The sequence below is a fragment of the Mobula birostris genome, chromosome 22, assembly GCF_030028105.1.
Source record: "Mobula birostris isolate sMobBir1 chromosome 22, sMobBir1.hap1, whole genome shotgun sequence".
Taxonomy (NCBI): Eukaryota; Metazoa; Chordata; class Chondrichthyes; order Myliobatiformes; family Myliobatidae; genus Mobula; species Mobula birostris.
In genome coordinates this window covers 24,719,469-24,863,647 of record NC_092391.1, presented here as the reverse complement: position 1 = coordinate 24,863,647, position 144,179 = coordinate 24,719,469, and the positions used below count along the sequence as shown (strand labels likewise).

At 39.7% G+C, this 144,179-nt stretch overlaps 5 protein-coding genes across 9 annotated transcripts in view; 2 read left to right on the top strand and 3 right to left on the bottom strand.

Annotated features, from left to right (window-relative positions):
- The window catches only part of odf2a (outer dense fiber of sperm tails 2a), a 54,659-nt gene extending 7,944 nt beyond the window's left edge, over positions 1-46,715 (bottom strand). Inside the window, exons 1-18 of one of the 3 annotated variants that reach the window (XM_072240340.1) lie at positions 46,636-46,715; positions 41,496-41,609; positions 39,373-39,492; positions 31,986-32,156; positions 30,826-31,013; positions 30,100-30,226; positions 27,845-27,976; positions 24,941-25,015; positions 20,249-20,320; positions 16,479-16,595; positions 14,375-14,560; positions 13,818-13,927; positions 12,879-13,014; positions 7,222-7,332; positions 6,700-6,804; positions 4,719-4,877; positions 2,640-2,731; positions 550-712 (exon numbers count right to left, since the gene is read on the bottom strand). In XM_072240340.1, coding sequence (XP_072096441.1) covers positions 550-712; positions 2,640-2,731; positions 4,719-4,877; positions 6,700-6,804; positions 7,222-7,332; positions 12,879-13,014; positions 13,818-13,927; positions 14,375-14,560; positions 16,479-16,595; positions 20,249-20,320; positions 24,941-25,015; positions 27,845-27,976; positions 30,100-30,226; positions 30,826-31,013; positions 31,986-32,156; positions 39,373-39,492; positions 41,496-41,609; positions 46,636-46,638 — 2,181 coding nt within the window. In that variant the 5' untranslated portion in view covers positions 46,639-46,715. The remainder of the gene's footprint in view (positions 1-549; positions 713-2,639; positions 2,732-4,718; positions 4,878-6,699; positions 6,805-7,221; positions 7,333-12,878; positions 13,015-13,817; positions 13,928-14,374; positions 14,561-16,478; positions 16,596-20,248; positions 20,321-24,940; positions 25,016-27,844; positions 27,977-30,099; positions 30,227-30,825; positions 31,014-31,985; positions 32,157-39,372; positions 39,493-41,495; positions 41,610-46,635) is intronic. The other 2 variants (XM_072240341.1, XM_072240342.1) reach the window with 2 other exon arrangements.
- Positions 46,716-49,668: 2,953 nt separating this feature from the next.
- Positions 49,669-61,560, bottom strand: ptgesl (prostaglandin E synthase 2-like). Its single transcript, XM_072240338.1, has 7 exons — positions 61,295-61,560; positions 57,676-57,870; positions 56,256-56,311; positions 54,024-54,176; positions 52,556-52,756; positions 52,274-52,391; positions 49,669-51,531 (listed from the first exon to the last, which is right to left on the bottom strand). The coding sequence occupies exons 1-7, from the start codon at positions 61,556-61,558 to the stop codon at positions 51,391-51,393; spliced, it is 1,128 nt and encodes a 375-aa protein (XP_072096439.1). The 5' UTR covers positions 61,559-61,560; the 3' UTR covers positions 49,669-51,390.
- A 3,254-nt stretch (positions 61,561-64,814) lies between these two features.
- On the top strand, positions 64,815-66,349 carry bbln (bublin coiled coil protein). The gene is made up of 2 exons (XM_072240339.1): positions 64,815-64,991; positions 65,284-66,349. Exons 1-2 carry the CDS (start codon positions 64,925-64,927, stop codon positions 65,445-65,447), a joined length of 231 nt encoding a protein of 76 aa, XP_072096440.1. The 5' UTR covers positions 64,815-64,924; the 3' UTR covers positions 65,448-66,349.
- Positions 66,350-66,360: 11 nt separating this feature from the next.
- Positions 66,361-120,446, bottom strand: LOC140186276 (uncharacterized). 3 transcript variants are annotated; one of them, XM_072240335.1, is made up of 15 exons: positions 120,208-120,446; positions 112,824-113,002; positions 110,063-110,226; positions 108,027-108,153; positions 106,107-106,212; positions 101,346-101,434; positions 99,674-99,738; positions 93,670-93,849; positions 91,637-91,761; positions 91,336-91,423; positions 83,559-83,672; positions 80,954-81,118; positions 79,331-79,382; positions 76,326-76,447; positions 66,361-73,302 (listed from the first exon to the last, which is right to left on the bottom strand). In XM_072240335.1, the coding sequence occupies exons 1-15, from the start codon at positions 120,336-120,338 to the stop codon at positions 72,598-72,600; spliced, it is 2,412 nt and encodes an 803-aa protein (XP_072096436.1). In that variant the 5' UTR covers positions 120,339-120,446; the 3' UTR covers positions 66,361-72,597. The 3 variants fall into 3 exon arrangements, with proteins under 3 accessions (XP_072096436.1, XP_072096437.1, XP_072096438.1); XM_072240336.1 differs by lacking the exon at positions 83,559-83,672; XM_072240337.1 differs by lacking the exon at positions 76,326-76,447 and having other exon boundaries at positions 73,128-73,302.
- A 15,909-nt stretch (positions 120,447-136,355) lies between these two features.
- exosc2 (exosome component 2) overlaps positions 136,356-144,179 on the top strand; it is a 17,068-nt gene continuing 9,244 nt past the window's right edge. Inside the window, exons 1-2 of the mRNA XM_072240333.1 lie at positions 136,356-136,844; positions 142,705-142,806. Coding sequence (XP_072096434.1) covers positions 136,729-136,844; positions 142,705-142,806 — 218 coding nt within the window. The 5' untranslated portion in view covers positions 136,356-136,728. The remainder of the gene's footprint in view (positions 136,845-142,704; positions 142,807-144,179) is intronic.

Sequence of the window (144,179 nt, the reverse complement as noted above, 5' to 3'; positions counted from 1 at the left end):
AATTTGTCAAAGTGCCGAATAAGTATCTCAAGAATTCATCAATCACTCTTTGCCTCATTAACGATTTAGCAACAGTTTGATATTAAAATTTTCACCTTCATTCATTCCCCACATGGTGCCATTTCTTCCTGTCAATAATATGGTCTCTACACCTGCTTGGCAATAACTAACTCAAAGTACACAATGCCGGCACCTAATAGTCTACAGCTAACAAGATGAGATTATATAGGCCAGACAAAACTGTGATGGATGTAAATGGGTGCCTGAAGGTGGTTTGACAGGCCTGTTTCAACGCTGCGTGTGTCTATGAGTCCACAACAATCTGCAGTTTTCTGAAAGCAATGGAAATCTGAAAATGTTGAAATACACAGCATATCAGAACTTTCAGAGAGAATAGCAACGTCTTGTTTCCCAAACTGATCAGTAAGAAACCCTATTCAACCCAACTGGGTTTTTAAATTGACACAATAAATCAAAATACTGATCAGGTGTTACTGGGTTCAATGGCATATTGCTCCTCCTACAGTTAGTAAATCTCACTGAACTGACCTGGCGCCTGGCATCTTCAATAGCAGTCTCCAACTGTCGAGCGAGGCTGCTGCACTCCCGGGATTTCTCCTCCAATCGCTGCTGATTGTGGTGAATCGTCTCTTCCCTTTGTACCACTACCAGTGTCAGTTCCCGATTTTGTGTATTGATGTCTTCCAATTTCCTACAAAAGTGATCAATGTCCTTTTTTTTAGGATGAAATATCCTTACTGTTTTCAAAAAGCTTTGTATATCAAACCATGATAATTCAATGTTGACTGTTCAGGGTACGCTCCCGCCTTACTCCAGAAATTGAGTGCTTAATCTATGTGTACAGTACGGTTGGTGCCAACCTTTGGATAAACCGTTCCCTATCTGGCTATTGTAATTCAGGAGTACACTGGTGATCCAATAGCCTGAAGTAAGGTTTACTTATCAGTGTTTAGTTTAAATGCCGAAACCCTGTACCAACGGAACCAACACAAACTCCTGAAGGAACTCAGCAGGTCAGGTAGCATCTATGGAAAGGAACAGAGCTGACATTTTGGGACGAGACCCTTCATCACAACTGTATTTCGTATGTGGAATTCCAACACCTGCAGCATCTCCTGTGCTTACCAACAGAACCACCTGTATCATCAAAACTATGAAAGAAGAATGGTGAGAAAGGAGCTCTCTCAACTCAGTCACTTCTTTACTGTTTGTGGCATCACGGCAAACACAAAAAGCTGCCATATTTTTCTTTATGGTGGCAAGCCATGAGGATTTTATGTAAATTATATTTAAAAGTTTGGTATTATGTGATTTACTCTCGTGAGAAAAGATCTGTTACTGGAGTACAAAGACGTCTTTTTTAACACATGAATCAAGTTTAGAATAAAACATTTCAAAACAGTGATGAATTGCTCATTATAAAAAGTCTTCTAAGGACTCAATCGTACTATGATAACAGAAAGCTGATCTAGCCATTCAAGAAAACATGGCCTAATGATGCCATCATAAAACACCCTCAAGCCAAGCAATTCATGTCATTTTATCTGTTTATGTATTCCTGAGTTGATCACTTTTGAACTTTTGCAAGAACGATATTTTTCATGTGTGTGAAAACTTCACTTGGTAAAATTATTTAATTTAAAAATTTAGCAGCAAATGCATCAAAGCTTTTGAATCTCAGAATATTAAACTAAATATTGAAATGAGACTTAACCTACACTTGATGGAATAAAATAGTGGTTGGATCTTCACGGTATCTCTTTAAAGACATACTGAATTACAGACATGCAAATGACTACCTTAGAATCTGCAGGAAAGTTAAGAAATTAACTTTATCATGAATTCAGCAACTTCAAACAAAAATCTTATAGCATAAAAGTTAAGGTGAACAAAGAATTCCAATTTCAGTCCAAACAAGCTTCATTGTAATAAAACAAAGGAACAGTAGTTTTTTTTTACAGATCAGGTCATTAGCATAAAGGAGAATAATACAATAATGGGCGAGAATTCCTTCCCAGACATCAAACCCATAAAATATATAATATGTCTGTATATATTCCATTTTCACTGCAATGGAATAAAGAATTGGATTTAAATCTGCTCTTTAATTACAGCAGGAATTATCAGTTCAGACTATCTCCTTAATGTTGGATGGGACTGTACAATATTTTTCTTGCAGTTTAACATTCATATCCTTGATTGTGCTTTTATATAATCACCTATATACATGTAATTGTTCAGTGAGTTTTCAATGGTTACAGTTGTCTCTGTATTTTGCAGGAAACCTCTAGAGTTCACTGGTGGGTGTCTCATTACCTGAATCTGGCTGTTTAATTGGTTAACTGTTATCTGTTGGAATTTCAATGGAATCAGTGGTGTGGTATAAGATGACCAGACCACAGATGTTCTCTCTTTTTTCCTTTTTCCCTTAGGCTGTCTTTCACTGCTCTTTTCTTTCCCTCTTTGTCTCTCACCCTGCTTTTCCCTTCACCTTCTTTGTTTTTGTAACACTTAATAAAACAATTGTAGGCGTCAAGTTTTATGCCTCATTCTTAACTTCCGAGGAGTCTTTGGATCTCAAAAGCATTAGAATCCAATATTAATGACACTCAACTAACCTTTCCAAAGTTTCCAATTTCAGCTTTAAATTATGATTTTCTTCTTGTATACTGTGACACTTCTCTCTTGACCTTCCACCTAGTTCCTCAATCTGAGAAAATAAAGAATTTATAGTTAAAAAGAACTACATTTAATTAAGAATCAACTTGTCCAATTGGACTTCCTTTGAACATTATTAATTACGAATGCTTAAGTATTTAATCTTTTCTTCCTACCAATTTCCCCACCATACCTCAGGACATAAACTAAATACAAATGGAAGAACTTGTTGGGTTAAGCAGCATCTGTGGAGGTAAAAGGTATCAGCTGATGTTTTGGGCATCAGGACTGTGAAGGGACAGGGAAATTTAAAGGAGATTTGCAGGTCAGGGTTTTCCCCTCCCGCACAAAGGGTGGTGCGTGCTTAAATGTGTTGCTAGGGGTGGTGGTGGAGGTAGATGCAACAGAGGCATTTAGAGAGATCTTAGAACTGCATATCAATAGGCATTGAATGTAGGGTTATGGACCATGTACATAGCAGTACAAATGGGGGTGGAGAGAGGCTGGTAGCTGATCCAGAGAACCAGACGGGGAGGGAATGGTGGCCATGTGGAGGGAGGGGATGGGGCAGCTGAACAAAAGGACGAGGAAAACCAAGTAGCTGTGAGTGTGCGTGGGTGGAGAACATTTGGGTTGTGGGTTACTTGAAATAGGAATTGAGTTATGAGCTACCCAACTGGGATGAGATGGTGTTCTTCCAATTTTGTGTTTGGCTTCTCTGTAGTAAAGGTGAAAGATACTGCAATTAGTGCTCACGATGTAGCTTCCTCAATGTTGGGGAAACAAAGTGCAGAGGAGACAACTGCCCTGCAGAACATCTGTTCTCTGTCAGCAGTGATCACGTAGAACTTCCAGTTACGTGTCATTTCAACTCTACTTCCCTCTCCTACAACGAGCAATCTGTCCTCTTTCTTCATTGTTATGGAGAGGTTAAATGCAAACTGAGAGAACAACATCTCATATTCCATTTGGATAGCTTACAACCCAATGGTATATATATTGAACTTCCCAATTTCAGGTCACCCACACCCCCACAAACACTCACCAGTTGTCTTAGTTTTCTTCTCCTTTTGTACTGTACATTCCTCCCATTGTTCTCCCTATCTAGTTCCATCTATCCATCAGCCCCTCTCCATTTGGCTCTATCCATATCTATCAGCGTCTGTTCTGTCCTCCTTCATTCTGCATGTGAGCAATCTTTCCTGTTCCCTTTCAGTACGACGCAGCGTCGATATCTAAAGTACTGTTTTATGCCTTTTTGTTTCCATAGATTCTGCTTTACCTGGTGAATTCTGCCAAAATTTTGTTTTTATTTTAACTGCAAAAAGGCATGCTTTTGCATCTTGCACATCAATTAGCACAGACATGATTCTCCAGCTAACCAGTGTGTGCTAAGTCCAGCAACTGAATCAATTGTTTCTTGTTGGAAGGGGAAAAAAAAAGTGCAAGCTGCCCTAAGCCCCAAAATGACATGTATAACTAACATCAGCTTGTGCTGGCGGCCTCAGTAAAAGCTCTGCTATATAGATTTAGTAAACACAACAGTCAACAGAACAAGTGTCAAATTGGAAGTACATGAATAAATAGACACTATTACAACTGCTTAGAAACTCTCTTATAGCAAGGGAAGAGTTACCTTTTTTTTGCACTGAATTATGAACTGTACGCTTTTCTTGTCAGGCAGCATCTATGGAGGGGAATAAATGGTTGACGCCTCAGGCCTGAAACGTCGACTGTTTATTCTCCTCCACTGATGCTGCCTGATCTGCTGAGTTCCTCCAGCATTCTGCTTGCGTTACTGTGGATTTCCAGCATCTGCAGAATCTCTTGTGTTTATGCTACTTTTCTTAGTCTGTTTAAAAATCTCATTCCCATATTTCACACAAAAACTTTATGCAAGCAAACCCAAAAGCGATTTTACAAATAGCTAACTCTCACAAAATAAGTCTGATGTTACAAACTGCTCTTTATACATTTTAATGGACATTTTTAAATTTATTTAACATAAAAAGCTACAAAGAAAGAAATTCCAAAACTACCTCCATCTTGAGATCACGTATAATGGAGGCCTGATCTACATTTTTCTTCTCATACATGACCAGCTGCTGCTGGCAGTCCTGCAGTTTATGTTCAGTTAACTTCAACAACTCAGGAATAGGTTCCAGATCACTCAGTTTTTTCTGCATTTGTCTACGCACCTATGGATAAACATAGACATCAAAGAGACCATCAAAAATAAATCACTGCAAACCTCAATATTAATACATAATGTTAACCTCATAATGTAATTATTTCCTTTTATTCCCTGATGGAACCAGCTCATCCAGTAATTAAATCTCCAGACACAGAGGGACATCATCAATCCACCCTAAAAACAACAGATGCTGGTAAGATTCTATATACCATACTGCTGGATTAACATCCAGATTTATGAAATGGTGCTCACGGACCTAATGCAAGTCAGTTGTTTGAATTTTATATAATTTGAATTATATTTTAATAACTTATTTGTGGTAACATTTTGTTTTATGTGCTTCATTCTACACAGTGGCCCAGCGGAATTTTGTCTCTTTTGGTTCAGTCAGATAACAATAAACCCGAACTTGAACTAGAATTTATTTCTGAATGAAAATGTGAAAAGGTAAGGTCTTGATCTGTAGCTCTGCTGGTCTAGTGTTTAGTACACTGGAAGACATATAAATCTTGATTTCCTATTATTGTAATTACTTACACACAGGAACAAGTCATCTCCCAACGGGGGTTAGTGCCTCACTCATCAATTCAGTTAATCAAGCCAATATTCTGTACCTTACTGTTTATTAGTTGTTATTGAACACACCCTTTTTTTTTTTAGCTTAACCACACCAAGTGAAATTGCCACATTTCAACAACAGAGTAAAATTACTGGATGGTGAAATTGTGGGCCATATTGGAATTTTTAAAATTGCTCTCTCAGCATGTGCCAGAAGCAACAAATTATAGTTTTTACCCATAATGCCAACTTATTTTACTAATTAAAAGGATGGTAGCTTAGTGATACAGTTCTCTGGAGCCACATGCAACTGTTTCACTAACTGTAGGATGCAAGCTTGCAATACTGATTCCTCAGTTAAGACAGGCTCCTCAAAGGAGATTATTTGCAAGGTACCACTACAGGAAACAGCCTCTCCACATCCACTCTTTCCAGACCTTTCAATATTCGATAGGTTTTCAATGAATCCCCCTCCCCTCAATTTTCTAAACTCCAGCAAGTGCATGCTCAGCGGCATCAAATGCATCTCATATGTTAACCCTTTCATTTCCGGGATCATTCTAGTGAACCTTCTCTGGACTCTCTCCAAAGCCAGCATATTCTTTCTTAGATAAGGGGCCCAAACTGCTCACAATACTCCAAGTGCAGTTTGACCAATGCCTTCTAATCCTCAATACTGCAACCTTGTTTCTAATATACTAGTGCTCTATAAAGTAAGCTTTCTGATTAGCAATTTAATGCCATATACACTTTTCTTTAATTATATCAACTAATGTCTCAGAAAACATTCCACCTTTCCAAAATTTATTAAATCCATTAAACTGTGGCAAAACAGAGTTGGAACAAACTTTCAGCCTAGCTTCCTGCAGTTTTAAACAGCATTCACTTTTCCAATCTGTCTCCATCAGGGGTTGATACTGAAGATTGAGCTCAAAGGTCAACCAGATGTCCAAAAGTCAAAGCTCAGAGACTGGAGGCCCGTTTGTGTGCATGTGCGGGTGGGAGGGTAGGTGGAAAGGCGTTGCACTCTGTTGTTTTGTGGCTCGTTGTGTTCTGCATTGTTCTGCCTAGCACGCTATGTTGGCGCTGGAATGTGTGGTGCCACTCGTGCCACCAGCATACCCTTGGGTTGTTAGCACAAATGATGCATCTCACTCTACGTTTCCATGTACATGTGATAAATAAATATGAAATCTGAGCAATTTTAAAATACAAATAATAGTCTCTATCACAAGGGAATTATTTCCTCCTTCTCAACAAGTAGTTACCTGTTCAATTTCTTTATTAACCTCATCTTTCAGTAATTTGTTCTCCCTCTCTGCCTTCTCCAGCTTCATGTTGTATTCATCTGCCTCCATCCGCGTCTTCATCACCTAGATCCAGCCAAGAATTTTATTACATAGCAACTTTAAAATAATGACGTAAAATTTTGAAAACCTCTCCACACGAAGAAATAATAATCATTTTACAATGGTTATTCAAAATCTTTCACTGAAACTAATGCTTTGTTGGTGTTGTCAACATGCGTCTTCCTCATTGGTTAATACATTGAACCTACGGCAGTTTCAATTTACATTTCAAATTAATATTTATTTTCATAATCTTATATAGTACAAGAGCTTTTTTGCCCAATCCTACAAAGAAGTTGGACTTTCCCTTCACACTGTGTTAAAATCAAAAACCCCTTGAGTTCCAGTGGTAGGATCATAGACTAATATTACAAAAACGATTGTGCGAGAACAGATTGGTTTGCTATATTCTCAGATGTTCTGAAATCCAAAATTAATTACCTGAGATTTATAACTATCCACCAGCCCTTCATAGTGCTTGATAGAGACTTTTAGGTGTTGTATTTCAGTCTGAGCAAATGAGAATTTTTCCTCCAATGCATTCATATTCGCCTAAATATTTTTGAAAAAGGAAAAAGTATTCAGCTGGGGGCCGGCTGAGATATTTTTGAAATATCAAATAGGTTACTATTATTTTTACATTCTGGTCTGCTTTAAAATATTCTCCTGGGCATAATGGTAACACCTAGAGAATGAGGCATAATCATATTGCTTAACCTCTAATTACAGAGTAACCCAGGGTCTCTTCAATAATCCAGTAAGTTTACTATGCTTTCAAACAAACTTGAAAAGTTTCATTGAAGTAAAATCAGAAATGAATGATTTTTTCTACAGAATTTAAGCAAAAATGCAAATAATAATTATGAACCTTAAACAATATTTTCTCCTCTTATTGGTAATAAACCATAACCCCATCTCATTAGTACTGTTTCATTGGAACCATCTGATATTTAACTTTTATAACCTACTTTTTGTTCTCAGACCAAGCAAGGAATTGTCTTTATAATCTCTTAATCAATTCTTAAGTATATAACCTACAGTCTCTTTTTTTTAATTCCAGGGGATCATGGGTTTGCGCCCCTGGTGGACTGTGTCCTCTCCAGGATGCAAGCCTGGGTGGGAAGATTTGAAGAACTAGCTGTTGCCCATGTACCGGGTTCCCCCTCTCCATGTCACTGATGTAGTCCAAGGGAAGGGCAGCAACAATACAGTGTTGTTGCAGAGGTCGCCAGAGTGAAGTTTAAAACAACATCAAACTGCCTTAGGGACCCCAGCTCTGAATTTCTTCCTCGGGGTTTATTCCCGAAGCCTTTCCCATGGGTGGGTGTGGCTGCAAGGCAGCGGAGGATTAGAATCAGAGCTTTCCTTCTCCTAGGTGGGCTGTCGTCCAAGGCTGACAAGCCTCACCTGCCCGAAGCAACTGGTTTTGAGGAACCAGTGGTCCGCCTTTGCCCCTTCTCTTGTCAGTAAAAACAGTTCCGCTGGGCCTAATAGCTAAGCCACACATGAAAACCAAGAGTTGGACCTGGTTGTCAGAGGCTGTTAGAGATGCACGCTATTTGGAGCACTTTATAGGTAGTGGGAGCTTATCCCCACTACTACCCTGTCTATGACAACCTTAGGAACCAGGCATCAATCACACCACAATTTTTATGAGAAATATGGAGGTTGCCTAGGGAGTATTGGCTGCTTATGGTTGTTATAGTCAGGGATTGTAGTGGGGATAAGCTCCCACTATCCATTAAAAGTTCCCAATGGCGTGGGGCTCAAATAGCCTCTGATGTACAGGACAAGAGGGCGTACAGGAGTGAGGTATGCCAACTAGTGGAGTGGTACCACAGCAATAACCTGGCACTCAACGTCAGTAAGATGAAAGAACTGATTGTGGACTTCAGGAAGAGTAAGATGAAGGAACACATACCAATCCTCACAGAGGGATCAGAAGTGGAGAGAGTGAGCAGCTTCAAGTTCCTGGGTGTCAAGATCTCTAAGCATCTAACCTGGTCCCAACATAATGATGTAGTCATAAAGAAGGCAAGACAGTGCCTATACTTTATTAGGAGTTTGAAGAGATTTGGCATGTCAATAAATACACTCAAAAACTTCTATAGTTGTACCATGGAGAGCATTCTGACAGGCTGCATCATTGTCTGGTATGGAGGGGCTACTGCACAGGACTGAAAGAAGCTGCAGGAGGTTGTAAATCTAATCAGCTCCATCTTGGGCACTAGCCTACAAAGTACCCAGGACATCTTTAGTGAGCAGTGTCTCAGAAAGGCAGCGTCCATTATTAAGGACCTCCAGCACCCAGGGCATGCCCTTTTCTCACTGTTACCATCAGGTAGGAGATATAGAAGCCTGAAAGCACACATTCAGCAATTGAGGAACAGATTCTTCCCCTCTGCCATCCGATTCCTAAATGGACATTGAAGCTTTGGACACTACCTCATTTTTTTTTTAGATATACAGTATTTCTGTTTTTTGCACATTAAAAAAAATCTATTCAACATACGTATTTATTTATTTATTATTATGTTTTATTTTATTTATTATTATTTTTTCTCTCTCTGGTAGATTATGCATTGCATTGAACTGCTGCTGCTAAGTTAACAGATTTCACGTCACATTCCGGTGATAATAAACCTGATTCTGATTCTGATTCTGACAAGCAAGCCCAGCTCCTGGCATTCACTCACGGCTTAGCTACTAAGCCAGGTGGAACCACTGCTACTGATAGGAGTAGGGGCAAAGGTGGGTTACTAGCTCCTTTAAACCAGTTGCTTTGGGCAGATGGGGCTCACCAGCTGTGGTTAGCAGCTCATTGAGGAGAAGGAGAACTCTCATTTCAAACCTCTGCTGTCTTGCAGCTATACGCATTCATGGGGAAGGACTCGGGAGTAAACCCCAAAGGAAAAATCCGGAGCTGGAATCCTTAATGGCCGTCCTCCACTGAGTTCAACGTAGACTGGCAACTCCTATGACACTGTTGGTTCCACACTGAATTGATCTCTGCTGTTCCTTTGGGCTTATTAGATGCATGGAGAGGGGAAGCTTGCTACATGGGCAACAGCTTGCTCTCCATATCATAGTGCCCTGGCTTGCATATCTAGACAGCTAGGACACAACATCCATGGTTGACCGTGACTGATGGAGCCCTCATCATCATTAGGGAGTACTTGCATGAGCTTCCAGAGAGATTTGTCCCATTGAGGCAAGGGAAAGGACATAGGATGAAGGAACCATGGTTGACAAGAGAGGGAGAACATTTACTCAAGAGGAAGAAGGAAGCATACTTAAGGTTTAGGAAACGATGATCAGAAAGTGCTCCTGAGAGCTATAAAGTAGCCAGAAAGGAGCTTAAGGAGGATTTAGGAGATCTAGGAGGGGCAAGGTGGCTTTGGCAAGTAGGATTAGGATTATGTGAGAAACAGGAAGACGATTAAAGAGAGGGTAGGGCCAATCAGGGATAAAAGATTGTAGGCTACAACTGGACAAGGACAGAATAAAGAGAGGGGTTCAGAAATGGCAGATAGAATTCAATCCAGATAAGTGTGAAATGATAAATTTAGAAAGTCGAATGTGAAACAGAGTACAAGGTTAATGGCAGGATTCTTAGCAGTGTGGAGGAACAGAGGGATCTTGGGGTCCAAGTCCACAGATCCCTCAAAGTTGCCATGCAATTTGATAGGGTGATTAAGGAAGTGTATGTTGTGTTGATCTTCATTAGTGGTGGTGGTGGTGGTGGGGGAATATTGAGTTCAAGAGCTGCAAAGTAATGTTGCAGCTCTATAACTCTGGTTAGACCATACTTGGAGTATTGTGTTCAGTTTTGTTTGCCTCAATAGAGGAAAAATGTGGAAATTTTAGATAAAGTTGCAAAGGAGACTTGCCAGAATGCTGCCTGGATTAGAGGACATGTTTTCTGAGGAAAATTTGAGTGAGCTAGAGTTTTCTCTTTGGAGCAAAGGAGGATGAGGAAAGACTTGATAGAGGTATATAAGTGGCACAGGTAGAGTGGACAGACAATTCCATTTTCCCAGGTTTACAATGGCTAATATGAGAGGACATACTGTTATGGCGATTGGAGGAAAGTATACAGAGGGGTGTTGTCAAAGGTAGGATTATTTTCCATGGAGAGTGGTAAATGCATGGAATGCACTGCTAGGCGTGGTCGAGGCAGATACATTAGGGACACTGAAAAGACTCTTAGACAGGTACATAGATGAAAGAAAAATGGACGGCTATGTGGGAAGGAAGGGTTAGATTAGATAAAACATTGTGGGCCAAAAGGCCTGTACTGCTATATTGATCTAAAACTGCAAGGCGCCAAGACAGAAGATAAGATGTTAAAAATAGACACTTTTAGATACTGACAAACCTGACATTTTTGGCATCCTTTATTTACCTTTCAATAACAATCCAGAAGTTAATTAATAACGGATGGTTAGCTGCCCTCACTGAGTTACGCATGTTTTAAAGTATTCAAAGCACATTTATTATCAAAAAATGCATAAATTACACACCTTGATATTTGTTTGCTCACAGGCAGCCACAAAACAAGAAACTCAAATAACCCAATTTTTAAAAAAACCAAAAAACTACTGTGCAGAGAAAGAGAGAGAGAAAAAAACCACACATAATGCAAGCCAACGATATCCCAACCAGACTGAGTCTCAGATCCGCTCCTGGAGCAGGCCCAGGCCAAGCCTCGGTCCCCAGTGTTCACACCAGTGGGGCAGAAATGCACAGCAGCCAGATCAGTTCACAGCCTCGGCGCCACGGAGAAAGGAATGAACATTTGCGGGACAGTGAGCAAAATCAATCCAACACTCGCCTCCATACCCGACACTCGAGCTTCCAGTCTATATGGCCAACATTTAAATTATCCAAACGCCAAGTAGTGCCACGTTTCAGGACCCGGATCCAAGCCCCCTGATACACTTGTGCCCCCTGCCCGAAGCCATTCTCGATCTCCCAAATAGGATCAGCGTTTGGAGCAATCGGACCCAGGTTAGGTGAAAGTCTTCCGCATCGACTCCTCTCCAAATCGCTCACTCCATCTCTGGCAGCGTTATGAACTCCGTCTCTTGTCTGCGGCTCGAACACGTTGCGCCTCGCCATGCCCCAGCACGGCTCATTCCCCCGAACCAGCCTCACCTCTGTTTGCCTCCTCATTGTCTGTGGTGATAATGCACCACTATTTGCTTCATGAAAGATGTTATAAGTAATGTTTTTAGTTGACTCCCTTGCCTTATGATTTACCAGACGCACATCTTCAGTCGCACCATCTTAAACTGGAAAAAGCACTTAGCCACCACTATTATTTCAGCGCTGCCAAAACTGCTCAACTCTAGTGCCAATGCCTCTAAGTAATTGAAAAGAATTGGAATATAACTACATATCGACGCTCCAATTCACAGACAGTAAGGTAAGCCATAATGGCGTGGGCCTGGTTTCACAAAAGTAAGCAAGACAGCAGATTTCCTTCCTTATGTCATGTTTGTAGATTACTAGCAGATTTAAAACTAAATATTACAGACTCTGGAAATCTAAAATAAAACCAAGAACATTGGACAACAATAACTCAAGTTATCGAGTTATTATAACATGATACAACTATAAATTATGAACACAATAGAGTAGCATTTTCTCTCTAAAAATGCCTTTTACCATCTAAACAGCAATTTGAAAGTACAATCAGATCAATGTTTTGTGAAAATCAAAGTTTATTAACAGAGAACACTAAAAACATTTCTGGGTTAAGCTAATTAATGTCAGAAAGTTGGAAACAATGTAAACAGTTACTAATTACTTCCTATTTACATCTTGATAGCCATTCAAATCAATCTCTCCTGCCAATCCACACACACAGAAAGCTGAAAGTACAAACATTGGAATGTATGCTACAAACTCCAGCACAAACACACTTAATGTTAAACATCAATAAAAAAAACTTATTTAAGTTTGAGATCATGTCCAATTAGAATTCAAGATATCATTGGATCAATTCATTAGAAAATTAATAAATTCAGAAAAAATTGCTCTAATTGTCTTTCATATGCCTGTCAATGGAGAAGTTTAAGTAAGGGAAATTTTACCTTCATTGTCTCGTTTTCCAGCTTGACAGAGGAGCTCTCTGAAGACATCTTGTGGAGTCTGTCCATTAGTGATTCCAGGTCTCCTCGAGCCTTATCCTCCACGTGATGAGTTTGATCCAGTAGATCAGCAATACGGCTGCCAAAAGAAAATCTGTACATTATCTGATATATAGTCTGTTTGCCCAATTCTGGTCCATGTAACTAATTTCAGGTCACAGTCTTTGGTGAAATGTTGGCAATATTAAAAGTTGCCTACTGTATGTAATTAAATTTAAATTCACTCTGAAAATAGATCCATATGACGCTATAGCTTGTAGCCATCTAGTGTACTGACATCATCTTATATCCTGTATCATTATTTATTTAAGCAACTTGTAATGCCATAGGGCTTTTCCTGGCAAAAGACACAAATTTATTAATCAAATCAAATAAGTTCAGTGCTTTATAAACAAATATCAATAATGTTTCTGAAACAAAATGTCAAAATATAAATCAAGATACATCTCTACTTCACCACAGTTGAGCATTACATAGCTTTACAAAATTTAATTTCAAAAATGTGTTATTAAAAATAGATTTAAAAGGCATCTTGGGACACTGATGCACCTCATGAACACTTTATGCTTTTTTATTCTAATTGGATTCTAAATAAGATAAAGAAAACTGATGCCAATATATCTCTATCTATTAACTCAATATTAAACTCAAAAATGTTTAAACATTAAAAAAGGAAGCTCCAGCGAAGACCATCAGGATGTGTACTGTCCTTCCTAACTGGGAGAAAGTCGTAAATAGATACCATATTTATGAACACTTCACAATGCTGCAGTACAAATTCACCATTAAAATTATAATCAAATGTTAATGTGAATGGTAATCCCAAACTACACCAAGTCTATCTTTTCTCTTGAGCTGTTCAAGCTCTCGCAACTTTCTTACTTGTTCAAAATTGAGACCTCCATCTCCAATTGACTCTTTTCTTTCATCACCTTGTTATGGGAACTTCTCCATTTCTCAGCTGATGATAGCGCATCTGCCAACTGTGTTTCCTATAAACAAGCCAATCAAGCAAGGTTCATTTTAAATAAGAACTAATAAAGCAAAAGACACAACAGCAAAAACTATTATGGAGCCTATTTTCTAAAATACAAGACGTGGATCAAGTAGAGTTAAAGGGAATTTGTTTGCCCTGTTTGGCATTTTTTTAAAAATATGCGAGATGTTAATACAAAATATGAAACACAATGACTACAATATTAATGGAATCAGAAGTGCAGGGCATATTTTTGTTATTTTGCGTAATGCTATTCAAGAATAAAGTGTCATGTTGAACTACAAAGTGGCAGTTCACATTTGCCTTTCAGTAAGTAAATTATATGTTTCACTCATTGCTCCAGGTAAATGTGATTAACCCAACTCATTGCATACTTCAAACTTCATTAAATTTCTGATTACAATAACCCTTGCCACTTTATTTGCCAACACTGCTTAAGTACCTTGTCGCCAAGTTGGGCATTGAGCAGCTCAATGGCATCTTCACTGCGTTCAGCTCGCTGTTTCTGAGCCTTCGTGGCTTTCTTCAAGGCCTCTTTGTCTCTGTCCCCTTTCTGCTGAAGCTGCTTTAATTGCTCTGTTAAGTAGTCCAATTGACCTTTTTGTTGCGAAATGGTACGCTCAAAATTCTTAAGAGATAAAATTGGAACAAATTAAAAGCTCCAACTGGAAACAATTAAATCAAAAATCAGAACATGTTAAAAAAAAGACATGTATAGCAACAGGTAAACATCTCATACAATTTTCACTCAATACATTAGTTTTTGTGCAATTATTTTGCACAAGGAGAAATCATGCAAAGTACAAATGAGATTAATAATTACCTAACATGATTTCACTGATGATGATTTTAGGAGGAAAACAATTGGAGAAGATGCTGCTCTTTGAAAGCTGCCATGAGACATTAAAAGTCCAGCTGATCTGAAGGATATACAGTTAGGGCAGTGGTTGATGATCTCAACGGATGGTATCGCTATGTTTGTCATTCAAACATTAATTTAGATTACACGTTCAAATTTTAGAGTGAAGATGCAAGGGTGAAATGTGCGCACAAATACCTGCAATTTAAATTTATCAGAGAATAAACCTCTCATTTAGTATGTAGCTAAAAACTCACAATTTAAAAAATTACCAGTGTTTGATAACAAAGATTTGGCTTCCTGAATATTTTAGGGTGTGTCTTATAAATTTTTGGCTGCTGATCATAAAAATCACTGTGAAATTTCCATTTCATGCACCATTTTTTAAAAATTCCCTATATTTGTTATTTCAATTCAGATTTCAAGTTAAAATAACTGATGCCATGATTAAGGAAGGCATTTTTGTTGGTCCACAAATCAAACAGGTCATCAATGACAGGTAATTTGAAGAACTTCTAATGGGACTGGAGAAAAATCGCCTGGAAGGCATTCAGTATGTTGTTAAAAATTTTCTTGGCAACTACAGAGCACCAAGCTATGTTGACAACATGCTTCCAACTTACAAAACCATGAAGTACAACATGTCACTAAAGATTCTTTTTCTGCATTCCCACTTAGACTTCTTCCCTGCAAATCTTGGCGCTGTCAGCGACAAGCACAGTGAAAGGTTTCACCAGGACATTTCGGTCATGGAGAAACGGTATCAGGGCGAATGGAATCCATCAATGCTAGTTGATTATTGTTAGACACTCAAGCAAGAAGCCTCAGACACAGAGTACAAATGAAAATCATCAACAAAACATTTTTAGCTTAGTGGACCCATTGCAAAACTTCAGCACTATTATGCCCAATTAAAGACATTATATTCAATTTGTTTCTCCAAATTCCTACATGATACAAGTAGTCTGAAATTATATTTGTGTTCAGCTTCAAACAGTCTAACATAAACAAAAATAAATTCTAAGGAAGCAACACTTCTGAAAAATTTGTTGTCCAGTGTAACAGAGCTGCCTCAAGAACAATACAGTTAAAGATTTGTTAACAACACAATATAACAGCAATTAGCCACAAGTTCAGTGTTATCATTAAGCAGCGTCTTTGTGCCCATCTTAACAGTTAGTACATTACACTAAAGCAAATTAAAAACAATCATGAATGCAACAGCCTACACGCCGACAAAGGAACAAGTCAGCACTTGCCAAGCACACCTACCACTCATATATAAAAGGATGAATCAACAACTAGAAATAAAACATACACATTTGTCACTAACAGACTATTTGCACAAGTCAATAGTGAAGTCAGCATTTGCAAAACAAAATAATTTTGACGTGGATCCTTTGTTTTTTAAAATCTTACTTCAGAGACATGTTCATAGTTAGCTAGGCTCTGTAACATGAGTGGAATCTTCAAGGCAACCTTTGATTTCATTAATCCTTTAAGTACCATACTGGGGATGCCACATTATTGACGTGCTCCAGTGGGCTTTGAAAAACACAATCTCCAAACTTCCAAAAAAGCTATTAACTCAGAACAAAAAGAGAACCTAACAGCACTCTTAGGGCACATAATATTTTGTTTTAAATTTAGTTTAGTTACATGAAAATTGGAAAAAGATGTTGCATACCCTTATCTGAACAGCCAACCGATTGTTCTCTGCCTCTTTACTGCGCAGCTGTCCCTGCAGATGGGCTCTAGTGCTTTCAAGTGATTTGGAAAGTTCTGCTGCTGCACGAGCATTGTCCTATAAAGCAGAGGGGAAAAAAGTGGCTCAGTGAAAAGTAGCTCTTCCCTAATAACAGGAATTCTGCAGATGCTGGAAATTCAAGCAAAACACATCAAAGTTGCTGGTGAATGCAGCAGGCCAAGCAGCATCTGTAGGAAGAGGTATAGTCGACGTTTCAGGCCGAGACCCTTCGTCAGGACTAACTGAAGGAAGAGTGAGTAAGGGATTTGAAAGTTGGAGGGGGAGGGGGAGATCGAGATCCAAAATGATAGGAGAACCTACCTAACAGTAGTAGTGAGGTTGGGGATGGCACTAAACAGGAAATTAAAAATGCGTGCAATAAAGCAACAGCAATTATAATGGGTGACTTCAATCTACATGTAGATTGGGTGAACCAAATTGGTAAGGGTGCTGAGGAAGAGGATTTCTTGGAATGTATGCGGGATGGTTTTCTGAACCAACAAGAGAGCAGGCCATTCTAGACTGGGTATTGAGCAATGAGGAAGGGTTAGTTAGCAATCTTGTAGTGTGAGGCCCCTTGGGTAAGAGTGACCATAATATGGTGGAATTCTTCATTAAGATGGAGAGTGACATAGTTAATTCAGAAACAAAGGTTCTGAACTTAATGAAGGTATGAGACGTGAATTAGCTAAGATAGACTGGCAAATGAAACTTAAAGGGTTGACGGTGGATATGCAATGGCAAGCATTTAAAGATCGCATGGATGAACTACAACAATTGTTCATCCCAGTTTGGCAAAAGAATAAACCAGGGAAGGTAGTGCACCCGTGGCTGACAAGGGAAATTAGGGATAGTATCAATTCCAAAGAAGAAACATACAAATTAGCCAGAAAAAGTGGCACATCTGAGGACTGGGAGAAATTCAGAGTCCAGCAGAGGAGGACAAAGGGCTTAATTAGGAAAGGGAAAAAAGATTATGAGAGAAAGCTGGCAGGGAACATAAAAACTGACTGTAAAAGCTTTTATACATATGTGAAAAGAAAGAGATTGGTTAAGACAAATGTAGGTCCCTTACAGTCAGAAACAGGTGAATTGATCATGGGGAACAAGGACATGGCAGACCAAGTGAATAACTACTTTGGTTCTGTCTCCTTCTAAGGAGAACATAAATAATCTTCCAGAAATAGTAGGGGAACAAGGGTCAAGTGAGATGGAAGAACTGAGGGAAATAAATGTTAGTAGGGAAGTGCTGTTAGGTAAATTGAAGGGATTAAAGGCAGATAAATCCCCAGGACCAGATGGTCTGCATCCCAGAGTGCTTAAGTGGCCCAAGAAATAGTGGATGCATTAGTGATAATTTTTCAAAACTCTTTAGATTCTGGACTAGTTCCTGAGGATTGGAGGGTGGCTAATGTAACCCCACTTTTTAAAAAAGGAGGGAAAGAAAAACCGGGGAATCATAGACCGGTAAGCCTGACGTCGGTGGTGGGGAAAATGCTACAGTCAGTTAACAAAGATGTGATAACAGCACATTTGGAAAGCAATGGAAATCATTGGACAAAGTCAACATGGATTTGTGAAAGGAAAATCATGTCTGACGAATCTCATAGGATTTTTTGAGGATGTAACTAGTAGAGTGCATAGGGGCGAACCAGTGGATGTGGTATATGTGGATTTTCAAAAGGCTTTTGACAAGGTCCCACACAGAAGATTAGTGTGCAAACTTAAAGCACACAGTATTGTGGGTATGGTATTGATGTGGATAGAGAATTGGTTGGCAGACAGGAAGCAAAGAGTGGGAATAAACGGGACCTTTTCAGAATGGCAGGCAGTGACTAGTGAGGTACCGCAAGGCTCAGCGCTGGGACCCCAGTTGTTTACAATATATATTAATGACTTAGACGAGGGAATTAAATGCAGCATCTCCAAGTAGGCGGATGACATGAAGCTGGGTGGCAGTGTTAGCTGTGAGGAGAATGCTAAGAGGATGCAGGGTGACTTGGGTAGGTTAGGTGAGTGGGCAAATTCATGGCAGATGCAATTTAATGTGGATAAATGTGAGGTTATCCACTTTGGTGGCGAAAACAGGAAAACAGATTATTATCTGAATGGTGGCCGATTGGGAAAAGGGGAGGTGCAATGAGACCTGGGTGTCATTATACACCAGTCATTGAAAGTAGGCATGCAGGTACAGCAGGCGGTGAAAAAGGCGAATGGTATGCTGGCATTCACAGCAAGAGGATTCGAGTACAGGAGCTGGGAGGTACTACTGCAGTAGTACAAGTCCTTGGTGAGACTACACCTGGAGTATTGTGTGCAGTTTTGGTCCCCTAATCTGAGGAAAGACATTCTTGCCACAGAGGGAGTACAAAGAAGGTTCACCAGATTGATTCCTGGGATGGCACGGCTTTCATATGATGAAAGACTGGATCGACTAGGCTTATACTTGTTGGAATTTAGAAGATTGAGGGGGAATCTTATTGAAACGTATAAAATCCTAAAGGGATTGGACAGGCTAGATGTAGAAAGATTGTTCCCGATGTTGGGGAAATCCAGAACGAGGGGTCACAGTTTGAGGATAAAGGGGAAGCCTTTTAGGACCGAGATGATGAAAAACTTCTTCACACAGAGAGTGGTGAATCTGTGGAATTCTCTGCCACAGGAAACAATTGAGGCCAGTTTATTGGCTATATTTAAGAGGGAGTTAGATATGGCCCTTGTGGCTAAAGGGATCAGGGGGTATGGAGAGAAGGCAGGTACAGGGTTCTGAGTTGGATGATCAGCTGTGATCGTATTGAATGGCAGTGCAGGCTCGAAGGGCCGAATGGCCTACTCCTGCACCTATTTTCTATGTTTCTATATGCTGAGAGTAGAAGTACAGCTAGCTGATTGGACTTTCCAAAGTGCGGACAAGGGATGGGATGGTAAGCATTCTTGATGGTGGTATAACAGTGGACAAGTACAGTATGTGAGCTCCTCTAGTTCCACAGGTGATTTGTTGATGGTAGTTGTTTGGAGGCTTCTTCAAGCTTGCCTGGTTGAAATCCCCTGTAATAATAGTTAGTGAGAGCTGATCATGGTGCTCAGCTCCTCCAGTGCCTGCCTGATGTTGGCCAGAGGTGGAATGTACACAGCTACCAGGATGATGGTGGAAACTACCTCGGCAGATTAAATGGATGACATTTAACCACTAAATGTTCCAGATCAGGTTAGCAGGACTGAGACAGAACTAACACATCTGTGCACCAGGATGAGTTAGTTGTGAAGTGTACGCCCCCTGCTCTACCTTTAAAATACTCTGTCATGGATGTGACAATAGAAGCATGGATGCTTTCAAACACAATCAGGGATAATTGTGCATCCATCAGCATAATAATAGGGTCATAACCTGAAGCTTATTTGTTTCACTACTTTAATCAGCAAATTCAGTGATCTTTTACATCGATGGAAAACCTTAGTCAATGGAAATTAGAGAATCTTAGATACAAATGCAAGTGCATTAGGGAAAGGGACTGTGAAACAGTGTCGCATATGCAGAACACAAAAGGTAGCAAAAACCAATAGGATGATGCTGTACAAATTATTAGTTATGCACAAACTTTCTTACCACCATACAGAATTGAATAAATCAATTTAAATATAACAATTACTAGCTCAATTTAATGCTAGTAATGTTATTTCCACACCCCCCACCTTTCACCCTTACTTACTTTTTCTGTTTGATACTGAGCAAGAAGCTGGTCAGTCTGATTTTCAATTTCCTGCATCTTCACTAGCAAGTGCTGAAAAAGGAATATTAAGAAACTTCATTTGATTTTTTTTTGTTTTAAGAATCATAACGTTTGCTTTATACTTCTGGAGGTCAATCATCCTATCCAAGATATTTTCTATTTTTCCCCTCAGATCTCGTTCTATATATTTATAAAGATATAATTTCTGTTTCACTTGTACGCATATAAAAATGGTCCTTAATTGAAAAAGACCAATTAATCCGATCCGCTTTGTTTCACCAATCTGATGATGACACAAAGGTTGGGGCTGTTGTGTGCCTGGAGGGTTGTCAGAGGATACAGCGGGACATCGATAGGATGCAGAACTGGGCTGAGAAGTGACAGATGGAGTTGAACCCAGATAACTGTGAAGTGGTTCATTTTGGAAGGTCAAATTTGAAGACAGAATATTAATGGCAATATTCCTGGCAGTGTGGAGGATCAGAGCGATCTTGGGATCCATTTCCACAGGACAGTCAAAGCTACTGCGCAGGTTGACAGTGTTGTTAAGCAGGTGTATGGTGTGTTGGCATTCATCAACTGTGGGACTGAGTTCAAGAGCCTTGAGGTAATGTTACAGTTATACAAGACTTTGGTTAGACTCCACTTGGAGTACTGTGTTCAGTTCTGGTCACCTCACTCCAGGAAGGATGTGGACGCTATAGAAAGAGTGCAGAGGGGATTTACAAGGATGTTGCCTGGATTGGACAGCATGCCTCATGAGTATAGGTTGAGTGAACTTAGCCTTTTCTCCTTGGAGCGACAGAGGATGAGATGTGACTTGATAGAGGTGTATAAGATGATGAGAGTCATTAATTGTGTGGATAGCTAGAGGCTTTTTCCCAGGACTGAAATGGCTAAAGTAAGGGGGCATAGTTTTAAGGTGCTTGGAAGTAGGTACCGAGGGGTGTCAGAAGGAAGTTTTTCCACACAGAGAGTGGTGGGTGCATGGAAATCAGAGACTCTTAGGTAGGTACATGGAACTTAGAAAAATTGAGGATTATACGGTAGGGTAATTCTGGGCAATTTCTCAAGCAGGTCGGCACAACATTGTGAGCCGAAGATCCTGTAATGTGCTGTAGATTTCTACGTTCTATGTTCATCTCTGTCCCCATTTCAGCTCAACCACTGATGCAACCCAGCATGATTTACTTACTACCAGATTCAACTATTATATGGCTCACCTGCTAATGTCATATCTTCCCTTTTCATGAACTTGATCCTCAAATATTATATTCCAGACTGCTGTTACATTCATCAGTGGTTTTTGCTCAGTGATCAGAATTGGCACCTAGTTCAACAACAGCTTGGTTTTAAAATACTCACCCTTGTGTTAAAATACCTTAAGAGCCCACACTTACTAGATTTCTGTCACCTCCTCCAGTTTTTCAACTCCCGAGAAATTCTATATCTTTTCAACTCTTGTTGCATGTACATTGTTCACTTTCTTGACCATTACCTCTCCCTCTAACCACCATGATGTGAGGCTATGCCCTGAAACATATCAGATTTACCCTCTGGAATTCACTCCCCAAACATTTCTCTCCATTCCTTCAAAACTCTTCTTAAAATCCAACTGTTCCACCAAGCTGTTAGAAGACCATTCTTTTGCCAGATGTCAATTTTATGGCTGTGAATCATCTTGGGATTTTGTGTTGCAGGAACTATAAATGAAAACTTGTATCATATCTCAAGCATGGTTCATTCAGATTTTCCTTGTAATTCTTCTTCATGCCTCTCAGGAATATTGACCTTTACCAAACAGTTAATGCTTGCTTAGCAAGGCTATTTGAACCCAGCACAGATGAACCAAATTCTCATATATGCAAGTACCCATGAAATTATAAGACTATAAGACCATAGACATAGGAGCAGAATTAGGCCATTCAGCCCATCGAGTCTACTCCGCCATTCTATTATGGCAGAGCCTGGATTCCACTCAACCCATACATCTGCCTTCTCGCCATATCCTTTGATGCCCTGGCTGATCGGGAAATGATTAACTTCCACCTTAAATATACACACAGACTTGGCCTCCACTGCGGTCTGTAGCAGAGCATTCTACAGACTTACTACTCTCTGGCAAAAAAAAATTCCCCCTTACCTCAGTTCTAAAGGGTCGCCCCTGAATTTTGAGGCTGTGTCCTCTAGTTCTGGATAACCCCCCCATAGGAAACATTCTCTCTACATCCACCTTATCTAATCCTTTCAACATTCGGTAGGTTTCAATCAGATTCCCCCCACATTCTTCTAAATTCTAGTAAGTACAGGCCCAAAGCCACCAAACGCTCCTCATATGTTAACCCCTTCATTCCCAGAATCATCCTCGTAAATCTCCTCGGGACGCTCTCCAATGACAACACATCCTTTCTGAGATATGGGGCCCAAAACTGTTGACAATACTCCAAGTGTGGCCTGACTAGTGTCTTGTAAAGCCTCAGTATTATCTCCTTGGGTTTATGCTCTATTCCCCTTGAAATAAATGCCAACCTTGCTTTTGCCTTCTTTACCACAGACTCAACCTGTAAATTAACTTCTGGGAGTTTTGCACGGGGACGCCCAAGTCCCTCTGCACCTCCAATGTTTGAACCTTCTTCCCATTTAGATAACAGTCCACACTATTGTTCCTTTTACCAAAATGCATTATCATACATTTCCCGACACTATATTCCATCTGCCAATTTTTTGCCTATTCTTCAAATTTGTCTAAGTCCTGCTGCAATCACATTGCTTCCTCAGCACTACCTACCCTTCCACCTATCTTTGTATCATCCACAAACTTTGCCACAAAGCCATCAATTCCATTATCTAAATCACTGACAAACAATGTGAAAAGTAGCAGTCCAACACTGACCCCTGAAGAACACCACTGGTCACCAGCAGCCAACCAGAAAAGGTCCCTTTTATTCCCACTCGCTGCTTCCTGCCTATCAGCCATTCCTCAATCCATGCCAGCATCTTTCCTGTAACATCATTGGATTTTATCTTGTTAAGCAGCCTCGTGTGGCACCTTATCAAACAACTTCTGAAAATCCAAGTAAATGGCATCCTCTGCCTCTACCTTGTCCAACCTGCTTGTTACTTCCTTGAAGAGCTCTAACAGATTTGTCAGGCAAGATTTCCCTTTACAGCAGCCATGCTGACTTCAACTTATTTTATCATTAGTCTCCAAATACCTCGAAATCTCATCCTTAGTAATAGACTCCAACATTTTCCCAACCACTGTTAGGTTAACTGGTCTATAATTTCCTTTCTTTTGCCTTCCTCTCTTCCGAAAGAATAGAGTGACATTTGTAATCTTCCAGTCCTCTAGGACCATGCCAGAATCAAGTGATTCTTGAAAGATCATGACCAATGCATCCGTGATCTCATCAGCAACCTCTCTCAGGACTCTGGGATGTAGTCCATCTGGTCCAGGTGACTGATCCACCTCAAGACCTTTCAGTTTGCCTAGCAATTTTTTTCTTTGGCACTCACTCCTGCTCCCTGACACTCATGGACCCTTGGCACACTGCTAGTGTCTTACACAGTCAAGATAGATACAAAGTACCCATTAAGTTCATTTGCATTTCTTTGTTCCCCCCCCCATTACTACCACATCAGCATCATTTTCCAGTGATCCAATATCATCCCTCACCTCCCTTTTCCATGCAGAAATAAATGAAAAATGTGCTTTAATTCAAGATTCAAGATTACATATCATTTCCAGCACTTAAGTGTAAAGGAGAATGAAATAACTGTTACTCCAGAACAATGCAGCACCAAAAAAAACAGACAATAGCATAAAGAACAGAATAATAATCAAAAAAACACAAGAAATATAAATAAATAAGATAGCTCATATACATAGATTGATTTTATGTCCATAAAGTGACAATAGGCACAGGAGTGTCTATGCATAAGGTGACTGACAGAAAAATAAAAAGTAGTGGTAGTTGGGGGTGTTGAGCGGTGGGTTCATGGGTGGAGGTGTTGATCAGCCTTACTGCTTGGGGAAAGTACCTGTTTTTGAGTCTGCTGGTCCTGGCGTGGATGCTACATAGCCTCCTGATGGGAGTGGGGCAAATGGTCCATCAGTAGGGTGGGTGGGTTGCTCATGATGTTACTGGCCCTTTTCTGTATATACATTCTTGATGGCAGGTAGACTGGTGTCAGTGATGCGTTGGGAAGTTTTGATTACCCGTTGTTGAGCCTTCCTGTCCACCACAGTGCAGCTTACGTATCATAGTGATGTAGCTTGTTAGGAGGCTCTCTACTTTGTATCTGTAGAATGACATGTGTAGATATGCATAGTCCAGCCCTCTTCAGCCTCCTCAGAAAGCAAAGAGGTTGTGAGCTTTTCCGATTGTGTAGAATGCATTCTGGGACCATGAGAGACGTGCACTCCCAGGAGTTTGAAGCTGCTTGCAGTTTCTACTACTGTGCCCCAACGTAAAGAGGGGTGTGAGTGGTGCAAGTTTTTCCGAAGTTGATAACCATCTTGTTTGTTTTATTGATTGAGGAATAGAGATTCTTTGCCTAATATTTAATTGACCTTCTGCAGCCACTGCTGATAGCAGAACTCAAAATATAAACTGAAAATAATCCTGCTGAGGGTTTTCCCCATGAACAAAATCACCAAGTTTATCTCACCGCATTTTCTGCTTCTGACCGGGCCAGTTTTTCAAGTAAGACTTCTTTTAGATCAAACAACCTCAAAGCATCAGTCTAGGTATTAAAAAAAAAGTGGGAATTAATCTTATCAGCACAGATAGCACAGAGTTATTTTCTTCACTACCATCTGCCTTCTTAAATTAATATCTTCAATACGCTTTAAGGCTTATGATTTTCTCTTCCATCAAGCTTGACTATATAGATTTTAATACCTTTGCACCTTCCCTCTTCCTCTCGTCCTGTTTAATAAATCTCTTGTTATTCACTTCTTCCTGGCCTCATCCTTTATCCTTCCCTCCCGCTCGCTCATTTTGTTCAGAAAATTCACTTGCTACTTCCTACCCCACCCATCTTTGTTCCTGTGCTGACCGCTCGCCTTTTTCGTTGACATTGTTAATAACTTGCCACTTCCATTCTACCCCCATCATTCAAAACTGCTATAATCACTCCATTTCAAAATAATAACTACCTGGTCTAGAATATAAAGAGAAATTTAGACACATGATGTTTGTAGAAAGAAAAACAGTTTTATTGTTTCAAGTTGAAGATTCTTCATTAGAACCAGGAAGTGAAAAAAACGAGTTAGTTTTAAGTTGTAGAGAGTTAAGGAAAGAGATGTATAGGACAAATGAAATACCTCCGATGGGATGAGACCAAAGTTACCAATGAGATTCCTGGTTAATAGATAGTTAGAGAAAGAGATGGGTAGTTAAAGAATGAGATGTGGTTGTAGTAGTGAGGTTTTGGTCAACACTTTAACTAAGACAGGGCAACTACGGGACACAGCTCTTGTTTTCTTCTTAGCTCTGACAGGCTTGACTAAAATTTGTTTCCATTGCCCAATGTTCCTCTCTCTAAAGCTTCCTTCATTAATCTTGTAACCACTTGGCTCTGAAAACAAATGAATGACTTGGCAAATGTGGCCTCATCTTTAAAGATAAGTTTCCTTTGTTCCATTTTTTCCCTCTTCATAACTAAGCAGCACTTCCAAATTTCTGACAACTGTGTCTCTTTTCCTGCCCTCTTATCTGTCTCAACCTACCATTAGGTTTAACTGACCTTTAAATGGGCACACTATCAACACCTTCAATGGACAACACAAGTCTGTCATCAGTTCCTATCACTGACTCTAAACTTTCATAATTCATCTTCCTCCCTTCACTGCTGTGCTGCACCTGACTGATTTTCTCTTTACATAACATAAGTAAGTAAGAAACAGGAGCAGGAGTAGGCCATCCAGCCCATCGAGCCTGCCCCGCCATTCAATAAGATCATGGCTGATCTGTCTGTAAACTCAGCTTCATCTACTACCTGTTTTTTCCCCATAACCCTTAATTCCCATACTATGTAAAAACCTATCTAACTGTATCTTAAATATATTTCGTGAGGAGTCCTCAACTGCTTCCCTGGGCAGAGAATTCCACAGATTCACCACCCTCTGGGAAAAACAGTTTCTCCTCATCTCCGTCCTAAACCTTCTCCCCTGAATCTTGAGGCAATGTCCCCTAGTTCTAGTCTCACCAACCAATTGAACAACCTTCCTACTTCTATCGTATCTATCCTTTTCAAAATTTTGTATGTTTCTATAAGATCCCCTCTCATTCTTCTGAACTCCAGAAAGTATAGTCCCAGGCGACTCAATCTCTCCTCATAGGTTAACCACTTCATCCCTGGAATCAAGCTGGTGAACCTCCTCTGCACTGCCTCCAAAACCAGTATATCCTTCCTCAAGTATGGAGACCAGAACTGCACACAGTACTCCAGGTGTGGCCTCACCAGTACACTGTATAGTTGCAGCATGACCTCCCTGCTCTTGAATTCAATCCCTCTAGCAATGAAGGCCAACATTCCGTTTGCCTTCTTAATACCTGCAAGCCAACTTTTTGCGATTCAACTTTGGAAAATGTTGTTGCATATTTTGTATTCACTCAAGGATTAAAAAATATATATATAGTGCATTAATTTAACATTTGGAAAGAAAATCATAGGTCCAATAAAATGCAGAAGTCTGCTAGGACTGTATAGATGTATCAGTTTCAGCCAAGCAGACGAAATTTCATTTCTTCTTTAATATATGACTAGGTGCAAGTCAATGTAAATCCTTTGGAAATTAAACAAGGATATACAGCTACTCATAATAAAAGGTGACCAATTTAGAGAACCTCCATACTTCTGATCCATTTGCAAACATCTTCCTACAGACTGGAATAGATTTTGCTAATACATTGAGAAACTAAGTTCATATATACATTATATCCCATCTCTAAATGATTTTCTTCCTTTATTCCTGCTGCCTTGAAGGGTGAATTGTGCTGTCCTTAAGGAGCAGGATCTTGATAGTTTATTAATTTGTCCAGTACTCCAACGGGAGTCATTACACAGAGAAAGGGCAACCTATCAGTTGAGGTAAAATTTGTGACAGATCTAGCCCCTGCCCCATTTCATACATTATAGCAATCCTAGGGCATGCTGAAAACTAAGCTGATGTCATTCTTTCTACTCTTAAGAACCAAAAACATCATTTTGGATCTTTTACATAGGTCACCCATTGAATTATTGATCCCAGAAGGGAGAAAAATTGCAATTTATTTTTTTCAGGGAGCACCGAAACCACTGGACTACTTCAGAGTCGCAGTATAGTATTGGTCGAGATTTGGTGTCAAAGGTTCTGAAGTGAGACATGAAGCCATTAATTAGCTTTCTGAATCACAGACAGTAATTGCACTGTGTCATGGCTCAAATCAAAATAAATGCCAGCTTGGGTATTAATATCAAATGATCAGAATGGCCCAACTTCAATGAAGGTGAAACAGAAGAATGCTTTTCTAACTAAATACAACTACAGAAAAGAATTAAGTGACCCAATGGCTGACAAATTCTTACCTCCTGTGCATGCTGTTCCTTAAGTAGATCCCGAACAGTTCGATTTGATGCATCAAAGGTCTCCAATTTCTGCATTAACAGTTCCTTCTGCCGTGATAGCAAGTTACACTCTGATGTTGACATTTGCTTCTCCTTAATGTACAGAAAGAGCAAGTTTAGTGGACCTGCAATTTCACATTGCAAATATAGAGAATTTTTATTTTTTAAAAAAAAAAGGACCACTGAAAATTTTGTACTCCTACCCCTTGGGAATACAAATCTCATTAAAAAGTTTCTCCTTTTCTCATCCATGTTGGCACAGGCAGCCATTAGAAATCTGCACTGGAGGCTTAGATTAAAATCTGTTTCCAACTGTTTCTTGGCAAAGATCATTTGTGCATCACCACTCAATGTTTTTGCAAATTCTTATTGAAGTATTTAATTTTTCAAGGAATAATAATGCTTCTTCAACCATATCCCCTCTCAAGCTATAACATTTATTAATTCCAACAGACTATTCAATCTGTATCAAAGCTTTGGTTAGGATTCTTTATAAAATTTATAATGTTATGCTCCCATATACTTCTTCTGGGCTCTTAACTCACAAACAGAAGCCGTTTCATTTCCTAGTTTCCAGACCACATATTTAAAATAAACTTACACCCAATTTCAAGCTCCCAAAAGTTATTTATCTTATTCGTTGTGCTATTAACCCCAGACTTTTGTTTCACCCGTCTTTCACTTAGGATCCCCTTGTCCTGTGTTCAATAGAGTAACAAGTTATCTTAAAGGAGAGGCATTGTAGAAATGGACACTAATGATTAGGCAAACGACAATATAGCAAAATTCACAACAATATTTTCGTCGTATTGAAAGCACTGGACTAATCTTGCCATGGCCCACAAAGTAAACCTCAAAAGGGTTGTACGAAGTAACATTCCTTCAAAACCTCCTGAAATTATGACAGTGATAAAATTTCTAGTCAAAACTTCGGAAGCAGATCACTAAACCGTTTGTAATCTTGGGGACAACTTTGAGAATGGTGGTGATACCAAGGGTGGATGTATGAAGTAGTACAAGGGAAATTATCTTCAAGAAAAGAAAAAAACTGGAGGAAACTGAAATCCTTATAGTCTCAGGCAAGTCAGTTCCTTTATGTCAAGGCAGGCCTTAACCCTCCTGGAAAGATTTTTTGCAGTGTCAGAGTCCCATGCTGTTTGCAGACTTCAAATACACAAGAGCTTTTTATGCAAGAGAGCACACACAAGTGGAGGATGCAGAGTAACATTACTTCACAAGCCCAGCAGTCGTACACTGTCAGCAAAGTACCAACATCAATTTTAGCTAAACCTGTACATGGCTTTCCAAGCATAAAAGTTTGAGAACACTAAACCTATCTTCCTCCTTTAAGACATCTATCAGAAATCACATTGTAATACACAGAAATAGGGCATTTATTTCCCTAATTCATCCAATGCAAAAGACTGTTTTCTATTTCACCACTCTATTCTGCTCAATAATTTACTGAACTGATTGGTCTCTCCAACTCTTCAACCCTACTTTTCTTCAAGGCAAAGCTGAAGGTCATGACCCTCAAAATATATATACAAGTCGTGTGATTCACCCCCATCTTTCTTTGCTCCAAGCAGTCCAATACCAACTGAACAGGCAGCTTCTCCATATGGAGCTGTGGGAAGTTTGTACCAGTGGAGGACATGCATTTGCAGCAGATTCTTGGCACAGTGGTAGGGAGGGTAGAGGCTTGTGCTAGGCTTCCAGTTCCCAGACACACAGCCTGAGCTACTATCTTTTCTAAAGCACTACGCAGTGTAGCACTAAATACTTTGTACAGTATAGTATCAGTTTACTTCGCTTTTGTGCAAGACTTGTCATAATTCAACCTTCAACAATTAGCAAAAGACAGAAATACTTGGTAGATCAAGTTGCTTCTGCTTTGAATTCATCAACAAAATTAGCCACTTGACATTTTCTTCTTGATCTCAAGATAGAATAGAAGGCATTTCAGAAATTTCTAGTAGAATTATTTAAGCAGTAATCACTTGAAGAAATACTCTGAAAAATTGAAGGGAATAGTTCTACACATTAAGTGGACCACTGTATGAGAAGACAGAATATTCAGGCCATTCACCAAACATTAGCAATTCTTTCCAGCATTTCAGTTTTTGTAGTTGACGGAATTGCAAGACAGGAGTAAAAGCTTTCTTGAAGAAAGGACTACATAATGCATGATTAAAAGAAAAAAAAGCTACACTTACTGTGCCCAGCTTACTGATGGTATTTCGCAGAGATGCAACCTGCTTGGCTGCAGCAGCTCCATCCATTTCAACCTCCATCAGCTTTTTCAACAGCGTGTCATCTTTTCGCCACAGCTTTTTTTCTGAGCTTTGAAAAACAACATCATACATGTTGATAATTCCCATTACGTGCAAGAAGTTGTCTTGAAGTGAAACGAGAACAAAGTAATAGTTACACAGGATGAGAAGGATACTTTAAAACTATTTATTCAGGGGATTGCCCGTCATCAACAAGGCTGACCATTTGCCGATACCTCTGAACTAAGAAGGCAATTAACAACTCTGGTGGATTTGGAATCACATATTTGCCAAACCAGGAAAGAAGAAGAAATTCTGGTTCATCCAACCAGGTCTAGTGATTAAGGAGGTATACTTTTTTATAATCTCAGCAAATCTCCTTCATAGTGTCCTTCTCCATATTATTTCTCATTAGAAGTGATCAGAAATGAATCCAGTACTCCAATTCACGTGGCCTTATCAACATTCAACAGACTTTAATCTAATTCCTTATTCTTTCCTGATATTTAGTATTAGGTTAAATGACTTCCATTATTCATCAATCTATCCCATTCCTTCTGTGATAATTGCTTAGAATGGTTATTCTCCCAGCTGAAGCAAGTTGCATGAAGGAGAGATTGCTGGCAGAAACTATGGATAAAAAGAAGGAAATACTTATGAATCTTGTACCAGGAATTTTCTGGATCCTCTTTCATCATTTCAATGTCCCTTTGTAGTAACTCATTCTTATGCTCAGTAAGAACTAGCTCCTTGGTGATTTCAGCTAATTCCTCCTCTTTCTCTTCAATCAACCGCTTGGATAGATTCAGCTCCTCCTCTCGCTGTTCCAGCAATTGATTTTTCTTTCTCAATTCAACCTATATATCATACATAAATCACAGTTACACTTTCAAATTGGAATTATAAGAAATGCTTAAACTAGGAGTTCAGCAAACAGAAGCAACAGTTTCTGCTCCTTTTATTGGTCTGATATAATCAAAAAAATCAATATGCTACAAAGGGAAAAATCATTTTTGACAAATCCAATACCTTAGGGGATACAATTAGTTGAGTAGATAAAGTGGAGCAGAATGTGTTTTCCTTTTAAAAAGCCCCCAATGTCCTGCCACATAAAAATTCTGTTACATAAAATAAGGCTCACTAAAATGAGGGTTAACTGAAGAGGACTGGCTAAAAGTAAAAATACATGGGCTGGTTTCAAGTTACCAGCTGGATGCCCAGGGATCAATATCGGGCCCTCAATTATTCACAATTTAGATTTTGATGAAACCTAATGTAACAAGTCTGTTAATAATACAAAGCAAAGTTGAAATGTAAACTGTGAAGAGGACACAAGACTATAAACCTTTAAAATTCTCTGCTTGGAGGGTTGTGAAAGCTCAGTCATTACCCTTCATTCAAGACTAAGGTAGGTTCCTGGATGCCAAAGGAATTGCTGGATATCGATGGAAATGGACAGAAAAATAGACTGGACATGGTCAGGCTTAATGGCTCACCTGGCCTATTCCTGCTATTTCTTCTGTTTTGGGGGTTTCAAGCTCTACTATTTAGGGTTCTAGAGTGTTGGATCTTCATAGGACTCATTAAACCAGCTTCCCTGGTCCAAGTTACATTTTAAAAGGTCATACAACCAAGTGTGCCAGTACACTGTCCTGCACTCCACCCTCAAGCGATGAAATCCAGGACACCAGCTGATTTAACAGCTTTAAACCATGACAACACTTCACACATGGCTGGCTGCACAAAACTTGCTATATTTTATTTTGCGAAGTAGTTTGAAATCCTAAGAGGCATTATAAGTGTGTTACTACCAGCATGGTTAACCTTACCTCATTTTTTAATGATCCCATTTGTTTCATAAGACAGTTGATTTTCTTCTCATACTGATTCATCTTCCCATGTATCGCTTCCTCATCATCTGTGGAGAGGTCACTCAGGTGAAGTGTTGAGTTGAATTTCTCAGTGTTAATAGGTGTTATATCCAGTCGATGAGTTGGACCCTGGAATAAAAGGAGCATGACAGCAATTGTTAGTAATGATCAACTCCAAAACTTTGTCCAAAGTAAGAGCAAATACTTGCAGATTTGAATTTATCAATGGGGCACACATAAAAAGCTGAAATACCTCAGAAAATGAAGAAATAGTTCTGTTCAAGCATGATACGTGCTTCCTAAAGACCTCATCAGGTTTATCTGTTCTCTGGCAGGTATTCATTACATTTTGTGAATCTGACTCAGCAGGCTGTCCACTTTGCCCAAGAGCTGAAATCTCCCTACATTTGATAGCGTCATTATATTATGATTTCACAAGTACTACAGCCAAATTAAATTCCATCTTCACTAAATTCCATCCAGATGCACCTAGGATTCACAGACACTGAATACAGTTAGAAACTGTGGACAAATTTCCCATCACCTTTGAAGTGTGGTGGATTTATTTATTTATTGAGATCAAGTCAAGTCGCTTTTTATTGTCACTTCGACCATAAACTGCTGGTACAGTACACAGTAAAAACGAAACAACATTCCTCCAGGTCCATGGTGCTGCATGAAACAACACAAAACTACACTAGAGTACAGACCTGCACAGGACTACATAAAGTGCACAAAACAGTGCAGGGCAGTACAATAAATAATAAGCAAGACAATAGGCACAGTAGAGGACAAATTACAATATAATAGTAAATGATGTAGATGTCAGGCTAGTCTTTGGGTATTAAGGAGTCTGATGGCTTGGGGGAAGAAATTGTTGCACAGTCTGGTCGTGAGAGCCCGAATGCTTTGGTACCTTCTGCCAGATGGCAGGGAGGAGAAGAGTTTGTATGAGGGGTGTGTGGGGTCCTTCACAATGCTGTTGGCTTTACGGATGCAGCGTGTAGTGTAAATGTCTGTAACGGCGGGAAGAGAGACCCCGATGATCTTCTCAGCTGACCTCACTATCCGCTGTAGGGTCTTGAGATCTGAGACAGTGCAACTCCCGAACCAGGCAGTGATGCAGCTGCTCAGGATGCTCTCAATACAACCTCTGTAGAATGTAGTGAGGATGTGGGGGCGGGTGGGGGGGGGGATATGGACTTTTCTCAGCCTTCGCAGAAAGTAGAGATGCTGCTGGGCTTTCTTGGCTATGGAGCTGGTGTTGAGGGACCAGGTCAGATTCTCCGCCAGGTGAACACCAAGAAATTTGGTGCTCTTAACGATCTCAACGGAAGAGCCATCAATGTTCAGTGGAGAGTGGTCGTTCCGTGTCCTCCTGAAGTCAACAACCATCTCTTTTGTTTTGTTCACATTCAGAGACAGGTTGTTGGCTCTGCACCAGTCCGTTAGCTGCAGCACCTCTCTGTATGCTGACTCGTCGTTCTTGGTGATGAGACCCACCACGGTCGGGTCATCGGCGAATTTGATGATGTGGTTCGAGCTGTGTGTTGCTGCACAGTCGTGGGTCAGCAGAGTGAACAGCAGTGGACTGAGCACACAGCCCTGGGGGGCCCCCGTGCTCAGTATGATGGTGTTGAAGATGCTGCTTCCGATCCGGACTGACTGAGGTCTCCCAGTCAGGAAGTCTAGGATCCAGTTGCAGAGGGAGGTGTTCAGGCCCAGTAGGCTCAACTTTCCAATCAGTTTCTGAGGGATGATTGTGTTGAATGCTGAACTGAAGTCTATGAACAGCATTCGAAAATACGTGTCTTTTTTGTCCAGGTGGGTTAGGGCCAGGTGGAGGGTGATGGCAATGGCGTTGTCTGTTGAACGGTTGGACGGTACGCAAACTGCAAGGGGTCCAGTGAGGGAGGTAGCAGGGTCTTTATGTGCCTCATGACGAGCCTCTCGAAACGTTTCATGATAATGGATGAGAGTGCAACAGGACGGTAGTCATTGAGGCAGGACACTGAAGACTCCTTTGGCACGGGGACGATGGTGGCAGCCTTGAAGCACATAGGAACGATGGTGCTGCTCAGGGAGATGTTGAAGATGTCAGTGAGAACATCTACCAGCTGGTCTGCACATCCTCTGAGCACCCTGCCAGGAATATTGTCTGGTCCAGCAGCCTTCCGTGGGTTGACCCTGCATAGAGTTTTCCTCACATCGGCCACTGTAAGACACAGCACCTGGTCATTGGGAGGAGGAGTGGTCTTCCTCGCCACCACGTAATTTTCCACCTTGAAACGAGCGTAGAAGTTGTTCAACGCATCTGGGAGGGAGGCATCACCAGCACAGGCAGGTGGTGTTGTCCTGTAGTTGGTGATGTCCTGAATGCCCTTCCACATGTGCTGCGTGTCACTGCTGTCCTGGAAGTGACTGTGGATTTGCTGGGCGTGTGCACGCTCTGCCTCGTTGATGGCCCGGGACAGTTTGGCCCTCGCTGTTGTTAGGGTTGCCTTATCGCCTGCTCTGAAGGCGGAGTCACGGGTCCTCAGCAGCGCATGCAGCTCCGCGGTCATCCATGGCTTCTGGCTAGTGCATGTAGTGATGGTCTTGGACACAGTGACATCATCAATGCACTTGCTGAGTAGCTTGTCACTGATGCTGTGTACTCCTCTAAGCTGGTCTCCATCGGTTGCAGCCTCCCTGAACATGTGCCAGTCAGTGTGCTCAAAGTAGTCTTGAAGAGCAGAGATGGCTCCTGCTGGCCAGGTTTTCACCTGCTTCAGAACTGGTCTGGAGCATCTGACGAGCGGTCTGTATGCTGGGATTAGCGTAACAGAGATGTGGTCTGAGTAACCGAGGTGGGGGCAGGGCTCCACCCGGTATGCATCGGGGATGTTTGTGTAAACAAGGTCCAATGTGTTCTCCCCTCTCGTTGTAAAGTCCACATGCTGATGGAATCTGGGGAGCACTGACTTGAAGCTTGCGTGGTTAAAATCTCCGGCGACAATAAACAGTCCATCAGGGTGTGCGTTGTGCAGTTCGCTCATAGCCCCATACAGTTCACAGAGCGCCTCCTTAGCACAAGCGCTGGGGGGAATGTAGACACTGACTATAAGGACAGTGGTGAATCCCCGTGGTAAATAAAACAGTCTGCATCTAACAGTCACAAACTCCACTAGCGATGAGCAGTAACTAGCGACCAGCACAGAGTTCCTGCAGAATAGGCCCCTCCAGCTCCGCAGCCCAGCAATCCCCCAATCTAGCCCTAGCCTGATCACGGGACAATTTATAATGACCAATTAACCTACCAACCAGTATGCCTTTGGAATATGGGAGGAAACCCACACAGTCACAAACTCTATACAGGCAGCAGCAGGAATTGAGCCCAGGTCACCTGTACTGTAAAGCGTTGTGATAACCACTACGCTACCATGTCACCCTAATCATTGTTATTTCAGTAAAGACCTGAGAATGAACATGATCCATCCTGGTCTTTATGCTTCAGCTACTTACTAGTTTAAATGACAAGGTTAAGATCTGTTATTGGAGCTAAAAGCTTCTATTCCCCTTCATCTCCTTCTAGCTCATTCAATTTGTATGGTACCAGTGATGAATTTCTCCCAGAATTGCTATGTAAATCAATTGATGAAAATTCATGAAGATAGAAACAGCAATTCATGAAGATATTCCTGAAGAAGGGTCTCAGCCCAAAACATCGACTACTTATTCATTTCCGTAGATGCTGCCTGACCTGCTGAGTTCTTTCAACATTTCAGTGTGTGTTGCTTTGGATTTCCAGCATCTGCAGACCTTCTTGTGTTTAGGAACACTAATGTGTTCAATTAACACATTAATACTATAGTATTACAAAGAGTCCTCTCAGATTTCCTCTGTATTCCCAAGAAGTTTAGTCCTGCACAAAATGAAATCAAGAATTCTCTTTCAAAGCCACAGGAAGCACAAGTTCATTGCACAGTAAAATACATAAAATTATTGTTTCTGCTCATGCAGGTTTTTGACCTCACTGGAAAAGGAAGAGGCTTTATATTTTAAGTGTTCTGCAAAATTATGTTTGCTGTTGTGTGCTGGGGCAGCAGGCTGAGGGTAGCAGACACCAACAGAATCAACAAACTCATTCGTAAGGCCAGTGATGTTGTGAGGATGGAACTGGACTCTCTGATGGTGGTATCTGAAAAGAGGATGCTGTCCAAGTTGCATGCCATCTCGGACAATGTCTCCCATCCACTACATAATGTACTGGGTGGGCACAGGAGTACATTCAGCCAGAGACTCATTCCACAGAGATGCAACACAAAGCTTCATAGGAAGTCATTCCTGCCTGTGGCCATCAAACTTTTACAACTCCTCCCTTGGAGGGTCAGACACCCTGAGCCTATAGGCTGGTCCTGGACTTATTTCATAATTTACATATTACTATTTAACTATTTATGGTTTTATTACTATTTAATTATTTATGGTGCAACTATAACGAAAATCAATTTCCCCCAGGATCAATAAAGTATGACTATGACTAAAGAAATAGAAGCAGAGAACTAGAATACAGACAAGCCAGAGTTCTCCCTCAAATCTCCATTCTTTCCATCCCTTCAGGTTAGGGCTGTAGAGGTTAGGATTAGTAAACTGTGGGCATGGTATATTGGTGTGGCTGCCCAGTATAATCCTTATGACTTGATTTGACACAAATGACACATACAGGTTTCCTCCGCCATCTAAATGTAGAGCGTTCCTATGAAACGGTTTGTAAACCGGAATGTCGTAAAGCGAAGAAGCAATTATCATTTAGTTATATGGGGAAAAATTTGCGAGCATTCGCAGTGTTACGTAAACGGCAACAATGAATATCAATTGAGACAAGTTATATAAAAATAACCAAACATTTATTAAACACGGATAAACGATAAGGAAAAAAACAAACAAAAACTTTAACCAGAAGTTAACTGTTATGCAGCCGTTCAACACATTGTCACTCAGCACTGGTTCTTAAAGCGATACAGTCAGGTATAGTTCTTAAAATGGTAAATTCGAAAGTCCAACAGATTTGTACGTTCAATTGGGAGAGACTTCTCTGGAGAAGGATTTCTTCACAGACGCGACTTTCCTGCTGGTTCTGTCCTCAGAATTCACGTGGCAGTAAATAAACAGTTTAAAACAACTGACCTTAAAGTCTTTTAACCTTTGCGTGAACTCTTTACTCTTTTGGCAAGAGTTATCTCGATGCAGGTCGCTACTCCTTCAACTAAGACTCAATAAGGTCGATCCTTTGTTAAACTGCCAAACGATGCCGACTCCTCTCAATCCTTTGGTCCTGTACTTCGATAAAGTCTTCACTCTCCCTTCTTCTTCTGGAATTGAGTAAATCAGCACATCTAGCCAAAAATTTCCAGTCCAATAATATTGTATCTTGCAATAGAACGCAACACTCCGTTTTAAAAATGAAACTGCGTCACAAAAACAAACACGCAACAGAAACAGAGACACAGCACATTCTACCTGGAAATCTACAAACTAAAAACTAACTGCATTATCTGGGGTCGACCCTTATATACCCATGGGGCACATATCATCACGTGACCTCACATCGGTGGGAAGATCACATCAGGTGACCTCCAAAAGACCATTACATCATTCTCACAAAAAAAAACACAGATCTCCTTGAACATGTAACAGCAGACCCAAAAATAATCTACCAAATCATGCCAAATAACACATAAAACCTAAAATAACAGTAACATATAGTAAAAGCAGGAATGATATGATGAACACACAGCCTACATAAAGTAGAAATATTTCCACAATTATTGCTGCACTGTTCTCCATAGCGAAAATCTCACGCAAGCGCTCTTGGCAGAAACACGGCGCAAGCGCTCTCCAGTAATCTTTAAGCTATGAAGCTGCCAAATCATACCAAATAACACATAAAAATACACAGCCTATATAAAGTAGAAATAATGTATGTACAGTGTAGTATCACTTACGGGAATCGGGAAGACATCGAGCACACTGAGGATGGTGTGTTAGGCTGAGTCGTCAGAGGTTGGGATGGTGCAGTGGCCCCCACCCTCCACGCAGCGAACCAATACCGATCCGTGAAACCTGCAGGAGTACAGCGGCAGCCAGGACACACCCAGCACATCTTTAAGAAAAAAGCCGAAACAAACAAGCTAATTAATTAGGTGCCGCCCGGCACGTAGATATCGGCCCAGATCAAAGGCGACGCAATTGGCAATCGCCTCTGATCTGGGCCGACATTTACGTGTCAGGTGGCACCTAATTAATTAGCTTGTTTATTTCGGCTTTTTTCTTAAAGATGTGCTGGGTGCGTTCCGGCCACCGCTGTATTCTTCGCAGATCGGTATCTGTCCGCAGCCCGGGGGTTGGGATGGTGGGACACGGGGTATCATCTCGTCATCTATTTCCACCAGGGCAGGTAGGTCATCTTCTTCTATGTCTGCCTGTCTCGATGTCGAAGGTCGAGGTTCGTCGTCTGCTGTGGCTGATGTCGAAGGCTTGAAAAACGACAGTATGCTTGACTGCTTAGCCTCGCGCATTTTTCTATCATACAGTTCTTTCTCAGCACTCAAACTATCCTGCAAATATGCCCTAAACCGACGTACCCTTTCAAAATTAAAGTCGTACTTTATCATTGCAGCAAAAATCTCATGCAGTTGCTTCACGTTCAGTTCCTGGACGACTTCACTTTCGGTCCATTCGCTACCGCATTCGGTTTCGATTGTTATCTTTTCCTCTTCCAATTGCATCAGCTCTTCATCTATCAGTTCTTGGTCATGAGATGCCAAAACCTCTTCAACATCATCTTCGTCATCTTCCACAAGCCAAACTCACTTTGTCCTTACTTCGTTCACCACGATCGAAACGCTTAATTACGTCTAGTTTTACGATAAGTGTAACACCCTTACGAGCTCTTTCAGGCTTTTCCGATACCTTAGAACACATCTTGCAAACGGCTGCTCACAGGCACGTGTTTAAGCAATGCCGGCGAGAATGCCGTTCCAAATCCAGGGGAGAGCGGCTGTTCGGGACATGCGCTGCTTCTTTTTTTGCGTGCTGCCTTTTTTCATAACAGTGAAAACACCTTCTGTTAGCAAAAATAGGTAACTAATGTAGGTCTTTCGTAACAGTGAGGTTTCATAAAGCGAACGTTCGAAAAGCGGGGGGACCCCTGTATTACTACAAATTTCAATGTGCAATTGACAAATAAAGCTAATTTTTGTAATCTCTGTCATCAAAACATTATTCGTTGGAGTGAGACTGACACCAGAATTAAATAAGCATTAATGCAAACTAGAAATTTCAAGGACTTATGGGTACAAACCTCCCATTTGTAGCCAAGTTCTCTTACTGATGTTTTGCCTGGTGGAATCCATGGCACCTTGGTCTTTACCTTGCTGACTGGTCTCAGGTTGCCACATTCAAGTGCTCCTTTCAGTTTCTGCTAAATGTTGAAAGTAAAGATGTTATAATATCATGAAATTCAACTTATATCAATGCTATGAGAATGTCATGAAGGACCTAAAACAGAGCTGTTCTATCAGGGCAGGTTTCACCCGAAGAAGGCTCAGACCTGTATATAGTGAATCGAATCATTGAGATAATGGATAACATTCTGACCTAAATATTTCAGTGGGCTGAAATATAAAAAGTTAGAAGGAATGAACAAAGTGATTGCACATAATTATGAAGTGGCTAATCATAACCAGACTCTGTCATGAAGAAACAGGGCATACAAACATAGCAATATATTTGCAGTGAGCGTCAGAGCAGAGATAAAACTGAAGAATAATTTCTTGAATGCGCACAGCATTTGTAACAAGGCAATGAATTAATGGCATAAATCAAAACAATTGCTTACGACTGAATAGCGTCTACAAGGATACGATTGTGAGGCGAATAAGGCAGAAAGTAAATATTTTCCAACTTTGAGAAAAGATAGGTATAATGCAAACAGAGGGATAGCCATGATATTAAAGAATAGGATGAAGGAATTTGAAAAGAATAGTAGAGTTTATTGTAACGTCCATAGGTGAAATGAAAAGCTTACTTGCAGCGGAATCATAGGAACACAGCATTGGAGAGACAATATTCACAAAAATGTTAATTATAGAAAATTATCTAAGGAACATAATTAGAACAAAATCCCACCAAGTCCATTGTAGTTCAAAGTAGTCAGTTCATATTACTATAGAGATTCTCCACAGTAATCTAGACGAAAGGTTCTTTGTTCAGAACTTCAATAGGTGGAATAAATTTGGTTGGGGCTAAGACACAACAAGGGGCAGGAAATACTTGTGACAGCTCCATATAGTCCCACAAATGGTAGAGTTAACGGAAGGCATAATAGAAATGAAGGAATACTGGTGCAGGTAACAATCGCAATACAGTAATCTTTAAACCAAATATAAATTAGATGAATGTAACTGAAGGTGAATTAATTGAGTATAAAAAATGTTTTTTTTTTACATTAGTATGATGAAGCACCAATAACTAAATAGGCTATTTTAGATTTGGTACAGTATAATGAGAAAAAAGGTAATCATATATTAAAAATGAAAGATAGTTTGCTAGACTGCTTTCAACAAACTATGAAGGCAAGAAGTAGGAGTTGATTATAGTAGAATGGATAAGGCAAAAGTGGTTTATCTGGACTTTCATGGGTATCATATGAGATTAAGCAAAAAATAGACTGCAACTAAATAAATTTTCACTACTAAACAAACTTAGAACACATGGGACTGAATGAATGGAATAGGAGAGATTGAAAATGGTTAGTGGGTAAGGAATTGTAGGAATCTGATTATATTAGGTTAGGAAGCTATGATTCGTAAGGATACACAGGAATTTATGCCGGAGTCCCAGATGCTAACAATTTGAATTCAAGGCTTAGTAAATGTAACTTAAACAGGTCTACTGATGATATAAAGCTGATAGGTGTGTGCACTGTGAGGAAGACACAGAGGGGATAAAGACATTTTTACTAAAGGAATATAATGCGGAAAAATGTGAAGTCATCTACTTCGGTTAAAAAAAATTGCTTACTCTTTTTAAAAATGAGAAAGTGAACCATGTTGGTATTCATAGGAGATCATAAGGAATATGCTTTCCCAAGGTAGAAGTCCCAAAGAGTGGCCAAAAATAAGGCTTGGGAAGCAACAACTAATACATCAATGCAATTTATACACCAGTTTTACAATGAAGGTCCTAGGGTGGTTAGAACAAACTGCATCTTGGTGCTGATATTAAACCACAATTTTCACTCACAATGAGTACTCAAAATGCAAAAGAAATGTGATATTTATCAAAAAAGTGCAAATAAAATGCATTCAGATATGAAAGGAATAAGTCAGAAAGATAAAAATCTTAATAGTTCAGAAGTGAAAAGAGTGTGAGCACACAAGACTGATGTAGTCTAATTTTCCACTTAGAGAGCCAAGTGATTACCTGGACCTTCTTTGCTTGTTTTGGACTCTTCTTAACATGAACATGAACAGGGGTTGTTTCATCAACATGAACATGGAGTAGAGGAGAGGTTCTTGTTTTCATTTCCCTTCTCAGCTGATCAAAGTAACACAAAGAATCAGATTGGTTCACAGAATCTCACAGCACAGAAACAGGCGTTTCAACCCACTCCATCAAATCCAACCACCAGCTGTACTGTACTTATTTATACTAATCCCATTTGCCAGCTGTTTCTTCAAGACTTCGGTGATTGAAACGCTTGTCCAGAAATTTCATGAATGTTGTTTGATGCTCTGTTTCAAGCACAGCTTCCTGAATTCCATGAAAAAGTTTACTTCCATCTATCTGGTTGTATCACATGGTTTCTAAATAATTTTTTTACATATGGTATTCAAAACACCACAATAAAATAGAACACTAATTCAGTCTATTCTTTCAAAAGAAATTCATATCTACAGTACATTCAAACAGTAGAGTTATTTATTAAAAATCACGATGGGCAAGTAGCAGAAACACAGAAGTTACTGTCAGAAGGCTGTGTAACCAGAAGAGGAGCATTCAGTTAATTTGTTTCTAAGCATCCAAGGGTGAAATATTGGAGATAGTAGAGATATGGAAAAAAGAACAGAAAAGGCTGGAATTGCTCAACAGGTCAGATAGTACCCATGGACAGAGAAACAGAATTTACTTTTCAGATTAGGACCCTTCATTTGAATCAATAAAGTGTCTTTGTTTTTTTTTTCCTCCACTGATGCCACTGGCCTGCTAAATACAGTGGATTCCAGTTATTTGGGCCATCGGATAGTTGGGCCAGCCACTTATTTGGGACAACTCTTAAAGAACAAAAACAAATCAAGAAAATAGCCTAGATTCCCTTCATTTATTTGAGACAGTAAGCTGCTTCATTGGGACAGGGGATTGTTACCAAACAGTTTCTACCTAGCATCAAATGCATGCACTTGTATGGCCATTAGATACTACACTGTGCTTACAGCAAACATTTTTTCTACATAACATCAGTTGCGTATGCTTGTGTTCAAAAAGTAATGATTTTTGTCACTAATAGTTGCCGAGAAATAAGCAGTAAGGCAATTCAGAACTGTTTTGCTCATTGTAGTTTCAAGCATTCACGCTTAGAGATGCCAGAAATGGCCGCGAGTGAAAATGAAATGATTTCACTACTTCAGCAAGTTAGGAACTACGAATAGTTTGAAGGTATTGACAATCACCTTGAATGCTACAATGAAAACAAAGATTTGGAGGATACATCATCCATAGCATTGTTTGAAGGCGGTCCATTATCTACACTAGGTGTCTGTGTTGATTTTGTTCATTTGCAGTCAATCAAAAGAACACAACGGGAAACAGGTACACTGGAAAAATTCCTCCGTTGATAACAATTAGGAACTAATACATAGTTTAATAGTATCATTGTAGTATTGATAAATCAATGTTCTAATTTGTTCTGTAATTCATTTAAATACATGATTTGTTACTCAGTTAAATGGTAGTTTGTTGTTTTTATACCTTTTAAACTATTCCCATGAAATTTCGGCTAATTGAGACAGCAGCTTAATTAGGCCAAAATGTACTGATCCCGTTGTGTCCCAATTAACTAGAATCTACTGTACTTCCTGTATTTTCTGTTATTTCAATATTATTTAGTTCACAATTGGGAATGTCCAGGATGAAACAGCTCACCAAAAATAATTGTTTGTCTTTTTATTTTAAACCTTGCTTGCCTTCAATGGCTGTTCCCTTGCTTTTTTTTTTAAGGCATTGACCAAAACTAGTTTATACAGCCATATCCCTTTCTTTGAGAACTCTCTCTTATTCCAATGTATGTTAAGTGGATTCCACAATTCAGACTCACCTTCAATGACAGGCATGTTTAAGCTATTCAACACTTTTGCAGGCATAATTTTTGCTGTTATTGAAATTCATGTGCCTGTCCTTCATCTCACTGTACAATTGTACCAACTCAACCAATTTAAAAGCAGTTTTATTGTTCCATTTATCCCTTGCAATATTTGGTGTTTAAACAAAACATATTTTTCTCTCACATTGAAGTTTGCAGTCTTCAATAACTCTAATTCTAATACTCATGCAGATCTTTCTTCCCTTTGCTGTCTTCTGACCCGACAGTTTGCTCAAGTTCCATCTGTCCTCTGACCTGACAGTTTGCTCCAGTTCCATCCCGTCACGTTTCCACTATCTCTCTCGTCTTCCTTTTCCTGAACTCAAAAGACCAGTCCTTACCAGAAGCCTTAAGCTCCTCCCCATATTCCATCTTAATGAATTCAGCACTCAGCGCCTTCCCCATTGTGCAGAAATCACAGTCATAAAAAGATGGAGTACAGAAACAGGTTTATCGACTCACCAAGTCCACTCTGACCACCAATTGTTCATACTCATTTTACAAGAGTGCTTTTTTAAAAAAAAATCCTCTCCATACTGAAGATCTCTCCCCAGATTCACCCACTTGCCTAACCACTATGGGCAATTTATAGTGGCCAAGCAATCAGCATGAAGGATATGCAAGCTCTACAGAGACAGCATCTTTGTTGTGAGGGTGATGCTCTATTAACTGCACCTTTGTGGCCTCCTCTCTCCCATCTCTGGAATTTCTAATCAATTTGGACACCGTTTCTGGCTTTTTCCCCTCAAAAGAAAATTGATCATTGTTACACACACAAAATGCTGGAGGAACTCTGCAGGCCAGGCAGCATCTATGGAAAAAAGTACAGTCGACGTTTCGGGTCAAAACATTTTGGCAGGACTAGGAGCAGATTTAAAGATGGGGGGAGGGGAGAGAGAAACACCAAATGATAGGGGAAACCTGGAGGGGGAGGGATAAACTAAAAAGCTGGTGAAAGAGACAGAAGGCCATGGAAGAAAGAAAAAGGGGGTGGGGGTGGAGAAATACCAGAGAGAGATGATGGGCGGGCAAGGAGATAAAGTGAGAGAGGGACAAGGGGATGGGAAATGGTGAAGGGGGGTGGTTGGAAGGCATTACCAGAAATTCAAGATATCGATGTTCACGCTATCAGCTTGGAAGCTACCCAAACGGAATACAAGGTGTTCTTCCTCCAGTCTAAGTGTGGCTTCATCATGACAGTGGAGGAGGCCATGGATGGACATATTGGAATGGGAATGGGAAGTAGAATTAAAATGGGTGGCCACTGAGAGATCCCGGCTTGTCTTGGTGGATGGAATGTAGATGCTCAGCAGTCTCCCAATCTACGATGGGTCTCACCGACATACAGGAGGCCACACCGGACACAGTAGATGACCGCAACAGACTCATAGGGAAGTGGCGCCTCACCTGGAAGGGCTGTTTGGGGCCCTTAATGATATGAGGGAAGAGGTGTAGGGGTAGGTGTGGCACTTGCTTACACTTGCAAGGTTAAGTTCCAGGAGAGAGAACAGTGGGGAGGGACAAACAGACAAGTGAGTCACAGAGGGAGCGATCCCTGTGGAAAGCAGAAAGTGGGGGGAGGGAGGAGGAAAAGATGAGCTTGGTGGTGAGATTGCATTGGAGGTGGCATAAGTTTCAAAGGATTATGTGCTGGACGTGGAGGCAGGTGGGGTGGTAGGTGAGGACAAGAGGAACCCTTTCCCTGGTAGGGTGGCAGGAGGATGGGGTGAGAGCAGACATGCGTGAGATGGAAGAGATATGGCTGAGGGTAGTGTTGATGGTGGAGGTAGGGAAGCCGTTTTCTTTGAAAAAGGAGGACATCTCCCTCTTCTAGAATGAAAAACCTCATCCTAAAAGCAGGTGCGGCAGAGATAGAGGAATTGTTAACTACTGATGAGGCAGTGACTGATTATTCCTCACCCTTATTTACGATCTATGTCTCTCTGAACTTGCAGCTCTACACTCCAACATTGTCATCAAATCACTGACAAAGGCGGATTTACAAGCAAACTAACTTCAGCTTTGCAGAAGCCAACTGACAGCTCTTGGACACCTGTACCTGTTCCATGACATCACCACTGCATATCAGACTATTGTTTCCAAGACACCCACTGACATCATTTCCTCTGAAGCTCTTCTCTTTATGGCCTTCAGCCTCAGACACCAGACATTCTGCTCCTTCCCACTCCCAACATCCCCAAGTAGGAATGTCTTAGAAAACAAATATGTTTCAGACTGTTCTAGAGAACTTAATTCCTTCTCACCTTGTCTAGACCCTTTTTCACTACATCCATGACACCCTTCGCCATTTTAATGGTTTCCTAATCCAAGCGGCTCACCAAGAATGTCAAGTCCAACTGGACCTCCAACCACTTCAGGAAGGCCTAGCCAGACCCACTCCACCATAACGTTCATTCATCTTTAGAGAATTAATACAGTTCTGACGAAAGGTCAGATATCTTAAATGGCAATTGTTTCCCTCTGCATTTATTGCTTAACCTGTTGAGCGCCTCCTGCTTTTTCCTTTTCATAAAAAAATGAATGCCCGTGACTACACTTTCACAGTTGGTAACACTTTGCACTGGGTCACACCCTAAGCCTGCCGCAAGATTTCCACTATATGTGCACCAAACGAAAACCTGGCTGGTTGCTACATTATCTAACTTTGAAATTGAATTGAACGTCAGTATCGTTATTTGGACTAATGTTTGTTCCGATTACCCACATCGGGGTGCGTCGAAATCAAATTTAGGAACCAAGGAATACCGTCATCCCCGTCCGTAATCCCAGCGGATGGACACTGGGCCGAAAACGAGTGAACCTGGACTCTGAAGACTTAGGGCAATGATTGCTGGCGGTTCATCCAAGGAAGCGTTCGGAATGATTAAGGCCGAGAGGGGATGGCCTCGGATGAATGTAAGGTACACCCCGCCCTCGTCCACAACCACCCTGAAGATGTAAACCTCTCACAACTGCGCTACCACCGACCCTGTTACTGTATCCACTAAATAACCCACCGACCGACTAACAGTGGGATCTTGCTGTTGCCATGAAATGACTGGAGTCTTTGTCGTATCACAGAAATCACTGCCGCGCTTTGCAACATGGACTGGGGAGCAATGCTGAAGCGTAAATTAATTAGACAGACACGATCCTTCCTTTTGTTATTGATGCCACGGTTTTGTTGAGTGGACGGCACCTTACCATACGAAATCCCCGTCGATACCGCCAATTGAAGCGATTGATCTGAGCTCTCGGCTGCTTCCCAACTTCCGACAGCCACACTCCTCTACGTCACTTCCGGATGCGCTCCGCTCTCTTCTAATTGATGCATTCAAATCGCCCCAACGGTCTCGGCTGCGCTCCGATTCGCTCTCCCCTTGACCCTACTGAGAAAACCTTCCGGGTTACGCTTCCAGTTGGATCACCATGGCAACCCACCCAACTACTAATAGCCGTTTATTAACTTGTTGGTCTTTACATTTCCAGGCATATAGGGCAGGATAAGTATATTTACTAAATATGTTTTAATGTAAAGAATGTAATATAATTAACATGTATATGATTAGAAACGACAGAGGTAATCAGTCACAGATTACAATAGGCATCGTCGTTCAGCGTCATTAGCAACACTGATTGATGCGGGATGGTCTGGATCTGGATGGGTTGTTTGACCAGTTATGTTTGTTACTGGTTGTCTCTAATTGTCTTTATGTCTGTTCTTCTCAATCCAAATTTCGTCAAGCGGTCATTTTTCCAGGTCAATATTCTCTCCGGGCCATAATAACCCGCTGGAGATCGATTGTGGTTAACATTCTTTTCTGGGGAGGAGATTATCGGGTAATTTATGGGAAATACTGATGCCAACGATATTGTAATCACAGGATTGCCCAATCTCAGGCCTGGCACATAAATTAAAATACTCAGCAAGTCAGGCTGTGTGGAAAGAGAAGCAGAGTTAACTTAGCAACACACACAAAATGCTGGAGGAACTCAGGTCCTGCTGAAGGGTCTCGGCCGAAATATCGACAGTACTTTTTTATCCATAAATGCTGCCTGGCTTGCTGAGTTCCCCCAGCATTTTGCGTGTGTTGCTTGGATTTTCAGCATCTGCAGATTTTCTCTTGTTTGTGAACAAAGTTAACTTTTCAGTTTTAAGGCCCTTTGTCAAAACTGGAAAATGAGGATGCAGTTACCGTGAAAGTGCTTTAGCTTTAAAGATGTCAGAATGTGAGAAATTCTAAGTGGTCATTCCCAACACAAAAAAAAGAAAAAAAAACACACTACAGATATAGAAATTTAAAATAAAATACATGGTGGCAATATCTTATGAAGACCCACTCACTCAAAATATTTATTTAGTTCTCTGCCATTTCCTTATTCCCCAAGGTAATTTCTCCAGTCTCAGTCTGTTAGTAACCTGATCTGCCATTAGCTAAAATATTGTCAATTTATATATCTGCACAGCAGAAGTTTTTACAGCATGTTTTTATACTAGACTACACTTGCACTTATAATAAAACTTGCACAAGTTCAGAGAAAACCACCGTTTTTAGCTTGGCACTTTACCATCTGTCAGCAGCTGAGATCATAACAATAATTTCACCCCCCCTCCATTTCTAAAACAGATCACAAATAGGCATCAGCATTCAGCATCATTAGCAACTCTAATTGATGTGGTGCAGCCATGGTTTCAGTGATCACTTGCACCTCATTTGGTCACAAATTTTGTTGCTTTATTGGTGCAGCTTCTCCCTCTGCCTTTATCCTCAACTTTCATCCCCTAACTTCCATCCCGTCAGAGACTCTTTGCATTGTCCTTTCCTGTCCACTTCCTTGTTCTTGTTTAATCTTTATTTTTTTCCCAGCTCTGATTAATACTTATTTAACCCAAATACTCATTGCACAGAACTGAACTGCTTGAACTTTCCAGTAATTCCTGATTATATACACAAAATAATCTGCAGGTGCTGGGGTCAAAGCAACGCTCACAACATGCTGGAGGAACTCAGCAGGTCGGGCAGCATCAGCGGAAAAGATCGGTCGACATTTTGGGCCGGAACCCTTCGTCAGGACTATTGATTATATAACTTGAAATTATTTTACTCATATGAAACTAAAGGTAACACCTCTCAAATTTAAAATTCATACCTTTCATTTGCCTCCACTACCTCACTTTGATTCCATAACACCTCTAATTAACTATACGAGCTGGTTTATTCCTCTCCTTTTGCTTATTCCTTATTGTAATCACTGCCTGAACCAACACCATTTCACTTTGCTTTCAACCTTCAAGATATTCTATAAACCACGAAAGTGCTGGATATATTCAACAGGGCAGGCAACATTTATGGAGAGAGAAAAAGGCTTAATGTTTCAGTTCAATTGCCTCTCAATGGATGCTCATGAAAAAGACCTTTTCAGTTTTTATTTCACATTTTCAACATCTGTAGTTTTGTTTTTGCTTTTTTTTCCCTTTTGAAAATCTACCTCATTGGTTAAGTTCCATAATAATTGTTTAATTTTATTGCTGTCAGTTTTCCTTCTGTGACACTCCTTGGGATATTTTACTATGCTATTACAGTTAAATCTCTTCACTTCCAAGATATCTCAAAGCATTTCACAGGTCATTTATTTTTCAATTGTAGTTGCCATCTATATTTGATGGGGCAGCCATACCACACACAACAATTAAATAAAAACCCAGGTTAAATCACAAAGACTGAGGCTGGAGGGTGTGTCATGAGGCCAGCCACCTCTCAGCTTGTACGGGTCACAACTGCCTCAAAGTCAAAGTCTGTCAAACTCCTACTCTACAGTATTGTGAGAGTAATTTAACCACAAGAACAAAGGCAAAGTCTGCACAAAAGGGGAGTTAGAAATGGTGTATTAGTTAGGCACTATAAAAAGGGATTATAAATCTCATTTAGTTTATTGAGGGACACTAATGTTGATATGAAAGTGCCCCAAAAATGTACAGTTCATAAAAAGCAGAACAAATCCATGATCATCCTGATCTGGAAATAGATTGCTGTTCCTTCATTGTTGCTTGGTCTAAATCCTGGAATACTGTAGCCCGTACTAGGAATATACTATTCCCATACTGGAGATACACTGTTCCCATACTATCCCATACCCCTGTTCCCACTTATAATGTTGAATTCATAACTCTGAGTTATTGCCTTCTGCAATCCAACAATATTACAATTACATTTAAAATCATTACAATCATTAGTAAAAAGCATTCTTTTATTAAATACTGTGTCATCCATCTACAAATGCAGCAAACAATTCCCCTTAATCCCAAGTTCCCAATTATGTTTGAAGAGACTCCATCTCAACCAGTCTAGGAAAATCAAAACCATCAAAAGATACATCAAGTATATAATAAGATTTTGATATGATCTCATAAAATAAACTGCCTTTAGAGAAACCTGAGTTTTGCTGAACCAACAAAATACAACTGAAAGTGGTTAAACATCAGGAGAAATAGGAACAGGTGGGGAGAAAAACACAGGAGAGGTTAGATATGACAAACTATGTAATGGACAAATTACACTTCCAAGGAAATATACAGATTACTGTGATTCCAGGACTGCTAAGCTGCAGACAATCTACAAAGGATCAGCATTGACCTTTTTTTCCAATTAACTAAAAGGATGGAAACCATGAATCAAGGTACATCTAAATGGGAGATCATGCATTAGGGTAATTGTATGTTCTGTAGCATTAAAGGAAATTGTTGCTATGTAAAAAGGAGAGAGAGAGAGAATTTACATTTATACAGCACCTTTTATAATCTTGGGTCATACCAAATTGTTTTAGAGCCAAGAAAACAGTTTGAGGTCAGCAATTGTCGTAATGTTAAAAAACATGGCAGCCAATTGCAAAATGAACAATTCCACAAGATGGTGATCAGATAATCTGGTTATATTATTGCAGGAGTAAGTACTGGATAGGACCTTGAGGAATACTCTTCTACACTCAGGTAGTGAATTGTTATTTACTGATACAGTGTGGAATAGGCCCTTCCAGCCCAATGAGCAGCAACCCAGCAACCCCTACCCACCTATTTAACACTAGCCTAATCACAAAACAATTTACAATGACCAATCAACCTACTAACTGGTACATCTTTAGACTGTGAGAGGAAACCGGAGCAGCCAGATGAAACCCATGTGGTCACGGGCAGAAGGTACAAACTCATTACAGACAGTGCCAGAATTGATCTCTGAACTCCGGAAAACCCTGACCTGAATAGCATCACGCTAACCGCTACACAGAAAGAAAATAAATAGCACTCAAATAAAAGACCAAGGAAAGAGCAACATATATGTATATAATAGTCTTATCAATAATTTAATATCTGTTTTTTGGTTCTGATTTCTCTTCTGTTCCTTGTACTTATTTTTAAAAAGTGATTACTTTTACCAGTTCTCAAGTATCACAACAGAAACGTTTATTAGTCTATATTCTCTATCGCACATTGGATTTGCTGTGTACTATCAGTGCAATTCAGTAGTCAATTTTATTTTTGTTTTTCATTTCAATGCTCACAATCATCGGACTGCTTAATTTATAAATGCCATGATTTTTAAAGCTATGGTTTATTGTTCTCATTGGCCCATTCTTTTTTAAATGAACATCTTTATAGATGCTCTTTCACTCGAAATGAGAACACAACAGTTTTCCCCTACAATCATCTGTAAGCAGAATAAGCATAGTAATACCTGAACAGAGTTTGGAGCAAAACAGCGCACGACTACATTTGCCAGTTTTATTTTAGGTTCAGGCTTGCCCCGATATTTGCTTCAGACCAGAGTTAAGATACAGATATAGCATTGCTCTAATTCACACTTACTTTTAACAAAGGATGAGTGTTTTGTGATTCAGCTTTTAAACAAAACTCATTCTTTTCTCCAGATTTATCCTGTGGTCCATTCAAAACCATCATAACATTTAATACAATTTATTGCTCAATTCCTGTCCTTTCTGGATATTTTCTTCCATTCTTTGATACCATGTCTTGATCTTGGTGTTTGCCATCATGTCACTGAATGCCTCCAGACCTTCCATTACCCGGAGAACTCCATAGACAGCCTGCAAGGAAGGGAAAAAGACAGAAATCACAGAAATAGACTTACAGACCCAAGAGATGATACTTACCACAATAAATTGGATAGACAGGAGCTCCCAACTCTACAAAGACCTTAAGATACAAGAGCAGAATTAGGCCATTTGGCCCATTGAGCCTGCTTTGCCATTTCATCATGGCTGATCCAATTTTCCTTTCAGCCCCAACCTCCTGTCTTCTCCCTGTATCCCTTCATGCCTTGAAAAATCAAGAATCTATCAAACTCTGCCTTAAATATATGTAAAGACTTGGACTTCACAGCTGCCTGTGGCAACGAATTCCACAGATTCAGCACTCTCTGGCTAAAGAAATTCCTCCTCATCTCTGTACTAAAAGGACACCCCTTTATTCTGAGGCCATGTCCTCTGGTCCTAGACCCTCCCACAATAGGAAACATCCTCTCCATATCCACTCTATCGAGGCCTTTCAACATTCAACAGGTTTCAATTAGGTCACCGTTCATCCTTCTGAATTCCAGAGAACACAGGCAAAGAGTCATCAAACGCTCTTCATATGACAAGCCACTTAATCATTTTCATGAACCTCCTTTGAACCCTCTCCAGATAAGATAAGGGGCCCAAACTTGCTCAAAATACTACCAAGTGAGGCCACTTCTCTTTTCCAGAGGCACAACCTGTTCAAATATTATTTAAAGTTAGCTGTGGAATCAGGACACCCAAATATAATCCAAAGTGAACTTGCTCTTACCAAGTCAGCAAGGTTGGGCACATTTCCACCCATAAATGGCCTGTGGTTGCCCACAGCAGCAATCCATTCATTGACTGCTTTGTACAGGTCCTGCCGCACATCATCGCGAAGATTGTGTCTGAAAACCAGCAAGGGCACAGGTTCAGCGCATTCTTGTAAGACGAGGCACAGGTCAAAACGCTTCACTTTAGCCTAACAGTCAAAGAATGTGATATATCTGTTTCAAGTGGTGTCCAGGTACCTGGACTTAATTAAGTACTCTAAAGATTCAAATGAATGTACCTTGACTTAAGTCTCTTGCTGACAAAGAACATGGCAGCTGCTCCAACATACTTGGCAAAAAATCCTTCAAACACACCAAATTTCCCCTCCCGCACAATATAATCAAAAGACTCTAGGGCTTCTCTAGGAGTCCGGTAGACATTGGGTGAAATGAGGTGAACCAGCCAGTCATCCACCCACTTGCGCCATTTCATTTCTTCCCTGAACAAGAAAAAGAACCAATACAAGTTATACACAAAGAACACAAAACATCTGAAGTTGAAATCAGAAAGTTACCATTATCATGGGTCGCAGCCTAGAGAATGTACAGGGGCATGCGTGGACTGGGGGGAAAAGATAGGAAGAAGTTCATATTGGCCCATCTCTCCTCCAATAATTGAGAATTATATGGGGAAGGCATGTGTATACAATGTGTGTATTTCATAATAAATCCCCTGCAAAAACAGTTAAAATCAAATTCCTGTTCTTCTCTTTCCGTTCATGGGCACATTAACAACATCACCAGCAAACCACACCCCTAGACCAGCTCAGATGTGTATAGACAGTTCCATCACTGAAACTGGGCCAAATGGTGGGGACTCCTCATAAAACGGCACAATGAGGACGCCTTGCACACAAAATCCAGCAATTCAAGAAAATGATCTATCATTGCTTTCTCAAGGTATTGGGCAAATGCAAATTTGACCAGGGACACCGAGAACCTGAAAATACATCTTTGAACAGATACAATACAGGCTTCTAAGTACAAGAGATCTGATTTAGGACTGAGTAGTTTATAACATGTTGATGGTGGAAACCAAGCAATAATAGTTATATTGACCTTTATGACAGTGAGTAACCAGCAACTTTCCCACTACCTTCCAACCTCTACCAACACCAGAGATTTTTTAAAAAATCACTCTGATGGGAACTGCAATTGGATAAATCGGCAAATAAGAAATGCAAGGGCCAAGAGGCTGACAAGTTTCACAACTTTGCAATAGTAGCATGAAATCTGTGATACATTCTCAGGCAAATAATCACAGATGATAATAAAGAGTCAACAACAAACCACGCTGCTGTATCATTGTTACTACATATGAAATGTTGAATATAATGTTTCACTGACACAAAAAAAAACATGGCAGCCTTTATGATTCAGCAAACATTAGTGACCAAAGGCTGGGGACATTAGTTAGTGGACAAAAAAAGTTGCTAAACACTTCAAACAGCAGGATAAGATCTTCAGCCATTTATTCAAATAGGGAAAGAAGTTGGGGGGGGCGAGGGAGGAGTGGAGGAAAATTCAGCTGAATGTAACATTTAAAAAGACAGGAACTGAATTAAAAAATAATTATTGCAAAACCAACAGGTTTGGCCAAGAGGGCATGCACCGAATGATACAGAAGTCTGTCCTAGTTGGAACGAGCAGTACTTATAATATATAGTAATAAAATGATGGGTGTCATTGATATTCCTGTATACGTACTTCCTTGCCTCCTTATTGGGATAGTATTGCTTTTCATCCTGATCCTCCAGCATCACCCAGTACTTGTTGTTATATTCAGTGATTTCCTTTCCCTTGATATCTTTTGATTTCATCTCTGGGTAGTATGATACCACCTTATTTAAGTTTTTGTCCCTAAGTATTCCAATGAGAGAGGAAGAGAGAAAAAGACAGAGTAAAAAATGGCATGTTTTAACTTGCATTCCAAATCCACATCAAGGGTTCCAGTCTTTGCCAACCACATGCTCAAATACAATGTTTGCACCTGCAATTGGCCGTGTGCGTAACTGTACCACTGACGGCTGGGCTGGCATTCAGAGATCATTCAGGGCAGCCAAATAACTGTGGGTAACAGGGCAAAAATTCAAAGGGGTCTCCATGTCATTCTTGTCTGTCTAACATACCGACATTGGCAGAAGGGATCACTCTCTTGGACAAGGTTAGGTAACCGGAAAATTTGAGAATACAAAAGTATGTGGAAACCATGGACTAGAGTTCCCATTGAGCTATAATTTCTTTTTGCCTGAAGATCAGTGACACCAGCACAAAAGGATGCAGAATTTAAACACAATTTGGTTTTCCATCAAGTGTTCATGTTAGCACCATAAGAGAAACTGGTTAAAAATAAATTATCATCGAGTATCTGTTAACCTACGTTTGCAGGCATTTGAGGAGACTTAATATTAAAACAATACACTAGCAACACTATTTATTTTTACATTTACAAAGAAAATTATTACTATACACAAGCATAAATACTAAGTGTCTCCATATGACTTTCTAGGTGAATTACTTCAATTAAAAGTGTTTACTTTTGCCATTAAATACTTTCACTTGTATTAACTGTTCCTAAATTAATAAAGAAAATGTTAAAGATGATACATTTTTAAATATTACCTTTTCAAAAAAAAACTAAGGAAATAATTTTAACATCAGCAAAATTATGCTGATGGTAAAATTTACTGGAAAAGAAATCCAAATAAACTGTTGACTGCGGTTAAAGCAGATATTCCAGGGCAGCAATCTGAACAGAGTTTATGCCCAGATTTGCTCATATACCAACAGAAGGAAACTGGCTAGTAGCAATTTGCCCTTTGCAGGGTAAAGAGGAGGAAAGGGAAAAATCATCTTAACTCATGCACTTCCCAGGGAGCAAAGTTGAAATAACTGTTCAAACTGTGGATCCCATTTGGTACCGGAAGCAAAAAAAAGCATATTTATATTGTAGTTTACACAAACCTGATAAGAGGTTTCCTCTGTGGTTTGCAACTATTGTGTGACCGTTGTTGTAACTTGGGAAATAAGGCAGCTAATTACTGTCCCTACAACAGTAAAATGATAATGCCCATTTAAAATAAAAATAGCCATTGGCATTGATATTCAGATAAACAACCTTTCCTTCTTCGAAACAGTGCCTAAGGATCTCTGTAAAATGGCAGAACTGGCCTTATTCTGTCAGTTGCGAGGTGGCAGTTCTGATAGCGCAGTGCTCCCTCAATGCTGCTCTGTAGCACGAGCCCAGATTTCTTTTTGCTCACACGTATGGAATGGGTCTTGATAGAAAATACCCAAGGGCAGAGCAAGTCCTTTTTCCCCCTTTGTTGTTATTTGTAAAAAAAAATCTTGGGAACCTTTACATTTTGGGCAAAAATTGGGAAACATGGAAAATAACAAAAACAGGAGTGAGATTTGAAAAGAAACTTAACAGAAACCTATCTCCAAGACTACTTGTGTGCGGCAGCGAATGAAAATCTTTTAAAATGTCGGAGTCTTGTGATTGTGTGCTGCAGTCTTTAATTGAGACACAGAAAGGGCATTGCAAATCTAATTGAGGGCATAAAGCTCTTAGAGAAGGAGTGTCTATTGCATGGTCAGCTTAACAACTGTGCTTGCATCCACAAATATATATGTAACTGATGCCAGTGCCATGTATACGCTTAACAACTAGTATATGAAAGGAGAAAGTCCTGGTTTCAAGGAAACCAACACCGATTTGTTGGTGTTCAAGTGAAAAGGGGAAAGAAAATTAAATCAAGTTTATAGTCAAAAAATGAACATACAGAAAACAAAACTAATAGCCAGAGAGGCAGAAATTTAAATGTTTTGACAACAAATTGCTAACACTAAACAGTCAAACATGAGTGTAAACTTCACAAAGCCAAGTAGTTTGGAAATACTAAATAACATGATCACCAGTAGCCACTTCTGGTTTACCTGGACACTAAATATGTCTTTATAGCACTGATGATAACTGAAGAATCGTTGATTTGCTGGAGGAAACAAAAGGGAAAAAATTGGTTATGAGCTGCTTACTGCACATGCAACTGGCAACCACCAAACTTCAATGAGCACCCTTCACTCACTTGCTAGATTTCAATTTTTAAAAATATGAAATTTATACTGAACATTGCACAAACTTTGTGTGTATGTGGGTAGAATCACAGAGACAGAGACAGAGAGAGAGAGAGAGAGAGAGCACACACTGCGGCTAACCCACCTCTTTACTTCACCCCCTCCCCCTCTCCTGGTTTCACCTATCACCTGCCACCTTGTACTTCTTCCTCCCCCTCCCCGCACCTTCTTATTCTGACTTCTCCGCTTCCTTTCCTGTCCTGATGAAGGTTCTTAGCCCAAAACGTCGACTGTTTATCCTTTTCCATAGATGATGCCTAACTTGCTGAGTTCTTCCAGCATTTTGTGTGTGTTGGTCTGGATTTTCAGCATCTGCAGATTTTTTTGGGTTTCTGAAACGTTGATTCCTTTCTTCACGGATGCTGCCTAATGTGCTGAGTGCTTCTAGGATTCTCTGTTGCTTATTAAATATCCCAAACTGTTTGTATGCAATTAATTACTTAGCTATGCTATAATCCACTTAGGTAAAAGTGCCAAACCAGAGATGTATCTAAGATGTTTGTCAGTACATGGCAAGAATTTACTCGTCCAAGCTGTACAATGTACATCCAGTGGAGCAGCAGATGGTTTAACAGTTCATTGGAAGGGCAGCAACTCATGCAATACAGCATTTCCTTGCCACTGTACTGAAATGTGCAGCATAAATTATATACTCAGGTCACTAGTCTGAAAAAAGTTACAATGGATTGCCACATTAGGACAGCAACATCAAAAGTTAAAAGAGAATTCTACTTCTTAGGTTACATAACTAATGTAGAAATTCACAAATCAACACGTTTTACTATTGGGAAAATTATCAGGGGAAAGAGAATAAAAACACATGAACACAGGAGCAGAAATTGTCCAGTTGCTCCCTCACACCTGCCTTACCACCACTAGTATCACTCAAACTCCACAGTATAAAAGACCTTTCCTTACACTTTCTTAGCCCTTCCCACTTTCTCTGCAACTTGTTTCATTTGAGTCTTTTCATCAATTCCACGAAAGGTTAATAAGATCGATGCCATCTGATCTTCAAGTATTTACAGTGTATTCTGTCTTTATTTCAGCTCCCCATGCTCTGAAGTGGGCACTGATACAGACCATTATTGCTTACTACAAAGATCTTATCACTCCTCCCTCCACCCAAGGACTACACCACTGACGTCCAAAGTATTTTTTTAAAAAAATCATTCTCAGCAGTTTGAATTTATGCTCGTTATGTGCAGATGTGTGTACTTACCACTTTCTCTCCATTCTCTCCGATCAAAATTGGAACCTTTCGGTAGCTGGAAAATTTTATCTCTTTCCGTAAGACTGGGTTTACCTCAACAATTTCATAAGGCAATGAATGGGAATCAAGAAATGCACGGACTTTACTACAGAATGGGCAAGTCTTATACTGATACAGAGTCAGAGACAGACCAGTACTGGAATCCTGCAACAGAAACAGAGAGATGAAAAGGGAATGAATTCTGTTTGCAATCACATGCTAAGGGCAGCTCTATCTATCCAATACCCCACCAAGGAAAAAACAAAATCACTAAAATAGATCATGTTGGCACCTCTGAAATCTTCCTGTGTGCAAATTAGCAGTTCAACTTTCCTACATTATTAAATTAAGCAAACTTCAGGAGTATTTCAATGGCTGAAGAAGCCAGCATTTGAAGCACTGGTGTCAGTTAGGTGCAAAGTTTCAGTGGACCCCACAATTCCAGCTAGTTGAGTGGTGTCACAGCAAACAACCTTGTAAGACCAAAGAGCTGATTGTGGACTTCAAAAAGGGTAGGATGAGGGAACACACACCCATCCTAATGGAGGGATCAGAAATGGAGAGAGTAAGCAATTCAAGTTCCTGGGAGTCAAGATCTCTGAGGGTCTAACCTGGTTCCAACATATCGATGCAGCTATAAAGAAAGCAAATCAGCAGCTATATTTCATTAGGAGTTTGAGATTTGGTTTGTCACCTAAAACACTTGAAAACTGCAGGTTCATGGAGAGCATTCTGACAGGCTGCATCATCACTGTCTGATATGGGGGGGGGGTCTACTGTACAGGATCAAAAGCTACAGAAAGTAGTAAATTAGTCAGCTCCATCTTTGGAACTAGCCTCTGTGGTATCCAAGACATCTTAAAGGAGCAGTGCCTCAGAAAGGCAGCGTCCATTATTAAGGACCCCCATCACCAGGGACATGCCCCCTTCTCATTGTTACCATCAGAAAGGATGTAAGAAGCCTGAAGGCACACACTCAACGATTCAGGAACAGCTTGCCACTGTACTGCTATCCAGTTCCTAAACGCTAAATGGACATTGAAGCCACGAACACTACCTCACCACTCTTTTATTTCTGCTTTTACACTATTTTTAATTTGCATATACTATATATGCAAGTTATACCATATGCTATATACTATATAGGTGTGTGTGTATACATACACTCACACAAATATACATATATTTACTGTAATTGTGTTTTTTGTATTTATCACATATTGCTTTGTACTGCTGCCACTAAGTTAACAAATTTCAGGACATACGCTGGTGATATTGAACCTGATTCTGATACATCCCTATAGTTTTGAACTGGCTCTAGCAGTGATTTACATTTAAGCACATATATGAGCAACATCCACTGAGCAGGGGAAAGTGACACAGGGAAAAAAAATATAAACATGAATTTATATCACATCTCCCTAGTCTAAACGCATCTTAAAACAATTTTCAGCTAATGCAATCGTTTTCATAAGATAGGACACTAGTTGGTCGATTTACACACAGCAATATCCTACAAATAATATAATGAGCAAAAAAAAATCAGTTTTCACTGATGTTGATTGAAAGATGAATGGGAAGAAATACAGCTCTTGTTCAAATTAGTACATTTATGTAATATCTGTTAAGGAAGGGAGGACATCATCTGAGAAAATATCACCTTAAACAAAATGGATTTATCTTGGACTCTACTGACTCAAAACCATCAAAGTCACATCTGATATTGAGCTATGATTATTCCATTGGCATCAGCTACTGTTAGAGGTCATTTCACATCACTTGACTTCATGACACAGGTATCAGATAAGACTTGTCTTTTGAGCCGAGTTATCACATGTTTGACAATATAAATTAAAATCACTTTAAACCCCAAAGTAACAATTTTAATGTACTAACAAAATCATGATACGTGATAGCGCTATTCAGTCTCTTCCATTTATCTATGCGAGGATTGTTTTTCAAGAACTCACCGACTTCTGGTCCCACTACACTGCTCATTCTCAACAGCATTTTATATTTCTACCTTATACGCAACTATTTAATTTTCATTTCAACCCAATTCCAATGTTAACAGGGTTAAGTTATAAGGACATATTATACAGACCTTATATTCTCTAATGTACAAAAAAAGTTGATTGAATGAATTCAATGTGTAGAAATGTTATTTCCTCTAATTTTGGGGCTGTGTGGTGGTGCAGGTGGTAGAACCAAGACCTGGGTTCAACCCTGACTTCTGTGGAGTTTGTGCATTCTCCCTATGATCACATGGGTTTCCTCCAGTTGCTCCCAGTTTCTTCCCATGTGCAAATTACCCCAGTGAGCAGCAGAAACTGGGGGAAATTGATATGATTATGGGGAAAATAAAATGGGATGGGTGTAAATAGGCACTTGAAGGTCAATGCAGACTCACTGGGCCAATCTGTTTCTGTGCTGTATGACTATGATATTGGGAGTCCAAGCAAAAAGCACCTAATCTTAACATCCAGAGCTGGAGCAGTTAGGGTCAATAGAGCACTACTTCACACAAAAAGGTTGACAAATTCTGGAACTCACTGGATGTTATGGCTTCTGGCCAAAAGAAATTTCAAAGGAGAGATCCTCATCTAAATTGAGGTAAAAGAACCAAGGTAGGCAAATGGAATTGAGAAACAGCTATACCAGTATCTATCTGAATGATGCAGCAGATGCACGAGGCTGAATGGCATAATTCTACTTCTGTGTTTTGCCCAAGAAATACAGCACACAATTTTACAATAATTAATTTCAGAATAAGTATTAAAAAAGGATTGATACATCACTTTTTCCAGATCTTGGAGAAAATCAAGCTTTTCAGCTGCAAATCTGGGGATGGTCAGACTTGTTCAAATATACAGTACATTTTTATAAGCAAAAAAAGGTTTTATTGTCTTTGCAAAGTTGCAAAATGGGATCCTCAGAGCCACTTGGAAAAGTTTGAAACCCATCACCAATTTACATGGACAAATAAAACACGCAATTGTGACCTGATTTCCAAGTGCAATCCAATTAATGGTTGCAGTTTTGAAGTGTAGTTGTTTGAAATATAAGAAACACAAGTCGACTTGTGCACTTATAATAATTACCAGATAATATTTTTTTGACGTTGATTGAGAAATAGATACTGGCTAGAACAATGGGATGAGCCCCTCTGCTAATCCTTGCAATAATGCCGCGAAATCCAGGGGGAAAATAAACAGAAAGAGGGCACCCGTGACAGTGTATCAGCTCTCAGTGAAGCACTAAATTCTTGGAATAAAGTTCCTGAAAATCTCAATCTTCTTGCTGATCAGCACATCAGAACTACCCAGACCTTCAGAAACGTGGCAAAAATTTACAGCATTGCTATATCACTCTTCTAGGATTTTCAAACTAAAACAACAAAATAACTCAATATTTTAAATCTTGACAGCGTTAAGATGGAACTGCAGTCAGATGGTGCATAAAAACTCAGTGCGTTGCAACTACCGGCACTATAACATAGATAGTTTATTCGGGTGTACTAAATTAAACCCCGATTTCGCTGATTGCTAAAACCGCCAGGCCCTATTCGCGCGCCTTTCTCCAGTTTCACCTTTGTGAACTGTTGTTCGGCGTGATGCTGCCGAACATTGTGCTTGATCGTCTGGTACAGTCCCAGGGCTCCACCGAACACAAACGCGAGGCTCAGCGCAGTGTTGCCAACTTTGAGCCCCTCTGTCAGCTTCTTCTGAAAACCCCTGCCGTACATGTGAAATCTACAGCTAGGCTGCAGTGCCAGAAACTGCCATTTGCAAACCTTGCTAGAAGCTACAAGCCGCATACAATACCGTCCCACACCAACATAGGAAGCTGCCATCTTTAAGTTACGTAAAGAGGTTTTGCCAAGCTATTTTTAAAGACGTGTTTCATTGACCTGTCCTACCCCCTCCCGAGATGCCGGTTCGGCATTTCAACTACAAAACAGCTTGTGATCAGCTGGGTTCCTCAGGAAGCAATAACAGTGCAGACGAAGTAATATTGGTTGTGCAAGGTAAAATTGTAGGCTTGCTCACAATCATAGTTGAAATCAAAATAATGGCTCTGAAGCAATCACGACCAACAATTAGTTCGTTTAATCTTCGATGAGAATTGCCTCATTGTCACCAGCCCAAAATATTTGACGGGTTCCCCCTCCCCTTTTTACACGAGTACAAAAAAAGGAAACATTTTATCTTTGACAGTACCAACAAAAGAAGAGCTGCCTCAATAGCTTAGTAGGTAAGTACTGCACTCCAGCTACTTAAATACAAAATCAAAACAATGTATAATCAGTTGAGGTTGGTTAGGTTAACATGGATTTTTAAGTCCTGCTGAAGGGTTTACGACTCCCAATTACTCCCAGTAGAGAATTCCAGAGAGTCACCATGCTCTGGGAAGATATTCCTACATGCCTGATTTTTAAATGCCAGCGCATAATCTTGTAATTTTGTCCCCTGGTCTGAGGGTTTCCCAATACTGAAAACATCTTAGCATATACTCTGTCAAGCCCCCTAAGGATTTATATGTCTCAATTTGTCCGTCAACTCCATAAAAATACAACTTCTCTTATTGTTTGTGATACGGAAACCCTTCCAAGAATAAGACTAATGATTCTCTCTTCTGAACTGCTTCTAATCTCTTATAAATAAGGAGAACAATCATATGGGTACTCTACACATGGTCTGTAAAGTTGTTATTTCCCTTATTGTTAAACCCTTTTACAAAAAAAGACACAATTGTTTTCCTTAACTACTTATTTAGAATCAGAATCAGGTTTAATATCACCAGCATATGTCAGGAAATTTGTTAACAGCTGCAGCAGTAAAATGCAATACAGGAAAAGTATATAAAAATCAATTACAATTACAATAGGTTAAATTAAAAATAGTGCAAAAACAGAAATAATTTTAAAATGGGAGGTAGTGTTCATGGGTTCAATGTCCATTTCAAAATCAGATGGCAGAGGAGGAGAATCTGTTTCTGAATCATTGTGTGCCTTCAGACTCCTGTACTTCCTTCCTAATGGTATCAATGAGAGGTGGGCATGTCCTGGGTGATGGGGGTCCTTAATAATGGGTGCTGCGTTTCTGAGACACTGTTCCTTTAGGTTGTCTTGGATATTACAGATGCAAGTACCAACCAAGGAGCTGACTAAATTTAACATTTTCTGTAGCTTCTTTCAATCCTGTGCTGTAACCACCATGGCCTCCCCCCCATACCAGACAGTGATGCAGCCTGTCGGAATGCTCTCTGTGGTACATCTGTAGAAATCTTCAAGTGTTTTAGGTGGCAAACCAAATCTCTTCAAACTCCAAATGAAATATAGCTGCTGTCTTGCCTTCTTTATAGCTGCATTGATATGTTGGGACCAGGTCAGGTCCTCAGAGATCTTGACACCCAGGAACTTGAAATTACTCACTGTTTCTACTTCTGATCCCTCTATGAAGATTGGTTTGTGTTCCCTTGTCTTATCCTTCCTGAAATCCACACCATCTCTTTGGTCTTACTGCTGTTGAATGCAAGGTTGTTGCTGCGACACCACTCAGTTGTCTGGTATGACCTGTATGCCCTCGTTTCCACCTGAGATTGTCGACAATGATTGCATCATCAGCAAATTTATAGATGGTATTTGAGCTGTGCCTAGCCACACAGTCATGGGTGTAGAGAGAGTAGAGCAGTGGGCTAAGCACACACACCTGAGGTGTGCCAGTGTTGATCATCAGCGAAGAGGATATGTTATCACCAATCCACACAGACTATGGTCTTCCGGTTAGGAAGTCGAGGATCCAATTGCAGACAGGGGTGCATGGGAATGATGGTGTTAAATGCTGAGCTATAGTCAATGAACAGCATCGTGACGTAGGTGTTTGTGTTGTCCAGCTGATCTAAGGCCACACGAAGACCCATTGAGATTGTGTCTACATTAGAACTATTGTGGCAATAGGCAAATTGCAGTGGGTCCAGGCTCTTGCTGAGGCAGGAGTTGATTCTAGTCATGACCAACCTCTCAAAGCATCCCTTCACTGTAGATGTGAGTGCTACAGGACAATAGTCGTTAAGGCAGCTCACACTATTCTTCTTGGGTACCGGTATAATTGTTGCCTTTTTGAAGCAGGTGAGAATTTCTGACCATAGCAGTGAGAGGTTGAAAATGCACTGCTACAAATGTACTTTATGTACCTGTCACTAATTGTTCATTCACGTATAAGATCCTTCTGCAATGCACCTATTTGTAATCTGTCTCCATTTAGATAATCACCTGTGGTTAGATTCCTCTTACGTAAGTGCATGACTTCATATTTGCCCCACATTGTTTTCACTCACATACTCAAACTATCTATATAACCTTTTAGAATCAAATATCCTTAGCACAACATGCCCTTACAATTATTTTTGTACTTTGGACAAACTTGGATGTCTTGTATCCCACCCTTCCTGTGGGCTCACTTTCAAGGACTCTTCATCTCAAGTTTTCAATAGTTATTGCTTATTTATTTTTATTACCTTTTTTTTTCTTTTTGTAATTGCAGTTTGCTTTTTTGCATACTGATTGAATGCCCAAGTTGGTGCGGTCTATCATTGATCTTGTTATGTATTTATTGAGTATACCTGCAAGAAAATGAATTTCAGGGGTATATGTACTTTGAAAACAAATCCACAGAATCACATTGATACAAATGAAGTGAATTATTTTCAAAGTCTGACATATTTATTCCTGAACTAACATACAGTATTTATTTTTCAATGGCATCGTGTTATTTTTAGCACCATGCTGTAAGTAAGCATATTGGTTGCTGTGCCTCAGGCTGCAGCAAAGCTAAGCATAAATGGATTTATTTCTTATTTTGTCTTATTATCATACATGCTGTCGTAACTGAAGTTAATAACTGTCTGTTGCTTTCCTCCGATGTTTTAACATGAATCAATCAACAGCAAATTGCAGCAAGACGGCTCTCACAATCTCCGTCGCTGCCTGAAACTAAAACCTTCTGAATTATACTGTACTTACTAAGAACTGAAACGATTATGGCGAAAAGAGACGACCATGTTGTAATCTCTTCAGGCGGTTACCAGACACCCCACGTTAGGACCCACCGGCCGGGTGACGTTGAGGTCAAGGGTCAGGTTCCGGAGCGGGTGGAGGAGCGGCTCCAACTCGCGGGAAAGCTCAGCGGTGTCCGCTGGGTCTCGGGTCTTTGCTGTGATGTCGGGGCCAAACGGGGAGCCGGCCGTTAACGTGGAACGTGAGGATGACGATGTGTCCACGGAAGGTAAATGTCAGCTCTCCCTGGATCACTGAGAGAACGCTCCCGTACAATCGGCTCTGTGCGGTGGATTCCTTGTGCATTCCCCAAGGTGTTCTCTCGGGATAACTATCATCTATTATTCTAACGGCCCCGTTTCATAGATAACGGGGCTGTGCGTAAGTTGACGGCTACGATTCTTGTAACTGACCACACTTCAAAAATGTCACTGTGTGTAAACGTTTATTCTTTGTTGTAGCTCATCCTGCTTGTAATACGTATAAAATTTACTTTCCTCGCCTTTGTTTCTATTTGGCAGAGTACGATGCACTCAACTTGATGCTCGATCAGATCAACTCTTGTTTAGATAACCTTGAAGAGAAAAACGATGTCCTCAATGCTAAATTTCAAGAACTGTTGGAATCGAATCGTCAGGCAAGAATGGAATTTAGGCAGCAACAAATCAATGCTACGAATCAATAGGACGCAAAAGCGGCAGGATTGACACCGACCTCTCAAATTCTAATCAAGTGCTTTTGATTGTTGTTATTGCGTAATTTTTCTTTGACCCCTGTTAATCAGCGCCCTGTAACATCTTTTGACTGTATGTAGCATTGTTTCTCGGCTTTGTGTAATTGCTTTGCCCTCCTCGTTTATTTAAAGAACCGGTACTACTATTCCGCACGTTTTCATTTTGAAAGCAACGCTTATTGATGGAAGCCATTAATATTTGGTTTTATGTACGAATCTGTACAGGGCTCAAGGAGAACTGCTTATTTCTTCCTAGTTGTAAGTAATACTACACACTTTTAATATTGTTCTCCAGAAAATCCAATTTCCCTTAAATTTTCTGCTTTTATACAGATTCAATGGAAATTACTTCAATCTGAAAATCCTTTCATCTTCTTGTTTACAAATCAGGGTTTCTACCCTGCTTATATTAAGCACCCCTTTTAACGTCTTGATTATGTCCAAAAGATCGTTGGAGGATGTACTACTTAAACATTCCCAGCTTACACGTGGATGTTTGCAAATATACTTTAATGTCCTTTCTCAATGCATCTGTTACCACAAGTGCAGCTAGTTTAGAGCTTGGTGCTTCATTTTGTTAAAACTATGCTATTCTGTTGGGGTGTGGGGATGGATAATGAAACCTGTTTTTAAACGGGATAAACTACTGTCTTGAAAGCTCGAAGCTTTTACCCTGGTTGTAGAATTAATGGAAGGGAAACAAAATTTTATATGCTTTGGAAGTTGGGTAATGTACTGCTACCAGTACCATTGTAGTTGATGAAGTATTCAGTGTTACCTCTATTTCATTGAAGTAAATGAAGTGCAAGTTTTCAAAGGACAGAAAACAAATCAATAAAAATCAATAAAATCAATTTAATCTGTGCTGGAATAATGGGAAAAAAATTTGAGCAAAATTTGAAAACAAATTTACACAACATAGGAGACCAGGCATTGTAAATCTACAGAGCAGATGAATGGTTACTTCTATAAATTAAGCTAATGAGATTCTATCTAACTTGCATGTGTTTCATTGGTTGTTATTTCAAGTGTTTTCTTGGCATGTTGTTCATGCCAAGAAAGGTTATTAACTCCCTATCAGTGTGAGCACTGTAGATTACTAATCAGGGGATTATTAAAGAAACCTTGGCTATAGTTCAAATTGAAAGGGAATGGGTTGAAGTCTATTGAAAAATGGCACTGTGCATCTCTTTGTATTTAAAATTAATATACCATTCCAGAATAAAGTATGATTTAAAGAAAATCAAACTCACCCACCAGGGCATTCACTCAACATCAACTGAGATAAGTAGATGTTATGTATTTTTCTACACATGAAATCACATTTTCATTTACTCCTAGAGCTTTTATTTTCATATATAATTACTTGATTTTGTACCACTACTGCTCATTCGTTTCTTCATACCTTAAACAAAAAAAATTAACTTCCTTCCCTAGAGAGGAACTAATTAGCTAATGACACCATATATAACATGTACTTATATTCTGGGTGTTACTTCAGTGTTTCTCTAGCATCCTCTTCAGGATGAGTAGCAGCTCCTGGGCTTCCTGCTTGCTGTCAGTGAGGGCTGCAGATTACTAATCAGAAGAGATTAATAAAGAAATCCCAGCCACAGGTATGTGAAATCTGGCTGTAACTATCTTTACCATTGTGTTTTGGTGCAGTCACGCACAAAATCTAAACTGAAGTCAAGGGGTTTAATTGAGTAAACCAAAAGTGCCATGTATTTAAAATACCAGATGATTTTTTTCCTGAAACTTTATTCCTGAAACCCAAGTGCAGGCTATTTAACCACCAACATAAACATGGTTTTCAAACTACACTCAAAACAGCATTTTCACTAACAAAAATGACAGTACTCACAAACAGCAATATTATTAATAGAAGAAATTCAACATTAAAGGGAATACTACCTCATAAAATTACTTTTAACGTGCCATTATTCTAAATAATGGCCACCCAAATTTTATTTGCTACATATCAAATATCACATTTCTAGAGGATTTAAACATTAAAAAATAACTATCAATTTGGTATTTTACAGATCATCTCATTCAAGGGTGCACACATGACATGGGATATTCATCTGCTAGTCTGCAGTGTTTCTTTCACCCAGAGAAAATGATAGTAAATGGGAAAAGCAGTTCACAGAATTTCATTTTGAGATGTACTATGTGACTGGGAAACAAGTCCCAGTTGTGGGCAAAAAGATCACTTTTCACTTTTTTTTATATTTGCCATTCTTCAGTTATACTGTTACACAAGTAGATGTTCACGAGCCAAAGATCTTATCCTTATTGTTTTAATCTGTCACCCAAGAATTAGAATAAAGATCAAACAGAAAACTTCATGGCTCATCTGAAAATATTCACTCCATCAATAGGTGGGCTTAAATCATTTGGTCCATGAAAAATGGAAGGAATATAAAATAAACCCACAAATTATTAAATATATTTATTCACTAGATTTTCACTTCGGAGAATAAAGTTTGATTTTTCCTTTATAAGTGGGGCACCTCAATGCTGGAGTGAGGGCAGTGCAAGATAATGCACCTGCTCAAATTTGATCATAAACTATGAAATAAACAAATACAAAGCAATGATGTTAAAATACATTCATTATTTGGCTCTGCAACCTTAAATTGTAGTTGGATAAGCAGTAGCTAATATTTAGATTGTAGGATATGGGTTAAAAGCAGTGACAATCAAAAACACTTTCCATTTGACCAATTCAAGGTGTCTGTCTAGGAGGGTCCAGAACAATGGGATTGGCAAGTCTTTTTTTTACTGTAGAGATCAGTGTTCAGGAAAATGTGCACCTGGATTGGACCCATTCAAAATAACCTTTATTTTGCATAACTTGAGAACTAACATCAAAGATATCGCAAGACTGATTATGACCCAATATGAAAAGGAGTGCTATCTGAATGATGTGGAAAACTGTACTAAGGAGACCCAAAGACAAATTCTGACTTCAGTGTAAAATGCAGATTCTAATTCTGATATTCTGTACACAGGGGTCCCCAAGCTTTTTTGCACCACAGACCGGTTTAATATTGACAATATTCTTGCGGACTGGCTGACCGGGGGGTGTTCAAGTTCAACAGTGCATGACGGAATGAGGAAAGGTGCAGATGACTCATATCGTTTCATATCGCCAAATCATATCGTTTCCACTGCTGTACCAGATCTGACATTGGAAAATAAGGTGTTCAGCAAATTTTTGGCCATTAAAATTGAGAAATGGGGAAAGATGCATGGACAATGCTGTTGAAGGAAAAGATTACTTATGAATTAAATGAACATCAATCTGTCAAAGAACAATTTAGGGTATTCATCCCAAGTTTCTAATCTCAAACCTGGGCAATACAGAACATCAAGGAGCAAGTGAGTAAACATATATAAATGGCAGATAATACCTCCTTATTCTCAGGATGTCAAATTACTCAACATATTTACTCATTTATAAAATCAATTTCATGAGCCTTCCTCATTTGACTTAACTGCTACTAGCTTAGTTTTCCAATATTTAACATTGAATTGTCAGGAAATTGACGATCATCCACCTTTCTCCAGACCAAAGACAGCTTAACCACAAGAAGAACGAACATATAATGTTTGTCTGATGGGGCTGGAGGTGGGGGGGGGGGGGGGGGGAGGGATGATTTTTGAATAGTTAGGCAAGTTTAATGGATTGGATTTTTTAAAAAAACCACCAATGGTTTGCTGTCTAATTTTCAACTTGCCATTTTTTGTCGTTGGGAGTGTAAATGACAACAAATGAAGCTGCACTTACAAGCATCTCTTCTCACCAGGTGGTACTGAATATAAATCAAAACCCATTTTCTTTTCTATTAAATGACCCAAAGACTAAATTCAAATTTCCCGCTGGAAGTTTTATTTATTTTTATTTAAAGATACAGCACGGAATAGGCCTTCTCGGCTCTTCAGGCTGCACCGTCCAGCAACTGCTGATTTACAATGACTAGTACATCTTTGGACTGTGGGAAGAAAGTGGATCACTAGAGAAAACCCATGCAGTGCACAGGGATGGGACAGAGGGCGCCGGGATTAAATTCCAAACTCCAATGCCCTAAGCCATAGTAGCACCATGCTAACCACTACACTAGATTGTTAGCAGCACCCATAATCAGCATAAGCATGAACAATTCTCCACAAATAAATCTGTCATCACTTGAAAGAAATTAAGTAATTCCAGTGGTTTGCAACATAGCATCATCTAAATGAGAGCTGACATCAGTCAGCCAAGCTGTTCTTGGCAGGAGGCAACATAAGAAGGGAAAAAACAAGGGAAAACTATCACAAGACTCATATTCCAATGACTGATGCAAGATGATCTCTGGGTGTGACAGTGAGGTGAACTGAACTAAATCAAAAGGGCAACAAAAGCACCCTTCAGTTGCACTATCTGAAAGGCTGTAAGCCATCCTTTAATTCAGGAAATGATCTTACCCATTACCTCAATAAAGCTGGCAAAGACTTAATAGAAATGTCCAAAACAGCTTTAAATTAGAAAATATCCATTGTCAGCAGAATATGGAAAACAGAGTTGCACAATTGTTGATGGTTATAGAGCAACAAATGGAGGAAGCTGCAAGCTCCTAATTCCTTCAAGTGCTTAACCCATGTATCTAGGGATGAACCTGATGTGAAAGCAATTCATTTTAAGGGCAATCTAGATTACAAGGATGACTTTCCTGCAAATGTACGGTATTTGTATTCAGAATAAAAGGCTGATATTTCAAATAAATCATTTGCAGTTGAAGGGCCAATGCCTGAAACCTTAATATTTTCTCTCAACAACTGACAGACCTGCTTTCTATTTTTTTTGGCCTGTTGAAATGTTACCATTACCCTTTAAAGTAGCACAAAGTTACAATCAAAACAAAAAGGCAAAGAAAGTTAACACCTGGAACTTATTCCCAAGAGTAGTTATTTACATTTTGAACTGGAATACTAGAAATGTGTAGAAAGCCATAAAAAACAAAGTTAACCTATATGCATGCAGGTCTCCCCATCCGCATTCCAGCCACTACAATATTCAGCCCTCCATCTGGTTGTCTATGGACTGTCTATACAGGGTATTAACTTTTATGGATAGGCAAGGAGCATCTGCAAATCAGATCAACTTTCAGGACACCGCTGTAAACAAAACTGAAGAAAAAAGGTAGGGGCATTGAATAAACTATATTTAAAAACAAATCTTTCTGACTGCAATTGCCTATTAGTTATAATATTATTAGAGTTGGGAAGGATATGAATCTTTCAGAACAGATTCACTTTTATCCACCCTCCCCCCCCCCCCCCCCCCAATGGTACTGGAAATGTGCAATCTATATACTGGACAGCCAAGTGGGAGGCAATTTAACTACCTCCCAGTTGCCTCAAAGCACTGTAAGGTAGGATGAAGTAGATTAGAGGTGGTTAGTGTTGGAGGAATTGCTGGATTGTTTGTCGTTATGAAGCTGGAGATCATTCCAAGTGGAGATGCCAATCTCCACATATATAAGAGAAAAAAATGCAGTAATATATCAAACTTATCTGTCAGTATCACAGAATTTCATCATATTACCTTACTGTGGGAATATATCCATCAGGACTCTTTGCAGTTCAAACTCTGGTAAGCAACATGTTCCAAATAACAGAAATATCACAAAGACAGTGAAAAACCAGAAACTGCCTCAAGGTTCTATGATGTAAATCATTAAAATGTTATGGACAGGCATGGAAAATTACCAATAAATAATAGTTAATGGAAAGCTAGAATGAATTTTCAGGGAAAACAAAGTAGGGGACTTGATTAATGTCTTACAGAAGATCAAAGATATTTATTGAGTGAGAGAGTGAACAGAAAGGGGCAATTTTAAAATGAAAAGCAAATGATGATGGAAAAACTTCCACACTCAAGAGGGATAGAGATTTGAAGTTCTCTACAATGGGATCAATTGCTAATTTTGATAGCAAAAATACAAGACCTTTCTTTGTTCACTGAAGGAGCTAATTGATATGGGGCATAGGAATATATTTGATGTCAGTTTACAGAAACCCACAATCTCACTGATTAGCATGATAGGCTAAATAACCTCCTTTATGTTACTGAAAAATTGAATGCTAGTGTCAATATCAAGAACAGTGTATAGCATGCTAAGAACTAAATGTGATTTAATGTCACTGTTCAAGAAAGGATGCTTTGGAAACAGATTTATTTTCCTTGTCAGAAAGCCTAACTTTAATCCAGTTCCATATACAAGCAAAGTGAACTTTATGAATGAGCCTTTTCAGGGACAATGGTCAAGAATCCCAATTCCATTAATGCTTCAAAGAGGGCAGATTGTTAGAAATTGCGTAACTGCCTTGGGTAGGCAAGTCTGTGTGTGCTGCATTTCACTTTCATGACCAGTGAATACAAGTAAGCAACTCACACAACAAGGAATTAACTTACATGGCTCAGAAAGATCAATGCTGTCTACTTTGCACCTGCAGTTTAAACACAGGGTTATCAAGGTACTGAGAAATTGGTTGATGCTTGACTTTGCATTTAGTGATAGAGTTGCATAAAGTGATCACAAAGCAAAGGGATCCTATTTGAAGTAATTCCAGTCGACCCACTATTTAATTCCACCCACATTGGCTTGCCAATATGAAAGGAAGCTTGGGCCTCAAGCAACTGATCATTCTGTTTACACAAATTTGAGTCATCAGCTGTGAAGGGGAGTATTAAATCAGATGGTATAATTCAGCCACAGTATATAACATATGTAGCAACATCTTGGATATAAAAAATAACTGAAGACAATTTTTTAAGATACAATAAGATCTTCGGAGTACTGCAGTTATCTCCATTTTGTTTTCCATAAGAGGATGGAAAAATACTTCTGAATGGGTACTGTATTGAGATGTTACAGATTCAATCAGCACTATACGAGTCTTCCCTCACTGAGAAAAGGAAATATATAACCAACGATGGATGACCATGTCATATATCTAATATGGTGCCAGAGGTATCATATCAACTGCAGGCCTTTAAATTTAGCTCAATGTGGTATAATTAACCCTTAAAAACAAAAAATGCATCATAAATTTACTTCTTCCGTCTTGAAGAGAAACGACGGCCACGCACTACTCTCCCAGATCTTGTTTTGGAGACATTGCCTTCCAGATGCCCACCCTCCTCACCCAGCTCATTCTCTTCACTTTTGACACTTGTCTCTTCACACTCCTTCTCCGTCAGGTGCTCTTCCTCACCCTCAGTCTCACTGGGCTCCTCAGCTTTGGACAAGCTCAGGTCACACTCCTCACTCCCATCCTGCTCTTCATCGAGCACCTCACTTCCCACAATGGAACCTGACTCACACACGTCAGAACTAATTCCTTGCTCCCCCTCCATTCTGTCGCTTGACACCTCGTTCTTTGTACATGGGCTGACAGTTAATTCACAATCAAGCTTTGAAACAGGTAATTCATCAATGATTGAACCACCTTGATCAATGTCATCTAGGCTTTCCTGCTGGAGGTTCTGCAAAGGGGGAACACTGTCTTTGTTGTTACCATCATCTACATGGGTAACAATGCCATCACCTAAAGGCGCAGGAGTTTCAGCTTCACAACTTGCTTCCTCCATTTCAGGGTGATTATCGGTGACGCTGGCAGGTTTTAAGTCATTCTCTGGTTGTTTCTCACTTGCTGGTTTTTGATCATCTGTTGAATGAAGGTTGTTCACCACAGAGGCTGCTGATTCTTGATATGATACTGACAAATAATCTTGGGCTCTTTGCACTTTGTAACTCTGTTTCAACAAAATAAATGACAAGAAGTTGGTAAAGATCAAACCTCAAATTACAAAAAGCGTTACTGCTCATGAAACAAAACTACTGTTGCACAGAACAACAATCATAGAATTTATAAAAATCATCGCCGTCTTCTTTCAGCTTCACACCTCTGCTCTTTCCTGGTTAAGAATGTGGTGAGGTGACCAACCCCTAGATGTTTGTCTCGTAACTGATGTTACAAAAATTAAGAAATGTTCTCTTCATCTAATTTTCCCTTCCATTTTTCTGGGAATTATTTCGATACTTAACTCACTCAGCCACCAGAATTTATAATGTGGTTAAGCGCCCAATACCTATTAGGCTATAACATAATTTGTTATATGATGAACCTTAACACTATCCTCTACACAGCTCAAAAATAACCCCCATTCATTCACTCGGTTCATTTAAGTATTAATATTGCATATCCTCAACTGACTTGCTACTCCCTCTCTTCCTAAATTGTGTAAGATTTCTGTACTCCTCTCATTCTAGCGTCTTGCAGCTTTAATCCTCACATCAGTGAAGAATGTTCTTTTAACTACCCAAATCTGAAGCTCTAGTTCTTTTTCAAGAACCTCCTTCACTTCTCTGTTCAACCCTTTGTCAGCTACGTTAACCTTTGTTCCATCACATTTCTTTTCTTACTATACCACCAATATGATAGCCAATCTTTTATACTCATCGCTGACGGACTCCATCTTAATATCACTACCAGTTATGAAAACCATGCACTTGCTTCTCATTTCTTCCCTATGACTACATTATTGTGTCTATGCATTGCAATTTACATCTACATCTATGAAATGGTTAACAATTCAATCATTTATAACATGATTAAAGATGGCTATAAAATTGTGACAGAAATATGGATTTTCTTTTACATGCATCTCCTTGATACTAGATGAATTCTACTGGAAAAAAATGGCATCAAAACACCAGAGTGATCATGTGAAGTAATTGAAATCATAGTTCACCTACCGGTAAACAGATTCACCCAATAAATGGGAACAATTGAGGTTTTCCATTTTACCAATGCTAATCTTCAAGATATTTGCAAGCAGTAAAACTCTCAAAGTGCATTTTGAATTTATTAGGATATTTGTCCTGAAACACCAAATATTATTTGGATAGGAAACAATCCGTGATGAAGTTATTTAAGACATGCACCAATGCACCTTCCTGTTTGTTATGTTGTTTAATAACAAAGTCTACAGAGTACTTCTTTCAGCCATCCATAAATCCTAATATACACTCAGGAAAGAACCAGATATCAAAGCAATGGGTGAACAGTAGACATGGCATGGGAATACAGACAGTAACGCCAACACCAAAGGCTTATGGCAAGGTGTACCAATAAACTAAGGTCCAAGTGATGAAACTGGAGATCAGAAAAGTGGTCAGGTTTTATAGAATTTTTTTCAATCTGAAAGCAAACCAATAGCAAATTTAAAGCATTATTTTAAAAATACCAGGCATCATGTAAATGAAAAACAGGTTGCATAGCATGGAATTGCACCTAAAACTAATTATACTGGCATTTCTTTTTGCTTGGAACAGAATAGAAATAACAAAAATATGAAGCTCTAAAGCTGCACATCAACCCTTGAGATAACAAAGTTATTTGAAAAATTCTCTGAGAAAATCATGTGTTTGAAAAACTGGAGATGATCAAATGTAAGCAGACATCTTTTGCTGCTGCTTTTAAACTCACTCATGCATCATAGCTTATACAATAGGGAAATTATTGGTTGTATTCAAAGCTCAAGTCTACGCAACAACAATTAGGAGTATTTCACTCATTTTGTGCTCAGAATTGGATGGCATGAAAGCAGGAATTCAGCTCGGAATTGAAATCCAAAATTGACATAACCTTTTGCTCAATTACTTTTTTAAAAAGTTAACTCTACAAGAAAGATATGGAACAACACCAAGATGTTAAAAAAGAAATGTGAGACTACATGAATTAGATAAAGCAGGCAGTTTCTAGTGTGGCAGACAGAAACTGAGATTATATACTGCAGAACAGCTCAGAGCATTGAAATGAAATGAGAAACAATATAAGGTGTCAACAACTGGACTGCAATAATACAATAGTTACTTCAAATGCAAAACAAACAGCACAGTAACCATGATTTAAACCAACATCAATGCAGTTCATAAATGCTAAATAGGTCACAGACTTGCTCCAGTTTCCTTCAAGGATAGTGTTATCAGTATTTCCTCGTTAGCATTTTGTGCTGAGGGGGAAATCCTCAGGATCAGTAACAGAATTTAACACATTCAGATCTAGCACAAGGATAGATGCAAAGCAAAGCTAACCTGGTTTGCCTAAACAATGTACCTCAGAGCCCAAGTCTCCTTTCCCAATTTGATTACACAGCCTCTTTGGGCAATGGCACTTCAATTATAATTTTTCAGTCCCAACAATCTTTAAATTCACAAAATTAGTATTCCTTTTTAGTCTGTTTGGTATCCAAATTGTTCATTCCCCCGCCCCCCCCCCCCACCAGTCAAGAAATATGTGGGCAAAAATGTATGGATCAAATATAAACCATTTCATTTTCATTTTAACCAGTTAATGAGAGGTACACTGAATAGAACAAAACTTCAAGAAATATGGCACATTTTCATCAGCATTACATTGGGAATTAATGTTAGCTCAGCACTTCAGAAACATCAAATGATTAGGATTTTTTTTTAAATTGGGAAGGTTCTAGTTGCTTTCACAAAACAGAGATGAAGGGACTTTAAAGCAAGTCTGAGACTACACCAAACACCAGAATTAAGAGGGGAAAAAAGTACAGAAAAACAGAGTGATCCTGCAGAGGGGAGAGGGCCCAGGAAGGAGGATGGATGGGGTAGTAAGAAGTAGTAGGAAGAGAGGATATTAAACAACAGATACACAAATCAGGTGGGTTGAAAGATAGCAAGAAAGATAAAGGTAACAAAGAGAGAAAGGAAATAAAACACAGGCCACATTATGGAACAACCATCTAACCTGAAGGTTCTGAAAATGCATCAGTGACTTGCAGTGGGTAAATCTGGCAGTGGACTCAGAATGGTAGAATTTGTGACACAGCTTGCAGAGGAAACCGGTCACAGGGACCACAAATTCCTGGCCTGTGGAGGGGAGGGGAACCAAGACGATCACTATGTTACATTGAATGTGCCCTAATCATAAAAGCACACAAATCAAAATGGAAATGCATACAAGAAGATTTTTAAAAACAAGAATCAGTTGTATAAGAGTTAACAGAAAATTGGCACAATCAGCATTAAAAATTATGACTACATGTAAAAAGAAATCAACTTGCAGATTCAAAGATTGTATGGAGGTGCATTTGTGAAAGGTTTTCATGGTATTATACTGGAAAGTCACAATACATAATGGATACATACTGTTTTGGTACAAGAGCTAATTTGTTTATCTGTATTGATCAGGTAACTCTGCACTTACGGTAGGCTAAGCAACAAGCCAATAATTTTAAAAATGGAATCCCACTTTGTGAATAAATTGGCTCTAAATAACTTAGTAGGCAAACAACATGATTGAAAAGGTTGAACTTTGAAAGATGAGCACGATTTAAATTTGTTTTAGAGGTTCTACTCTTCAGTGTATGAACTCAATGACTGAGGGATCAAAAATGATCATCAAAGCAAAAGTGATTACTCTCTTGACAGCTTTCCAAGCTAATTGGATAAATTTGAGATAAGAATAAATATGCAAATATGAAATTTTAAATTATGTCTGAAATAGTTAAATTATGAAGCTAAATTGAACAATGTAAATCTTTTTTTCTGAGTTTAGAAAGCTGCAGTGTAATGTGATTAAAATGATTAAAAATATGTGATAGTAATTGTAGAGTGACTATTTCTTCTGGTGGAAATTTCATATTTAAAGGATCTTATTAACGCTTTCAGGAAAGGCCAGTTCAGTAGCACTTCTTTTAAACCTGGAATTTGTTCCTGCAGGGTGGCCATGGATAGTGGAGTTGAATTATAATTTTCTTTAAGTTGGCTAAATTTTATTAGGCATCAAGGGATAAAATCAAAGATGAGAAACGGAGTCAAGTTATCCAGATGAATGGCAGGGAACAGCCCCAAGGAATCAAAAGACTGATCATTTCTTTGTGGCAAGGAAGAACTCATCCTGTTGTTTCTGTACAGAACAGGGAAGTGTGAAAACTGGCAAAAGAACAGCAGGAAGCAGTCAAACAGGATTTCAGAAAGGCAGTTAGGACTGGATAGCTCTGTTCTGTTGCAGATAGGTCTAAAGTATTGAACCTATTTAGATCACTACAGCCATTGGAGAAGGCAGACATCACGACCCAGTCAGTCTAATCAAGGCAGATCAGAAAAATAGTTGGGAAAAGGATGATTCTTTAAGATTTGTTTTAATATGTAGAAATGTTACTTAGGGTTTTACATTTCTGCACTTTTCTTTAATGAGAGTTTTCCTACTTTGCACACTGACATAATGATAATCGTAAACCAACTATCAAACTAGGTACAGAATTTGCATTTCCACTTTATAATCTAACAATATACTTATTCGCTCTCTTCCTCCCAACAATATTGCTCAGTACATCACCAGTCCTTTGCAATCTACTACTCCACTGTTGTTTAATGAACTGTTAACTGCAATGAACAAGTCTCTGAACAGTTGTGTGTTTTATGTAATTGGTACAGCTGAGAGATCAGAGCAAACTCCTTTAACGTAGAAAGTTTGAGCTATCATAACTGATGGCAGCATAATTACTAGGTTATTTAACAGATAAATATCTGGTTAAAACACAGCATTGGTAAATTAAAATAATAATGATCATGTAAAACCATAATGCATAACAGCCTTCGGAAAACAAGCACAGGGCACATACACAGTATAACTCACTTGGAAAGCCCAACCAACCTCCTTAGATCCATATCTGATGTCTAGCAGAGTTCATGAACTTTCTTTAAACCAAGAGTGAAGCTATTATTTTTCAGCATCATTCTCGTCAATCAAACATCCCCCTTGGCTGCTTCCTGCCCTGACCTTAAAACCATATTTTGCTCTATCTTGCCAGCTCCTGTCCTCCATATCCTTTATGGAAGCATAATCTCCACTAAATTCAGCCGTCTGTCCACTCCCTTTGCAATAAACTGTTGACAAACCAATTTCCCTTCTTGGTATTCATAGTAGTTGACAATGTAATCTGACATTCCTTTTAAACCTGGCACTATAAACCTCACATTTTTATCATCTCTACTGTTTAAACACTCCTCCAGGACAATATCCTAGACTGAACCAAATTATTTGTCACATGGCATTTCCTTTTTACTCCTTGAGCTAAACCTCAAATGCCTTTCCTCTCTATCACAAAGACCATCCATTTTCAATGCTAAAATATTCCAATTCTCTGCCTCTGCATCAAACATGTGTTGCTGAAACAGCCTTCCACCTTCCTTTCTCCATTATAATTGCCTATATCCTAAATGACATAATCCCAGTGTTTCCCCAATCCTGCAACACCTCAAATACAAATTTCTTATCTTAATATTCAAATCTTTCCATGCTGTTTTCCCTTCATACCTCTGCAACTTCTACTAACCCAATAATCCTAAGAGCTGATCACTTCCCAAACCTCTATGCTTTTAATCCACTATTAGAAGCTGTAGCCTCAAACATCCAAGTTTTCAGTTCTGCAATCTCAATCAACTTTTTCATATTTTTTTTTTAAAAAGATTCTCTTCAAAACCTATAATCCTAACTAAACTTTTTAGTCCTATTCCTAAATTTCCTTTTGCTTGGTATTAATCTGATCAGGCTTATGTAAAGTGTCTTGATACTTTATCTGGAGGCATTAGAAAAATCCCATTGATAATATTTGGAAAACCTCATTAAATCAAAGATTAACACTTAATTTAGAATGCTTGTAAAAACATCTAAATTGGTCTTATTTGGGTTAATCTATAAGGTATTAATGACAAAAGCAATTATCAACATTACTTTTTTTGACTCACCATATACAGTCTCTGCATCATATGGCTCCGTCTGAAATTCTGACATGAAAGCCTAAATGAACAAGACACATGTTTATTTTTTTCTCTCCATTCTAAAGTTAACATTTAAGAGATTGTAAATTCAATTTTATTTCAAAGAAGTCAAGCAATTCAGACAAAAAAAAAGCTATCCACGTTGGGTTTCTTTCTGATCACCTCTACCATGCTCACTGCTGATCCCCTAATTAAAAGGCCTTTGAGTTCCTTCTCCCTTTTACTAGGGAAAACAGTGTTTATTCTAAAATTTTAGTTCTCTTCTTCAGTGGTCATCAGGGGAGGGAATGTCGACTCAGACTATGAGAGGCCTGCGTCGTGCATTTTCATGCCTTACAAGGCACAGATTGGAAGTCTGTGTGGGGCGCCACTCCTCGCACAGACTAGAGCAATGTGTGATTAAGTACCTTGCTCAAGGGCACAAACACGCTGCCACAGCTGAGGCTCAAACTAGCGACCTTGAGATAACTAGACGAATGCCTTAACCACTTGGCCACGTGCCCAACAACTGGCATGTGGCCCAACAAGTGGTCATCATTCGCCTAATAAACCACTCTTTCAGCAGCACGCACATTACACAACTGCCATCCTTTTATATTTTTTCTTCTGCTACTTTAAACTTCGTTCAGAGTTTTGCTTCTATGACCTCTAACACCATGACCAGTATCAAACTAAATATTTACCAATTTTGGCCTGATACCCTCATTATTTTAAAAGACTGCAATTTATTTGCAATTCCTTTGTTCCCTGGGAAAAGAAATTAAGAACTTAATTTCCATAATGGAATGTGCTAATACACAACAGCTGCTAGTCAAGCAACATCTTAATTTTAATATTCCTGCATGTCATTCATCTTTCCTGTCTCTGCAATATACTACAGCTCTGTAACTCTGAGATCTTTATACTCCTGTACATACTTGCCTTTTTGCCCCCTACACTAGTGGTCCCCAACCAGCGGGCCGCAAAGATGTGCTACAGGGCCACGAGGAAACAATATGATTTGGCAATATGAAACAATACGAGTCAGCTGCACCTTTCCTCATTCCCTGTCATGCACTGTTAAACTTGAACAAACCCCCCCCCCCCCGCCCACCTGGTCCTCAAAAATACTGTCAATATTAAACCGGTCCACGATGCAAAAAAGGTTGGGGACCCCTGCCCTACACTACCAATGATTGCTACACTTTTCCATTCTCCAAACCCCCAAGTTACAAAAATCTTTCTCTAAACCTTTATTTTGATCTTAATTAAGAATACTCCTTAAAATCATCTTCTTAAGAGGAAGATTTGCCTGTCTTATCATGATCATGTATAGCTCAGTGTCAAATTTTGTTTGATAATGTGGCAAAAAGCCTTTACTACATTAACAGTACTATACAAGAGACTTCTTGCAGTTAAGACATTAAAACAAAAAGATTCTACATTTTCACAATCGAAAATGATATCTTTGGGTTTAAGAATATTAACATATCAAAAAATAATATTGGTAATAGAATAGCTAAAAATAAAGCTTTAACTCACCCATACCGTAAATGAGCAATTATTGAATCACTAGGAAATACAAAGCACTCTGAGATCATATTGACAAACCTGATGAGAATCCCCATCACTTAAACATTCAGAGCCACTGTCATCTTCAGTCATTCCTTCTTCATCGTCTTCGTCAAAGCAACCAACTGCATCAACAGTGATCATATCCTCTGGATCATCTTGTCCAGTTTGATCTTTATCCAGGGAACTACGCTGCAGCTTAACCTGAGAAACATACAATTCAACAATGTACCATACTTTTACACAACTAGTACATTGATTTATTTTTTATCATTTGCTATTTCTCAAATGTCCCATGTGTAGATCTTCTAATGACATTTTCTCACTCTCTTATGTGGCTTTCAGTTTTTCCAGTATGTCAAAGAATTGATCATATCTGGATTTTTAATTAGCAATCAACAATATTAATGTAGTAGGGAGGTGAAGAGAAGGAGCTCAATAACACGCTGTTTTGAAATGTCTTTCAAGGCAAATAAATTTTTGATTCTGCTGTCGTGGGACAGGATGATGAAGAGAAGGGCGAAAAGGACAGATCCTTGGATGCATCTAGAGATATCAGATTAGGAAGAGGAGTCATCATTGGAAATGCTTTTCTAATATCTCTACCTATTTGGTTATTTTTCATATAGAAAATGCATTAATGACACAAATACAAGTATAAATCCAAGTGCTGCAAAGCATTTTAAGTTCAGATAATTAAAATCTTGTTACACCAGTCATGGTGACCATGAAACTATCAGTGGAAAAAAATGATTTATTCATACTAAGAAAAAAAGTATCTGTTTTCTTAGAGAATATTAATAAATAGGTGACTCCTGACACACTGCAATGCTCCTTTAACCACCTTATGAACTGGTCTAACATAACACTCAATTGTGTCAAACTGCTGTACACATGGGATTACCTTCAGCAATCTAAAATGATTCTGAAAGTGATCTCACATAAGAAATTGGCAAGCTTGTTGAGACAGACAATCTTTTTCTTTACAGGCTTAAAAGGGGTGATGAAAGGACAATGGTTCTCATGCTGGGAGTGTACAGAACTTGAGTTACAGGCTCAGTATAAAGAGTGGAGTAATCAAGATTGAGACGAGACATTTTTTTCATCCATAGAGTAATGAATCCATGAAATTCTCTACACAAGAGGTCTGTGGAGACCTGGTCACTGAGCATGTTGAAAGGAGAGATTGATCAAGAGAAATGGGTTAAATGCAGCAAACTGGAGCAGAGGCAAAAGATCACACATGACTTTGCCGAGTGGCACAGAAAGCTATTTGGAAGAGTCATTTTCAATCTTGTTTGGAGCCATTAAAAATAACGAGCCAAACATTGTTTCCTAAGTTTCTTTAACTTCAGTCAATAATCTGGACTTCAGCTTTGCTTTGTGGATGTGCAGTCTGGGTATCTAAATCTGCTCAATCTGGTCACATCATTGACCACAAGGTCAAATGTAAGTGTGCATAACCCCTATCTTTGCAGAAAAACAGAGTTGGTTAGAAAGCTCATATTAAGTTAATCCAACTTATTTTCCCCACATTCCCCTTTTGACTCTTTCCATCCCTACCCTCATCTCTTTTTTACTACCCACCTCCACACTACAGGCAATCTACAGTGGCCACATAAGCTGCCAATTTGAATGTCTTTGGGATGAACGTCACAGTGAAAATGCACGAACTCAGCATAGAGAGCACACAAGATCATGGTTGAACTCTGGTTTCTGGGCTCTGAGACAGCAAATTCCTAGCACCCGCATCTCCCCAGAGTCCGAAATGTTTCAGCTTCAGCATTCAAACAATTAGTAAATTGGAATTCAAATATACTCAAAGGATGCACTGCACATACTTTATATTAGCCTAGTTTTGTTGTGGAGTTGAACACACAATTTATTCAAAACTAACAAAACCAAGACCAGGGTGTCAAAGTGGGATCCTAAAGAACATGTCCTATCGAAGTAAATTTTCAGATAATGGTTTCTTTTGCATTTAAAATATTTCAAACTACTTTGGTGTGAGTATATCTCAACATTCGCAAAAATAAACTGCCTGCCCAACTCTCTTCTATTTACATAAATCACAGATTTACACAAATCATCATAAAACACAGACTGGTTATGACCTCTACACTCGTTCCTAGTCCAGCAAATCAAAATGAAATTCTCATTAGTGTATTCAAGTCAATTCATGTTTTTGACATATTAACTACAACCTCATTCATCACTGCCTCTATCTAAGAACTGTCCATTCTCCCGATGTTGGCTTCCTGCACATTCCAGATTTTTCACCCCATCTCTGGTAACTAATTACTGAGTTATCCAAGCTCTGAAACCTGCATAATAAACTTTTACCTATTCTCTCAATTTTTCGGTGATTCATAAAACTCTCCTCTTATACAACTGTTTATTTAGTTGTCCTAACATCTTATGTATCGCATTGTTAAATTTTGTTTGATAAAAATACTGTGAAGCTCTGTGTTTCATTACATTAAGGGTTCTATACAAGTGCAAACTGCCACTGAGTTCTGCAATTTACTTTCACTGTTCCAGGTCACAAGTATACCCATTCCAAAGTAAAATTCAAACAAACTAATTTTTTCCCCTGTATTCCACTAAGGAAACAAGTGAAAAACCTAGAAAAAGCTTAGTGTACCTCTTCCACTTTCTGCTTGTGCTCTGGCGACTTCATGTGCTCCACAAACTTGCGGGGGGTTTTGAAATGTCGGCTGCAAACAGTGCAGAAAGGTCGCAGAGAGTACTTAGCAAGCTAGTGAGAAACAGAGAACATAAATGATACAGCTGCCACATGGAAGAGGATTTGGCTAGTGGTTTCATTTAAAAAAGGGGAAGTCTTTGAAATGATTCCTGTTTTTTTAAGTGTTATACCATTCTAGTTCTAGCTGAAGCTGCACTCATCTCTGAATGAAAGTGTATAATATAATGGAAAAACCCAGCTGCTGGAAGAACTAAGCAAGTGTCTTGCATCTGTGGAGAAATGTAGGGTCTTGACCTAAAACATTGACTATCGTTTACCCCCTACAGATGCTGACCGACTCACTGAGCAACTCTGGAAGATAATTTTTTTGCTCCAGATTCAAGTAATTGCAGTCTTGTGTCTTCACCCTAATAGACTGCATGATTAGTCCAAAAACCCTGAAAGAATAAGCACAAATTCTTTCACAGCAAATTTCAATTTCTCAATTTTGGTAATTGACCATTACCAAAAACTCAAAAGGTGTCAAACTGTTTTGAACCAGTTGGTATTATGAAATGAAGAGAATAAAAACACCCCTTGAGCTGTAACTTCCTTTCCCCAATTGATCTTTCTGAAGTCACCCAGAAACAGGAAGCTAGAATACTGTCCCACCTGGCTACTACCTTCTATCTCAACTATTAATTCTATCTTGCAGCACTTCAATAGGTTCAATCAGTACATTTAATGTCAGGCAATTTTACAATATACATCCTGAAATACTTTCTTTTTTTGCAAACATCCACGAAAACAGAGAAGTGTCCTGAAATTAAACGTTACAACCACAAAGTGCCCCCAAGCTCCCCTCTCCCATGCACAAGCAGCATAATTCAAATGACTGGATAATTCAAATGACTAGATAATTTTTAAATGCTGAAGCAACTCTGATTTCACCACTCTCTCCAGCAGCATATTCCATGTATTCTACACTCTCTGGGTGAGAAAGGTTCCCCCTCATATTCACTCTAAATCCCTTACACTTTAACCTGTGTCTACATTTTCTAGTTTTAGTTGCCTCTGGTAAGGGGAAAGGTTTCCTGCAAGCTATCTACACCCTTTGATTTTATATTCCTCAAACCTCCTTTGCTTTAGGGAAAACTGAGCAAGACTGTTTAGTGTCACTTCATAACTGAGTTGCTACATGCCAGGCAACATCCTGATAAATTTCCTCTGCACCCTCTCCTGTTGTGATGTCTTTCATATAGCGTTGTGACCAGAACCACATGCAGTACTTCTGCTGAAGTCTGACCAATGTCTCTTTTAAAAAAAGTTGGAGCACAACCTCCCTGCGCTTGCATTCAGTATTCGGCCAAGGAAAAAAGAAACACCAAAATTTTATCTATTTTAATATTTTACCTCTCATTTCTTAATGCACACACATATAATATGGCAGTATTTTTTCACAAAATCATTCCCCTTCACCTCTCAAACGTTTTCCCATATTATTTACCTCATAGATGTCTTAAACTAAGGCCAACAAGTGCAAGCTGTAAAATTGGATCATCAATTATTTGTTGTGAGTTAAATCATTAAGCTATCTAATCTGTATTTGATATGTATTATAAAGTGTATCATCATTATCATCAAATGCCATGCCCAGTTTGAGCTTTGACTGCCATGGCCCACACACTCCTGTTTCGGGTCAAGTGGATCAATTCATTGGTATTCATTTCCAGTTCTCTGGCTACTGTCTCCATATCATTTGTCTTTGCCTTCCTCTTGCTTTCTTCCCTTCAATCTTTCCCATAATTACCATGCATTCTAATTCCTCTTTCCTAATCACATGTCCAATGAAGTTACCTTGCCTTTTCATGATCTCATACATTATTTCTCTTTTTGTGTTTGCTCTGTTCATGACATCCTCGTTAGATATTCGTTTCGTCCATGATATTCTTTGCAGCGTCTTCAAAAACCACATCTCTGCTGCTACAATTCATTTCCTCATGTTACTAGCTAGATATTGTCCAACATTCTGAGCCAAATAACATAACTGGATAAATGTAACGTTTCAGTACTCTGAGGCAGGTTGTCATGCCTAGTTTAGTATTGGTCAGTATACTCTTCATTCTCGTAAAGGTGTCTTTTGCCATCCCTATTCTTCTTTTGATGTCCATGTCACATCTGCCATCTGATGTCACCCAGCTTCCTAAGTAGCAAAAGTTCTTTACTTGTTTTACATCTTCCCCAATTATTCTCAGCCTGCAGATAGGATTCTCCCTCTTTTTGGATATCATCATACATTGTCTTTTTGCAATTGATAGATAGACCCATTTTTGCACTTTCTTCAAAAATTATATCAATTAAGTTTTGTAGTTCTTCCTCCGTATTTGCAATTAACACAGTGTCATCTGCATATCTGAAATTATTGATGTTTTCACCACCAACTTTGATTCCCAAATAAAGTGTATACCTCCACTAAAACTGAAGTCTTGGCAGTAATAAGTGGAGACTGAAGAGGATGCAACCTGGCTCCACCTTATCCTTCCCCCCCACTGAACCGAACGACCTGCCTTCTTTCCCCCCTCTCCTTATCATTAACCTCTACCTGTCACTTTCCAGGCTTCAAGTAGTTTTTAGGTCCAGGTTACAGCATCTTAAGTCACTTTTGTTTCCAATGGCAACAGATGGTCACTTAAGGAATTTGCTTTAAATACTGACAAGGCAATCTCTTAAGTGACCTACCTGCCATGAGCCAGCAGCATTCATTACTATTATTATTGTTGAGAGAAAAACATCCCATAGCAACTTGTCTCTATCCATAATATGGGATTCAATGGGAAATAGTGTTTTGTCTTATGGAAAACTGCAATACAGACCATTTCCTAGAAACAGAACCCTCATAATGCAGGGTCAGGGTTCCTTGTAATCAGGGCATCTCTAATATAAATGTAAGTTTAGCACAACAGAGGAAAACTGGGGCATTTTCAGTTGAACTAGTGCTAGGGTTCAATTATGTAAAATGCATTTTAATAACTTAGATGAAGGACCAAATTTGCTGATGAAACAACAAGATACGAGGAAGACAAAGGATCTGAAACAGCCAAACAGTAAGAAGGGACCTCATTTAGTACAACAACATTCTCAAAGGAATTGACAGGGTCCCTGCCGAAAAATGTTTTCTCTTACTTGTTCAGAAATTAGGAGCAATATATCAGGATAAGGAGCTGGAGTACAGGTGCCCCCTGCTTTCTGAATGATCTCTTTATGACATTTTGCTTTTACGAAAGAGCTACATTAGTACCTGTTTTCGTTAACCAAAAGAGGATTTCCGCTTTTACGAAAAAAGATGCTCACTTTAAACTTGTGTTTACCCCAAGAAAGACTACCATGACCATGAAGCCTTGCCCGGGCAGGTGTGCGCGCATGTGTGACGTGTGAATGAGAGTACGTGTGCATGCGTGACGTGCGTGTACGTGCATTTTTTTTTGACAACTCAATTTTGGCTCAAACTTCCCGATTCTGTTAAGTGAAAATACACTGTACATACTTTATTTCTACTTTATATAGGCTGTGTATTTATCATATCATTCTTGCTTTTACTGTATGTTAGTGTTATTTTAGGTTTTACGTGCTATTTGGTATGACTTGGTAGGTTATTTTTTGGGTCTGGGAACACTCAAAAAATTTTCCCATATAAATTTATGGTAATTGCTTCTTCGCTTTATGCCATTTTGGCTTACCAACGGTTTCATAGGAACGCTCTACCTTCAGATAGCAGGGGAAACCTGTAACTTCTTTATACAAAGAATTAAAAGTCTTTAGAATTCTCTCAGAGATACATTCCATTGCAATTAACATTATTAGTCTCACTAAACAGTTGATGCCTATCCCAAATATTTCGAGCATTTTCTGCTTTCATTGTAGTTATTATGAAGCCTGAAACCTTTCCACTCCTATATGTTTAATAATAAATGTTTAAATTCTCTCACTCGGTCCCACCTAATCAGTGTACCTAATAAAGTCCATTTTTACTTGAAATTCAACTGCATTATGCATTATACCTGTTAATTATATATAAACATTTTACGATCAAACAATCTTACATAATTTAATGAATAGGACTAACTCTAGGAAATTAATCTTTTTAAAAGCATTAAATATTTTATGGTACAGCAGGAAGACATTTTCTCTAAAATGAATGGGATGCTCAAGCAACAAACAAATCGAGAAGTGTACTCCATGATCACTTGAATAAATTGTAAATTATATTCCTGTCCAAATAGACCTAAATTTGTTTATTCTGATAAAGACACTGCAGTAAAGACCAATACTGATTGGCCGTCCAAACTGTGCTTTGAACAGATTGGCTTGCTAAGCCATTTTAGAGGGCAATTCCAAGTAAGCAATGTTGCCTGGGATCTGGAGACACAAGTAGGCCAGATCAGGTAAACGTGGCATATTTCTTTTCCTGAAAGCTATTCAAGTATCAATTCAAATTTTACAATTATTCTGAAGTTTCACAGTACAGGTTTCCCTCGCTATCCGAAGGTAGAATGTTCCTATGAAACCGTTCGTAAGCCGAAATGGTGTAAAGCGAAAAAGCAATTACCACTTATATGGGAAAAATTTTTTGAGCATTCCCAGTCCCAAAAAATAACCTACCAAATCATACCAAATAGCACATAAAACCTAAAATAACGCTAACATATAGTAAAAGCAGGCATGATACGATAAATACACAGCCTATATAAAGTTAGAAAAAATATGTACAGTGTAGTTTCACTTAACAGAATCAGGAAGATTTAGCCAAAACCAATTTGTAGAAAAAAATTGGCACGTACACACATGCGCACACACCTGCCCGCGCAAGGCTTCACAGTCATGGTAGTATTTCTCAGGGTAAACACAAGTTTAAAGCAAGCGTCTTTTTTCGTAAAAGCGAAAATCCTCTTTCAGTTAGTGAAAACAGTACTAATGTAGGCCTTTCGTAAAAGCGAAGTGGCGTAAAGTGAACGTTCATAAAGCAGGGGACACCTGTGCTGTTTTTATGCCAGGTTCACTTCATTATTTTGGTTTAAATTCCCCAGCTGCCATTTTAGGATCACTCATCCAAGCCTCTAGATGTTAATTAAGTCAGTAACACAAGCAATATATTATTGTACCAAATGTAGGATGACTCTAGAATAGTGGTTGCCAACCGGTCGATCTTTGAGACTTTCCCAGTAGATCCCGAAAAAAATGAAAAATAAATACACAAATACTGTTGTAATGTAAGCATTATAAAAATAAGTAATACTACTTAGGATAATGGTAATTTAGCAATACTCCAGCTACTTAAAGCTGTTTGTAAAGAGAGATTGTTTCAGATTGCAGGGTTTAGTTCCATTCTTTCTGCCCAGTATGCATGTGTGTATAGCTCCCCCACCACACACCATGGTGGAAAAGACCAGAAATAAAACCCCACAACCCGGAAGCAACCTCCCTTTACAAACAGCTTTTCGTAGCGGGAGTATTGCTATATTACCATTATCCTAATTTGTATTAACTTATCTTTATAATGCTGACATTGCAATACTTCTCCCCCTTTAAATTCCAACATTCCCCAAATGTAAATAACTGGGAAACAAAAAAACAGTGGTGTCATTATCTTGCATACCTCTGAAACTTAAAACTAGTGCCTCAGTAGCAGTTTACCAATACAAAACACTTGAAAAACGTGGCAGGTTCAACATTCAGTCTAACAAAGGAAACTGTCTGTTCAAATATTCAGTCTGTCAGGAGGTTGGCGAGGGTGCTGTGCTGCAACAGATGAAAATTATGAAATCTAAGTACAGGAGCTATCTTACTGACAGACACCTCACAGACTGTCTCAGACTGGCTATCTGTAGTTATGAGTCAAATTTCAGGGAACTAGCAGAAAGTATTCAGCCCCAGTCATCACACTGAGTGCAACAGTCAATTTTTATTCATTTATTTTTCGTGTTGAAATAAAATTAAATAATGAAACATAGAATTAAAGGTGTTGTAATGTGAGCATTATAAAAATAAGTAATACTAATTAAGATAATGGTAATATATAGCAATACTCCAGCTATGGAGAGCTGTTTGTAAAGAGAGGTTGTTTCTGGGTTGCGGGGTTTTACTTCCAGTCTTTTCTGCCCGGTGCGCATGTGTGTGACTAAACGATTTAGTAGTTCGATCTTGCCTTTCACTAAGGCTGAGGTAGGGAATCTTGGGCTTAAAAAGGTTGGTGACCACTACTCCAGAATAATGTACATTTAAAAAATAAGTTATTCCACAATACAAAACTCCCTATCCCATTACAATACAGAAATCCCAATTTTCCACATTACACAGTCTAAAGTGATTGGAATACTGCAAATGATCCTGAGTAAACTGAAGCCGAAAGCAATGTAACTGACCTTAGTTAAACTACAATCAGCACCTGATTTAAAACCAACATGTCACCCCACACAACTTAATTGTGGAACTTCATACAAAAAAAAAACTAAATAATCAAAAACGTTATCACCTTTGCTCTTGCACCATCGTCAATACAACTACTTCTGCCCAATATAAATCAAGTTTTTAAGATATTGTATAACAATTCAATAATGCTAATTAGAAATCAAGAGTCAGAATCACCAGCATATGTTGAGAAATTTGTTGTTATGCAGCAGCAGTACAATGCAATACATAATAAAAGCTGAATTACAGTTAAAAAAATATATAAATTAGTGTGAAAATATTAACAGTTCACAACTGATGCCTGTGATTTTAGCTGACTTAACTCCAAATCTTGAAATGCTTTTTCTAAACCTTACCATTTCTTACTTCTGTTAGAATGCCTTGTAAATCTTCACCTTTGAATTAATTTATAGAAATGTGGGACAATAGGATGTTTTACTACATATATTGTATTAAAATTGAAATTGTTGTAAGCTACTAAAGGTTCTACCTGTTGCAGGTTAGGTTAGCTTTAGTGCTTAAATGGAAGCAACTGCATGGTTGTATACAATTTATCTGCTTTATAAAATGTTTTACTGACCATGACATGTCTCATTTGCTTGGCATCTCTGAGCAAAGATCTTTACGTCCATACAATATTCTTACCCAGCTAGTAGGCTGATATTTCCACTGTTGAAATTACATTATAAGAAACTTCACAAAACATAGGAAATAGTTAACATTAGCTAAGCAAGAACTTGCAAACTTCACACAGACAACACTGGAGGTCAGGACTAAACGTGGATCATTAGGAGCATCAAGGCAGTAGCTCTACCATATACATTACTAATATGTGCAGGTAGAGAGGCAAATTATACATGAACCTTTTTCAACTGGCACGTTTTGCATGTGGGGTCTAATGTGCTTACCACTAGAAAGAATGCCAACGCATCCTAAATGTGTACAAGAAATCTGTCCATTGCCATATTTTTATTGTAAGCCCAAAACAATATTTTGACTCTACAAAATTTCATAGATTTTGCATCAAAAATGTTCTTGGTTTAAAAAGCTGAAAACATTTGGTTAACTTTGGATAGAGACAAATAGTTGCACAAAGCAAAACAATGGCTTAAACAAAAAGGCAGAACATGCTATAAATGTATATGGTTACTTAATTTCTGAAAGTTAGTTCAAAGTTTTACAGAAGGTAAACACTCTTCAAAAGGAAAACTTTTCTTTCTTTGTGACATTTATCAAATAGCAGTACAACACAAGTGGAAAGATTGTCTACCTTGTGTCTCTGCGTCCTCCGATGTTCAATGACATTCCCTCTGAAGTGGGCCTGACAGGTGCTGCACCATCGAGGTCTTTTTTTGTCACTGTGAAGCAAGAAATAGTTACTTCCAACTGCCAGAGATAATCTGTCTTCAGATTGGAGCATAAAATCAGCATTGAATAATTAGGCTAGAGTGATCTGTGCTAAGATTTATATGCAATATAATTTTCAAGGACAGAGACTTTATACTCCAGAGGTTTTAATTCCATTCATTTCACAACATTCCAAATTTTCAATCTCTGGTAAATGCACCTACCTCTCTCTGCCTTTTCCCATTGAACCTTGCTGTGGAATTATTGTGGCCAGACAAGCATTACTCATCTGCTGAATCTCTAAGAGTCGCTGATGATGGCGTGTCCCTGTCATGTGTTTCTGAAAGTTCTTTGAAAGGAAAATGTAAATTGAGATATTTAACAATATTTTATCCAAATATGTAAAATTGAAGCATTGAATACATTGAACAAAATAATCAGCTTTTCTTCAAAGATAAGATGTACATTTTATAATATATTTCTGTTTTCATCAGCCATTCTTTCTCAAACTGTTAAGTAGAAAGTTGACAGAAGTCTATGCAGCCACAGCATGCTACAATGGAATCGCTGCTGAATGATTGATTTCTCCATTTTTCATTATATTCTAAATCACAGTAAGAGCTGCAAATTATGAGCTACATGCACTTGAGTATGAACTGCTGCAAAAACTTGAGCCAGATGACAATGGATAAAGTACTTAATAATTTAGCTCTCACTTTTAAACCTCTATGTAAGATCAGAAAATTTGCCCTCTTCCCCTTTGTCCTTTTCCCAGCAAAGCAATTCTGCTCTTAGCTGGTGGAAGTATAACAGTTCTACAATACACACACTCAACAGAGGCAAAGGGCAGCAGGCTACTTCATCAAAAATATGTGTCTGAGCCATACTCCTTTGTTTATATCCTGCTAATCACTGATACAACTGTAAACAAAGGGATATAACTTAGTCATTAATTCTCCTTGGGAACGTAAAAGTGCATGACCCACACCACACACCCATCCAATACACAAATTCAGAGTGAATTTCTATGAATGGCTTTATCCTTCTGCATAATTATAAGCAGATGGCCCTTTCAGCTGGGTCTGCGCAACAGCCCTGCCAGTACAGCCAAATGCACCAAAAACAGCTACTTCACATGCATAAATCTGGCTTCCCCTATAGATTCCTTGTCACTAAAATCAGTTCTAGCTGCACACTATATTTCAACAGGACAATGCAAAAATTTGTCATAAAATACAACAGAGATTTATTAGGATCAAGAATGCAAAGTTTCAGTTGTTGGAGCAAAAGTACTGGACCACTTTTCACTGGACACAGAATTAGGCCATTCAGCCCAGCAAGTCTGCTCCATTATTTGATCATGGCTGATTTATTTCTTTTCTTAACCCCATTTTCCTACCTTCTCTCCGTAACCTTTGACACCCTTACTAATCAAAAACCTACGCTTTAAATATACCCAATGACTTCATCTCCACTGCCATCTGTGGCAATGAATTCAACAGATTCCCTACATTCTGGCTAAGGTAGTTCCTCCTCATCTCTGTTCTAAAGAGAAGTCTATCTATTCTGAGGCTATGCCCTTTGATCCTAAATTCTCCCATTATTTGAAACATTCTCTCCATATCTCCTCTAACTAGGCCTTTCAATTCTCGGTAGGTTGCAACGAGATCTTAATAGAATTAAGATCACATCTGATGATACTGAAAGATCTTGAAATGGTAGAAATGGTAACAAGACATAAGATCACAGGAATAAAGGGAGAAAATTAGGTTTTATTTTGAAAATGTAGATATTGAATTGACCAAGAGAAATAGAACTTGAATTTTAGCTTCTTAAACATGGAAAGAAAGCTATGCTCTTTCCTCACTGCTGCCATCAGGTAGAAGGTATAGGTGCCTCAGAAGTCACACTACCAGGAGCAAGAACAGTTAATACCCCTCAACCATTAGGCCTTTGAACAAAAGGGGATAGCTGCACTCCTTTAAGAAATCATTTAAGGACTCTATTATATTGTTATTTCATGCTCAATATTTACTGCTATTTACAAACATATTTATATCTACATTTGCAGTTTGTTTACGGTTGCTGATGTTTAAAATTACTGCTCTATAGATTTATTAAGTATGCCTGCAGAAAAAGAATCTCAGGTTTGTATGTGGTGACATCATCTGTTAGCTTTTCTAGGTGAATAGCTGCCTTAAGGGGATTATATAAAAATCCTCCCTATCAATCTTCAAGCCAATGCTACTTGCCTTACCTTTTGATTATAGCAGTTGACATTACAGATGTAACAGATGAACTTGGAAGGCATGGAGTCCAGCTCCTCAATCGAATCCTCATTGCTCTTGGATCCTGAATCAGGTGCAGATGTACTGATTGCCCTACTCTCACTGCTCTGCTGAATTGTTACTTTCAATGTACTCATCGTACTCAGCATCTGGAAGAGACACATTTATTTTTCCTCTGTAAATCGTTTCATTCAGTAGGAATCAAGAGGGAGGGAAACAGGAAAGAGGAGAGTCAGCAAGAGCACAATACTTGCTTTATTAACTGACGTCATGAAGTGATAAACATGGGTCAAACAATCACAAGCAAGAGAAAATCTGCAAATGCTGGAAATCCAAGCAACACACACAAAATGCTGGAGGATCTCAGCAGGCCAGGCATCAACCATCAACAATGCCCTCAACTGCAGCTCTTACATTTCATGCACGTCTGCTCTCACCCCATTTTTCTGCCACCCCACCAGGGGTAAGGTTCTTTTTATCCTCACCTATCACCCCACCGCATCTGGCACATAATTCTCCGTAACTTACACCATCTCCAACGGGATCCCAACACCAAGCACATCTTCCCCTCCCCCCAAAAATTTCTGCTTTCCACAGGGATCACTCCCTACGCGACTCCCTTGTCCATTTGTTCCTCCCCACTGATCTCCCTCCTGGCAATTTTCTTTGCAAGCGGAATAAGTGCTACACCTGACTCTACAACTCCTCCTTCACTACCATTCAGGGTTCCAAACAGTCCATCCAGGTGAGGCAACACTTCACCTGTGAGTCTGTTGGGGTCATATATTGTGTCCGGTGCTCCCAGTACGGCCTCCTGTATATCAGTGAGGCCCGACGTAAATTGGGAGACCATTTCACCGAGCACCTATACTCCATCTGCCAGAAAAAGCAGGATCTCCCAGTGGCCACCCATTTTAATCCCACTTCCCATTCCCATATGTCAATCCACGGCCTCCTCTACTGTCGCAATGAGGCCACACTCAGGCTGGAGGAACAACACGTTGTATATTCTGTCTGGGCAATCTTCAGCCTGATGGCAATGACATAGATTTCACAAACTTCTGCTAATGCCCCCCCCCCCCACTTCACCATTCCCCAACCCCTTTTCCCTCATGGCCTTCTGTCCTCTCCAATTAGATTCCCCCTTCTCCAGTCTTGTATCTCTTTCACCAACTTCCCAGCTCTTTACTTCACCCTTCCCCCTCCTGGTTTCACCTATCACCTTGTGTTTTTAACTCCCCTCCCCTAGCTTTTAAATCCACTCATCCTTTTTTTTCCCTCCAGGCCTACTGAAGGGTCTTGGCCCGAAATGTCACCTGTAGTCTTTCCATAGATGCTGCCTGCCTGCTGAGCTCCTCCAGCATTGTCTGTGTTGCATGGGTCAAACAATCAGAGCACAAAGTAAATTATTTTCATATTAGTGCCTTTAAACCTTGAAGGTGCGATGTTAACAGCATCACACCTCTAGATCATCACAAAAGCACAGAAAAAGAAGAATAAGTTCAATACCCACTTACATATTGCTCCTGAACTGGTTAAGGGTGATTAAATCCAAAGTATAAAATGTAAAACAGTAAACCAAGCAGCAGTTCCTCATATCCAAAGATACACTCATGCACCGTGATGTTCCACAAAACAAACCAGTCCCATTTTGTTTACTTCAGCTTCCTCAGTCTAAATATGCAAAGTGTCGAAATGCTAAAACAATTCAGAAAAATGCTCTGAAATTTCACCCATTTTTTAGCCTTAAGTTGGACCAATGACACTTGACATCTCTGGTATCATGACTAACAAGAGATTCATAAGTAACTAACATTATTAGGTAAATTTGCTTTAACTTTTTCCTTGTGGAACATTGTGTTGTTACTCTAAATACAGTAAATGGAACTTGCTTGAAATAAAGACATCCCACCAGAACTACTTAGAGAGATTTCTGATTTTCTAAACTTTGATTTTCCCCCACTCTAACTTTGTTCTAAGGACCTTAGTTAGGTCAGCATGAACTTAATGGACCCAAGAGCCTGGACGAGTACAATCCTATGACCTCAAAACTAGAATTCCTTATCTTCAGTATCTTCGTGCAAATCTACAGGCTTCTGCAATCCAAACTTATCATCACAAGTAACTAAATCATTAAGTCTCCTCTGCTATCCATTTTTTAAACTTCTGATATCCTACATAATTAACATAAACAGTAGCTTAACAAGTAAGGTGGATAAAATGGGAACGTGGAATGCTTTGAGGGACATGAATAACAGAAACATGGCTGAGAGAAAGGCACGACTGGCAACTCCGGATTGCAACAGGGACCTCCTTTTTAATAGGAAGGACATAAGAGCAGAGCTTAGAGAGGATATTCTTGACAAATCATTTAATTATGACACTTGTTTAAAAATTAGAAATAAGAGGGGTATGGTCACCTTGGTAAGTACATATTGGGGTGTATGGGGTGTCAGGGAGGGGTAGCACCTCTGGTGCGGGAACATGTCACGTCCTTTGTCCACCTTTGATCCCCACCTGGCACTCAGCTCTCACCTGTGGCCCCTTGTAGCTGTTTGCATGTGACAGCAGCCACACCCTGGGCAATGGCTTCGACAAGCCGGCTAAACCAGGTGAGAGTAGCCGACGGGTCTCAAACCCTTGGTGAGGTAGGGAGTTGTCTATCCCAGAATGTGAAGACAGACTCCGGCAGATTGAGCGGACGAGACCAATGGAAGGTCCAACAGTCAAGAAGGCGGTCTCTGCAAGCGTCGTGGAACGTGTAGAGCAGGACAAGACACAGAAGACGTCCTGGTCATCCACTGCGCCTAGTCTCATCTCCAGCTGTCTCGACTCTGTCTTGCCACTGGATCCAGATGTAAATTGGGAAGAGAGAGTGAGGCTGACACTGCGCAACTCTCCCTCACTTAAGTCCAAACCACGTGCTAGTCTCGACACCATCACAATGGTGTCGAGGTCCTCATCAACATCGACGATGGACGAACATTACATAAGTACATATTATGGAGCTTCACCCCACCCCCCAGTAGTCATTGGGAACTTGAGAAACAGATGCATCAAGAAATTATACACAGTTGTAAGAATAGTAAGGTAATAGTAAGGTAATAGTAGGGGAGATTTCAATTTTCCCCAATATTGACTGGGCAACTCAGAGGCCAAAAGGTCTGGATGGGCACAATTTGGTTGGTACATTCAAGTTTCCTCATGGAATAAACAGAGGAACCAACTCAAGAAGGAGAAAGAATGGACCTCCTCTTGGCGAACAAGGCAGGCCAAATAACTGAAGTGACAAGTAGGGAGCACTTTGGGTCCAGTGACCACATATCCATTACATTTAAAACAACCATGGAAAAGGCTAGAACAGGCTCACAGGTTAAAGTCCTGAACTGGAAAAGGGGGCAATTTTAATGGATCAACTGAGCAATTCTATTTAAAGGCAAAGTTAAAAGGAACAGTTGGAAATTAGGAGGCTTTTAAAACAGTCGTTTCAAGAGTCTGGGACACAAGTTTCAGTTAGGGTGAAAGGCAGAAATACTAAGTTCGGTGAATCCTCACTGCCAAGAAATATCAAAACTCCGGTTAGGAAAAGAAAGGAACATACATCACTCTTAGGCAGCTGGGTACAAAAGAGCTTCTCCATTAATATATAAAAAAAGTTGCAGCAGGCTTATTAGGGTAACCAAGGCATCAGGTGGATATGCCAGACAAGATCAAACATAATCCTAAAAAGTTGTTTGGTTATATTAACAGTAAAGGATGATTGGGGAGAAACTTGCACATCTTCAAGAAAGAATGCCTCATTATTAAGCCAGCTATCATTAAGGACCCCCATCACCCAGGATATGCCCCGTTTTCATTGCTAGCATCAGGAAGGTGGTACAGGAACATGAAGGAACACACTCAATGATTCAGGAATAATTCCTTCCCTTCTGCCATCTGACTTCTAAATAGACACTGAACTCATGAACACTACCTTTTTCTCCCTCTATTGTTATGAATTGCATTGTACTGCTGTCACATAACGACAAATTTCACAACATATGCTGGTGATATTAAATCTGATTCAGATCCTGATTGAAGACTATCAGGACAATCCACACATGGACCCAAAAATATGGCCAAGATTATTAACGTCTCCCGTGTTTACTGAGGAGAATACCATGGATGTCAAAGAAGTGAAGGTAACAGTGAGGTTTTCATATGCATATTAAGAGGGAGGTGGTATTTGCAGCTTTGAAGCTCAATAAGATGGGCAAATCCCCAGGGCCTAACCAAATGCACCCTCCAGTCCTTACGGGTGACCAGGAAAGAAATTGCAGAGGCCCCTATTGAAATATTTGCATTTGTCAGTAGCCACTGGTGAAGCTGTAGAAGCCTGGAGGGTGGCTAAAGGATAGGCCAGGGAACTATAGGTCAGTAAACCGGAGTTCAGTTGTAAGGAAGTTACTGGAGGGAATTCTGAAGGACAGGATCTACCATCACTTGGATCATCAAGATCTAATCAGGAATAGTCAGCATGGTTTTCTGTGTGGGAGGTCATGTCTGACATAGCTTTAGGAGTTTTTTGACGGGGTAACTAAGGGAATAGATGAAAGTAGGGCACTGTGACAAGGACCCACATGCAGGCTGATCTGGAAGATAAGGTTGCATGGATTTCAGGGAGAGCTGGTGAGATAGATTCAAAATTGGCTCAAAGGTAGGAAGCAGAGGGTGATGACTAAAGGTTGATTATCTGACTGGAGACCTGTGAATGGGGGTCAGTGTTGGGACCAGTGTTAATCATGAAAATGATTTGAATGTGATTGTACAGGGCATAATTAACAAATTTGCTGATGATACTGAATTAGGGGGTCTTGTTGATAGTGAAGTAGGTCGCAATGAATTACAAAAAATCTTGACCAGTGTGTGAAATCAGCTAAGGACTGACAAATAGGTTTTCAACTTAAATAAGTGTGACACTCAGACCAAGGTAGGACCTATATAGTGAGTGGCAGGAGAGAGACAAGTGCTGTGGGATACAGGGACCAGTGCAGAGTTGACTGAAAGTGGCCGCAGAAGTAGACACGGTGATGAAGGCGGCATTTAGCATGCTGGCCTTTATCAGTTAGGACATCGGGTTTAGGAGCAGGGATATTATGTTGCTGTGGTAAAGGTTGTTCGTGAGATTGGACTGCACCGAGTACAGTTTTGGCCATCCTGTTATAGAAAAGAGATTGTCAATCTGGAGAGTGTGTAGCAGAGATTTATGAATATGTTGCTTGGACGAGAGAGCCCGAGTTATAGGGAGAGGTTGACCACGCTGGACCCTCATTCCTTGGAGCATAGGAGAATGACAGCTATGGATAGACTGGATGGTTACCAGTGTCGGGGAGTCCAAAACTAAAAGGCACAGAAAGAGAGGGGAGGGATTTCAAAGAGACCTGAGATGTAACTTCTTTCCACTGAGGGAATGAGCTGCCAGAGGAAATGTTTGAGACAAGATCAACCGCAACATTTAAGAGTCATTTGGACAGATACATAGAGGGGAAGGGTTGAACACGGTCATCTGGGACTAGTAGGGAGGATCAGTGGTTGGCATGCATCAAGATTAGCTATTTCCTGCTGCATAGCCTATGACACTAGTTATTCAATTTGGCTTCTCAACAGAACAGCCTGTATTTTATTGCAGTCTGCAAAGCAAATAAATAAATAAATAAATAAATCAGGAACCATTCATAACTGATCTTTGCATGTTAGCCAGGTTCTTTCATAAATAAAGAATTATTTATACTAGGTTTTTGTTAATCCACACTCACTGAGCCCTTTGGTATAGCTCAAGACTAGTCAGGGTTACTTTTGGCACCTTTATGACATAGAGAACCATCAAAAGATACCCACTTTTAATAGGGAATATCTGCTTACATTAAACCATTATGGCTCCATCCACTTGACTAAAGGCTAATGTAAGGGATGCAGTAAAAATGTTATTCTTACCTCTGTATTTGGTGTATTGCGCTCCAAAATCTTTTCAGTTCTACTCTCTTCACATTCATCAGTTTCTGCAAATTAAGTTATTGTTTTAAAAAGCAACTACTTTTCTAAGTAAAAATAGTATGGAAACATCAAAGCCCTTGAACAGAAAAGCCTACAAAAAGTAGTGGATACGGACTAGTCCCTCATGAGTAAAGCCATCCCATTGAGCACATCTATACACAGAGCGCAGGTGCAGGAAAGCAGCATCCATCAAGGACCCCCAACATCCAGACCATGCCCTCTTCTCGCTGCTGCCATCAAAGAGGAGGTACGGGAGCCTAAGGACTCATACCACCATGTTCAGGAACAGTTATTACCCGTCAACCATCAGGCTCCTGAACCAGAGGGAAAAACTACATTCACCCCATCACTGAACTGTTTCCACAATTTAGGGACTCATTTTCAAGGACTCTTCATTTCATGATCTCGATAGTTATTGCTTATTTATTTATTTATTTATTTTCTTTTTGTATTTGCATAGTTTGTTGTCTTTTGCACACTAATTGCTTGTCTGTCCTGTTGGGGCAGACTTTCATCGATTCTACTGTATTTCTTGTATTTACTGTGAATGCCTACAAGAACATGAATCTCAGGGTTGTATATGGTGACATACATGTACTTTGATAATAAATTTACTTTGAACTTTGATACTAGGATAGATCTAGAAGAGACCATAGGATATAAAATGGCATAGCTTCATAGCTTTACATAAAAAGTTTCTAATTTTAAAAAATGTGAAGCTGATGGGAAGATTCTAAGTTGTCATGTTCTCTTACTTGAATTAGACAAATTGGGTGCCACTGTAGCTTAGTGGTTAGTGTCACACTATTACAGCTCAGATTCTGGAGTCTGGCATTAATTCTGGTGTCATTCTATACAGAGTCTCTGTATGTCCTCCCCGTAGAATGTGTGAGTTTCCCCCTGGGTGCACTGGTTTCCTCCCACAGTCCAAAGGTGTGCTGGGCAGGTTAACTGGTCATTGTAAATTGTCCAGTGATTATGTTAGGCTTAAACAGGGTTGAGGGATTGCTGGGGCAGCTTGGCTTGAAGAACCAGAAGGGCCTACTCAGTGCTGTATCACTAAATACACAAAATAAAAGCACAGAACAGCAGTATTTCATCCAGATAAGAGAACTGTAAAAATATATGTCAAAATAACATAGTAATTACATTGTTTTCAGGGCTAATTTCAACAACTTGATCTTATTCCACTTGCTAATCCCAAACTTTTACTCCTGGCTCACTTGATGTACACTTTGAATGTTATTCAGTGACTTGTTCAAAACTTCTTCCTCAACTATTATCACGAGCCCAAAAGTTTAATAAGTATTTACTTAATCAATTAAATATTGCAGATTTACAACTTCGTGAGTTGCTTTGTTGGGCCTTAATGAGTTGCATCATTTTCTAGTTGTTCTGTTCTCGGAGACATTAACATATCCAACTATGCTGCTCTTAGAGTTGAAGGTAAGTGACGTTTGGGAGGCAGTGGGGTATGTGTAATATAATATAGGATGGTGGTAAGTAGTCTTCCACACTTTTATAGTGATATATATTAGCACTTGGGAGTTAAACCTAGGGATTAATTAAAGCAAAGCACCTTCTACACTTTTACTAGAGTTTTCTGAAGTACCTTTTGAAAAATCATCTTCCTTCACTGTACTCTTTGACGTGTTTGGCTCCTCAGAATTAGACTGTTCAATTACATCATCAGTATTCTTGCTGTAGACAGAAGAAAGTGGCTTTGGTTAATTTTCATAGTAAGTTAAAGGAAGTAACGAGACATAAATCGCACATGATTTCATGGGGAAAAAATATGAAACTATTGAAAAGCTATTTAAACAATGTACATTATTTGAATTATGCCATTCAGTAGATTTTCAACTGCTAAGTCTTAGCTGTAATAGGCAGACACCTTAAAGGTAAAAGATAAAAAACTAAAAAGAGTCACAAGGGTTGGTAACCCCACCAACAAGTCACCAGGTTTGGAAGTCAAGGTTTGTGCAAGCCCAGAAGTAGAAGCCCAAAAGGTCAAAACAGTGAAATCCAGAGGGCAAAGCCAAAGGTAAAAGCCTGAAGGAGTCACAAGGACCCAGGTCACCAAGGTCAGAGGTCTACGTGAGTCCAGAAATCAAGACCCGAAGGCCAAACACATGATCGGCATCCTGGGATGAAGTCACAAGTTGGAGGCCCGATATCAGTGAGTCTGAGGATCTGGAGGCTAGAACTGAAGGCAGCCTATCTGTTAGAAGCCTGGCTGTGTGTGCAAGAGGGCGGGTGGGAGGAATGGAAAAAGGGCTTATTTTGCAGTAGTTGTTTTTTTGTTGCTGTTTGTGCTGTTCTGTGGAACATTGTGTGCATACTATATTGACACCAGAATGTGTGGCAACACTTGCAGGCTGTCCCCAGCACATCCTTGAGTATGCTGGTTGTTAATGCAAATGAGGCATTTCACTGTATGCTTCAATGTGCACGTGATAAATAAATCTGAGTCTGAAACCTCTATCAGGATCAGATTTTCACCACACAGTACATGAAGTTTGCTATTTTGCAGCGTCAGTACAGTGCAAAGACATAAAAATCTATATTACAAACCTCTAGAAATAGTGCAAAAATGGGAATAACAAGGCTCTGTTCATGGACTGTTTAGAAATCTGACTGCAGAGGGATAGAAGCTGTTCCTAAATCTTGTACCTTCGCCTCGATAGTAGGAACAAGAGGGCAAACCTTGGATGGTGAGGGTTTTTAAGTGACAGATATAACCTTTGAGGCAATGCCTCTTGAAGATGTCTTCCTCCATGGTGGGAAGGGTGGTTCCTCTGATGGAGCTGGCTCAGTTAACAGCCTGCACATTGCCGCATGCATATCAGGCTGTGAGGATTGGGTGTGTGTTCTCTCAACTTCCCCTTCCTCAGTATACCAGTTTGCTGGTGTTACTAACACTGAGTGTGAGGTGGTTCTTGCAACATCATCCAATCAGCCTATCTATCTACCTGTAAGCTATCTCAGATTCCACCAACAGCAGAGGTGTCATCAGTGAATTTATAGATGGTGTTTGAGCTGTGCTCAGCCACACCATTTTGTGTAGAAAGAGTAGAGCAGAGCAGGTGGCTAAGTATGCATCCTTGAAATGCACCTGTGTTGATCGTCAACAAGGAGAAAATGTTGTCTGTATTATTGATTGAAAACAAGGTAACAGGATGATTTCCTGGTAAACTTCTCACTAGTGGTTTATTCTAACACTGTTTACCTGTGGATTTATACTACATGCTCAACATTATCTTGAATGCCATCCTCCTAATGATGAAGGCAACTAGATAGACCATAAAATTATATGGAAAAGAAGAACTGAGGTATATTTCTTTTTAAATGTACAATACGAAATTGTTTTTAAAAAATTCAAATAGAATAATGTGATTAATAAACCTTGAAATATACAGCCCATTTGAGAAAATAAGTGAAAGGAAAAGAAAAAAAGTACAAATAGGTCCTGTAAGAGTTCCGTCTTAGTATCAATAACAGATCCAACTATACTCATAAGCACGTCACAGGCAAGGCTTTCATTACTTCTGTACTGCAATAATTAATGAACAAATATCTTCAAGTGCAGCTTGACTGTTTTGAAGTCAGAGATAACTAGCTTAGGTCAGATTGTACATTATCCCAGATGTTCTGAAGTGAACAGCCAGCCGCTATCAATCGTCCACTGTCGAACCATGAAAATCATAAATACACTGGAATACAAACATACTAAAGAAAGGAGCTAGATGTTCTCTATGTCCAGCTCTTCAGTTTTATAGCAGGAATGGCTGAGATAAAAGGCCTAGCTCCATTAATCCCAATGAGATTATTGACCCTATTAAGCCTAGCCTGCAAAAAAGGTCAATAAGTAATTTATTTTACTTCATTATTTTATTTAATATTAGATACAAGGTATATTTATTTTTTCCTCCAATAGCAGAAAGCTGTCAAAGGGCCGCTGGGACCTTCTGCGGGCTAGGCTTCAGACTCCATGATCGAGGCTCAGTTGTCTCACATCACCCACTCCAGAATGGAGGACCATTCTTTGACACAGAGGGTCAGGTCAACTGGTCTTCCACAACTGGAAAGAATTAGTGGTAGTGTGCACCTTTGCCAGATCCAGGATGATCCACAGTGATGTCTAACGAAAACTCAGTGCCAAAACAGCTAGCAACAAAATTGTTTTCCACTCCCTTCTCCCCACCAAAGTGAAGTTGCTTTCAGCTGCCCAAGTCCAATACTCAGCAATATTCGCCAGCCCTCAGCCTAGCCCTCATCCTTTTAAGCAATATTTAAAACCTTCAATTTGACTAAGCTTTTGCTCACTTGCCCTAATGTAGTTGGTTCTAATTTTTGAGGATGAGTGGAGGTAACAGACTAATGCAGCTTGGCTTAATTCGACAATATATGGTAGATTTTATCAAAATGTAAGAGGTGATAGGAAACCATCAAATGTTCTGCTTGAACTGAATTATAAGATACCAAAGCAGTTTGATGTCAACATTATTTTCTTCAAGACATGCATTATGAATTATAAATAATAAGAAAACGTCATTGTAATAAAGCTTAATTTGTCAAAAACTCAATGTTGCTATTTTTAAGTCTTACAATTTTTAAGTCAATTAATAGCATCCTATCAGGAAATAAACAATTATCAGAAGATTTGAGATTTGCTTCCCAGGGAGTATCATCCGGACTGGTTCTAATTCTAAAATGCTAATGCTCAAGATCAGCAGCTGGAGGGAACAGGATTGAAACAAGCAAATTACTCCAGCTCCCCAAAGAAGGCCAATTACAAGTCTCTGGGTGCAACATATAAAGAGCATGCAACTGACTCTCATCACTTTGTTGGACAAAACACTGAAACAAAGGCATTCATGAGAAATTGAGCCTTGGATGTTGAGATAAGCAATTTAGAAAACAAAGCAGTTTCAAAGCAAGACAAACTCTTTCCAGGATTAAGTTTAATAAATTTACCTTTGCCCTACATCTGCTCTCAAGAGCTGGAGCCCAGTCCTTGTTTAAATGAATTTTTGACACATTGTCAACTGAAATGCCATCTTGCTGTGAATTCATATGGAACATTTTGTGCTCATTTCTGAATTACATCGCAAAATTATGTTTCTTCTCTTCTCCCTCTCATTTCCTTCCTTAAAAGAGCTAAATACCTCAAGAGCTTAGAGATCATATTATTTTATTTCAATTTTTAACACAATTTCCCATCGTGCAATTAAAAAATATACCTATATCAGAATTCTTTTTGTATCACACTTTGCCTTGGAACAAGGAAATGGATTTGTAATTTTCAGGTTCAGTTACAGCAACAGTAAGATTATATGATGGTGTCAGCAGGTGATGAAGTGAATCAAGGCAAAGCAGGGAGTTGTTATGGAGGCTGAAAAGTTTTGTTAGTAATACTGTGAGTCTATTGTCACATGCTTAGTCCTGATCAAACAAAGGCTACCAGTAGTGTGACAGGAATACACATAGATTAAGATGTTAGCTGTCCTGTGGAATCAGCAGTTGGTCTGCCACCTGTCTTCAGGAGAGAGAGAGATAAGGGAAACAATGGAGCAGCATTTGGAGATGTGTAATGAAGGGACGGGGGGGGGGGGGAGAGAGCTGTCTATAGCGGCTCCCCCTTTGAACCCTGAACTGTTTGAAGTGATGGACAGGCGATACCCCAGCAGGGGGGATAAAAAGGGACAGGTTCACTAAGGCAGGACACACACGACACCCGAGGTAACGAGACCCTGGAAGCGGTGCGCCTCTCACAAGTTGGTGGGAAGTACCGGGTCATAAACGCACAGGGTGGAAAGGTACGATCAGCGGGAACCTGGTGTGTGTCCACCCTTGCCTGGGTGCCAGGTTCAGCGCAAGGAAACGATCGTGTCTGGAAACGGAGGGGTCACGGTCGGTGACCTCAGATGACATCACAAAGGACTCATTCGAAAGCTGACTGCGAAGGTCTGTGTCTGGAAGCCCTGAATATTCATTCGTTTTTGCTCTCTCTCTCCTTCCTCCCCCCCACTGTCCATCGCCATGGCAGCGATTACTGCGAACTGAACTGAACTTTGTGTTACTTTGAAACTGGTCATTTACCCCTAGACAACGATAGAGCTTGATTGATCCTGTTATCTTAATTCTGTGTACATGTATGTTTATCATTGCTGAACTGTTGCATTCATTATCCTTTTGATTAGAGTACTGTGTTGCTTGTTTCTTTAATAAAACTTTCTTAGTTCTAGTAATCCAGACTCCAACTGAGTGATCCATCTTTGCTGGTTTGGCAACCCAGTTACGGGGTACATAACAGTAGTTACTGTCTCAGGGGGAGGTGCAATAATTGAAATTTAATTGAAATCCCAAGTACCTTTCAAGCCTTCTCCTCTTTACTTCTGGTTCATCAGCTTTAATAGAGTCCTCAGTTTCCAGAGATATAAAATCAGCTGCCTTCCTTGCATCAACATGTTTATTACCTGAGGCAAAATAAAACAATTGTTTTTATTTAAGAAATGGCAATTGAAAAATGCTTATCTTATTTACTTAATTTAGTTACTTGACCAATCTACTTAGCTCAAATACTTTTGTCACTGGTGGTGAGGATGCAAAATTGAAATTACCAAATCAAATTTCTTGTAACTGTAGATGAATGATTTCAGCTTCAGAAAACAACATTACAATTTCATTACAAATATGATTAGAACTACACACAAGGGTGAAATAGATTAGTATAATAAAATAATATCTGGCACTTGACACTTCACTTTCCTTTAATTTCAGCCTGTTACTAAATTATTTCCTTAGTAATAAGTGCAAAGATGTGGGTGAACTGCTTGAATGGAATTAAGAAAAATTAACGGAAGGAAATGATGGATTGCTTCCATTCATACTACCCCAGCCACTGCCAATAGCATTAACTAAGAAGTCAAAATAGTGCAAAAACCCCAAAGAGCAAGTGGCAGAAAACTGACAATTTGCACTGCAGGTTCTTTTAAATAACATTCCAAGATCGATTTGTATTGCAATGGAACAGAGTGGGAAACATTGAAGGGAAGGAGTCAAGTTTCAAAAGATTTGTTTTAATAGACAGCTATAAAGATAGCTTTTCTTTCACATCAGTTGCATCTTTCAAAATTTGAGATGCGAACATCTATTTGCATTATATGACACAAAGGATAGATGACGACTGGCTGGTCCATCTAATCTATTCTATTCCACAATGCTGCAATTTCTGCCCTATTCACCACCCAAGCAATACCCTACATGACAATACAGTGGATTTTGATTAATTGGGTCATTGGTTAATTGGGGTCAGCAGCTTATTTGGGCCAATTCTTAAAGAACAAAATCTAATTGAGAAAACAACTGGGATTCACTTCATTGATTTGGCATACTATGCCACTTAATTGCGACAGGAGACTGTTGCCAAACAGTTTCTAACTAGCATCAGTTGTGTACACTTGTGCGGCTGTTAGACGCTGTACGATGCTTGGTGTGAACATTTATAAATAGTGCCAATTGCAAGTGCTTGTATTCGAAAAGCAGTGATTTTCATCACTGATATTTGGTGGGAAGTAAGCAGCAAGACAATTTGGAGCTGTTTTGCTCAGTGCAGTTTCAAGCATACAGGCTTGGAGATGCCAGAAATGGCCAGGAGTGACAAGTTAGGAACTACGAAGAATTTAAAGTTATCAATCATCTTGAATGTTACAATGAAAATGAAGATTTGGAGGATGTAACAGTCAAAAGCACTGTATGAAGGCAGTTCATTATCTGCACTAGGTGCCTATGTTGATTTTGTTCATTTACAGTCAATCAAGAGATTATAGCAGCATACAATGGATGGATTCTTCCATCGATTGCTATTAGGAACTAATAGTTTTATAGTACTGCAGTATTATTGACAGCATTCTAATTTCTGTATTTCATTCAAATACATAATTTGTTACTCAGTTTTTTTAATACCTTTTTAACTATTTCCATGAAACTTCGGCTAATTGGGCCAAAATGTACTGGTCTCGATGTGTCCTAATTAACCAGAATCCACTGTATGTGCATTACATTGTCTTAGTCAAGTGTATAATACTGTATTTATCTATAGTAAAAATTCTGACCCATTTCATTCTACATCTGAAAATTATAGTAAGCATGGTAGATAGAGCTCAAGTGGTTTGATAGCAAAAGAGAGAAATTTTAGGAAGCCAACAATTAAAGATGCCCCCCCCCCCTTCTATTTTGCAATTGATTTTAAGCCTTGTATCAACACAATTTTTTTTGGCACAATCAAGACCTGTTGACTGTTTTGATCCAGGCTCCATGTTAACTTTATTTGCAGCCCATTTCAAATCCACTTTTGGCCGGAATGGCTCCCGTGGAGAATAGCGATCTCTTCTCATATCATGCATTCTCTTCATATCCTGGAATTCAGAAAATTTTGCATTCAGCGGGAAACTGTACAAGATGTTAAGTATGGGTTTAGGTATCAAACTGGAAGATATAACAAAGGTGCACACAGGTATTCATCATTAGCTGCACTTATCCACGATACATACCTGGATAATCAGACCAAAGTATTACACTTTTAGAGTGGTAACCAGTTTCTTTTAAAAGTCACATTACAAGAAGTGAATTCACACCACAACTGTTAAAATGGTGTAAATCCATTAAACACTCCACTGCCTTTAATCCAGTACTTTCAATGTCTGCTAGCTTATCAGTCATAGTTATAAAATCACAGCACATGAACAGGTCCTATAACCTACTGAGTCTGCATTGAACATTAAACACCCATTTACCCTAATCCTATTTTATTTTGTCCATATTCCCAACAATATCAAAAATTATCACTCATTTACATACTACGGTAAAATATAGTGGCCAATTAATCCTGGCATATTACTTTTAACAGTCATTTCTAAGTGATAGCAATAAAAATGCAGAACATAAGAAATTTTCAGATGAGATAGCATCTGTGGAGAAAGTTAATATTTCAAATTTTATTCCATATTTCAGCATTTGCAGTTTTTTTGCTTTTCACTTCCCCATGATGAACATTTTCATGTCTGAAATTTGCATAATGCCCTGCACTGTATTGTGTATAAACAACCGTTAAGTATAGTCTTGATTCATTTTCTCTGAGCTGAGCCATCCCCAGCCTTCCCATCTTCTACTCTGTATCAACCAGGTACTTCAGTACTGACAGCATCAATGTTCTACTGGAAGACCATCTTCAAAAAAAAAAATCCTAAAATGGAGGAGAAAGTCACAATATGTTCTACAGGAATGCAAAATGAAGGTTTCATGAGCAGCAAAAATTCCAAGTGGACTAACCTTTACTTTAATTATAATTGGTTATTTTGATTATTTTTTGATCACAGATCACTGGGCAATTTGAAAAAAAATTATAATAAACCATCTTCATTTCACCCTATTACAGACACGCCCTTTGACCATCCGTTATCCTTCCCCAACCTTCTGTACTATTTTGACTAATTTGTTTTCTCTCTTCTCTCAGTCCTGATGAAGGGTCTTCGATCTGAAAGGCTAACTTGCATCTCTTTCCATGGATGCCGTCTGACCTACCAACTTCTTTTGTTTTTGCACCTTTTTTATTTTAGGGTATTTTTAATTGTTGGTTCATTAAAAACTGTACCACAAGGCTTCAATGTAAAGTTACATGCCCTCTAGAAGAAAATGGTTAATCTTTTGTAATCACGGTGGCTTATGTGAACCTACCCTCAAAGTCACAAGATGCACAGGATGTCAATGCAGCAAAATCATAGGCGCAATAAATCATTTGCTAGGCATTAGTGGTGAGGACATTCCTTTGAATAAATTGTCTTTGCCCTGTCAGCTGATAAATGAGGCTAGATCAAAACTCATTCTCAAAAATATCCTGCATTGTACTTCACAGAACCAAAAGACCCAAATGGGTCTTTCATCCAAGCATTTAACTTACAAAAAATCCATTACAATTCTTGTTAAGGGAAAACAGTCAAGTCATTGGAGTGGAGCAACAACTTACATTGTTTTTATTTGAATTTACCTCACACTGTTTATTGAGATGAATAATTTTCATTACTCTCAACTAAATTAATTCTGGTGGCCTGCATTAACCTAACTTTGGAAGACAATTTTTCCATCTAAACACTGTCCAAATAAGTTCTTTTGGCCACTTGGCTGGAAGTTTCACCTCTGTCATCAAAAACCAGAAAATCTGAGACTCCTCCATCAAGTATAAAGATTTGTACAATATTTAAACAGATTCACCCACATTAATTTTCCCTATATAAAACAATTCACGTCACAGTAATGCTTTCTTCTTACTTTGAATCCACGATTATGCTGTTGGAAGAGTTGGTTCCCAAATCTGATGCGAGGTGCTGGCAGCTGAATGCCAAGGGGAGGGGTGCCAAGAATTGAAGCTCGTGATCCTGTTGGAAAGAAAGGCTGTAGACCTGGTGTAGACATGTTGTATCCAGGAAGACCACCTAAAAAATTGAACTTGTGAGAATCAGATTTAGGAAAGATGATATGTTAGCAACATACAAAAACTTCCAAACCATGTAAATCATCATACTTTAAATATGATACCAAACTGTCACAACTAAATAAAGTATATTTTCCCCGACCTTGATAATCTGGACAGCATGTTAAATTAATGTGAATTAACAGCTGCAAATTCAGAACAATCCAAAAATAACTATTTTTTCCCCAGGATCTAATTAGATCACTTGACCCACAGAACCTAATCATGCGGTTAAACGGCTCGTTCAGAAATAGTAGGCTAAAATAATAATATAATCCTACAGAAAATACCATAACATTTAAATTGGACTTGAGTCACTGTCAGTTATTTCCAAGTTAAAGAATGAAAATGTGGTTAGAATATGTAACAGATAAGCAGGCAATAACAGTCATCTCAAAAGACACAAATGATATAAATTTTAAAAAATGCTGAGAAGACAGATTCAAAGTATACCAGACAACTGGGTGACCCGTTGGGGCACCCTTTAAGAGAAGGGTAGTGCAGTCTGATGTGACCAGAACGAACATTAAATTTTCCTGAATGCTACTGGTATCGCTTTGCTTTGGAAATTGAAGAAGAAAATCTCAGTTTATTAAAGAGGAATGACAAATATAGGCAAATATAGCTCCTCCTCATTTAACGAAGGACACTTTTGATGGCATCATTTCTGGTTGATCTGCCACCCTTGTGCCTCTTGTTGTCATTCTGGAGATGTGCAGTCCTTTCATCTGCTGTCTCTTCATCTCTTCTGCTGTTTATTCATTGTCTTTGATCTTGGAGACATGCATTTCTCTGCTCCTTTGTCTCTTCCTCTCTCTTCATCCTGTGCCTGTTTTTGTTATTCTGGAGACATGCAGCCCTTTCATCCCCCGTCTCTTCATCTCTTCTGTTGTTTGTCTCTTATCCTGGAGAGGTGCATTTCTCAACTCCTTTGTCTCTTCGTCTCTCCTCCTTCTATGCCATTTGTTATCATTTTGGAGACATGCATGCCTCTCCTCCTCTGTCTCTTCTTCTCTCATCTTTTTTGCCCTGACTCTTTGATCCTGGAGTCGTGCAGCCCTGGCCTCATCCGATTCTTGTTCTCTCCCTCTCCTTGCCGCTTCCCGACGACATTTGGCGTCATCTCTTGACCATAATGTCCCCCTTCTCTTTCCATGCAGCATAATTAGGTTGACCATATTTTTTTACCCTAATGCTGGATAGAAGATACGAAGCAGTAACACCACAGCCTCCAGGATGCTGATTATTCTTGACGATGTGGTTGGCGTTCTCCTAAATGGACCTAAATCACCGCTGTCCTTTGACTGCAGCAAAGGGTTTGATAGGTGTCTCGGTGTACATCATTACAATAAGATTTAATTATCTCTTATTGACGGGTCTCAGTTTGATCTGCCCCAATCCTGCACATGCTGATGCTGATTAACAGAAAGTGACCACTCGAAATAGAGCTGCCCTGCCCTTTTGCTCCGGTTGGTGTCTCTGCTGTGAGCACTGAGAGTCACTTTTGAGGCTGGCCATGCGCATGCATCGTGGTGTCGCGTCATGGTTTCCATCATGGCTGACATCGGCTCTCAGGTGAAAGCGGGGCTGTTGATTTTGGCGAGTGAGCAATTTTATACGAATATATAACCCTGAACTTTGCCTGCATTCTGTAAGTTAGCGCATTTTAAGTCGATTTAGCAAAAATAGTGCCGCTGTAATGCACCGTTTGCACTAATTGGAGGTCACAAACAGACAGAGCATGAGAGTTTTAGTAGTATATAGATAGATATCCAGGTAATTAAATGTTGATTTTATATACAGAGAACTCAGTACTGATCCTATGGAACCCCAAAAAAAAGTGTGAAAAATTGAGGGAGATCCATTTTCTCCTGTTCTGCTTTGATCAAGCACCAATTTCATGCTTATATCATAAACTGGTGCAATATGGTGCAATTCAGTCATAGACTTTAAAACACTAATCTAATAAAAGTTATACTTTTAAATAAATAAATGTCAAGGTACTTGAGGTAAAAACAAAATTTGTTACAGAATATTAAATGACCAACCACAAGCCCCACGCTTGTAATGTTGCATACAAAAGCTAATAGTAGGTGAACCACAAAAATATAATTTTAAAAAACTATAACTGCTAAGAATTAACCTTTAGCGTACTTGGCAAATAATCTCTGATTCTAATTGCTACCAAAAACACACCCTTTGTTTAACAACTGTGCAGGAAAAGTTGTTGAACTCTTATCTGTGCCCATTTTATTGCAGCAGAATGTATTTTTAAAATGTATTTAACTGAACCAAAAGAAATTGTACTGTAGACTCAAAATAAACTTTGATAAGATGTAAAAACTCACTAAAACACATCTGCACCCATTTTTCAATTTTTTAAAATTTATTTTATTTTCATAAGGAAAAGGTCACTAACAGTAAAATCCCAAAAAATAAGTTCAAAGTATTACTAAGAGATGAACATTTCATAAATTGCTGCAGTATAAAAATAGCAATTTAATCTACTGCAGTCACAGCACAATGTACTTGTTAAGAACTTTCAAAGTATGACCCTACCTTGCATCTGCTGCATTATCAGGGCTCGTTGTAGCATAGGATTGGGATTAAGGAGTGAAGCTTGACTGGGTGGATGTAGGTTTATCTGAGGCAGTTGCTCCTGCTGCTGCTGCTGACGATGCTGCTGGTGTTGGTGAAGATGGTGGTGATGATACTTTTGTGGCTGTGGCTGCATAGCCCTACAAAGAAAATTATCTATATTTTAAAAACAAACATTTTCCCAACAGGCACAATCATTCATGGATTAAAATAAAACTCTAACAGATTATAATTTCCTGATACACAATAAGTGACACCAGCAATTTTAATTTTTAATGAGTTCAGTGGCAAATCACTGAAGGGTTGTATTACACAACCATCTGTCTACATACTAATTAATACCTGATCTGGAACTTCAATTCTCCAATGGGAATTTTCCACTTTTTTTTTTAAAATGTGGATTTTCCCTGTTCTAATATCGGCACTAACAGGAGTCATCCTTGAGGTTTCTAGTTTAGTCTGACAGCATGTTCTGATGTACCTCATGCACGTGAAGTTGTCAAAATTATTTCTTTGGTTCACTGTATGCAAAGGACAACATTTTCGTCACACAGCTGCACTTCCTGAGATTAAAATGGAACTATTACCACATCTGAGTATCCAAAATACTGCAGTAAGACACACTATTAATTTCCCAAATGCATTCTTTCAACAATAGCAGAAATAGGCCAAGCCTTAGAGTTTGCCATTATGAAAGCTTTAAAATACTGCTTCCCAAAACGATACATAAAACCTCTGAAATATACCCTGGTGAGATTATCCAAAGTTCAAAGTAAATTTATCAAAGTACATACATGTCACCATATACAATCCGAAGATTCATTTTCTTGCGGGCAATCACAGTAGATACAAGAAACACAAGAGTCAATGAAAGGCTGCACCCAACAGGACAGACAACAATCAATGTACAAAAAAGCCCAACAAACTGTGCAAATACAAAAAGAGAAAAGTAAATACATACAAGCATGAATAAATAAGCAATAAATATCGAGAACATGAAATGAAGAGTCCTTGAAAATGTGTCCACATCAGTGATGGGGCAAGTGAAGTTATCACCTCTTGTTTACGAGCCTGATGGTTGAGGGGTAGTAACTGTTCTTGAACCCGGCGGCACGAGTCCTGAGGCTCTTGTACCTTCTTTCTGATGGCAACAGAAAGAACATGGCCTGGATGATGGGGCTCCTTGATGATGGATGCTGCTTTCCTGCGACAGCACTCTGCATAAATGTGCTCAATGGTGGGAAATGCTGGGACAGATTGGGCTAGGCCATATCCACTATTTTTTGTAGACTTTTCCGTACAAGAGCATTGGTGTTTCCATACTAGGCCCTGATACAACCAGTCAATATACTCTTCATCATACAACTACAGAAGTTCGTCAAAGTTTTAGATGACTTGCCAAATCTTCATAAACTTCTAAAAACATAGAGGCACGTCATGCTTTCTTTGTAGTGGCACTTGTTTGCTGGACCCAGGACAAATCTTCTGAAATGATAACGCAGAGAAATTTAAAGTTGCTGACCCTCTCCACCTGTGATCCCGCAATGAGGACTGGCTCATGGAACTCCATTTTCCTCCTCATGAAGTTAATCATCTCCTTGGACTTGGTTTTAATTTACAATATGTAACATTATATTCCATGGGATGGAGGTGTGCCATTTCATTCCCTAACAGACTTAATGAAGCCACAATCTGAATTGTTTTTATTCATAAGAAAGGCTACATTCAGAATACTACAAGGGATTAGTTTGGATGGGTATAAGATAGGTGTCATGGATTTGGTGGGCTACAGAATCTTGGGAGTGCAACTCCAACTGCAGCACTTGTCTATCATTTTGACAGCAGAATTGTGTTATAAAAATCAGCTGTGGCTCAGTGGGAGGTACTTGGAACTATAATTTAGATGACTTTGCATCTTTGGATGAAACAATAAATTAAGAGCTAAAAGATCCTATGTCAATATTTCTAAGGAAAGTGAAGTGTTCCAAGAATATTGGGGAACATTGATCGCTCAACCAGTGAAAGAGATTGCCAAATCAGTGATATTACTGATGCTTTTTAGTACAAAAACTAAATTCCACCTTTGCTTATTATTGCTATACTCCAAAGACACTCCATTGCCTGAAGGCTGAATGTTCTTATTTTCAGTTTTCTTAAAAAAAAACACAAACAGTACTTTGGAAAAGTCAAGTTGTGACAGTAGAACTTACTTTCCTACATCTCACAGACGTATAGGAACTTGTGGATTTTTTGTGTGATCTAAAAGAACCAGCTTGGCACAATTACAGAACCATAATGAATACTGAAGGAAATGTCACTTAGGGGCTGCATGTTTTTTTTTAAAACCACAAAAATTGCTGATCCACTGGGAGAATCTTAAGCAATTCAAACTTTCCCTTATTTTTAAAAAGAAAATTGAGTCCAAAAACTCACATGGATAGAACTGTAATCACTTACAACAGAAATCATGTATTGGTAGTACAAGAAAAAGTCCTAGCTTTGTGGCAAATTAATTTATAAACAAAGAGCAAACCAACTATGTCAGACAAGAATCTCACTTGCATGCATGGTAACTCCTTGCCCATGACTATTCGAAGTAAAATTTGAGGAGGTATTGAGAATCCATAATTTCCCCATCAAGGAATTGTTGCTCATTAATACACTGGAGGGAAAATGTAGCCACCCTGATTGTTTTTTTTAAATATATAAACAGTCTCAACCTTCTTTAAGTAGGCAAAAGAATATAAGGTTTGACACAAATTAAAAGATAAAATCTCCAAAACATAGTCTTTCTACATCTCAAGCAGATTCTCTGGATTAATGACTTGCAATAGACATGAGACAACAGATGCAGGAGTAGGCCATTCGGCCCTTCGAGCCAGCACCGCCATTCACTGTGATCATGGCTGATCATCCACAATCAGTATCCAGTTCCTGCCTTATCCACATAACCCTTGATTCTGCTATCCTTAAGAGCTCTATCCATCTCTTTCTTGAAAGCATCCAGAGACTTGGTCTCCACTGCCTCCTGGGGCAGAACATTCTACTATCCACCACTCTCTGGATGCACCAACTATGATCTGTGGGTGTCTTAGGTGCTTAAAAAGATCGAAGTGGGAACCTCACCCTCTTCGACAATGAAAGCTCAGGATGCCAACAATCTGCAGGTAGTCTGTGATATGGTGTGTTTTAGAACATTAATAAGTTTTTGACAAGAACAGGCCACTTGGCTCAACAAAGCTTGCCAAATTATAACCTGTCCTGGCAGTACAGGTGCTCCTAGTTTTTTTATATGAAGCTTCTGTGCATTGCAGATACATGGACATTGAAAAGCAAATACACAAGATTCTCAACCATATCTCAAATTCTCCTTCCAGCTATTATGGACGAGAAATTACCATGCATCAGCAGAATGCTGCATTTTGTCTACATAGCCTCCAAGAACATAATTGAATTTTTCTCTCTTTCCACCTGGCATTCTCTTCCTGAGACAAGTGTCTATTTTGGGAATTTGGCCCAATGGAGTGGACTGAAGGTAATAAGAACTTCAAAGGTCTATAGTCCAAACAAGGCTCCACTCACTGACAGCCAAGAATGGAGTAAAATTCATCCAGGACACTCACTCAACCTCCACAACCATGACTCAGTCCTTGATGCAAATATCCTTGACACTACTCCACAACAGCCCTTTTTGATCCAAACTTGCCCCTACTGACCAACAGGAAGTTAAAAAATCATATCCAAAATTAAAAACAACTCAGCTGCAGATGGTATTGGTACAAAAGATCTAAAAGTAGGCCATTAAGAATTTTGCTCATAAATTCATAATCTTGTCTGTCTACTTTGGAGATAATAGGATATACAATAAGTTAGATGTAGGCCCCCAAGAAATGCTGTCACATATCATGTCACGTGTTCAAAACCATCCAACTATGTTAACTACTTGAGTGTTGCCTTATTGTCTGTTAAAAAGAAAATTATTGTGGTCCTCCTCAACTGTCTTCTCCTAGTAGGTGAAGTGCTGCACCCCTTTCTGAAGGCTCAGTGGACAACAATTCCAAGAGAAATGCAAACAGCAGCATTAACCATTCTGAATGTCCTTTTTGGATCTCATTATTGCCTTTGACTTCATCAACTGGGTCTGTGTCGTACTCTCCAGCAATTCTGCACTTTCGTTATATGTCTGCTTCAGCCATAATCCTACAGTGTCAATCTCAGGAAAGACCAGGGTCAAATAAGGCTGCATCGTTGCCCCAGTACCCCTTTCAATCTTTGTTACTGCAGTGCTGCAAAACACCTCCAAAAAAAAAGAGGAACTAATCTCCAGAACTAATTCAAAGAAAGCTATTCAACTAATGGCAACTATATTCTAGAACCAAGGAACACCCAGACCAGGCAGCATATAAGGAAAAGAGTAAACAGTCGACGTTTCAGGATGAAAGGTGTTGTCTGTGTTACAGTATGCAAACAATGCTTGTGTTTGCTCATGCACGCAGGTTGAACTTTCATATACAAAAGACGTGTCTTGTGCTTAACATCCTCTGGACAACGTCCTCTTCTAATTTGGGCGGTACATCGGCATAGCATTTAGCATAATGCTACTACAGCGCCCGCGATCACCAATCGTAGTTCAATTTCTGCTGCTGTCTGCAAGGAGTTTACACATTCTCCCCCATGTAAGGAGTTTGTGTGTTTTCCTTGCAACCACAAGGGCTTCATCAAGATGTTCTGGTTTCATCCCGTATTCTAAAGTTTAGTGTTAGGGTTAGTGAGTTGTGGGCATGCTATGTTGACACTAGAAAAAACTTGTAAGTTGCCAAGCACAATCTTTGTTGATTTGAGTTGATGTACACAATGCATTTCACTGTATGTTTCAATGTACACATGAAAAAAAACTAATCTTTTAAAAATACCTTACTGTCAAATTTCATTTTCAGGTATTAAAAGTTCAAAGCAAGACACTGGAAAAATGGACCACTCCTCAGTGAAAGCAGACATTAATGATGAAATTCTCCACTGCTTTTAATGTGCCAGCACAGACTTTGGTCAACTGAAGAGGATGTTTAAAGATCAAAAATCTTAGGACAAGAACGAAACTAATGGACTACCAGGCAACTGTTCCCCGCCATGCTAAGTTCTTCCGAGATGTGGACTACCTAAAGCAAACACCTCAGAGCACTACAGAGCTATCACAAATGCTGCCTCTGCAAAATCCTCCAAGTCCACTGGCAGGCTAACTGAACCAATGCCAGCATTCTCAGGCTAAATACCGCGGGGCAAAACTGACAGCAAATTCATCTTATGACTCCAACAGTGACATGCTGCTTAATTTCTTTCTATGTACCATATGAGGGGAAACCACTAACCCCAACAGACTGTTGTGTCTGGAATGCATGCACCTTATTTACAGCAAGGTCTGATGTACCAGCTGCTCCCAGAAACTGCAGCAGTATTAGGCATCAATTAAAAGTACTCAGTACAGCATCTTTATTGCTTCCCTCACTATCCTGTGTTGCACGTGTGCAACAGAAACACAGGCTCTACAAAGTCTACATGCATAATCAGAGGAACTGTTAACACATTCACTGAAATGCATTTTCCCCAGATTTCACCAACTTACTTTATAGAGCCAATTCTGCAGCAAATACTTCTGTTCATGCATCACCCATTCCTACTACCTTGCACTGAATTCTGGGCCCTGAACGGCATGTATGATTTTGCCACTCTCGTCCTCATATGCAAATCATTCCAAGCCCTTAATAAACTCTATTTATAAATGTGCTAATCGTTCATTATTTCTTTAAACAGTAACCTTTTACTCATCTACTACATCTTTTGCCTTCATTCAAACTCTCCATGACACACACCTCCTTTGAGACTGTCTTTAACTTAGTATCTTTTAGTACTAATCTAATTTTAGTTTTCATTCAACACAGTGTTAAGTTTTATCTGATCACCTTATGTTCTGCTTTAGAATGCTCATACTCAAGGCACCACATATTAATTCTGTAATCTTTCACAGGAATGGACGATGGAGTACATCATTTTAATTACTCTTTACATTGAGTTTTTAAACTGTTTCAAACACAAGTGCAATTTAGATTCAGTTTGGGCATGTTGCTAGTATATTCTGACCAAGTTAAAAAGTTGCAATTTTAAGTCTCAATGAATGAAGGCATACAATCGTAAACTGTTTTGTATGGTGAAGGATGTGTAATTTCATCTAAAAAGAGACTGAAGATATTCGCAAAGCACAGAGGTTAGGTCCGCATAGCTAGGTGGGCTGCTGGGCCTGTTTCTGGGCTGCAGTACTCTTATGATTCTATGGTGATGAGATTATGACCAAGCTGTGGCACATTTTGTACAGTCTGCTCCTGGATCTAGTGTAAGTAGTTATTCACAGGGCAAATGTCGTCAGTGGCAAGGGCATCACTCGCCTCTTTTCACAAGCCTAGTCAGTGTTCAGGCGACACAGAAAAAGGTACACACCTTTTCTTTCTACAAATTACTCCTCTGCAAAGGAACAGTAGCTAGTTTATGTGGCAATATTAGAGTAGGTATCTCAAGTTTCCCATCTGTTTCATTCAGATCTTGTTTGAAATATTTATTTTGGCATTCATAATGCTGGTGTAAATCCATGGTAGTCAAACTTATAGTCTTTTTTTTTGCAGCAAACACATTTAGTGTATCAACAGTTCAGGACTTGAAGTCCCGGCAGCCCGAAACATCGATTGTTTACTCTTTTCAGTTGATGCTGCCTGATCTGCTGAGTTCCTCTAGCGTTTTGTGTACTTCCAGAGCAGCGTTCACGACCTCAAGACATCACAAAGCATTTTACAAGAAACGTATCACTCTTGAAGCGTAGGCTCTGACATTATCTGTCACGTTTCCTTGATAAACTGCACACAGGAATTGTCCCTTAAAACAGTAAGGGCCAATAACTAAATACTTTGTTTAGCGACACTAATTTGGAGATAAATATAAGCGCCAAAGACTTGTGAATTCACCTGGTCTGCAATCTCGACCTCACTCGTCTGCACTCGATAGAGAACAGTATTGTTTACTTCTCTGAATGGGGTTGGGTGCAGATTCCCCTTCCAGTCACAATTCCAGACGCGTTTGTGTTCAAGAATGGAATTCTAAATCGAACCGGACTAACAGCTACTTATTTTAGAACTAGTGTTTCAGTTGCAAAAAGACAAATGCAACCACTGTATCAAAGACTTAAGTTAGACTGTCAGATCTTGCGTTAGCCCACACTTTTATTTTTGTAAACTTTTAGCAATTCCACTCCAAATGGAAATCGCGTTCAGCTCCCCGACCTGTCTTGATTGAAAAGACTTACCGGTTAGGGCCTGGCTGTGGTGGCGGTGGGTGTGGATGGTGATGGCGATGGTGCTGCTGCCGCTGCTGATGAATAAGCTGCTGGAGCTGAAGCAACTGCTGCTGGAAATGCTGCTGTTGCTGAGGGAACATAATGTAAACCAGTTCCTTTAGTATTAATAACAATTATTTTATTTTTAGTTGTGCGGAGAAAGTCGACCCTCGCTACCTACAAACGTTTGGTTTGCGTCAGAAGAAAGACCCTCGCGACCAAAACTTTGGCCACAGCGCCCCTAGCGGCCCGGAGGCTGCAACGCCACCTGTGTCTGCCCGGGCCGCCACTAACATGCTGCTCCACACGGGACTGGTGTCGGCCGGAAAAGTGGCGCTTTCATTAAAGTCTGGCTACTTCTAAGATTTACTGTCATATAAAAAATGCAATGCGCCTCATTAGAATGTTGCAAATGACACAGAAATTGGGAGAGTTTGTAGATCGCGAGGAAGGTTACAGAAGGGCATAAATTTGCTCTCAGGAGAAGTTGGACAAACTTAAATTGTTTTATTTGGAGTTTTGGAAGGGATGGGAGCCTAATAGAAGGATATAAAATTACAAGAAGCTTAGATAGGGTAAATATAGCCTACTTTTTTTGTGCAAAGTGAAATGTCAAATACCAGAGGGCATAGGTTCGTGAGAGGGGTAGAGTTTACAGGAGATTTGCAAGACAGGATTCGCCCCCCCCCCCCCATAAGCAGACAGGTGGTAGAAGTTTAGATTGGCATTACAGTGGCCAAAGGCCTGTACTGTACAGTGACAAGTTGTACAGTTGATAGTAAACTCACTGGAATCTTTCATGGCGTGTATTACATGAGAAATAGAAGCAATCAAGGATAAGCCATTTTTGCCTTCATGCTTGCTCCGCCAGTCAGTAAGATCATGACTGATCTTGTACCTCAGTGTCACGAACCCCATATCACTTGATTCTATTACTGTTTAAAACTACAGAGCATGGAAACAAGCCCTTCAGTCCAATTTACCCACAGCAATCAAAACTTCCTGTCTGAGCTCATCCCATTCGGCTGTGTTTGAGCCATACCCTCCAAAACTTTACAATCCATATATCTGTCCAAATGCTTTTTAAATGTTGCGATCGTACCTGCTTCTACCACTACCTCAGGCAATTCATTTCATATACTCAAAGATTCAAAGTACATTTTGTTATCAAAGAATGTATAAGCTATACGACCTTGAGATTTGTTTGCCCACAAAAATAAGAAACCCGAAAGAACCCAATCATAGAAAAAATTAGAAAATAAAAGACCAACACCCAATGCAAGAGAAAGAGGAAAAAAAACACAAATCATGCAAACAATTGAAGCAAGCAACAACATTGAGTCCTCAGATCCAGACCCTGGAGTAGGCCCAAAGCCTCGCTTATCAGTTTATCATATTAGTGGCCACAGAGCACAGCAGCCAGGGTGGTCTTCATTGCCTCAGTGCATTGGAGAGAGGAGTTACCATTGTGGAAAGCAAGCGAAATCAGCTCTCACCCCTGATCCCAACACCCTGTCTTTTAAGTCCATCTGGGCCAGTATTTAGATTAGATTAGATTATGAGGACACTCAGTCCTCGTTTATTGTCATTTAGAAATGCATGCATTAAGAAATGATACAATGTTCCTCCCGAGTGATATCACAAAAAAAAAGGACAAACCAAAGACTAACACTGACAAGACCACATAATTATAACATATAGTTACAGCAGTGCAAAGCAATACCATAATTTGATAAAGAGCAGACCATGGGCACGGTAAAAAAAAGTCTCAAATTTCCGATCGACTCCTGATAGTCCTGATAGTGGGCGGCAAAAGGGAGAAACTCTCCCTGCCGTAAACCTCCAGGCGCTGATAACTGCCGATGCTTTGGAAGCACCCAACCACGGCCGACTCTGAGTCCATCCGAAAACTTCAAGCCTCTGACCAGCCCTCCAATACAGCCTCTCCGAGCACCATCCTCTGCCAAGCGCTTTGACCCCGCCCCGGCCGCCGAGCAACAAGCAAAGCTGAGGACTCAGGGCCTTCTCCTCCGGAGACACTGGATCACACAGTAGCAGCGGCAGCAAAGAAGGCATTTCAAAAGTTTCTCCAGATGTTCCTCCATGTTCTCACGTCTGTCTCCATCAAATCAGGATTGTGCACGACACCCTACTTGACAGATAACAGATATCATTCACCGGAGTGGCCGCTGCACGCTGTGTTGTGCTGCCATCTTCTCCTCCTCTAAATTGACCAAACAATCGAACAGTGAAGGGCTCCGGTGCCCTGGGGAGAGGAGTAAACATCAGAGAGTGAGTGAAATCAGCCCTCGCCTCTGATCTGGGCTGGCCTTAAAATTACTGAAAAGGCAGATCGTGCCTCGCACTGGGAGTTCCGGTCCAGGACCACGCCGCCCATCCCAAAGCTGCTCTCAAGTTCTTCAAACCAGCTCAGCACCCAGAGCAATCCCACCTCACACCCGGGCCAGTTGTACAGGTATTGAAATCGAATATCCTCTGCCAGGGACCCGACTTCTCCTCTCGTCCTTCAGGTCCCTTTAAAAATCTTTCTCTTGTCACCTTAAATCTATGCCCTCTAATATTAGACTCCCCTACACTGGGAAAAGGATTTACCATTCACTTTATCCATACCCCTTACGATTTTATGTTTTACTACACTACCCCTCTTCGTTTTTTTTTTTTTGGAACACTCTGCCATGGCGCGCTCTCTCTCTCTCTCTCTCTCTCTCGTGGTCGCTTGCTCGCTCTCAAAAAAATTGATTTCCGTGATATTGTATATAATTTGCGGGCATCAGGGAGCCACTATTAATATGCCGGAGACTCCTGGAACTTCCAGGAGAGGTGGGATGTCTGTGTTGCACTTTGGGAGGACAAACCAGAGTAGGGCTTATACAATAAATGGTAGGGCATTGAGGAGTGGGATCTGGGAATACAGATCCATAATTCCCTGAAAGTGGTGTCACATGTAGATAGGGTCATAAAGTGAGCTATTGGCACATTGGCCTTCATAAACCAAAATACTGAGTACGGGAGTTGGGATGTTATGTGAAGTTGTATAAGATGTCAGTGAGGCCTAATTTGGAGTATTGCGTGCATTTTGGGAAAGATGTAAATAAGATTGAAAGAGTACAGAGAAAATTTACAAGGATGTTGCCGGGACTGGAAAACCTGAGTTACAAAGAGAGATTGAATAGATTGGGACTTTATTCCCTGGAGTGTAGGAGAATGAGGGGAGATTTGATAGAGGTAGACAGATTTATGAAGGGTACAGATAAGATCAGCATGAGCAGGCTTTCTCGCTGAGGCTGGGTGAGACTAGAACCAGACGTCACAGATTAAGGGTAAAAGGTGAAATGTTTAAGGGGAACATGAGATGCCAGAAGAAGTGGTGGATCCGGATTTGATGTCAGTATTTAATAGAGATGTGGATAAGTGCATGGATAGGTTGGGTATTGAGGGCTACGGTACGTGTGCAGGTCAGTGGGCCTAGGCAGAGTAATGGTTCGGAATAGACTGGATGGGCAGAGGGTCCTGTTTGTATGCTGTGCTTCTCTGTGACTATCCTGTTGACATGTGTTGCTATTTTCAGGGAACTCTGTACGTACCCCTAGGTCTAAGTGGATATCAGTGCTATATATTCTCAGCAACTGACCCTTCACAGTCAACTTGGGTACCTCAATCCAAGGATTCACCACCTCCTTGGAAAAGAAATTTCTTTCCATCTCTGTCATGAAAGGCCAACACTTTATTTTGAAACAGTGAACCCCTGGTTCCAGACACCATAGCCAGAGAATATTTCAACAACACAGTCATAACGCAAAGATTTTTACTCCCTCACATTGTAGGACGGATGTAAGATTTAAATAAATTCAATTCAATTCATTGCATCTCTTCTTAAAGTCAAAGAATGTTGTATGATTTAAATCAGAACAACTCTAGATCTTCTAACTGGAGAGGTATGGCCCTGACTTCTTGATTCTCCCCATACCACAAACCTACCATCCAAGGAATCAATTTGGTCAATCTTTGCTGGGCTCCGTCTATCACAGAAACATCTTTCTATTCCAGATGAGAAGTTTGACATGTGCACAATGTTCTAGGTGCCATCTGTACAATATTTGGTGCAGGATACCTCTACTCTTCTATTCAATTCCTCTTGCAACAAAACCTACATATCTTTTGCAATTTGAATTACTTGCTGTTCTTACATATTAAATTTCAGTGATTGTTTATAAAGGCACCTAGATCCCTCAGAACATTGATTTCTTTCAGTTTCTCACCATTTATGTAACCATATAACCACGTAACCATATAACAATTACAGCATGGAAACAGGCCATCTCGGCCCTTCTAGTCCATGCCGAACTCTCACCTAGTCCCACTGACCGGCACTCAGCCCATAACTCTCCATTCCTTTCCTGTCCATATACCCATCCAATTTAACTTTAAAACGACAACATCAAACCTGCCTCAACCACTTCTGCTGGAAGCTCGTTCCACACAGCTACCACTCTCTGAGTAAAGAAGTTCCCCCTCATGTTACCCCTAAACTTTTGCCCTTTAACTCTCAACTCATGTCCTCATTTGAATTTCCCCCACTCTCAATGGAAAAAGCCTATCCACGTCAACTCTATCAATCCCCCTCATAATTTTAAATGCCTCTATCAAGTCCTCTCTCAACCTTCTATGCTCCAAAGAATAAAGACCCAACTTGTTCAACCTTTCTCTGTAACTTAGGTGATGAAATCCAGGTAACATTCTAGTAAATCTTCTCTGTACTCTCTCTATTTTGTTGACATCTTTCCTATAATTCGGTGACCAAAACTGTACACAATACTCCAAATTTGGCCTCACCAATGCCTTGTACAATTTCAACATTACATCCCAACTCCTATACTCAATGCCAAAAGCTTTCTTTACCACCCTATCCACATGAGATTCCACCTTCAGGTGGAATATTACAGTAAAATAGTTTGACTTTCTATTTTCTCTATCATTAAATATTTTCACACTATATTCCAAATGCCACATCCTCGGGCATTCATTTAACACATGAACAGGTGGTATAGTGGTTAGCACAACGCTTTACAGTACAGGCAACTCCGGTTCAATTCCCGACACTGCTTGTAAGGAGTTTGTATCTTCTCCCCGTGACTGTGTAGGTTCCCTCTGGGTGCTCCAGTTTCCTCCCGTAGCCCTAAAACTTACTGTTGATAGGTTAATTCGTCATTGTAAATTGACCTGTGATTAGGCTAGGATTAAATCGGGGGATGCTGGGCAGCATGGCTCAAGGGGCCAGAAAGGTCTATTCTGCCCTGCATCTCGATAAATAAATAAAATAAACATCTGCATATTAGGTAGATAGATCAATAGATCCCAGAGGAAATTACAGTGTCTCTGTAGCATTGCAAGTACACAGATATACAAATATTAGAAGAAAAGTAAGAAAGAATAAAAGAAAATAAGATGTATAAGATGTACAAGATTTACAAGTTCACATGAATAAGATGGTAGTACAAGAATTACTGTGATATTATACAGTAATGCGTGCACATTCACACTACCAGGATAAGAAGTGATGGTAGTATTGCACAGGGTGTCTGCAATACAGGGTGTGGTAAACAGAGTTCTGGTAAACAGTGGTTAATAATAGTCTAACAGGAGGGGGGTCATCACTTCCCCGGCTAAAGTTTGACTCATTACAGAGCCTAATAGCCGAGGATAAGAATGACCTCATATATCGCTCTTTGGAGTAGCGCAGTTGTCTTAGTCTATCACTAAAAGTTCTTCTCTGTTCAGCCGAGGTGGCATGCAGAGGGTGAGAATCATTGTCCAGAATTGCCAGGATTTTCCGGAGGGTCCTTTATTCTACCACAGCCTCCAGTGTATCCAGTTTGACTCCAATAACAGAGTCAGCCTTTCTAATCAGTTTATTGAGCCTGATTCACCCATGTTAATGCCATTGTCCCAGCACACCGCTGTATAGAAGATTGTACTGGTGACAACAGACTGGTAGAATATGTGAAGGAGAGGCCTGCATACTTCAAAGGACTCAGTCTCCTCAGGCAGTAGAGGCGACTCTGCCCTTCTTGTACACAGCCTCTGTGTTGGTGCTCCACTCAAGTCTGTTATCCAGGTGCACCCCCAGGTACGTGTAGGTCCTCACCACATCCACACCATCAATAGTAATAGGTAACAATGCAGGCTTGGTATTCCTAAATTCCATCACCATCTCTTTTGTCCTACTGATGTTGAGCTGCAGATGATTCAGCTGGCACCATTCAACAAAGTTCTCCACCAGGGCCCTGTATTCATCCTCCCGTCCTCCCTTTATACACCTAACTATCGCTGAGTCAACGGAGAATCTCTGCAGATGACATGACTCAGTGACTAAGTGTTGCAACTGAAGTCCAGGGTACACAGGGTAAACTGGAAGGGAACCAATATAGTACCCTGTGGGGCCCTTCTCACCTGCTCAGTAGTGAAGATGAGTCCACGATGACTGGGGAATTGGTGGAAGGTGGGGGCTGGAGAGAAGTGAAGATTGGGATGATAGTAGTTGGTACATGGAGGTGTGAATGGTAGGTGCAGGTGATGGAGAGAATGTAGACAGTGGTAACCTGTGACGTTCATCCACATGTTGAACTGGAGGGGGGAGGAGGGAGGATGGGAGGCATTGGTGCTGAGGGAGCATCGGGTGCCTTGGCACTTGGACCGGTGTGCAGAGGGTGAGTGAACAGGAGGGCAATTGTCAAACCTATTGAGGAATTGGTTTAACTCATTAGCCCATTCACGGCTGCATTCCGACACTCTACAGCTAGGCAGATTGGAGCCAGTGATGTTAGTCATACCTCTCCACACCTCCCATGAGCTACCCTGCCCAAGCTGCTTCTCCAGCTCTCTCCCGTATCCCTCTTTAGCCACCTTGATCTTCACCTTTAGCTCCCTCTGCACACGTTTCAATTCCTCCCTGTCTCCTGATCTAAAGGCTCTCTTTTTGTGGTTGAGAAGAGTCTTCAGATCACCGGTGACCCATGGTTTGTTGCTAGGGAAGTAGTGAACATTCCTTGATGGTATTACAGAGCCCACACAGATGTTGATGTAGCCAGCGATGCAATCAGTAAGTTTGTTAATGTCCTCCCCGTATGGTTCACAGAGTATACTCCAGTCAGTAACTTCAAAGCAGCCCTCAAGGTCTCAATGGCCTCTGGAGACTATTTCTTTACTGTGTTGGTGGTAACTAGCTGTTGCTGTACTTTGGGCTTATACAAGGGCATGAGGTGAACCAGGCTGTGATCTGATCTTCCAAGCAGGGGGAGACCTGTGGAACTGCATACATCTCTGACATTCACATACAAGGAGTCCAGTGTTGAAGTGCCTCCACATTAGATGATTCAGTCCTGACCATGCAGAGAGAAGGTGAGGCAGGCGGGTAATGGCTGCCACACAGTTTTGTTAAAAATACCATGTATGGAAATACTTAGCAGGTGAGGTATCATGTAAGGACGATGAAATATAATAACTGGTTCAGGTCAGAGTGATCAGTGGTTGTTAGGATTCTTGGAGATCGATGGGAAAATGAAGCACAAGCTCCCTCCAGCCCAAAAAATTTGCATTTTTGTTGTTTTTTTCACAACCTTAATACTTTCCAACTTGAGTTACAAGTTGATAATCAAATATTTTTAAAAACGAGTTCCATGTTGTAACATGAGAATTGAGTTAAGGTTGCAAAAAGGCCTGAGCATGAGTTAGGTGACAGGGATATTAATGGAATCAAGACAGGACTCATACATATTTGCCAGATGTAGAGAGGATGCCTTCAGTACGATAACAACCCTAACATTAACATAGCAGAACATTACAAACATACTGAGTGCTCCCAGCATTCTCTGCATTTGTTTCACATTTCTAGCATCTGCAGTTTTTTTTTTGCTTAAGTTGCTTTAAGAATTTTAACATTGAGGTTTTGCTTAACATGGAGTCACCAAGGATCACTGGATATGTAGAAGTTAGGTTAGAAAGCAAGCAGCAGAACTTTGAATAACTTGTCACTTTACCACTGAGTTGTGAAATTTCAGGTTCAAATCCTACCTCGGTGATTAGTGCAAGTACCTAGAGTGACATTCAAATGCAGTAGTCAACTTGCTGCTATTCACAGCTCGGGGTGTTCCAGAGATTGGGGTTCAATTCCAGCATCATCTGTAAGAAGTTTATCCATTTTCCCTGTGGGTTTCCTCTAGCTGTTCCGGTTTCCTCGCATGGTCCAGAGCTGTACCAGTTAGTAGGTTAATTGGTTGTTGTGAATCATCATGCCAGGTAGGTTGCTGGTCTGTGCAACATGGTGGCCTGAAAGGGCCTATTCTGCACTGTACCTCTAAGTAAAATAAATAAAAAAATAAAGAAACACTGTCCTGTACTTATGGCTCCATAAATGTAAGTGATCCTATTGCACCACTTTCAGGAGCTAGGGAGTTAAACCTAGGTGTATTCATCACAACAAGACTTATTTGAAATATATTAACTGGTTACCTTCACATTGCTAATTGTGAGAGTTGGTGTGACAAAATTGGCAGTCAGATTTCCTACAGTGTGACTATACTTCCCTTTTTGTTAACTGCAAAGTCTTTGGGACTTTCTGAAAGATCCCATATACATATAACTTTGTTAAAGCAAATTAGAGAGTCAGAAGCTGGCCAGGAAGACATTTCAATATCTAGTCCTGGTAAAGCTATTTCCTCGGACTAGACTAGACTAGCAAGTGCCATCTATAAATTTGCTGATGACACAACCTTTGTTGGTAGATTCTCAGATGGAGATGAGAAGGTGTACAGGACTGAGATGTACCAACTGGTGGAGTGGTGTCACAGTAACAACCTTGCATTCAACATCACTAAGATGAAAAAGCTGATTGTGGACCTCAGGAAGGGTAAAAAGAATGAATACATACCAATCCTCGTAGAGGGATCAGAAGTGGAGAGAGTGAGCCGCTTCAAGTTCCTGGGTATCAAGATCTCTGAGGATCTCGCCTGGTCCCAACATATCGATGCAGCTATAAAGAAGGCAAGACAGTGACTATACTTCATTAGGAGTTTGAAGAGATTTGGTATGTCAACAAAAACACTCAAAAACTTCTATAGATGTATCGTGGAGAGCATTCTGACAGGCTGCATCACTGTCTGGTATGGGGGGAGTGCTACTGCACAGGACTGAAAGAAGCTGCAGAGGGTCGAAAATCAGCTCCATCTTGGGTACTAGCCTACAAAGTACCCAGGACATCTTCAAGAAGCAGTGTCTCAGAAAGGCTGCATCCATTGTTACGGACCCCCAGCACCCAGGGCATGCCCTTTTCTCACTGTTACCATCAGGTAGGAGGTACAGAAGCCTGAAGGCACGCACTCAGCAATTCAGGAACAACTTCTTCCCCTCTGCTATCTGATTGCTAAGTGGACATTGAACCCGTGAACTCTACCTCATTTTTTAAATATATATTATTTCTGTTTTTGCATGATTTTTAATATATTCAATATACATATTCTGTATTTTATTTATTACCATTTTTTCGTCTATATTATGTATTGCATTGAACAGCTGCTGCAGTTCACAACACATGCTGGTACAGTAATAATAAGCCTGATTTTGATTGTAATTATATTATGCCTTTAATGTAATAAAAAACCCTAAAGTACTTCAGAGGAGTATTATCAAGAAGCTCTAACATTTTTACGGGTGATCAAAAGTTTGATCAGATATATTTTGAAGAGCATTTTTAAGGACGAAAATCAGGGAGATTTAGGGAGGGAATTCCATTAGCTTAGGCTTCGGTAGCTAAAGGATTGTCACCGGTTGTTGAGTGATGTTCAATAGACCAGAAATGAAATATTTCAGACATAACAGAATGTTGGAGAACTGGAGGAGATTACAAGGATCTACTGTATAGTCTTGAGGTTGTGAAAGGATTTGGAAACAAGGGTGAGAATCTTAAAATTTAAATGTGTATAGCTGGGAACAACAAGGTGTAATTAGTGAACAGGATTTGATACAAAAGTATCAGAGATTTAGACGAATTTTAATTTTCAGAGAAAGGAACATGAGAGTCTGGTGAAGATTAAATTAAATTAATTAAGTCTAAGATTAACAATAGCATCAATAGCTCAAGTGTTCCCTTAAAAGGCTGCGGAGATTCAGCACAACATCAAGAACGTTGACAAACTTCTCTAGGTGTGAAGTGGAAAGTGTATTGACAGCTGCATTACAGTCTGTCATAGGAACAACAATGCCTTTGAATGGAAAATCCTACAAAAGATAGTGGATTTATCCAAGTATATAATGGGTAAAGCCCACTCAGACATTGAGCACATATATAAAAAACACAATTGTAGGAAAACAGCATCTATCATCAAACAACAGGAATTCTGCAGATGCTGGAAATTCAAGCAACACACATCAAAGTTGCTGGTGAACGGAGCAGGCCAAGCAGCATCTGTAGGAAGAGGTGCAGTCGACGCTTCAGGCTGAGACCCTTCGTCAGGACATCTATCATCAAAGATCTTCTCCAACCAGGCCATGCTTTGTTCTTACTGTTGCCATCAGGCAGAAAATACAAGTGCTTCAGGACTATTACCACCAGATTCAAGAACAGTTACTACACCTCAACCATCAGGAGCTTGAACAAAAGGGAATAATTGAACTCATGTATTGAGATGTTCCCACAGCCAATGGTCTCACTTTAAGCATCTTCATCTTGTTATTTCATGCTCTCGTTATATATTGCTTTTATTTATCGTTGCATTTGCACAGTTTGTTGTCTTCTATGATCTCGCTCTTTCATTGATCCTGTTTACAGTTACTATTCTATAGATTTGCTGAGTCTGCCTGCCGGAAAAAGAATCTCAGGGTTGTATGTGGTGGCCTGTATGTCCTTTGATAATAAGGTTTACTTTGAACTTTGAATTTTGCACTTAATGAGTGTTTCAATAGAATGGGATGGAGTGAAACATTGTTAAACATCTTCTTTAAGAGTGTGTCAAGGGAATGAATGTTACATAATTGCCAGAGAGAGGGATTGAGTCAGTGATTAGATAAGTGAGATGAGGCTGAGTGTAATGCTTTTGACAATATTGTTTAACTGGTAGAGGCTGGATATACAATTCCACACTATCAAGAAAGTGGATCAGTTGAGGAAGGTAAAGGTGAACAACATATATTTAAAGATTAAATAAAATACTTATGAAATAATTCAAGCATTTATGTAGAAATGGAGTTAACATTTAATAGATTCAAAGAATCATTTATTATCTAACTATAAAACTCTGAAATTCTTCTTCTCCAGATAGCCATGAAACCAAGTAAGAACAGTAGGACAATCATCAATCCCCAAACCCCCTCCCCACACAAAGAAAACCAACAAAAACAGAACAGGCACACCAACCCCCAAATCCCCCTCCCCCAACACAAAAAAAACCAAGAAAGATCAGGCGAGAAACACAGAATATAAAAAGTCTAAGACTGTAAAACCTAATAATCAGAATCAGGTTTATTATCACCGGCATGTGTCATGAAATTTGTTAACTTAGCAGCAGCAGTTCAATACAATACATAATATAGAAGAAGCAGAAAAATAAAAATAAATAAATAAATTCACAGTATACATATATTGAATAGATTAAAATCGTGCAAAAAACAGAAATAATATATATTTAAAAAGTGAGTAAGCATTCACAGGTTCAATGTCCATTTAAGAATTGGATGACAGAGGGGAAGAAGCTGTTCCTGAATCGCTGAGTGTGTGCCTTCAGACTTCTGTACCTCCTACCTGATGGTAACAGTGAGAAAAGGGCATGCCCTGGGTGCTGGAGGTCCTTAATAATGGATGTTGCCTTTCTAAGACACTGCTCCTTAAAGATGTCCTGGGTACTTTGTAGGCTAGTGCCCAAGATGGAGCTGACTAGATTTACAACCCTCTGCAGCTTCTTTCAGCCCTATGCAGTAGCCCCTCCATACCAGACGGTGATGCAGCCTGTCAGAATGCTCTCCATGGTACATCTATAGAAGTTTTTGAGTGTATTTGTTGATATACCAAATCTCTTTAAACTCCTAATGAAGTATAGCCACTGTCTTGCCTTCTTTATAGTTGCATTGATATGTTGGGACCAGGTGAGGTCCTCAGAGATCTTAACACCCAGGAACTTGAAACTACTCACTCGTTCCACTTCTGATCCCTCTATGAGGATTGGTATGTGTTCCTTCGCCTTACCCTTCCTGAAGTCCACAATCAGCTCTTTCATGTTACTGACATTGAGTGCCAGGTTGTTGCTGCGGCACCACTCCACTAGTTGGCATATCTCACTCCTGTACGCCCTCTTGTCACCACCTGAGATTCTACTAACAATGGCTGTATCATCAGCAAATTTATGGATGGTATTTGAGCTATGCCTAACCACACAGTCATGGGTATAGAGAGAGTAGAGCAGTGGGCTAAAGACACACCCCTGAGGTGCACCAGTGTTGATCGCCAGTGAGGAGGAGATATATCATCAATCCGCACAGATTGCGGTCTTCTGGTTAGGAAGTCGAGGATTCAATTGCAGAGGGAGGAACAGAGGCCCAGGTTCTCTAATAACCTAATGAAATTAGCTAATTATCTAACCAATAACCTAAAGAAAGTTCATCAACCTAAAACCAGTATCTTTGTTCCTTGAAAGATTTCTAGGCAAGCAGAGAGGCGCATGAAATATCAAAGTGCAAGTAATGTGCAGAGTGCAAAGCGGGGGTGCAGTGCTAATTTTTAGGTGCTGGAGCTGACAAAATGCTTGCCATTTCCTATATCCTCTCTATATATATGTCACACCCAATTTGTGTACCTGCTCATTACATGTACTGGGCAACTTCCTTGCCCCATTCATATATATATTTGAACAGGGCTTCTTATGATGTCAAGCACTAAACCAAGATGAAAGAAATATATGAATTCCAGAGCTCCACAGAAATATGGTGATAGTTAAGACATTAACAAGATTATAGCTTATCACTACATTACAGTGTATAACTGGTACAATAAAACATATAATACTTAATTTAATAATATGACAAAGTATTGCATGGTTGCACTCACTAGTTATCATAAAATATAATTATCAAGGAAGTAAAGAAAAAGACAGTAATCATGTATTTTACCAATTTGAGAGTAATTACCTACTTACCAAATGCCATCAATGAGAAGTTTCACAATAATTTCTGCAAAGGGTCAGCGTAATATGTGTTCAGGGGTCTGAAGCAACTCTTGTCCTGGTGTCATCTGCTGATCTGTGGTACTGAAGCCATGATGTGACATACAGCTCAGGATTCCACTGAACTAGAGGAAGTCCGTGTAGTTTAACAAACATAAGCGCTGATACATGATTTATGAGAATTCTTGAGCGTGTTTTTACCACCATAATTAGGTGGTATTTCAGCAGGCCAGTTATCTTTATCAAGGATACACACTTCATTTAGCAGGGATTTATACGTACTTTGAGGTTTAGAAGTTTGAGAACCTTTCAAGGATGTTGCTGTGAACATACAGCGCTGCAAATTGTTTATAAGACTAGTAAGAAACTGTAGATAATTGATGGAGACAATTTTCTTGTTGCTTGTTAAGGTAATTTCTCCAAACTTCCCCTTTTTAACTGCCTCTTGAGCTTCTAGAGGTTTTGTACCAGGTTGCTCTTTCAGTCCATGCAGTGATCTTATGCTCTGTTGGGTCAGTTTGTCTGCATAAACAATCATAGTAGTACATTTCTGTAAACAAGTTCATGCAATGTGTCATACATTAGAGCTAAGTCCAATAGAAACTGTTCTGAAGAGAGTCTTTTCAACAGACCTTCATAGGTTTTTCTGTCATTCCCAGATCTTGTTTCATTCTTCATTGCTTTTTCAAAATGAAAACACGGTGCTTCATAATTTTGCCACACTCAGCAGTGTTCGAAAAGGGCTAGCTACCCACCTGGTGCCCAGGACATGGTCTATCTTGCAAATTTGTTGTTCTAGTTGAGATGCACATGCAGACAGTTCCTTTTGATTTAGAGGTGATCTACTGTAAACAGAGTACCATTTGTCCATAAATGATTGAAAATGATTTATCCCTGAACTTCTCTCACTGAATCACCTACTGCAAGTTCTAATCTGTGATTAAGACAGTGCCAAATTATCATAACAGGGTAATGTTCCCTGAGAATTGTAGCAACACCAGATTTGACACCAAGCATTACGCTTATCCCATCACTAGCAAATGTTACAAGGTTCTGTTTCAAGTAAGAGTCATCAAACCCATGGTTATTGAGACAGTTCAATAGATGCTTAGCAATAGTTGCAGCTTTCTGATCAGGTAGTTCAATTAGATCTGAAAGCATAAAATGGAGATCACCTTCCTTATCACTTTCACATTTCAAGTAAACTATTAGAGTGGTCTTAATGCTCAGGCTTGTTGATTCATCAATGAGAACAGAAAAATTGCCATTTATCTGCTTGATATGCTGGCAAATTTTCTTTTTCATATTAATGGCTATGTGATTAATTATCTCTGTAGCACTAGTGCAGAAATGCAGTCCAATTCCAATGTCAATACCATTTTGTTTGAAGTTCCAATAAGCCAAAGTGATCAGAGTATGGTCTGTCATTCTGAGCTAAATAATATGCAGAATGAAAAATTGAACAAGTTGCCTTTAGATGCGAAGCATTCATGGTGTCACATAATTTTCCAAGAGCATCTTCACTAGCTATATTTTCAACACTTAGCGCAGCAGTGTGAGCTTTTGATAATTTGTGATCAACAATTTTTTTTCTGGGAGACTTCAAGCATGTCAACAGGGATATGCTTCTGTGACGTGTCCTCTAGCCACACACTTAATGCTTTCTCAGTCTTTGCAAGCACTTTATCACGAACCAGAGAGACCACTTTTGCTGTTGCAGGGGTAGCACTAACACTTCCACGAATTTCAGCTTCTTTCTGCTTTATTGTGCGAATGCTCGATTCGTTCTTACCGACCTTACGGCCCACTTTGGCAAGCGACATGCCACTTTTCAAAAGATTTAAGATTTTTATTTTCACGGCGAACAATGCTCAAACAACGAGTGCGGGAGAGAGACCGAGGATCTGTGAAATGGCGGGAGGCTGGGACAACGGGTCGAGCAAGGAGGAATTTCACAAATACCTAAATAAAAAAGTCACAGCTCCAGGATTTCATCGAAAACGATCAAATATCCTTATGTTATTAGTGGTATTTTCCCCACCAGCCACCACCCACCACCCACCCCCGCTTCCGTAAAATTCCCTCTATTTAATATGCAGCCACTGTTAAATTTCCCGCTTGTTTATATTTACTCTTTTTTTACAGAGATGTCAGCTCCGGCAGCACTGCACCCCTGGAACTTCAAAGTAAATTTATTATCAAAGTACCTATATATTACCATACATCCTGACATTCATTTTCTTGCAGGCATTGTCCCCCACTTGATTGTACATTATTATAAATGTGTGGTTTATACGCTTAAACAATTAATCTGGAAACCAGTAAATTCATAATATTTCATGGTCTTTGGCTTTATGATTGATCAGGTCACATTTGAAGACCAGGTTAACGGTGTTAACATGATTATTGGGCTGGTTCTGAAAACTGACTCCGAACAGAAACTCAAGTGCCCGCGCGTCATCCTCCCCCCCCCGGTTTTATTATAGTGATTTAACGATATAAAAACACAGTAGTAATGTAGTAAAAGTATATCTAAGGAAAAAGTATTTCTACAATCTCAAATGCTACTTCGAACAGCCAACAGATTACTAATGCAGTCAATAAATAACAGCGCTGATTAGTTGTAAGTACACTAATAAAGTCAGTAGCAAAAAGAAAAATGCAGTAATTGTTCTCAGCAATAAACATGGTAATTTAAAGGCAAAGAAGATGGTCCGGCAAAAGGAAAATATGGTGACTGTGGTGAGGTTGTGATGCGTTGCCAGTAATAAAGATGTCGGATTCGGTATTGGGAGGAGCATTAAATATGGCAAAAGTAGTCCCGAGTAAAACTGAAGAAGCTCTGCCAGCATTAAAAATGGCGGAAGTTGAACCGCCTACTTTATTAGAAATGGTAAACTCTGTGCTCCCCTCAATGGAAGAAACTCGATGGGTTGTTTCAAACCGTTGCTCTTTTGTCAGATGCAGTGTGTTTTCTTTTTTTTAGAATCTAAACTTTAGATGATCTGATGGGGGGGGGCTTCGATTTGAAACGTTAACTTCGTTTTCATTTCCATAGGCGCTACCTGATCTGAGTATTCCCAGCATTTTGAGTTATTTTATTTCAGATTTCCCTGATCTTCCAGATATTTTATTTTATTGGTAATTTCTGATCCATAAACTCTGCAATAATTTTATCGTATTTTCCGGAGAGGTACGGTTTGCCTGCATGAATGATGGTGGAGAGTGAATTACTATTGGCGCCGGTGATTTGCCAATTACAAAGATGGCGGTGGACATTCGATTAGCAACGGCGCGAAAGCCCGTTTCTCTATCAACTGAAATTAATAAACATCTAGTATCACCGGGAGATACGATCACAACAGATACCGGTTTTATGAGGTAAAATAGTCATGAAATTCCATCTTAAAAAGGATTAGTGCTCTGTAAGATGACGTATGTTCGACTGCACGTGTTTACACATGTTCATTGCCCTGCCAACTTTGAACGATGAACGGGCAGTTTCATTTGGTCAGAAATTGGGGCACACTGTTAACTTGAGACCTTGATTCCCCAGATGGATATTACAACTCAGTACTGTGCATCGTTGTGCCCTCTTCATCGGTCTCGCTATGTCCAAAGAAAATCCAGCATGGCGGGAGAGAGCGCAAACCTAAATAACGTGGGTGTTGGGTTTGATGTTTAAATATGTAGTATTGTTGAATCGTCCAGGACTTGTTTCTCGAGAAAAAAGTCCAAGGGGTGTACAGTTCCCTCCGCTCTGTAAAATGATGAAAGCTTGCTGTAATTGTTGGATGCAGAGGAAACCAAATATTGTATCCAAACTGCTGGAGGAATTCGGCAGGTCGGCAGCATTTGTGGATGGAAAGAAATGACCGATAGAGGGCTCGACTTGAAATACTGTATCGACCATTTCTTCTCTCACTCAGATGTTGCCTGATCCGCCGAGTTCCTTCAGTAGTTTTATTTCGCTTTGCTGGTGAGGGTTTTTCCAGGGCGGCACAGAATGGCCGCCGATGTACTACGTAGTATTTCAGCATTATCATAAACACAAGAGATTCTGCTTGGCTTAAACTCATCACCTCTGCTGGGGCACAGGCTGTCGCCCGAGCTCGCCAGAGCCCTCTATTCTGGGCCAGTCCTTCAAGTTGTTTTTGAAGATCCTTCCTCTCCCGTGGATGAGGCTTCGGGAGCTACCGTTGGCGTTTCTGTAGTTTTTTTAAGGAATGGGTTTTCTAGCCCCATGCCCAATCCTCCTCTTTTCAGAGCTGGGCTTGGGACTGTCCATGATGGAGATACGAAATTCTGCAGATGCCGGAAATCCAGAGTAATGCACACAAAATGTTGGGGAGTGCAGTTGATCAGGCAGAGTGGAATAAACATTCTCTATAAAGGGACACTCACAAAACGCTGGAGGAACTCAGCAGGTCGGGCAGCATCCATGGAAATGATCAGTCGACGTTTCAGGCCGGAACCCTTCGTCAGGACTGTAGAGGAAAGGGCAGAGGTCCTATAAACAAGGTGGGGGGAGGGTGGGAAGGAGAAGGCTGGTAGGTTCCAGGTGAAAAACCAGTAAGAGGAAAGATAAAGGGGTGGGGAAGGCGAAGCAGGGAGGTGATAGGCAGGAAAGGTGAAGAAGGAATAGGGGAAAACACAATGGGTAGTAGAAGGAGGGGGAACCATGAGGGAGGTGATAGGCAGCTGGGGGAGGGGGCAGAATGAAATAGGGATAGGGGAAAGGAATTACCGGAAATTGGAGAATTCTATGTTCATACTAAGGGGCTGGAGACCACCTAGACGGTATATGAGGTGCTGCTCCTCCAACCTGAGTTTAGCCTCATCATGGCAGTAGAGGAGGCCATGTATGGACATATCTGAATGGGAATGGGAAGCAGAGTTGAAGTGGATGGCTACTGGGAGATCCTGTCTGTTGTGGCGGATGGAGTGGAGGTGCTCGACAAAGCGGTTCCCCAATCTGCGTCGGGTATCTCGCCCCGAAACGTTGACTGTTTATTCCTCTCCATAAATGCTGCCTGACTTGCTAAGTTCACCCAGCATTTTGTGCAGGTATTTTAGCACTAGCCAAACAAGATCTTTCGTGTTCTTTGGAAAATTTGACGATGAGGGATTTTGCCAAATGACCACGAGACTACTTGGGGCACCACTCTGTCAGGTTGGTCGAGAGGAAAATGCACCTTTAAGTACCTCATTCCCACCTGGCAGACAATGCCTGCAGCTTGGTGGAGCCAGCAAATCCATCCAGCTGGTCTCCCAAATGCTCATTCATGTATACAGTGTGTCTAGAAACCTTTGTAACCTGGTTGGACCTGTATTATAGGAAACCTAACAGCAATTTGCACACAACTAAGCCCCACTAGTGCTTGTGAAGTGAAATTTCAAATAATCTGTTTTAGTTTTATTGTTTGGAGATGATCTTTCTGCTGAAGATTCAAGATACATTGTTCATTTACAGTACACAAGTGTAAAAGAGAACAAACTAACTTACTCTGGATGTGATGCAGCATATAAAAGCACATTAAGATAAAGAACACAATAATTAAAAAGGCACAGTAACTATGAATACGTAACGTGTGTGTATGTGTGTGCGTGTATATATATATATATATATATACATATACACACACACACACGACTGTGCAAGAGTCTTAGGCATCCTAGAGTTTTTGTCGCAAACATAAAATCTGCAGATGCTGGAATTTCAAGCAACACACATAAAAGTTGCTGGTGAACGCAGCAGGCCAGGCAGCATCTCTAGGAAGAGGTACAGTCGACGTTTCAGGCCGAGATGACGGGTCTCGTCCTGACAAAGGGTCTTGGCCCAAAATGTCGACTGTACATCCTAGAGATGCTGCCTGGACTGCTGCGTTCACCAGCAACTTTTATGTGTGTTGCTAGATTTTTTGTATAATTTTTGTTTTAGATTTTTTTTGTCTTCTGCATTCAGTAGAAAAGAACAAATTTTACGTTTCCAATCATGCATTTCCCCAAAAGTAAATGTTACAGAGACATTATTGTATTTTGTTAAAGAGAGTAACATTTAAGTAATGGGCCACTTTTCAAATAAAAACTTGATGACTTTGTAGGCAGCCCAGTGCGCGATCAAACTAACATAGCAAACATCAATGACATAATGAGTTGAATGAACTAAACTAATTAACTGAAACTGAAAAGGGTGCCGAAGGAATCAAACTGGGCAAAGGACAGCGAAGCTAAAAGGTGAGGGTGGGGCAGTTTTAACCTTCAAATCTTCAATTCTTACACATGGCAACAAGATACAAGGTGGTCATCCTGCATCAGCAAGGTCTCCCAAGCAAAAATTTCACACCAGACAGGAGTTTCAAGATGTGCTGCCCAAGCTCTTCTGAAGAAGCACAAAGAAACGGGCAAGGCAGAAGTCCAGAAAGACAGTGGTTGGCTGTGGAAGCTGAGTGCAGTAGGTGAGAGATACATCAAACTCATGTCCCTTCTAAATGGGAAGAAGTCCAGCACTGTTATCAGCTGTGAACTCACAGAAACCACTGGAACCCAAGAACACCCCTCTGCAGCCTGGAGAAGTCTTGTCAGAAGTGGTCTTCATGGGGAAATTGCTGTCAAAAAGCCATTCCTCTGAAGTGGAAGCAAAGCCAAGAGACTGGTCCGTGCACAAAAACACAAGGACTGGGGTGCTGAACAATGCCAGCAAGTGCTTGGACTGATGAGTCAAACTTTGAAAATTTTGGCTCAAGTAAGAGGCAGCATGTCTGTAGCAGAGCTAGAAAGTGTTACATGGATGAGTGAGTGTCTGCAACCAACGACGAAGCATGGCGGAGGTGCCTGCAGGTCTGGGGCTGCATTTCTGCAAATGGAGTTGGTGATCTGGTCAGCGTCCTCAATGCTGAGAGGTCATGCGGATTCTCATCCATCACACAATACCACCAGGGAGGCGTCTGATTGGTCCCAACTTCATTCTGTGGTAGCATAATGACCCCAAACGCACGGCCAAGGTCATGAAGAACTACCTTCAGTGAAGAGAAGAACAAGGAGTTCTGTAAAAGATGGTATACCTCCAAAGGTCCCTGATCTCAACACCATCGAGCCTGTCTGGGATTACCTGGAGAGAAAAGCAGGCGAGACATTTATAAAATTGTACAGCAGTGTACTTAAGAGAATTGATGCAGTTTGAAAGGCAAATGGTGGTCACACCAGACATTGATTTAGTTTTTTACTGTTTACTGCTCTTCACAGTAATTTTTTGATATTTAGAAATTTTTCATTTCATTATTTTTGAAATCTTTGCTTTACAGAATTGTAAAGTGGGTGGTAGCAGTATAATGAATAGGTTTAAGAAGATGTAAAGTCAAGAAAGGTGAATGAGATCATGATAGTCATAGTCATACTTTATTGATCCCGGGGGAGATTGGTTTTTGTTACAGTTGTGCCATAAATAATAAATAGTAATAAAACCATAAATAGTTAAACAGTAATATGTAAATTATGCCATGAAATAAGTCCAGGACCAGCCTATTGGCTCAGGGTGTCTGACCCTCCAAGGGAGGAGTTGGAAAGTTTGATGGCCACAGGCAGGAATGACTTCCTATGACGCTCTGTGTTGCATCTCGGTGGACGCAAGTTAGCTATCCTATTTGAAAATGTATATTTGGATCTAAATCTAAAACTTCTTCCCCAATGCAAATGTGTGAGTGGTGCAATGGTTCAAGGCAGTAGCCAGCCAACACCTTCTCAAGGGGCAGTTAGGATTGGGTAATAGTAAATGGCCTTACCAGTGACACCGTGAGCCAGAGAAATGATTGGATAAAAATAAATCCAAGGTTTTTCCTCATTCCCAAGAAAAATCAGATGCCACCAGAGCTGCAATCACTAACAGATGATGGGACTTTGCACTGTAGATAAGGATACATCTCTAAGAAAATACATTAAATCAAAGATCCATCAGTGTTTTTCAGAAGGCCATTAACTTGAGTATGTTTCTTCACAAGTGTTTGAAGAGTTGTTGCTAATATCTCACCTGATGTCATCCCACAACACTACTGGTCATTTGTAGGAGTTTTTATTTTCAAATTGACTGCTGAGGTTCCCATTTATGAATTATTTCAAATAATTCATAATTACTTGAACAGTTTTGATACGTCTTGAGTTTGTGATTTTTTTAAAATTTGAAACTAAATACACTTTCCAAAGAAATACAATGAACAAAAATAGACTGTCTAGGTTAACTATACTTCCCAGGTCTTTATCTATCGTCTTCTAGGTTCTCACATCATTCATTTAGGAATGGTTTAATACTGATAAGGGCTTTTGCCCTCATCATCCTTTCATAAAATGAATTCCAGACCTCTACTACATGTTTAATAATCCTTTTGCAAATTATATGCTTAGTTATTGTCCTCTCTTCGGGAGATTCTGCTTATGCTGCTTAGATCTTGCACTCTTGTTTCCCCTTTACCCTACTTTATTTAAAAGTGGTAGCCCAATTTAGCTCGCCTCAAATGTGTCTCTCTATTCTGGTATTGTCCTTAAATTCCTCAAGACTCTTATTGCTATCATGTCCTCGGTGTGCACTGTATTTTGTTTGTGGCCTAAACAGAATTTTGTACAATTCTTGGCTGATGAAAACAAGTATTCCATACATATTCATATCATCTTCCTATCTGTTCTTTTATACTCTTAAGATTTCCCTTATTACTGTACTGTATCACTGAATGATATCACTTCCCCTGCCTCCTTTTCCCTGCACATCCTTCTACTTAGGATCGAATTCCATTTGCTGCTTTTGAACCCATTAAACTGGTCTCTTAATGTACAACTGTAGTTGATCACTTTCTTTCTTGGTAATTTTGATCAAGTCAGCAAACTATAATTTTGGCCCCTTTCTTTCAGACCAAATCATTTATATATAACCATGAAAAACAAGCAGCCTGATACTACACCCTGGAAAGTCAACAGATTCTTATCCATTGTTATTTTCATTGTCAATGTTTTTATAACTAACAAAATAATTCAAAGAAATAAATAAGCACAATTTTTACTTCCAGGTTTCTCTCATTTTATTCGAGTTGTTTATATTGGTGTTAGGGCTTAATATTTGATTTTTGGAGAACCCAGGATATTCTGGGATGTCAGCAATCCTGGTTCAGAATAGAGGCAAAATTGATAGCTGAAATAACTCTTTCCTGGTTGAGAACTTTGTTCAGATTTTCATCCTCTTCTCATTTTTTTCTAGAGGCCATGGTACATACATGGAAGATGAAAAGCTCATTGCATCAGTTGCTGGGGCTGTGGAACGAGTGAATAAGCTGATATGTGTCAAGCCACTTCAAACAAGGTAAGTCTTTAATTGTTGCTCCTGGGTAAGTTATTTGGAATATTGTGTGCTCCTTCCACTGTTTATGCATGGATTCTGTGTGCTCTCATTAGAAGGATGTTTGTGCTTTCCTTTCTGTTTCTCTGCCAGGTTGAGCAGTCTTGGGCCAGGGATTTTTATGTGTCATTACGATGTTACATTTCTTCCATGAATCTTCGATGATCTTTTCCATCCTTATGGGATTTACCTATTGTGATGGCATTTGGAATAGTGTTTGTTTTGGCCTAACTTTGGGCACACAGATGATATAAGCCACACTTTGGAATTAATTGAGCATGATCAGATCTGGGGATGATGGAAAGGAAGCTGATATTGGTACATAAATGAGAGAAAATCTGCAGATCTGGAAACCCAAGCAACACACACAGAATGCTGAACGAACTCAGCAGGCCAGGCAGCATCTATGGAAAAGAGTAGAGTTGATGTTTCAGGCCAAGACCCTTCATCAGGACTGGAAAAAAAAAGATGAGGAGTCAGGGTGAGAAGATGGGAGGGAGGAGAAGAAGAAATACAAGGTGATAGGTGAATCCTGGAGAGGGGTTGGGGGGGGGTGAAGTAAAGAGCTGGGAAGTTGATTGGTGAAAGAGATAAAGGCTGGAGAAGGGGGAATCTGATAGGAGAGGACAGAAGCCCGTGGAAGAAAGAAAGGGAGAGGAACACCAGAGGGAGGTGATGGGCAGGTAAGGAGATAAGGTGAGAAAGGGGAATGGTGAAGGAGGGTGGACGTGCATTACCGGAAGTTCGAGAAATCGATGTTCATGCCGTCAGGTTGGAGGCTACCCAGACTGAATATAAGGTGTTGCTCTTCCAACCTGATTGTGGCCTTACTGCGACAGTAGAGGAGGCAATAGACTGACATATCGGAATGGGAAGTTGGAATTAAAATAGGTGGCCACTGCGAGATCCCGCCTTTTCTTGTAGGTGCTCAGTGAAGCGGTCTCCCAATCTGTGCCAGGTCTCTCTCATACACAGGAGGCTGCACCAGATACAGTAGATGACCCCAACAGACTCAGAGGTGAAGAGTTGCCTCACCTGGAAGGGCTGTTTGGGGCCCTGAGTGGTAGTGAGGGAGGAAGTGTAGGGGCAGGTGTAGTACTTGTTCTGGTTGCAAGGATAATTGCCAGGAGGGAAATCAATGGGGAGGGACGAATGGAGAAGGGAGTCATGTAGGGAGCGATCCCTGCGGCAAGCAGAAAGTAAGTAGGGGGGGGGAGATGTGCTGGGTGGTGGGATCCCACTGGAGATGGTGGAAGTTATGGATAATTAGGTGCTGGACAAGGAGGTTGGTGGGTGGTAGGTGAGGACATGAGGAACCCCATCCCCGGTGGGGTGAT

Excerpts from the sequence above, each read along its gene's own strand:
- ptgesl (XM_072240338.1), bottom strand. The coding sequence starts at position 61,558 with ATGGCAGCTTCCTATGTTGGTGTGGGACGGTATTGTATGCGGCTTGTA. Across the intron at positions 56,312-57,675 it reads GAGAGAATGGAGAGAAAGTG|CAAATCAACGATTCTTCAGT; the intron begins GTAAGTACACAC and ends TGTTTCCTCCAG. Across the intron at positions 51,532-52,273 it reads TGCCCAACCTTGCTGACTTG|GCTGTCTATGGAGTTCTCCG; the intron begins GTAAGAGCAAGT and ends CCTTCCTTGCAG.
- bbln (XM_072240339.1), top strand. The coding sequence starts at position 64,925 with ATGTCGGGGCCAAACGGGGAGCCGGCCGTTAACGTGGAACGTGAGGAT. Across the intron at positions 64,992-65,283 it reads TGACGATGTGTCCACGGAAG|AGTACGATGCACTCAACTTG; the intron begins GTAAATGTCAGC and ends TCTATTTGGCAG.
- LOC140186276 (XM_072240335.1), bottom strand. The coding sequence starts at position 120,338 with ATGTTCCCTCAGCAACAGCAGCATTTCCAGCAGCAGTTGCTTCAGCTC. Across the intron at positions 110,227-112,823 it reads GATAATGCAGCAGATGCAAG|GTGGTCTTCCTGGATACAAC; the intron begins GTAGGGTCATAC and ends TCAATTTTTTAG. Across the intron at positions 73,303-76,325 it reads TGCATTTTCAGAACCTTCAG|AGTTACAAAGTGCAAAGAGC; the intron begins GTTAGATGGTTG and ends TTGTTGAAACAG.